The sequence below is a fragment of the Protopterus annectens genome, chromosome 7.part0 (assembly GCF_019279795.1).
Source record: "Protopterus annectens isolate FY-2018-M chromosome 7.part0, PAN1.0, whole genome shotgun sequence".
Lineage (NCBI taxonomy): Eukaryota > Metazoa > Chordata > Ceratodontiformes > Protopteridae > Protopterus > Protopterus annectens.
In genome coordinates this window covers 843,768,617-843,912,795 of record NC_056739.1, presented here as the reverse complement: position 1 = coordinate 843,912,795, position 144,179 = coordinate 843,768,617, and positions in this window count along the sequence as shown.

Genomic DNA, 144,179 nt, shown 5'->3' with positions numbered 1-144,179 from the left:
CTAGCGGCAAGAGGTGGTACACAAAGAAAATGCTGTGCTACATTCCAGACAACCAACATGAAATCAATGACCACCTAGAGGTAATTCAGCAAGTATCAGCAATGACTAAACCAGGCCCAAACCCACTGACGGACTTTTTCCAGAATCTGTTGGGGGTGGGGTTCCATCCTATTAAACATTTAATTGCTATTTGTGTGGGTATACTCCTAATAGGAGCATGTGTTTACTGTGAAATTCCCTGCATGAAAAGATTAATCAAAAATTTGTTGATATATCTGCTACTGAAACTTTTTACCAAAGTGTTGAAATTAAAAGATTAATTTCAAATGATGCTTTTTCTGAAATATAAAACCAATGACTAACTTAGCTGAAAGTCCTTGAAAGGAAAAGGCTAAGGAATGAAATGATACTGTTTATGTTTCAAATAGAATGAAATGCATTAACAGGAGGGAGAATGTTAGAAAATATATATATTCACATATGTGCTGCCCAGAAAATATATTTACATACATGCTGCCTAGGAAAATATATATTTACATATATGCTGCTTAGGAAAATGTGTATTCAAACATTCAGATATATATAAGTTGTGTGGTCAGATATATAGAGAAATGTGTGCTTTAGACAGGAACAAATGTGCCCAAATCCATATGAAGAGCAAAGGTTGAAAAATAGTAATGCATTTAATTCTGTTTTACTAGAATAATAGTAGAAATAAACTCGCATATTATTGCTTGAAGCATAAGCTGCAGTGTGATTAGAAACTTGGCCTTGGCAGCTCGGCTGGCTCATTTCTGTCAGTAAAGATTATTTTGCAAAGTTAGAAAATAATGAATCTGTGTGCATGTGTATCTTTTCCTGCTTCCACCAGAAGAATGGTTTTGTGCGCACTATCAGAGATAGTGTCCAGCTGGAAAGGGACAAAGAAATGTATTAAAGAGACATTCATCCATTGTATTCGAGCTAATCTAAGAGCCTTGGATTGGCTACATCCTCGGAAGGACATTGTGATTGACCAGGTGCTTTGCAAGGCTGTAATATTCTCATGGGAAAAGATTTTGAAAAGCACTATCTCAGCACTTTTTCATAAGTTACTATGATGTAAAGACCCTGTCACTGACCACGTCAGTGAGGTGGGCAAAAGCTGATTGTAAATGATATAAAATGGCAAACACTGCACAAATAAAGTTAGACAAAATTCTGTACAAGTTTGTGTATGGTTTTTTGCCTCCTAATGTACATTAGAGTATAAGATACTTGAGTTCTCCTGCATTACTGTTTGTTATTGACTGACATTGTTTTTGAATGCCAGATGATTTTTACAGTCTGACTCTAACAAATTTATTTAACACCTGCTGTAGAGATTCATAGGAAATTAAGAAGCAGGCAAAAACATTTTACCCAACCCACTCTGAGAGAAAGAGTAACAGAAAAAAACAGCATTGATGTTCTTTGTTAACCTGTCCCTTTAAATAATAAGGAAGACAAAATAAACTTAGCAAAAAAATAAAAAACAATAAAACATTAGTGTTCTGTAAAAGCAAATACATATTAGATTGTCAGTAAAATAAATACAGATCCATCTTCATTCAAAATCTACCTGTTTGCCTTTGTATTTCTGTAGCTCCTGTAATATAGAGGCTGCAACAGTTCTTTATAGTTGACATGGTGCAATGTTTACTAGTTTGCACCTATGTGCACATTTTATGTACAGACAGACAGATAGGTAAATATAGATAAATATGTCATTATATCATAAAAGGCTGAAAACTCAGAAGATATAATTGCAAATTGGAGAATAAAAAAAGAGAATCACAAAGCACTGAATGACTCATAAGAGTGAATCAGAAAAAGTGTTGAATGCTTCTGTTATATGTGAGGTTACTTTTGAATTGATTAAGCCTGGTTATGAACCAATATAGGAGGCTCTATAATGTGAATTATTATGCTATGAAGGTTTGAATAAGATGATGGAGGTGTACGGTAGTTATGAAAGATGTGATGGACAGTGAGAAATGGGAGATGTTTTATGATTCTATTACTAGTTTAGTTGAGATTTATGTCCCTGTTACAGCTCTTAATATACAAAATAAAGCTACTCAGTACTGGTGGACTGGTGGACTAATAGGACTGAAAGATCCAAAAGATTTATGGAAAGTTGTTAGAGGCAATATAAAAAGGTTCCTACTACAAAGAATAGAACAAAATATCTGGAGTCTTGACAAAAGGATAGAAAATTGATAAGGAAAATCCAAAAGCAATATGAACTGAAGAAAATTCTATAGATAAGTTTCATTTAAGCACTTCAGAAGATATAGAAAATATGCTGTATCCAGGTATTACTTGGTTGTTAATGAGGTTATAATTACGGAACTTAAAAAATATCTAATAATTTTGTTAATTTTTTTTTTTACCTTCACTCAGCTAAATGTGTTGGCATTGGTGATCATTGTATTCAATAGTCTTATTAGTCGTAGCTGAATTTTCATGATGGAATTATTAAAAATAGTTCCTTGGTGCAGTTAAAGCTAATTTGACAGCTGGCCTGCCACCTGTATAGACTGAATAGACTGCTTATTTCCAGAATCAGTGATGACATTTTACATTATTCACTGTATTTGTTTCAAGCATCCTTAGAACAAAGTTTTATTCTATGTATATGGTAAAATACTATTCTGGTTCCTATCCATAAAGACTGGGGGGTTGTGCAACAGCTGAAGACTATACACCTATATGTCATATGTGTACTTGGAGTAAATGCTTTGAACACCTAGTTGGGTATCTTATTTATGATCCTGGTTTTGTGGAAAATAATAAAACACTGAATGACTCATGAGTGTGGCTTTACAACTGGCATTCTTGTTTAACTTTCTTTATCTTTAAATCAATATCCTTCAGCTGATATTGTGTATCTTGATTTTGTTTTTCATTGGGATATTATATATATTATAGTTGATTTTAAGATCAACCCTGATTTAATTACCTGGGTGAATAATTGGCTTCGGGATAAAAACTGCAAGGTGAACATTAAGAGTTTTCTTTCAGACTCAGAAAATATTCACAGAGGAGTATTTCAGGGCTCCGTATTTGGACTGATGTTATTCAGAATTTATATGACATTTCCTGGAAACAACCAACGTTTGGGTGAGCAAAAAGGTTGGTGATACAAAGATAAGGGGTTGTCAGTTTTAAACTGACCACAGAATCACCTGTAAGAGTACTCGGACTGCCCTAACAGGGATGGTGTTTAATGCCAAGAAATGTTCAGTGATTCACCATGGAAAATGTAAATGTAGATATATCCATATTTATTAGACAGCTATATTCCTGCTGATGCTGATTCTGTGAAGGACTAAGGAATTACTGCTGATGCTAGTTTAAAATGTAATGATCATCTGTCTATTGTTCTCAGTAGGTGCTGCTGTATATTAAGTAATAATAGGCATTGCTTTTCCAATTAGTCAGCTATTGTCTTCTTCCTTTATATCTGTCTGTTGTAAAACCTACAGTTGATTAATGCAGTTCTTTCTGAATTTATAGGTCCAGTCAGATTAAAAGACTAGAATGTGTACAAGTATTGTTTACAAGACTGTTGGTAGGTTAAAGGATCAAGCTAGGTTAGAGAAACTTCATTTGGTTTTATCTGGATACAGGCTAATTAGAAGAGATTTAATCTTGCTGTTCAAAAGTAAAAGAGGATGCAGCTCTTTCTGTTATGCCAGGTATTGCTTTTTTTGCACCATGGCTCATTTACTAGAAATAATAATCTTTTGATTCCAAATACAGACCTCAATATTCATCTTGATAGTCATCTTTGTATTTTCACTACAAAATACAAAGAATGGAGAGATGATAAGTCAGCAAGCAAGGTAGAGTAGTATTGCTGAAATTGAATTCATCGTCAAGTCTTGGTGAGTACCTTTAAGAGGTGGACCCTGTTCTTCCCAAAAATCTCACCAAGATGACACTGATATATGGACTGTATTTATATAACATATATCATGCACAGAAGTATGTTAAAAATTAAAAAAGATAGCTGGCTGCACAAGACCCAGGATAAAAAAGTGCCCAATCATAGTAGTTACACTGGTGCCAGGACTGGAAAAGATGACAGTGCAGAATTCTCAAAATACGGAAACATTCCTACAATGGGGCCTGGCCAGTCCCAAGGGGAGGATGGTCCCCCTTGTTGTAGAAGGAAGTAGCAGTCCACAAAAATCACAAAAACTGATAGGCCAAAGAAGACCCATAACGACGATAAAGTGGACTATTGTGGATAAGAAAGAAAGTATATATTGTTACTATTATGCAAAAAGCCAAGAATATCCAGACACAAGATATACAAAATGATTAAGAGAGAAATTAGAGGAAAGAAAAATACTTCCACAAGAAATACTGTCAGAAGCGTCAAGTAAAAATTTCTATTCATTAATAAAACAGAGTTGTGAAAAACAGTATATAGATCAAGGAACTTTGATCTGTTTGTAAAAAGAAGCATCTGAGGAAGTGCTAAAATATAAACAACAAAACCTGGAAATATTTTGAAAGTATAAAAAAAATATATGGACATGGGAAAGAAAGAGAGATTTGATATGGTGTGATATTTATGCAAAGGAGAATGCCAAATTAATCAATATAAAGAAGGCACCTCCAAAGATATTTAAAGAGTAATACAGACAAAGGCATCCAGATATGGAAAATTTCACAATAAAAAAATATCACAAAGAGGGAATGTAGAAAAGAAGATTAGCAAAGTACAAGTTAAAAAAAAATAGAAGTTGAAGTTATGAAGTGCCTGCAAAGTGAAGGATTTGGTGTAGAAGGTCTAACACAGGTTACATCACAGCAAGATGGAGTGAGTCCCCAAAGTAAGGTGAAGCAGGAAGATCAGGAGACATCTGAAGAAGGAATATATACATGGGAAAGGAAAAGAGATTTAATATGGTGTAATATTTATGCAAAGGAGAAAGCAAAACTAACCAATACAAAAAGAGCAGCACCAAAGATATTTGAAGAGAAATACAGGCGAAGGAAACCGGACATGGAAAACTTTACAATACAAAAAATAAGACAAAGAGGAAAAGTAGGAAAGGAGATTAGTAATGAAGAAGTTAAAGAAATAGAAACTGAGGTTATGGAGTACCTGCGAAGTGAAGGATTCAGTGTAGAAAATCTAATTCAGAAAGCACCATGACAGGGTAGAGCAATAGATCTCCAAATTAAGGGGAAGCCAGTAGAACAGGAAGCAATTGGTCAGGTGCCATATGAAAATATTTTGGAGTCTTCCACAGGAAACCAATATAAATGTTCACTTAAAGCTGGACAACAAGGGAAGGAACAGAAAACTGGGGAACCTCTGACACTGAGGAGTGATAGGTGAGTTCCAATATGACAGAGTGATGGGTGGCACAGGATGAAATTGAAGAGAATGTGCCACAGGAAGATGCTATAGAACATTCTATATAATGCCTGCAGTAATTGGAAAACAAAAAAAATGTGCCCTCAGTTTAGAAGAAAATGAGCTCAGAGAAGAGTTGCGTGATTTAATACAGATAGATAGACATATTAAAATCAATGAAAGAAACAGATTGCAGAAGGCCAGTTAAACCCAAAAAGTCAGAAGTTTGATAAAACATATGAATACCATAATTTTTATTGTCCATAGAGATCCATGCGATATAACAAAAGTAAACAGGATATATTACTGTGCAGCTAAATTAATAACTGATAAAGTTCTATCACAAAAGCACAGAGTAGTAAAGGATAGGAAGGGGAGAAATCGAATACCATCATGGAAGTATCAAATAGAGAAAACTATGAAGCAATTAAGGCAAGAAGTCACTGTTAGAAGAATATAGAAGAGGGAACAGATCAACAAAAATACTAAGAAAGATAGATAGACGTAATAAAAACAAAGTCCAGTATTAAAACAGACCAGGATCTATCATGCACTAATGCGAATAACAAACTAAAAATCTCAGCACAGGTGGAAAAACTTAGAAGATACACAGATAAATATAAGGGAAAAGTACAAAATACGCAATTTATTGATGACCCAAAAAAGTTTTACAGAGAATTGGGAAACAAGGTAAAAGGAACTGAAAAACCACCAGAAAAATAAGAAATAGATACATTTTGGAGAAGTATTTATGAAGATCCTGTGGAACATAACAAAGATGCTAAATGGATAGAAAAAGTAAAAGAAAGAATAAGAAGTTTAAAGGTACAGGATGTGAAATGGGATGGAGTAACAGCCAGAGAGATTGAAATAAAGTTAAGAAAAACCTCTAACTGGAAAACCCCAGGCCCTGATGCAGTACCTAACTTCTGGTTAAAAGTATTAATACCTTTGTGCGATGATTTAGCTATGAGTAAGAACTATTTATATGTGCACCCTGAACAGACGCCAACCTGGTTAACAACAGGAAAAACAATGCTCCTCCTTAATAGTGAACCTGCAAGCTACCTTAAAAACTATAAACCAATAACTTGCCTTCTGACGGCATTTAAACTATACACTGGAAGTGATGCCAACAGAGTTTACAGTCATTTAGAAGAAAACTCAATTATGGCAGTAGAACAAAAGGGCAATAAAAGAAAGTGATATGGAACAAAGGATCATTTGTTGTTAAATAAAGTCACAGTGGAGAACTGTAAAAAGTTGAAGAATCTAAGTATGGCATGGATTGACTATAAAAAAGCATTTGATAGTATCCCACATTCATGGATAAAAGAGTGCTTGAAAATGTATAAGATACACACTACATGGCTGAACTACATTACAGTGACCATGAAACAGTGGCACACCACCACTTTGCAATTAAGCCATGATAAAGGACAAATTATTATTCCAGCGATAACAATTCAAAAGGGGGATAGTCCAGGGTGACTCTCTGTCACCACTGTTATTCTGTCTTGCCCTTAACCCATTAAGCTTTCTACTTAACAGCTTAGGCCATGGCTATAATTTGTCTCCTAGAAAACAACAAAGTGTAAAGACTTCTCATCTTCTCTTTGTCGATAATTTAAAAATGAATAGCTCACCAGATGAGGAGAGAGAAGTAGATAAAAATCAGGCAGCAGCTGAATGTGCCAAAAAACAAAAGAAAGAATATAAGGTGAAGAACCAAATGAGGAGGCAAGAAACGTGGAAAATCCATAAATATAGTTGCAAATAAAGAAAACTTCTGGAAGAACCTCATGTTGATCAGGTAAAAATAAGAAATGTCAAGAAAGCCACGGCTAGACCACAAACAAATCGTTAGTTGCTTTTAATCCAATGCAAACTTTCATTCGGCTCTGTTAAGAAAAGGTAACTAAAACTATTACATTTAAAAGCACACCAAAAAGGTCACATGTTACAAGGACACCTATAACAATGTGTAAAACTCACAGTAATCAATTTGAGTCTGCCCCATATGCACATTCGCTACATAACTATGAGCAAAAGAATGGGCAGATAAACCAGGATCGAATGCAGGAATGGTTAAGGAAAGGTGAATTCAAACCAAGAGTTGAAAAGTTAACATTGGCTGCCCAAGATAGTGGGCTATGTACATGTTGATTTACAAAGTCCACTGAACATGTGGGAGAAACAGACAAATGTAGGTTTTGTAAAACCAAATTGGAAACAGTGGCACACTTCATTGCTGGTTGTGACATACTAATGGCAGAAGGACTGTGTACTGAAAGGCATAATAATGTGTCGACTGTTGCACTGGGGATTGTGCAAACATTATGGTATTGAAGTGGCTGAAAAACAGTTGAAACATGAGCCACAAAGCATCATAGAAAATGATGAAGTCTACCTCACATGGGATCATCCATTATTCAAAAGAGAGATGCTAGAAAACCAGACATAGTGGTCCATGAAAAGAAGACAAAAGTAGCACTGATCATTGAAATCACGACATCCAGTGACTACAGTGTCTTGCATACAGAGAGGCACAAAGTCATCAAATATCAGGATTTGCAGGCAGAAATGAGAGCAATGTGGAAGAAAGATACCCAGACAGTTCCAATAGTAGTAGGAGCAATGGGTCTTATAAAAAATAATCTACAATCGTACTTAGATATGTTATCAATACATGTAACCCCATACAAATTGCAGAAGGAGTCATTACTGAGTACATTGCTGATGCTGTGAAGAGCACTTCTGGCCGACATCAAAAATTAAAGCAATACTAACTTCATGAACTTTAATCATACTTTGACTTAGCAATGGGGTCCATTCCCATCATGGTATTAGAAACCCAAAAGACTTGGAGAAATTAAAAGGGATAGATCAACATATCTGCGGAATATATTACTTATATACATTAGATTAGCAGACAGTTACTTTTAAAAAGTTTTTGGATATGTGGTTTGGGTTTAAACTTTTTATTCTTGGGTTTATTTATGGAAAACTCTACAGTGTGCCTCTATAGGGATATTGAATTATTATGTCATATACGTTGAACATTCGTTCTCACAAAAGAAATCCCTATATTAGGAAACCATAGCTACAAAACTGAGATCAAGTGTCATCCTGCTAATGCTGCTGTTAGGGAAAATACTTTTAGCAACATATTGTGCAGGGGTAAGGTTATGGTTAGGGTTAGCACATATGAGTAAAGTAGTGCAGGAGGGTGAATAGTCAACCAATTGTAGTGCAACCACATACATACATGTGTGTGTTTGTGTAGACATGAATGAAGCATGTCTTGCTACTTTCATACCGTGTATTGCAGTGGTTCTGTGGTTCTAATGCCATTGCTGCAAAGTTGGTTTTGTCTGATTAGTAAAGTTATGTAACTGTCAGACCACTGTGCCTGATTTTAGCTGCACTATAAGGCTGTCTCTAAACTAAGATCTAGCTTTTATTGTTGATTTGCAAACATGCATCATGTACCATCTTGCAGGACTGTCACATATTGCTCTGTGTCATGTTAGTGGACAGATCACATGTAGTTGTCTATCATATGTTATCCATGCAACATCTCTTCTCATTTTATTCCATATCAGCTTCATTGACATGTCTGCATTGCTTGTTTTTTTGACATTTCATTATGAAATTGCTGTTGATGTTGAGTGGGCAAATGTACTGCAAACGATAAGAAAAGGCCAGGATTTGGTCTTAAGGCAGCTGTTTGATTATAGTTTTCTTTTAAATCTGCAGTATCAATAATCTTTCTGAACAAACAATAAACATAATTGTTTTTTTGTTTCAAATCCAGAACACTTTTTCAGACTAAGAGAAGCAGCTGGTGTGCATAATCATCTCTAAATGAACAGTATAATGGCAAAAGAGAAGCACAGTCTAAGGAATAAGGGACTTGAGTGTGATAAGAACAATAACAATAATTAAAGTTTTAGAAGTGTAGAAAAATAATAGCAGGGAATAACTGAATAATGAACACAGCATCAGAGTGGCATTACAATAATGTTACATGAATATAATTGTCTAAGTCCTGCTAACAAAACACAAGATGCAAAGCAACATGAAACAAACCTAAATGAACATTGTTACAAAAGGAATGCATTAGTGAATGCACTGCCCTCTTCAACTAGAGAACAAAAACATTGCAAAGGTACTAGTAATTAAATCATTCTTTTAGTCATTTATTTTTTATACCCACTTTATGTTGTTCATTTCTACCCTATCTCATCAGAGGATTGATCAAGTGCTACTCCATTAAACCTGCATGTCAAGTTCTCACATACCGTGATAGTCCCTAACATACCCTAATAGTCCATCACCATGAAAGCCAACCTTAAGTGAAAAAACTTACACAAAGAAACTCAGCAAAAATAAAACAAATGTCAACCATAATAAACAAAACACAGCTTTAAAGCATTTTGCAAAAGGGTTTGGCATCAGCCTCATCCCTTTTATTTTATATATATTAACTCCAGTGTTGCACAGAGAGAGAGAGAGAGAGAGAGAGAGAGAGAAAATAACAATTATAAGTTGATAAAATGGATCACTGTCCTTTCTCCACTGATATGTGACCACAGAGCAGCCAGCTTGTTAGTATAATGTAAATATCCCACCAGCAGTCAATGCCAAAAATCCATAAACAGGGATACCATGGAAACTGGTCCATATAAAAGGGTGTTTGCTTCTCTACAGAGTGAAGGAGAGCCAATGGCCATACCAGCAAGCAAATGGATATAAAGCATGAAACCAGTCCAATAGACAAGGCCAGTCTATTACAGCTCGTACATACAATTACAGATATACTGCACATATACTACAGGCAATCTAGAATAACACTCCATCAGCTGCTGACACACTTTAGGATGTGGAAGGAACAGTGACTCTAGGAAAAACCTGTACAGAAACAACAAACACATAAAATCTCCAAACAGAAGGTTTTGTATCAGGAAGCAAAGGGTGTCAGTCATGCTGACTGTACTTCCTTGTGCTACCCTGGAATTAAATCATTAAACAGGTAAATAGCACAGGTCAGTCTGCTATGCCCGTGCTTAATGAATGACAGCTCAGGGGGTGGACTTACTAACTTTCATTCCCATTTTCATTCTCCATAAAATTATGATTGAGTATGGAAAGCAATTTCTTCATGTTACACCTCTCCGACAGTTGTACCTTACAGGAATCATCTTTTTTTTTTTTGCTTGTGTGCGTGTGTGTGTGTGTGTGTGTGTGTGTGTGTGTGTGTGTGTGTGTGTGTGTGTGTGTGTGTGTGTGTGTGTGTGTGTGTGTGTGTGTGCGCGTGTGAAAAATGCCTCTGGTTGGCAAAAAAAAAAATCAGACATTTTAAATAAATTGAAGAAATGACTGAGAAACATACTTTGAATATCATGATTTCTCCCATAAAAATACATAATGCTGCTTCAACAGTAACATCATCTTAAAGATCCAACCTTAAAGATTCTTACTTTTGGTCCACTCTGAGTTAATATTATTTATTTATTAAGAATGAATGCTGTCCTGTGATGTCCAGTGCATGGTGATTCCCATAGACAGACACACACACACTCACACACACACACACACACACACACACACACACACACACACACACACACACACACACACACACACACACACACACACACACGCACGCACACACACACACGCACACACACACACACACACACATGCGCGCGCTCGCGCGTTGTGCAGATCTAAAAGAAAATCGTTAAAGTCACATTCACAATTCATGGCACATTGTCAGGCATGTTGAAATTTGTTATATTGCTTTGGATTCTGGCAGAGCACAAACTCCTTTAATTGTTTGGCAACAACAACTAGTCTTTCTTATTAATGCCATCACAGCCAGCATTGCTACAGCTTCCAGAAGTCTGTTAGGATAAGATGTAACATTGCTCTCTACAAAGAGAAGGCCATGTACTTGCAGTCATTTCAAAGTAATTAATGTAGCTTGAGAAGAAAAAAAAAAACATTTTGTTCAACATGATTAAACTTTTCCACAATAACCTAGATCTTCTATACTCAGCAACATGCATATGGTAACATTACTGAGAATTGAGCAGCATTTGCTGAAATGGTCTACTTTTCATTTCCTTTCCTGCCCCCTCCATGCATGAGTAATTAACCACAGTTTCATTCTGTTTGTAGTCCCTCATCACCTACAATATCCCTTCATTTTATTTTTAAACTGCAGTGCTCCCAGAAGACTGAAACATATGTGCAACTCGAGCTCTGATACAAGGTTCAGAAATATAAGTTGTATCCTTAGTACTGTTTATTGTCAGCTGATGTCTGGCTGTAATATTTCTGTTCTACTTGTTGCTGAGTTTTCTACAAAATAGGAAGTACTGAGTCACATTGATAAAGAAATATACAAAAAATGTCAACATTCACATCAGTGATCTATCTTCTTTTTTATGTATCTGTTTTCAGTGGCATCAAATAAATAATTGCAAACCAATACAATACCACTTTATCAGAATTTTCAGACTATTTCTCACAATATTGCAGATCACAGTAACCTGTTTCATGCAATATTCTGAGCAAATGAAAGCTTTGGATTGCATTTATTACTATTATTTCTTTGATTCCCACCATAATGGAAATTGTGACTTTCATTGTGCGTGTCCTGTAAGCAACAACATGCATCAAGCACTCTTTTTATATTGTTTCCCCTGACATAGAAATTGCATACATAATTTCCTGAATTTCTTTAAATCACAACAAATGTCTACCATTGTCCAAATTATTTTGCTTTTTTTTTTTTTTTTGCTTGATTGAATCACTCCACCCACACTGTGGCTTTCAACACAGTTACAATGGACTGTAATCTCTGACCAACAGCTTTTCATAAACTACAGAAATACGTATTGTCTGACATCTCCTAAGAATGATATATAATCAACTGAACAAATAAATGACTTAAAAAAACTTTTAAAAAACAAAAAAGGCGAAAAACAAGCCAAGGAACAGTACAAACAGAATTTAATGAGATAAGCGCTTTTGGAATAGTCAATGCTCTTCCTTCATCAGATAGCAAATACAATACATTTACACAGTTTTATAGTAAAACAAGTCCCAATTAAATAATTAATAATTTATCAATTAATAAATCACATGTTATAAACAATAATAACAACCAACTTCACATCCCAGGATATGGTATGGTTAATGCATTAACATAATAAGTCGAAATGAACTAAAAAATGAGTTATACAAAATTTTTATATAGGGAAGACAGAAAGGAAACTCAAACAGCGTATATATGAGCATCAATACGCTATAGCCAAAGGAGATAAGACAAACGCCTTGGCTAAACACACATACCTGTTTCCCAACCATACTTTTAAATTTACTATATTAAAACAAGTGGTACAGGATGAGAGGGGCGGGCCATGGCAGATAAAATTGGAAATTGAGGAACTTTTATGGCAAATTGAGAGTGTTGCCCATATCCCTCCAGGGTTAAATGAAAGCATTTCTATTAAACGCTTTCTTAAACTTTTAGCACTTAAGCATTAGCTTTTTGTTAGAAGAGATACACGTAGATTTCAATAATGTGTACCCAAGTTGTTTAAAATAAATTTTATATAACTCATTTTTTAGTTCATTTCGACTTATTATGTTAATGCATAATAGCATTATTAGATCTTATTATCTGCATGGAATGGTACATTCTAGGTAGTATGCTATATTAATTTTTTATATGAAACTAGATAGGAAGAAGTAAAAAAAGTATAGAAACAAAAGAAAATTGAATGAGAGAGGACATGAGGAGAAAAATAAGACCATAATAAAGAAGCAAAGAGGAGAAAGGAAAAGTAATTAGGAGAACTAGAGAAATATGCAAAGAAGTACTGACCATGCCATGCCAGCAGATTAGGTTTATACATAAATATTAGGCAGTCTATAGAATATTACAAGCCTAACCAATAATCAGAGGTCAGAATCAAACTTTGTATATTGTATCTATGAAAGACCTTAGCTGTTATGGTAACTCCAACCTCTCATAAAGCAATCCTTACTCATTTTTAATAAGTTCCACGGACCATGAGATGTTTTACAACCTAAGCTGCCACCAACTCAAGTAGATGGGACCCAGGTTTGGCATCTCATCTGAAAGACGACACACTCAAGGGTACAGCACCCAATACTGCTGTACTGCAGCATCAACAACCTGAAAATTAATACAACCATCTGGTGTGGGAATAGAACCCACCCCTTTTTGTTCTCCTAGTATCAAAGATAACTGTGCTACCTGTTGAGCCACTGGAACCGAATGATTCACAGCCCATTTCCTACATTCTCTCCAGGATGCTAATGTACAGATATCAGCCAAAACAATCAGCTGTCATTTTTACACTTGCTAGATGTATAAAATAGAAAATACAAATAAAAAACTCAAATAGCAAAACTAACTGCAGTAGCGGTTACAATGACTTGCCTTTTCACTTTCACCTCACTAACAGCTGCTTAAAACTCTGAATTTACTGAGGTGGGAATAAAAGAAAAGGAAATACAATTACAAGTGTGTTGTGTGTATGCAATTTGTTCTGCATGTGTTTCCTCTGTGAATTCTTACTGCTTTGAATCTTGGGTCCATTGGATTCTAGATATTGCAAAATTGTTTTCTTCAGCAGCTATTCCAAGGTTTCCATGTAAATGAGGTCAAACTTACTGTCTGATCGTTTCGATTTTCTGTCTTGCAAACATTCTAGTAAAATAAAATCATATTTGATCATTTTCAGACTTCAGAGACCCAACTCTTTCTCAATAATTTCTTAAAGTATTAGTGATAATTACCATTTCTGTGCTCAGTTTTCTCATGGTACATCCAATGAAGCCACATTGTAGTATCTGCTTTATATGTTGACATTAATTTCAAGAACGTTCTTTCTGAGAAAGGGTGTGAATCAGTGCCCTTTTAAAATCCTTTCTACCAAAGTGCATCCAGGAAATCTTCATTCTTTTCATGATCTAGCTCTACAAAAGTTAAATAATAGAGAGATAGTACAGTTTTTCAGTTCTTCTTCCAGTACAGTGACCTTCATCCTACATGCCCACAGCCAAGTAAAAATAAAAGTGTAACAGCCACAGTGGTGCTGAGTGCAAGACCTTAAACCCACTGAGACTGCATCTACTCCAGGTACTGTTTTAGTAAGAGATGATTCTACTGTCGAAGTATATGGACAGCACCCTCACCTGGCTAAATAAGACTATGGTGAAAGGTAGTGCCTTCCAATAGTCAGAATCTGGAACATTAAAAAAAAACAAATATTGCTGTGATCGAACCAGGAGGTAACAATTAACTCATTCACTCCAATGGAGCTCAGGATGTTTGCACTGTAACTTCCAATGGGCACAGCCTATGCCTTTTGACAGAATAAAATGTTGTCCTCATATTTCAAACAAATGTTCATATCTCTGGAACCATAGGGGTTATGAAAGAAGTATAAATGGTAAACTGTTCAATACAGACTGTTTTTATAGTGGTAGTATTCTTTAGGTTCTAGGTCTCAAACCAAATGTTATAAGTCACAGTAAACCCAGTAACTATTACATGTGTAATATTTTTGTAAACAACTTGCAATATCTCAGCAACCACTCACGTTACATGCATACTGTCAGCAGCATTTTATTCATCTAACTGATAGCTTTCATATGAGGCTAAAGAGTTCTGCCTGTGTTACTTGGTTGTTGAGATATTTAGAAAAACGTGAACATCATATCTATATAAATTAATATAATAAAAAACAGCAGTTAATATCTATTTACCTGCACTAGACAGAGGTAAAATATTAATGCAGTTGAGTTTGCCATTGTGTAAGCTTTAAGATGAAATATTTTAAAACCTTGTACATAGTATGTTTTTGGAATTGTTGATGCAAATATGAACATGCAATATTTGATGCCTAGAGGCATCAGCAGAGTTAACTGCAGATGCACCTGGAGGAGTCACGCAAATGTAATGAGTTAATAGTAAATCAAATTAATATCTCCTGAAATATCTCCCAAGCCATGACAATGGGGTAACCAAAATAATAGTATACATAACACACTTTGCCGACAATGTACGAGAAAATATTTTTATATATATTTTTTTATTTTTTCGTACATTGTCAGCAATGTGTGCTCTATGTACTATTATTTTGGTTAGCCCATGGTTGTGGCTTGGAAGTCATTTTTGGAGGAACTGATCTGATTTACTAGGATTCAAAACATCATAAATGCTCTTAGATACCTGCATCTTGTCAAAAAAATCAGTTTTCCTTCAAAAAAACTTTTCTTTAATGAATAATTTTACCTCAAGACAATAAAATCAAGACCAAAGAATGTTAATACATACTGAACCTTATAAGTCCATGCTTTTGAGTTTTACAGTGCTTGCTATTGATACATTTTCATTCAAGCCTGGTGGGTCCTGGAAGTTTAACCATAACTGCCAGTGTAGATCCCTTGTCTCAGGTATAATTTTCCAAGGACCTACTCTTTGGTCCTTTGGCATTGTTTCTAGGACAGCAAATTGGAACTTCTTATACTCCCACACAATGCTTTATGTTTATATAGTGCATTATTAAAATCCGTTTTATGTATATTGTACATATGCTCATAGATTCTTTTATTTAATGACCTCTCAGTTTTTCCTATATAAAAGGAATATTATAGATATAAGGGTTGCATTGGGTGGCGTAAACTACCTCTTTGGTTATACAATTATAATTATTAGAAAGTTAAACTTTAGGTTTGCAAGAACCCAAAGTCATTTCACTAGTTTCAAGAATATATTGGCATTGTTTAGAATACCCACATTTCCTCATACCTTTTATGAGTCTAGGGCCTGTAAGATGATATCTTTCAGAAACAATTCTTCAAACTCATGCCTTTGTATATTATTCTTGGTCCATTTCCCAAACATTGAGATAAATTTTTATCAGCCATGAAAACTATCCAGTACTTCTGGACAATTTTCTTGACTTCATTACTCAAGGGACGGTAACTAATTGTTAAAGTTTTCATGAAATCCTGGTTGGATGATGGATCCTTTTGTGTTTCAGGTTCAAGTTCTCACCCAACATTTCAGAAAAGGTTTATAGTGAAAGGCCAATTTTAAGACTCTCCAGAATGATTACTGAAGATTTGGTCTTCCATTCTGAAAAGGAGCAACTATTTAAGATGTTTTAGATACAGGATAGCCACAGAATTTTGTAGAAAATATTAGAGAGGAAGTTGTTTTATTTAGGGATTCAAAATTTAAATCTATTTTAGGTAAACTTGAACCTGAACCACAAAAGGATCCATCATCTAACCAGGATTTCACAAAAAGTTTAATAATAAATTACCATCCCTTGAGTAATGAAGTCAGAATCAGAATCACATTTGCTGGCCAAGTATGCATGCCTACAAGGAATTTGACTCCAGTTTGGATGACTCTGCAAGTATAAGTTACATAAGCAACATACACACAACTATTAATCACACACCTAAGATAAAAAAAAGACAGAGAATGTAAATACACATATACATACAAAGTAAAACAATGCAACTCAGTGCAAGAAATGCTGAAATAAACACGGAAAACAAGTATTGACAATATGTAAACAGTATTACAAGATCCTAGAAGGCATGGGTGATAGGGTACCCAGTCTGATTAAGCTGACTTAACCATTTATGAGCTTGATGGCCTGTGGGGAAAAAATGTTCTTATATCTGCTTGTTTTGGCGTATATTAATCTATAATGCCTAGCCAATGAAAGAAGTTCAAAAAGGTTGTGGCCTGGATGTGAGGGATCAGTGATGATTTTCCCACACCATTTCATGACTCTGAAACAGTGCGGTTCCTGTAAGGTGAACAAACTAGCTACAATGATATTTTTGTCAGACTATTCATTGTAGGCTGTTTTGCAGAATCCAGGGCCTCAAACCCTACACAGATAGGCTAAAAGCCCTGTCCCCCTAATCAGTTTCATACAGACTCCTCAGAGGTGACCTCTTCTGGTATACAAAGCAATCTCAAACCCCACCTTGATGGGACTGCTGCATATCCACAAGTCAAGCTCCACTCTAGTAACCCGTATGCACGACCTCAACCTGGTCTGTGAAATCAATAGGACTTGTTGGTGGGACAGATTTGTGTCCCAGAGACTCCCCATCTGTGGAATAGACTCCCTCTCCATGTCAAGCAGAGTACCTTATTATCCCTTTTTAAGCACAACCTGGATAACTGGATAGGAAACAGAAAATACACCCCTGGAATTCCACGTGTCCCTGCTGGATAGGGGCTTTGGGTGCTGACTTGTCTAAACATGGGCTAAACTCTTGGCTAAGCTTATAAGAGCCTCAGGGCTAATAGCCTAATAACCTCCTATGAACCTATGTTTAGTCACTGATCCAAGTCACATTGTTATGGATGAGCTGAGAACAGACACAATGACTGCTGAGTAGAACTGAACCAACAGCTCCTGTGGAAGGATAAACTTCCTCAGCTGTTGCAGGAAGAACATTCACTGTTGTGCCTTTCTTATGATGTACTCTACACTGGTTCCCCATTTGAAGTCCTGGGAGATTTTGGATCCCAGAAACATGAAGGTTTCCAGCAACTGACACAGCACTGTTAAGTATAGAGTTTTCATCATGCGATAGCTAGATATAAGTTTCCTCAGTTTCAACTGCTGTTTCCTATTGGTCTGAAAATTGGTCATCCATTGACAGGTATGGAAATCTGGATGAGTTTCAAGTGAAGGTGTTCCGGGATTATTGTATTGAATGCAGAGCTGAAGTCCAGAAACAGAATCCTTGCATATGTCCCTAGGATGCCAAGATGTTGCAGGATGTAATGCAGACCCATATTGAATACATTATCCACTGACCAGGTCTCCTGATAAGCAAACTGAAGGGGTGAGATCATAAGGGAGATGTGATGTCCTTCAAGGGAGTTAACACCAGTCTGTCAAAGGTCTTCATGACCACAGATGTCAAAGCAACAGACCTGTAGTCATTCAGTCCTGTTATACTGGATTTTTTGGGGACTGGAATGATTATGCCTTGTTTGAAGCATAAGGGAACTTCATACAGCACTAATGATTTGCTGAGAATCCAAGTAAAGACAAGGGTCAAATGATCAGTACATATTTTTAAACAAGAGAGTGAGGCCTCATCTGGACCTGTTGCCTTCTTAGTCTACTGTCCTTAAAAAAGCAAACACACATTGTCTTCAAAGATATTTAATGCAGGTTGAATGGGAGAATGTGTGTGTGTGTGTGTGTGTGTGTGTGTGTGTGTGTGTGTGTGTGTGTGTGTGTGTGTGTGTGTGTGTGTGTATACCAACACAGACACACACATACACACACACATATATATATATATATATATATATATATATATATATATATATATATATATATATACATACTTTCTGCTACTTTTGTTAAATGGGTTTTGCTTTGACATCTGTTTAGTTGACAAAATTTGGTCGAGTAAGCAGATCATCAACATTTGTTGACAAAAGTAGCAGATTGGATAATTCTCGGCGTTAGCCAAATTTGCCCTTTCCCAAAGAATTGCGTGATCTCAGTATTAGTATATATGCATAGGGTGAGGGTGGAGTTTTCTTTTGTGTTTCAGTTTTTGCATGCACCGTGATTGATCCTTTCTGCATGCATATTAGTGTGTTGACATGCATCATTTCAATTATTTGGTGTCATCAGTATGCACATCAACATTAATGCTGTTCAACAGAGTTAAATGAATTGATATATATGATTATATAATGAATAGTTGAACGGTTCCATGATCAATACACAAAACAGTGACCATTCATTATACTTCAACAACACAGAGTGCCACACACTATCCTGACAAAGGAAATACCTTTCCTAACCTGATGCATTACTCACAATACTACCCTACATTTAGATCAAATTTGTCAGAGTAGCAGTACTGTTATGACAAGGCTTTTTTAAAGTAAACCACACATTAGGGTTAGGCCAGGACTTTGCCAGCCGTGTTCCACCTTAGGAATGTGTGTTAACCCTAATATACAGCTTACCTTAAAAAAGCCCTATAACACTATCACAAGACAACTTAAACACTCACCATACATGCACGTGCACACACACACACACACACACACACACACACACACACACACACACACACACACACTCTAAATCTACTCCTAACCTAACCCTAAAACACTCCCACACATACACATATACATCCCCTTACCTAACCCTTCCCCTAACCCTTTACCTAACCCTAACACATACACACAGTTGCTCAAAAACTCCCTGCTTAAACACTTACCTTTGTCTACTAACTAGAATTCGGTCACACCAGCTTTTGTGCAAATGATCATTTGCTCAGTAACACTGACACCATGCTAGCATTGCATGTGTGCATTGCTCATCTAAGATGTAACCATATATATAAATCCTGGAATGCCTTGTGTTCTATTTTATACCCAAGTACACTGTAGGTTTGTGGTAATAACAGGCAATCCACACATATGTGCAGTTTCATTCAAGTATGGCTTTTTCAGTCCCTGAGAAAGCTAAAATTCTCTACTAAATGATATGGATCATCAGAGTCTTTATGCAGTCTATTCCTTTAGTAAAATATTGTCTTTTCTTGTTTTTCTTTCTTGTAGAACACACAACTTGTATGTATCAGACAGGTTTAAATTCAATAAATATCACATCTGATGAAATATGAGGTGGGTTATACAGAATGCAGAGTTTTATCTCAAGTAATAATTTAATTAAAATTAGCCAGTAGAATAATTAGAAACCCAACAAATCATGCACTTCCTTAGTACAAAAAATTTATTTTCAGCATAGGATTAACTCCTCCCTTATTCCATTTTTGTACATGGGGTTGGGATGCCACCAGATGGCTAGCCCTCCTGCAGATATTTTATTTTATTTTATTTTTACTTATGCTTGTTCCCTGGAGTAATGCACTGATCAAAGTTGAACAATTTTCTGGCACAGCTTAGGTGAAAAAATGCAAGATATTGTTTTACAAATTACAAGACAGCACTAGACAAAACATTTTACCTTGTTATGACATAAGAGATTATAAGATAATAGTAATGTAAATAAAAGAGTAGTATCTACAATACGTACAGTAAATTTCTAGGCCAATTGTAAAGGCAAAGTTAAGGAAAGAAAGGCGAGAGTGAAAACTGTTAGAAGGTTAGGTGACATGGCCAATTGGGGCAGCAGATGTACTGGGTTTTTTTGAACTGGTACATTTTTAATTTTCATCTGAACTTGAAAGGCATGCTCTATAGAATGGAGTTTAGTTTGTGGGGTTTGAAGTGTATTTATTGCACTAGCACCTGATAAAAGCAGAATATATATAGCTGATCATAACAAAATGTAGATTGACATTTATTAGACTATGAAGCTGATATCATTAATCGACTATTACGTCTTGTATCACACTCTATCTCCATGGCTCTTTATGAAGACCAAGACAGATCTTTCCATGGTATTACACAACTGCCCGGAATTATATTAACTTTGCATAATGCTATACCCTTTCTGCAATGAGGAATGTTTACCTGTTTATTTCTGTACAGATCCTCCTATGATGTTATGTAAAGTATTCTCCCATGACCACACACACAATATTGTAAGTTTCATTCTGTTATAACAGGATCTTGGTCTCCCTGTTCCTCCCCAGAAATTATTACCTCAGTTATAAAGTTCAACCAAGATGCTATTATAGTTAATTATACTAATGAGGCGATAATGGGGATGTTTTCAAATGGTAATAGTTAATGCACTAGGAAATTATGACTGTAATTATTTAGAATGTATAGACAATTGTTGAGGTGGTAGGTGAATTTTATCACATAACGAATGTCTACATAACAAAAGATTTGCCATCAAAATACAGATACAATAAAAAATTAAGCAATAGCCCACAGTAAATCAGTAAGCTTCACAAAATAAAGAAACTATATAGACTATAAGTAAAACCCATTGTGAATACTAGAATTAGACTAAAAATCTCAAGCTCTAAGCACAGCTGTCAAATTTCAAAACCATACAGTGAAACAATATTTCTTGTAAACTTACTCTCTAATACCCAACACAGTTTTAGACCTTCCCATAGTACCATCACTGCCCTCCTCTCCTTTACAGACACTATCAACAAAAATCGTAACCAAAACACCCTTTCCTCAGCACTTTTCTTAGACCTGTCCAAGGCTTTTGACATGGTCAACCACTAAATACTCATACACATTCTTCAATCTTTGTCACTTGAAATTCAACCTATTAACTGGTTTAAATCCTACTTAAATAATAGACATCAAGCAGTACTCTGGAACTCCACTCTATCTTCCCAGCTACCAGTTAACATTGGTGTCCAAGGGTCCATTCTGGGCCCCCTTCTATTCTCTTTATTTATCAATGACCTCCAACAAGTAGTCCCTCAAGCTACATGCATACAATACACAGACGATTCTACACTAATTTGCTCAGCAAAATCTGTCTCTGAACTTCACTCCCTTACTCAACACATTTTTAATTCTGTAGAAGAATGGTTTTCTCAACGCTGTCTCCTACTAAACCCCAAAAAAACCAAACTCCTCCTCTTCACACATTCCAGTAAATCTCTCCACATAGACTTTACAATAACATCTAAAAATGCCACACCTATATCACAAGATTATACTACTAAACTACTAGGCGTTACCATTGACAACAACCTTAACTTCGATACCCACATAAGCAACACTTTGAAAAATATTAATAAAAAATAGGCTCTCTTTACAAAATCAAACCTTTCCTCACTCCAGAATCTAGAATAACGATTGTCCACTCACATCTTATCTCACCCCTTCTCTATGCCTCACCCACTTATACTAACTTATCAAAAAAGAATCTGTTGAAGCTAGAAAACTCCTACCACAGCATACCCAGATTTGCTACAGGCAACCCTTTTAGAACCCACCATTGTACTAATCTAAAACAACTAGGTTGGCTAGAATTTCAGCAACAACTAAAAATTAATCAACTAGCCATAACCCATCAACTTCTATATCAACCTGACAAAACACCTATACTATCTATTCTTATTCACCCCTACCACAACCTAAACTCCCTAAGATCAGCATACAAACTTCTTGTAAATATTGACAAAGCAAACAACAAAGCTGGAGACTCCCTCTTTTCTAACACTGTTGGAAAACACTGGAACCTCCTCCCCTATGAACGTTCTTCTATTCCCTCAAAATCTCTCTTTAAAAAGAAACTTAAACTCTACCTTAAATCACAATGGCTGTGCCCCTGTAGTAATCCTGACTAACTTTAGCCTCCGACACCTGACTACATTCTACATCTTTTTGACCACTGTATCTACTTCATATTTACATCCACTGATTCTATATCTCCTTCTCACTATCTACATACAGGTATTTTTATATATATATATATATATATATATAAATATATATATATACATACATACATATATAATTATTTCTATATATATATGTATTCTTTCCACTTCTTATACCTCATGATATACTAACATATCTGCCAGACTTCTTCATACTATCCTGTATCCTCTATTACTATACATTAGGCTAGTATTCACCATAAATACCACTTTAAGCAATATTTTGTAATAATATTCTTATCTAAATGTTCTACTTTCTGCAATTTGTACTTTATAACTTTGTCACCAGTTAAAATGTTATCTTTATTTGCCTATGTTCATGTACTGCTGTAAAGCTTTTTCACGTTTTTTTTTAAATGTAATTTCATTTTAATGTTGGAGCTTATCTCCCTGGGCCTCTACTGAAAATGGACATATATCCAGCTAGACTAGCCCGGTCAACAAATGTAAAATAAAATAAAATAAAATTGTAAAAGGCAAAATCTTTTAAGACTTTTAAAGAATAAAGTTTTCTTCAACTATGACAGAATGAATGAAGATTAAAAATGAGGAATGTAATATATTGACAAAAAGACGACAGAATAGATTCTGACCCTATAATAAATCCTCTATACTATCCAAAATGATTGCAGGAGTTGTAAGCTAGCAAATAAATGTACAAAAATAGAATTATAAGATGGGGATTATAAATCACTTATTATAGAAGATTATGTATAAACAGACTTGATTAAAATCAACTAACTATATATGGGACTATACAGAAAGAAAAATTACATTATCAGATGCCTCATAAAATTGACAGATTAGTGAATTATGAGTACATACTGGAAATGGGGCAATGATTAGTCATAGCTGCTCTTTACAAAATGTGTTACTTCAGAATTACGTAAACACTGTCCCTTTCAGTCAAGTTGGATGCTATGTAGGGTAAACTCAATAGCGATCATGAATCTGTGGCAGAAACAAAAATGGAAAGCTGTCGTTACTAGATCAAGATCAGGATGAAATCATGGTAAAGAGGTCTTGCTTTCTAAACTATATAGCATTATTTGTACAAATATCTGCTGCTGCCAATAAGTATTTTAAGGGATCAAACAACATATGTGATCTAGCAAAAGCATTTGACATGAATTTAAATATGAGTATGGATACACTATAACAAACATCAACTTATATTGGATAAGCTATAACAATTATCAACTATCTGATATATTATTAATTGGATAAATTCTGGCTGCTTAACAAAACTGAGAGTTAGAGTGGATAGAATACTCTCAAAACACAGCACGCATGATGAATGGAGCATTCTCAGACACAGCATACATGAGGAATGGTGTATTGCAGGTCTTCTGCTGTTAGTTACAGCACAACACACACAATGAACAGAATATTGCAGGTGGAACACCCTGAGATCAAGAACAGTGTATTACAGGTAGAGTCATACCTCTCAAGTATACCTCATTACGAGGGACGTTCCTCTGTTTGACCATGTGTTCCACATTATGAGAGGTAGTATTCCACATGTTGGCGATGGAAGGTTGAGATCTCTGGGTGGAGTACTCTCCAGCATGGTATAAATGATGAATAAAGGATTGCAGATGGAATATTTTTACACACATCATATGTGAACAATGTTGTATTGTAAGTGGAGTATTCTCATACACAACACACAGTGAATGGAGTATTGCAGGTGCAGTACTGTCAGACACAGCTAGAATCTTGCACGTGGACTACTCTCAGACAGTAAACATGATGGAGTACTCTCAAATACAGCATATATGATGAATGGAGAAATGTGGGTGGGGTATTCTCAGAAACAGCATACAAGATGGAGTTTTACAGGTGGAGTACTCTCAAAAGAGGCATGCATGATGAATGGTGTATTGTGGTTGGAGTATTCTCAAACACGGCATACATGGTTAATGGAATATTGCAGGTGCAGTAATCTTAGGTACAGTGTACATGAAGAATGCAATATTGCAAGAGTACAGCTGTCAGTCACAGAGCTCGTAATAAACAGAATATTGCATGTGGAGTACTCTGAAATGCACCATACTTCAAAAATCTAGAATATTACAGATGAAGTACTCTCAGACACAGCATAAATAACAAATACAGGTTTGTGGATGGCATACTCAAACATAGCATATGTGATGACTGTTGCATTGGAAGTGGAGTATTGCAGGTGAAGTACTGTCATATAGCTGGAATATTACAAGTGGAGTACTCTTAGATACAGCACACATGATAGAGTATAGCAGGTAAAGTACTTCAAGACACAGAATGGGTGATGGAGCATATCAGGTGGAGTACACTCAGACACAGAATATATGATGGAGTATAACAGGTGGAGTACTCTGAAACACAGCATGTGTGGTGAATGGAGAAATGTAGGTGGGATACTCTCAGAAACAGCATACATGATAAATAACATACTGCAGAGCTCACTTGTGGCCCTCTTTACTGTTTGCAATCCTATTTTCAGAGGTTAAAGTTTGTGACCACCATCCTGTTGCATAGTACACATATGACTGCAAGGGTTAAACATTATTATTTCCAGCATAACAGGACTCTAAACAACATATATTTACAGCGCCCTTGCCACAGTCTTATACTCATCATAAGGAAATGTAGAGTCCTATGCTTTAGCTAGGATACAGAGAGGTTAGATTACTCAACATAGACATAAAAATAAAAACCTAACAAAGTTAGACTTTCCACTGTGTGATACCTTAAGCCTCTTGTATTAGAGGTGACATGGGCTATATGCAAATTACTGTGCTGATGATGCCATAAGAAGGCAGAAACATGCATGTGCACAGCTAGTGGGGGATTGGCTTTATTGGCCTGAAATTATCCATAAATAGACTTTAAAAAGCCATGGACATTCAGAATTGCCATTTAGCTGAGACACCTGATATCCTTAAAGGGTTGTTGTTGTTGTATCTTTCGGCTTTTCCCAGTTAGGGGTCGCCATAGCGGAACTCTGGTCCGCTAATGATTGACAATAGATCTTTACATGCCGAGTTGCCAGCCCTGATGCACAACCTTCAACGAAGGTACGCCCATTCATGCATGTCTCCACACAGAAGACGCTTTAGCTAAGAATCGAACAGGACAACGTCTTACTGTGAGGCGACAACGCTACCGCAGCACCACCACCGCAATTTGTATATATCCCATGTTGCCTCTAATACAAGGGGTTTAAGGTTCACACAGTGGAAAGTCTAGCTTTGTTAGGTTTTTCTTTTTGTGTTTTTTTCACTTTTTTTTTCTGTGTGCCCTTTTTACTCATTGTTTTAGTTTACTCAACATAGACATATGTAGGCACACACAGAATATAGCTTTGATCAAATTATTTCAGTTGTGGTTAGGAAGATGATTAGGATAGTTAATCTAATAATAAAATAGAATCTTAGTACAATTCAGTGAAATGATTTTCAAATAGTATGTAACACTGATTCATTCAATTACTTTCTACTTACTTAATAAAATACTTAGAATACCTAGGAAAAGCTGAAAGGTATCTCACTCAGAAAATAATACAGCTACAAAATTCAAGCATCAGGCTGATCATGGAGTATAATGCCCCTTTCAGCATGTACCTGTCCAGACACTTGTCCCAAGTGGAACAGCTACAATGCTCTCACTAACAAAATGAGTCTAAATCATAAAACCTATGCTGGTAAATTTCAAAGCCTTGTTTCTCATCTTATCATCACGCAGAATAATGAGGTGACCTATGCCTCACGTGTTGAGCTTTAGCAGACTATCCTGTCATACCTATTATACATTCACAAGTACAGTGGTACCATAAACACTCACTCAGGGGATCCCAATCTGTTTTGCAGAATAAGTAGAACAAGTAGGATGGCTAGGTGTGCATCGCAGAGAACACCACTTCTGTGGAACTGCCTTTCACTCCACATCAAGCTAAGTACCTCTAGTGCTCATTTCTAACACAGTTTGTATGAATAGATGGGTAAGCACAAATTTAGCCCAGTTTAGCACCCTTCTCCCTCATGGATAGGGGAAATATGTCAACATATGCTTGTTTGAGCCATCTCTGGGTTATTTGTATGCAAAATATAAGGGCTAAAAACTACCATGGGAATGTAGACTAGGTTGTAAGTTGCTCTGACCCTATCAGATCTGATAATGGCAGAAGGCCCAGTAATATCCTTCACTGACTGAGGAAGATTTGGAGTTTGGGCATACAAAATAATAGACAAATATTTGTGAGTGACATCAATATAGAAAAGAAGATGCCAAAGTGAAATGGAGAAATCATTTCACAAATACTGGCTGAGATGCAATTCTTTATTACTTTGCATACATCCCATATTCACCTTCAGAGAATGTGACTTGCTGATTATGTTAGATAATTTTTCTTTAGGTTTTGGCATGATTTCACATATGATGAAGTAATTTATCATGTTGACATTGGAATATTTAATCTGTTTCTATTTTAGTATGATTTCATACAGAATGAGATCTTTATCATAAGCCATTGCAGAACTGAGCAACAGTATATTAGTTTTAATACTAATAGAACAAATTGCTAATTTAAGGTTAAATTGAAGCTAAAATAATGGCACTCTCTGTCAGGGGTTTTAATTCCTGGCATATTTGTCCAGATTCCGAAGAAGCCTTTTTAGAATTGTGCATGAATGCAATTAATAAAAACTGATACAGTCTTGGAGGCCGGTTTCACTGTTTTTAGATTTTTTTAATTTACACCTATTAGTATACAAAGAAGTCCCGCGGTGGTGGTGCTGCAGTAGCGTTGTCACCTCACAGTAAGACGCTGTCCGGTTCGATTCTCAGCCAGAACGTCTTCTGCGTGGTGACATGTGTGAATGGGCTTACCCTCATTAAAGGTTGTCCATCAGGGCTGGTAACTCGGCACGTAAAAATCAACTACCAATCATTAGCGGACCGGAGTTCCGCTGTGGAGACCCCTAACCGGGAAAAGACGAAATACACAACAAGTATACAAAAAGTCCAAGACTAGTATTTTTGGTTGGATATTTTATATTATTAAAAACAGTTTGCCACAACTGGTTGAAATGTGGATGAACATGCTTCTCATCTGCAGCTTATTGTGAGGAACATTTCTCATTTTCAATCTTACAAACTCCAACTTCCATGTTGTTTCACATTGAAAGGGTCTCCATATTTTCATTGTTAAGTATGTTTTAAGTAATTTCAGTAGTAAGCAATATGTAATGATACTAATTCATCAAAGGAACTTTTTATATGTGTAAGGTATCACATTTTAACCATGTAGTGAGTTTTCTAGTTGAAGTCGCTAGCAAGTATTCCACATACTGTTCCACATTTTGGAGATGAAAGGTAGAGAATTACATTACTGGATTATTATAAAAAAATTAGATATGAGAGCATATACTCCATTTTTGAAACTGTAAGAATAAATCTATTATAAGCTTCTTTCAAAAAAAACCTCTTAAGAATATACTTATCAAAACAGTTTATTAGAGTTTGTTTTGTTTCAAGTCTGGTTCATTTTGTTTTTGCTAAAAAAATAAAGGTTAATATTTGCATTAAAAAAAGAGAGACTATAAAAGTGTGAGGGGGGGTGCAAAACACATGCTCAGGTTGACTTTTTTGCTGGCTACAACTGCACTAAAGCAGTTTGAGTACATATGTTTTGGAAACTCAAGTCATTTCCTTCACAAAGCTGTAGATAAGCAACTAATATTTAAAGCAACAGATTACACAAGTAAGAGAAGTACTTAGCTTGATGTGGAGTCAAAGGTGGTTCCACAGTAGACTTTAGCAATACATATTTTTGGCTTAAACACCAGGAACAGTACCAGAGAGATGTGTTTTATTTCCTCCAGCAAATTAGTACTTGGAAATTCATGTCGTAGCAATCTAAGGAGCTCAAGGTCTCAAGAATCAATATATGTCCTTCTATTTTACTACTGCAGTATTCTTTACAACAAGGATCCCCTGCCAAGGGTGGCCCAACATTTAGCCAGTATACAAAAGCCTTTAGGTTGCTTTAATGTATGCTGTACGTCACATGTGTACTCCCTGCATATAGTGTAGGACATAAAGGTGATGTCCAGATGTACCATCCTCAGAAGGTTTTTGCCACCAATCCGAATGCCATCTTTTGATCATCAGTCTGAACACCCATTAAGTCAATGGTTCACCAAGCTGTTTCAGATAAGTGCCCCATTGGGGTTTGTGCTCTTTTCTTCTTTTTCCTTTTGTTGTTGCTTGTGGGGTTTTCTGCTACCCAGGAAGGGTAAATGCCAGTGCAGGAGACAGATTCCCCATAAAGACCTTCACAAGCAGTGCTTATTTTGTCTCAGTGCTTCCCATGACCATATGTCCTGTTCCATTTGTCAGGATTTCATTCAAAGACTCTCCATAGTTGGCTTTCCTCTTTGGCTTTATATTTAGAGATACAACATTTTAAGTTTTTAGTGAAATACACTAGGGAGGGAACTTCATGTTCTGAGGCTCAGCCATATGTGAAGAAGACCAAGAAGTCTCAGTGTGATTCTTCCATTGTACCACCTCCACCTGCCAGATGTCTCTTTTGAGGCTAATGAAAGCCTGGAAGATTGCCTGACTATTCCCTTAGATTCCTCTGTCATGACCCCTTCGGAGACTGGTATGGATCCGACCTTAAGCACATCCTTGGAGGCCTTGCAGACATTCACTTCGGATGTTTGGGGGAATCACAGCTGATTATTACTGAAAGACCTAGACGTGTTCTTCAAATTTTGGTTAGAGAGGAAACCCCGACTACAATTGTAGAATGTTATTCAGTATCTGAGCCTTCTAAGTTTTACAGGGCAGATGTCCCTTTGAAGAAGAAACAGAAAACAAAGAATGTTTCTCCTACTCCTAGGGACCCTAACAGTGAATGGTAGAATTTCACTGAGGGTTTGTTTAATGACCTTATGGCTTTGAAACCTCCTCAATGAGTTTCTGTTCCTGTTCCACCTTGGTCTTCAACTCCTCATAAAAGGCCTAGGGAACAGGATTCTTCTAAGGAAAAGGTGGATTCAGATGAGAAGCCCTTGCTTTCTCATCCTAGATTCCTTCCCCTTTAGACTATGGTCCTGAGGGAGAGCAGTCTACTAGTCCTGACATTCCCTTTGAGGAGATTTTCTATGAGGACAAAATTTCCAGGATGATAGATTTTTTTTAAATGGGATTGTGCTTAGGTTTCTGAAGTGCAGAAGAGGTATTAGGAGCTTCTGCAAATGGAGTCTCCCAGACCTTCTGCTGTCCCTCCAGTTTTGGCTACCTTGTTGGATGCCTTTTCTACTGTGTCTCACACTCCAGATTCCCAGCCCCCTACCCCCCCAAAAAAAAACTGATAGGTTTTACAGGGTGACTGAGGATTGTAGATTCCTTTATAAATGCCCTTCTGCTGACCTCTATGTGGTATCTGTGGCATCTGACAAGCCATCTCAGTTACTGCCTTCTACAAAGCTTCTTCTGATAAAGACAGTAGAACTATGGAAAGGTTAGGTAAGAAGATTTATACCTCTAATACCCTGGCTTTTAGGGCTGTGAATTACCAAACTCATATGTCCCGATGTATTTTTGGCTCTTCTTTCTCAGGCCTGTGAGGTAATTTCTGACCTTTCTGGTTCTGAAGTGAAGACTTCTGCCCTGTTCTTGTTGGCGACTTCTTCTCAGGTGGATCTCCATTCTATTAAGTGCAGTTATGATGCAGCAGATGCTTCTTCCAGAGCTGCTGCTTTTGTTTCTATAATAAGGAGATATTCTGGCTTCTGTGTCAGCCTTAGTGTGATGATATTAAGGCTAGCTTGATGGATGCTCCTCTCGATAACAAACACTTATTTGGTGCAGCTGCTGCTAATTTGTTTAAGTCTCTTCAGGATACGGGTAAGACATTATAGGAACTTAAATATTTTTTTGTTTTTTCTGTGCCTACATTTCTAAGAAATTACCCTAATAAGCTGGCCTTTTGTATGCAGGCAGTCTTGCCCTCCTTAAATGTGTAAAAAGGGGGATAAAAGGGCTCCTCCTGCTAAAGCTACCCAGACTCCTGTAACCCAGAAATCTCCTTTTCCTGACAAACCAGGTGCTATCTGACTACTCTGTTCTTCTCAGCCACATTCCTCTTTCTCTTCATCTTTCTCTATCCCTTCCAGTTTGGTTAAAGATTATTCAGGATTCCTGGGTCCTTTCCATTATCCTCCTGGTTTATTACATGGTCTGGAAATCTAGTCCCCTTTTCAGGAGCATTCCTCAGCCCTCTCAGGAACAGCTGGCTTTCTTTTCAAGGGTGCTTCTGGATCATTTGACTCAGAGAACTATTCAGGAGGTTCTAGTTTCCCAAAGGGGGAAGTGAATTTACTCCAGAATGTTTTTAGTTCCAAGGAGAGAGAGCACTTGCAGACCCATTTTAAATATCTTTATGCAGGTTCCTTCCTTTCAGATGTTGTCTCTTCAGACTTTATTCCCTCTGTTGCTTCTTCAGGCTTTTCTAGTGTTTATGGACCTCAAGGGTGCTTATCTTCACATCCCTAGTTATCCCCTTTTCAGGTAGTTTTTACATTTCTCTGTTGGTTCCTGGCATTTTCAGTTCTCTGCTTTGTCCTTTGACCCAAGGGTATTCACCAAAGCCTCACTCCTGAGATTGCTTTTTGCAGGCTAAGTGGGATAGTAGTCTTTCCCTACTTAGAAGATCTCCTGCTTCAGGCATCCTCTCCAGACATTCTAGTACAGCATCTTCATTTTGCTGTTTCACTTTTGCAAAGCCCGGGGGTTCACTATACATTTCCAAAAGTCTTTTCTGACTGCCTCACATGATCATGTATTTCTGGGGTCTCATTTCTTTCTTTCTTTCAGTCCCTTCTTCCTCTGACCTTAATCATGTAAGGGAGTTCCTAAGCGCTCTAGGTTTTATGGCCTCCACCACTCATATGCTCCTTTTTGCCAAACTCCACATGAGAAAACAGCTGGTTTCTAATGTCAGTTTGGCTTTAGCATTCTCATCCCCTGAACTTCTTAGTTCATCTTCTTCCATGCCTCAAGCTGAAATTTCAGTGGTGGATTCAACAGTTGATTCTCAATCCAGGTCTCCCTTTTCAACCACCTTTTCCCTCTCAAGAGCTGTTCACAGATGCTTCAGACATGGAATGGGGAACATCTTTCTGCTCTATAAAGATGCAGGGTACTTGATCACCTCAACAATGGAAACACCACATTAATGTAAAAGAGATGAGAGCTCTTCTGTTGGCTGTTCAAGCTTTTCACCCACTATTCTCCCCAGGACCTCTCAAGGTGTTTACAGACAATACCACTGTGATGTGGTATGTCCACAAGCATGGGGGGAATGACATCTTACAATCTTTGCTGGTTGGCTCGTCTAGTGTGGGAACTAGCTATCCAGTACCATGTGACTCTTAATATTTATATTCTCTCAAGTCAGAACATTGTGGAAGACTCTGAGCAGGTCCATAACACAATCTTACAAGTGGATGTTTCACAGGGATGTGTTTCTAGATATTGTCCACCAGTGGGGTACTCCTCAAGTATATCTATTTGCTTCCCCTCTCAACAGACATATTCCTCCATTTTGTGCCAGAGTCCCAGGTTCTCTGGTGTGGATGGTGAACACCCTCTCATTTTCTGGAATGGGATGTTTATTTATGCCTTTCCTCCTCTTCCCCTCATTCCAAAATTCTTGTTCAAAATACAACAGGATGCTCCCAAAATTTTACAGTACCCACCAAACACAAAACATGAAATAATGAATAAACCACCAAAGGCCATGTGGATCTCCACAATATGACTAATTTAATAGACCAAAACAAATATTAAAAAATCTCTAGTGCCTCAGCTGTAACCGCCATCAAGGAGTAAAAACTCATTAAAAAAACGCATCTTATATACATCACACAAAACAGCAGCACATGACTAATTAGCTAATTAAACAATCAAATATCTAAATGATCATCAAATAAGGTATCTCCAATTGCATTCAGCATTTAACCCAAAAGGAATTAAAGTGCCAGACTTCAGTATATAAATGGATTCCTTATACAGTAAATTGTGTTTTAATATTACATTTTCACCACCTTTGAGTATGACATGTTCCAAAAGTGTAGCTTCTAACCCTGCTGGGTTACTTTGGTGGTATGAATAGAAATGTAATGCAACTGGACATTCACATCTATATATTTTAATATTCCTGACATATTCTTGTAGTCTTATTTTAAATGCCCTTTTGCTCTCCCCCACATAAAATAAATCCATGTTACAGGAATTAAAAGACACTCCATTAATCTTAGAAAAATATTTTAGTATATATTGACAACTTATACATCCCCCACAAGGAAAAGTGCCACAAGTTGACAAATCCTGATGCAACATGACAACTGGTAACTGAAAATTAGTGTACTAACATGTCTTTAATGCTTCTACCCCGCTTATATGAAATTAAAGGAAACTTACAAAGCTTAGTCACAAAGTCATGAGACTGTACTAAAAAAACCCAACAGTACTTAACAAGATCCTACTAAATACACAGTAAGTAGTAACAAAATGTATGTTTTTCCTATCAGTGTCATTCTCCAGCTGGCAAAATCTCATGGTATTAATAGAGACATTAGTAGAACTTCTCATATTTCTTTTACAATCTCCAATTTTCCCCATAACTTTTTTCAAAGATTTTCTAACTTCACACTTATTATATCCCATAGATAAAAACATATTCATGGTCCTCTGAACCTCCCTAAAAAATCAGTTTTATTATTACATAATCTTTGCAAACATAAAAATATCCCATATGGTAGGGCAGATAGCAAATAAGGGGTATGACATATTTTGTCTTGTAAATACTGGCCCCCCATCATCAAACTTTCTGTGTACACAGGTTATAATCTCCCTAGTGTCACAACCCTTCAATTCCAGTTCTAAATAAACTGTCTTTCCTACTCTGAAGTCCATCAAATATCAAGTTAAATTTTTTCATTTGTAAATATACAAGGATGTCGCAGAGGTGTAGCAGTTAGCCCTGTCGCCTGTCAGCAAGAGGTTCTCCAGTTTGATTCTCGGCTGGGGTGCCTTCTGTGTGGAGTTTTTATGTCCTCCCTGTTTTCATGTGGGTTTCCTCTGAGTGCCCCAGTTTCCTCACACATTCTAAAGACATGCAGTAGGGGTATTGGACACTCTAAATTGGCCCTAGATGTGAGTGTGTGGGTACGAGTGTGGGGTGCACTCTCTGAGGAGGGTTGGGCCTTGAGCTAGCAACCCACGTTGTAAAACCCGTACCTGCTAAGAAAACAATAAGTGCTGAAGGGAGCTCATTGTCCAATGTGCTAGAAAACCATGGGAGTGAATCTAGGATCCAGGTAAATATACAAATTCCAAGACTAGATCCTGACCCGCACAACATATGAAAATCAAACTATCTGTAATATTGTACTACATATTTGCCAACAAAGATATGTTTATACAAATTCTCCACTTCAAAAAAAAACATAAAGAAATTTGTATACATGGGGGCAACAGGTGCCCCCATCACTGTACCCTATAACTGATGATATATAATGATATCAAATTCAATATAATTATTCAATAAATCAAATTGTACCCATTCAATAATATAAACAGCAAGAGGACCATCTGCCAAAAAATACTGTAGAGCATGAATTTCATGTATATGCTTAATACTAGCATATAAGGTCTCCATGTCTAAAGTTAGCCAATACATCTCAGATATCTACTGCAAACCAGAAATTTTAGAAAGAAAATCTGAAGTGTCTCTAATGTATGACCAAAGTTTAGAAGAAAAGGAAATACATATTCATGAAGTAAAAACCCAGTGTTACCTAAAAATGTCTACATGCTGACACTATAGGGCATCCTAGGGGACTGGAGAGATTCTTATGTATCTTAGGGAGACAACAGAATATAGCCATAGTACATCTATCAATAGTAAATCATATTTCAATGTCTTCCTTAGTAACCCAGTCTGTACCCCTTACATATCAAGTCTTCATATCATTTCAGTGCCTCCCCATATACATCCATTGTAACTTTTGGGTACACGTGCTCATCTTTAAGATGATGTAACACATATGTAAATATTGGCTGTAATGCATGATTACAATCTTATTACCTTTTGCATCTGGTTTAAACACCAATTCTCTATTCATCTGTAATTTCTTCAAGGCATCCCATTCTGCCTTAGTTAAGTTATACTGAATCAAATACCTATTATCCATAAACATTTTATATGCCTTTTCCATCGCGTAGTTCAACATTGATGAAAATTGATGAAGCTTTTCATTATTAAATGGTGGTAAAAATGTACTATTAAGCTTAATACAACCCGTGTTGAGCAGACAATACGCATTAACTCCCAAATCCTCCCCACATAAGAAACACATGAATAATAACTATCTTCAAAATCATCACTGGCATAATCATGTGCCGAGTCAAACTCTTTAAAACTAATATCATTATCTATCTACCACATCTAGTTGAACATCAGTAAAATATTCCATTAAATAAAGCTTTTCAACAAAAATGAAAAAGTTCACATTTTAAACATCCAGTGTAGGTTGGACAATAGGTACAAACTTAAGTCCCAAACTGAGCACTGCTGATTGTTAATTTTTTAGTTCCACACCCGACAAATTAACTGCCATAGAATCAAAAAATACATCATTATTATTTGCAAAAGTCTTGGAATGATCAACCAGCCAGTCATTGCCACTTACTCTTCTTATATTTCTGCTGGAACTGTCCCTCTTGGCACGTTAAGCTAATGTATTGATTGTTTGCTCACCCTCGTTTTCTATCATTATTAAACACCTGTTTTCCGCTACTGTTATTTGTGGGAGACTGAATCATTTTTTTAAACATCTTTATTGAATTATCACTTGTGACGTAGGCAAATAATTTATACAAAAGTAATTAAACTGTATTAGCAAATTAACATTAACAAACATTATGCTTCACATATATCGCTATATATCATATAACCTAAGCAACATTACATAAGTTATTCAATTCCTGCCCCTTTTTTTAAACAAGAAACTAACATCTTTATTAAACCATCACTTACAACATAAATAATAATACATTGGTGGAAACGGTTGGAAAGCATTATCTTTGCCCTCCCATTCCGTTGAAGTTTCTGCACCATCCAAAGCAAAAGAGACCCCTTGTTGCTTCCTGTGTCTTTCTTGATGATGTAACTGTACATCTGACTGGCATTTACTTTGATTGGATTTCCAGACAAAAATCCTACCATTATTGTAGTCCCATATGTCTCTCTTTAATTTATTTTCCTTTCTATTCGCCAAATCTTCCTCATAACTTTTCAATTTCTCATTAATTTCATTTAACGCAGAATCCAATCATGAAGTATCTATCTGTGTAGTTAATTCAGAACACAGGGCCCCAATTTCTTCCTTAAGTTTCTATTGTTTCCAAACATCCCTTTCCAACAAAAATCTTGATGGTGACTCCCTTTTAGCTCAGACAGCATTGGTTCCCTCTTCTTCATTTAGCCAAGGGCAATCATCCCAAGTTACCTCACATGGTGGGCCTACTCACACAAGACAAGGGATCACTCACCAATCCCCACCTGTTCACTCTTCAGCTGACACTGTGGGTAATAGGATTTTGATTCCATATAGACACTTTTTTCCTGAGGACATGCTTAGGGTCCTGCAGGAGGCCAGGAAACTCACAATTAGGAAATCCTAATTATCCAAATGGAAGTTGTTTTATGTTTGGTGCCTTTCGCGTAACATGGATCCATTTTCTGTGAATGTTCCCTCGGTTCTTTCTTATCTGTGCAAATTGCTCAATGCTGGATTGGCTTATTCTTCTGTTAAGGCCCACTTATCAGCTATCTCTGCTTGTCTGCCTTCATCCTCCTTTAGCCTCTAGAGTTGAACCTAAGCAGTTTCTTAAAGGCATCCTTCATATTATGCCTCCCTGGAAGCCTGCCCCTCCTCCCTAGGATCTTAAGTTTATTTTAGAAAAATTGACCCAGGATACTTTGAGCCTGCAGCTTCACCTTCCTTGCAACATTGCTTTTGAAAGGCTGTTCTTTTGTTAGCCCTTACTTCTGCCATACAGGTGTCTGAGCTTCAAGCCCTTATGGGTTGCCCTCCTTTTTTGGTGTTTCATAAGGACAGGGCGTCCTTGTGTACCAATCCTTCTTTTATGCTCACGGTAGTAAATGAGTTGTCCCTTAATCAGTCTATTCATTTGCCCACTTTTTTCTCTTCTCTGCAATCTACCAGTGAGAAGGTGCTGCACACATTGGATGTGCATAGACAAGTCAGATCTTATTTGGATAAAACTAAGACTTTTCATAAATCTGATCAGCTCTTTGTTTCCTGTCATCCTAGATTCTTAGGTTTGCCTATTTCCAAGCAAGCCATTTCTTCTTGGATTTGTAAAGCCATTTACTTTTCTTATACCTTCCGTGGTAAGAGCCTCCCTTATTCTGTTAACACACATTCTACTAGGGCTGTGGCTTTGTCTGGCACTTTTTTCAAGGGTTTGGATACTAACTCTATTCTTGAAGCAACTGCCTGGACTTTTGTGCATACATTTACCAAGCAGTGTCAGTTGAATGTGATTTTCAGAGCTAGAGCTGGCTTTGCTAGGGCCATTCTCCATGGGTTCCTGGAGAGCTCTGCTGGTCTATCCTCCTCCCTCTCTTCTTCCTGAGATTTTGTACTCTCCCTATTGTGAAGAACACTGCAACAGTGAAATGGAAATACATAGTAAAGTTGTGTAAGTTCGTACGATAATGGTAGATGTCCTTCTCGTCACTGCTGCAGTATTCAGTCCCTCCCTCCTTCCTCCTGGTTCTTTTCTCTTCTGGATATACTGGTTACCTCTTTTTTCCTCTCAGTTCTTGAGGATGGTACATCCAGATGTCACCTTTATGTCCTAAGCTATACTCGGGGAGCATACGTGTGATGTATAGCATACCTTAAAGCAACCTAAAGACTTTGGTATACTGGCCAAATGTCATGCCTCCCTTGACAGGAGATCCCTATTGTAAAGAATACTGCAATAGTGAAGAGAAGGACATCTATCATTATGGTAAATTCTTATACAGCTGTACTTTCTGGAGTGACAAATGAAAGCGTTAACACTGCACAGTGCAGCATGAATGCTTCCTTTGTGTTTGAATGCATTAGAAACTTGACTGTTAAACTATACTTGGTCTTCATATATAGCTGTTATAAAATTATCTGGAAAACTCATAAGTTATTTTACTTATCACCGAATGTTATGGAATCCAAATCATCAGCAGTAATAGAGCAATACAGCAATACACTCATAGCCGTACCCAGCTTGCCACGCACAGTCAAAGGGTAACCAGGACAAGGGCTGCTCTGTTTCATGTGTTTTCTTCCAGCGCTTCTGGTAGTAATGAAGGTGAAAATCTTATAAAAAAAGGAGCGAGTCCAGCTAAATTTTAATAACAATGCTCTCTCTGCAGATTCAAGCGATAAAGCAACAGCATCCACAACAGACAGAACATGCAGACATTTTTAAAATATATAAACATATTATGAAACATAAGAGATCTCATTGTGTAGGGTCTTTTCTGGGTGAATTTGGCCATGCCCTGATGGTGACCCTTCTGGTTTGATAATTCATGGAGTTAAAGCACTAAGGAAAGAAACTATATAATGTCTATGATGAGGCATGCTAAGAAACTATATAATGTCTATGATGAGGCATGCTAAGAAACTATATAATGTCTATGATGAGGCATGCTTCTTTTCATAACACAGCTAAGAGGAAAATTACAGGGTGACTTCAAATAGTATGACAGGCAATGACATATGATTAATAACAGCAACTTCAGTGTGTTTTGGCTGTGTAACAAAATTCCTGCATTGTTTAAGGATAACGTCAGTCTTGATAAGTATACACCTTTGATGAGCAATGTTGTTAATTAAAATGACCTTTGCTTAGCATTTCTTACATTCTGTTCTGCATAGTTATCTATTTATCTAATGGATATAATGCAATTTATAGCTAGTACTACCAGAACATCTTAAGTCATCTAACCAGTAATACCTGAAATGTATTTGTTTTACCAAGCATTAAATCATTTTCAGTTTTTATGACCACTGTCCATTGTGTTCCATATAACAATATCTGTCTCCAGTTATAACTGTTGCTATGCACATGTACATAAATGTGTCCTTTCATGCATGACTCACTTGCATTTAGGTGTGCCACTGTGAAAGATATTTAATTGGGACAGTGGTACAGAAGAGAAAGTTATTCTGGATTTTTTTTTGATTCCTGAAGAATATATTCCAGCAAACCTAGAAATTATTAGACTTATGAGTTTATTGCAAATTGTGTTAACCTAAACTTTTGAGGTAAACAAAAGTATTCTGGAAGGAACATTTCCTTGAGTATACTGCTCCTTTGATATATTTTAAAGATGCAGCTAAATGATGTATTTATAACAGTGCTAGTTAAATAAATATTAGTATGACTAAGAATGTAAAGTCATGGCAAATTAATACCAGCACTATAGTGTATTTAACTTCAAGAAAACTTTCCTTTCAAGATGTATTATGTGCTAAAGTTAAAATATAAATTTTGTGAAAAATGCATTTCAGCAAGACTGTTGTTTATTTATCTATTTACTTTACCTATATAAGATATCACAGTAGTTTCACTTGAGTTGTATCAAACAATCTGTAAACAGTCTCTTGTCTCAACAATATTATTTTCTATGAGGTAATATATGTTTAAAACCCCTTCCTCGATCTGCATTCTACATTCAGTCAGACAGATGATGATACTGCTCAGAATCTTTGAATAGGGTAAGAAATTTGGCTGGAGACCTAAGTGTCTCTTGCTACAGAGCTTTCCCCCCCTTTAACTGTTGATGCCCTCATGCAAATTAATCATAGGCGCCGGAAGGGGGGGGGGGGCTGAGGGTGACAGGGGCACTTAGTGAACTAAAAAGGGAAATTTTTTTATAACTATTCGCTACCACAACATAGGTTCACTTGGAGGACATTTTAAGCTTAGCCAATTCCCTTTTGGTGCTTGAATTAACATTTTCTGATTGTTCTTAGCTCTCCCCATGGCTGATAATTGTATATTAGCCCTAGTGAGAACAACTGTGATCATACCACAGATAATTTTAGGGGTCATGTAACAGATGCAGCATTTAGGAACTACCTCTATCCATTAGTGGCATGAGGGGAAATCCTGGAGCACATTTTCTATTACCCATCCTTAGATCCAAGTTGCATTTGAATATGGATGGATGAGCTTTGCTTTATTTTTATGGATAGTCTGTTCCAGAACAGTGGTAACCTCTGTGATATATATCCATATCTCCACAACATTCAGTTTAAATACCTGGACTGACTATTTCTGATGCCATTTGACTTACTGATGTTCAGTAGGTCCATCTGTATTATGTCGGAGGATGCTTTGTATGCCAGACATGCCACCTCTAAGCACTCTGTTTGATGCTGAGTATAGTAATAAATCTTTGAGGTGGTCCATGCAAGACCTATTGTTTAGGACTTGTATCCTTTTAGTAAGGTATCTCTGAAGGTATTTCAATTGTTGCATGGGGCTGGACAGACACATGTCAAAGTGGGCATTATACAAAATGATTGACATAATGAGAGCTGTGTAAAGGGGGACAACAACATCTCTAGATCTAGTCACAATCAATTAGTTTATAAGCTGTGCAATATAGAAAGGCTTTCTTATGACTCTGGGCACATGTTGGGCAAAAGTTTGGTCACTGTACATTCAAATTCCCAAATGCCAAACAATTGGATCAGTTCTCAGAGGGCATTGTCATGATTTTGACACCAGTTATTATTTGGGACAACCCTTCCTGCATGATGGTTAAGTCATTTGGGGATTCAATAAATTCTCCTAGTTTGCAGTCATCTCAAACTTAGCTGGCAAATGCTCGTTGGTATTTCCTTTCACTTTTGAGATGCATATGCCAAACAGAAAAAGTCTCAGCGCCAAACCCTGGGGGACTCCATTGGTGACTGGTCTCTTCCCCTGTTTTGATCTCCTGCATCCTGTGAGCCAAGCTGACAATGCAGCTAGTGATGTAAGTGTTTGCTCCTACATTATTCATCTTTTGTACTACATCCAGGTCAAGGTAATGTGGTGTGAACTGTTTTACCTTCATCCATTGCTTTGGTAACAAGAGTAAAGCTTAACATTTGCCCATGATTTTGAGCCTTTCACACTTTCCTCTGGGCTGTTTTCAAACACATTTTTAGGGCCATACATACATGTATGCATTCCTTGATTCACCTTCCTGATTGTATTAAATTATATTCCTTGTATAATACAGCACACTTGTTAGACTTAAGTTAGAGCGCATTTTAAATTTATTGTTTAAACATTTTTCCAGTGGGCAATGAAACAAAAATACATTAACCAATAATGACAAAACTGCCCTATTCAGAACATTTCCATCATAAAGGTCTACTTCCACACACAACTGCATTTTAAATTTATTGTTTGAACATTTTTCCCATATGCAATGAAGCAAAATGCATGCACCAATAATGACAAAACTGCCCTATTCAGAACATTTCCATGATAACAGTCTACTTCCGCACACAATTGCATTTTAAATTTGTTTGAACATTTTTCCAGTAGGCAACGAAGCAAAATACATGCACCAATAATGACAAAACTGCCCTATTCAGAACATTTCCATGATAACAGTGTACTTGTTGGGAGTACTTGTACTAAGTTGGGAACTGCTGATTGAGGGCTCAGTGTCTGTTATTCTAAAAGTGTATTAGTTCTGGTTTAAGCACTTGGGCTTCAGGCCAGTTATTTTACATTAAGAAGGTTCGTGGTCTGCACTCTTGTGGGAGGACAGGCTGGACTCTGCCCTTCTGAACTGGGAATTTCTGGTTAAAGGCTTATAATGCCTGCATATTTGAATTATTTCTTACTGAAATTGGTACACCTTGTTTGCTGTAGCATAGACTAAGATCCAGGCCTGCTGAATCTAGCTTTTTTTGTATGCTTGTTTGCTTGTTATTTCCCTGAAACACTAATTCCACCTAAAATGCAGCTTTTCAGCACTTCTGTGGATCCCTAGTGACATCTGCATTGCTTACTGTACTTATTTACTTGTTTCACTTGAAAGAAAGTTACTGTTTGTCATTTTTGCATTTAAGTTACCTGTAACACATTGCATTTAAGTTACCTGGCACTTGCTCACTAAAGCAATTATATAAGTCAGCACTAAAAAATTAAAACACTACACCCTCACAAACTCCCCTTGAGTATCTTGTTCCCCATTGGCCCTTTTTTTTCAATTATAAAGGAATTCCCAATACTATTCTAGCATGTCCAAGGTCAGTTGTCAATCTCCTCTCCGGTCCAGCTGGTGAATCTGGGAATCTTGAGGCAATGTTACAACTGCCTCATGTACACAGACAACCCTCTCCTCCTCCCAACAAATTCCAACACATGTGAGAGATGCAACCATATAGCCAAACTGGAGGCTAAGCTCTCTCAACTCAGTACTGGCGAAACCTGTCAGGAGGCGAAGGAAACCACACTCACTACAATTCCAGTCTCACATAGACCTACCACAACAGCAAACCAAACACAAAAACACACAAAAACATACTCGGAGGCTCTAAATAAAAATCTGCCTAAGCAGCAGAGACCTCCAAAGCAGACACCCAAGCAACTGCTACCCCAAAACAAAACATGTGCAACACATAGCTCACAAAGCCAGTGAGCCGAACAGTCACAGCCCTTAAAGCTAAACAACACACCTGATACACTTGTAATAGGTGACTCTATCGTCAGGCACACTGACGTCCCACTCACCAGGCTGAATAAGGAGAAGGTCACGGAGAGCTGCCTGTTGGGCGCTAGGATCCGCCACATAACACAAGCACTCAGGTCACTCCAAGGCAAGTACAAATATGACTCAGTCATTGTCCATGCTGGTGTGAATGACCTGAGACGTACCTCCCTGGACTACATGAAAAGAGACATAGAGGAGCTCTCTGAGCATGTGGCCAAGGCCGGTATGACCCTGACCTTGAGTAGCATCTTACCCTCACCAAGAACGATGCCACAATATGAAGACAAGATGATCAATTTCAACAATTGGCTTAAGTATTGGTGTCATTCAAAGGGGATCCAATGCCTGTCAGCCTGGGATGACATGCTCGACAAGCCACGATGCTTCGCTAGGGACAGCTTGCACCTGTCACCCCTGGACTTTCGGATATTGGCAAAGGCTCTTGCTACCCCCATAGTGCCTTTTTTAGGCAAGGCTCAAAAGACAAACCCACCTCCATAGGTATCACAAGGGATAAGAAACTAAGAGTAATGCTACTCAAAGCCAGAAGTCTAAACCTCAAGATGCATGCACTCAAAACTCTCCTTAGCATGAAGAACATCGATATCTGTGCAGTAACAGAAACCTGGTTCAAGGCTCCCGAGAGCAGCCCAGCACTACCAGCTTATACCTCATACCATGCTTTTCGGCCCCAAAACTTGGACCGAACCAGAAAAGGAGGGGGAGTATCAATATTCGTCAAAGATACCCACACCTCCAGGTTGGTGGCACAGCACGAAGCATCAGAGACTATCCATGTGCAACTAACAGTGGGTAAAACTGCCTTCCAGTTTATAGCCTGCTACAGACCACCCTCCCAAACCCAGGAACCCCACTCAGCCTTCCTGAGAACACTGGAAAATATGAAGGTCTCTCCAAACACCATTATATTGGGCGACTTCAACTACCCAAACATAGACTGGGAGCATTACTCTAGCTCCAACACCCTAGCTCAAAGGTTCCTAGAATTTATAAACTCAAATGCTATGGAACAACTTGTTACCACTCCCACAAGAGGGGAAAACATACTGGACCTGATCATCACCAACATGGGGACTCTATGCTCCAGACCAGAAGTGTATCCCTCACTGGTAAGATCAGACATTAAACTAATCTCACTGGATATTCACATCCCAACCCCACCCCCTGCCCAGAAAACCACAGTGAAAAACTTCTCTAAAGCAAATTTCACACTCCTCAAAACCGAAGTGGAATCCTTCAAAGCCCCCGGGCCTGTGGAAAATACGGCCCAGACCGCAGAATCCTTTATAAATGCATTCTATGAACACCTTCAGGAATGCATAGATCATGCAATCCCAAATAAAACCAAGACCCAATCCTCCAAAAGCAGACGTCCTGCCTGGTGGACCCCAGCCATAAACAAACTATACAATAGAAGGAGGAAGCTACTACATGATAGAGCAAAATCCCAAAAAGGGAAGGCATCTCTGATCAGTGTTAGCAAAAAACTACGGGCACTCATAAAATCGTCTAAGGCCAGCTTCGAGAGAAAAATTGCACAGGACACTAAGGATAATCACAAGGCTTTCTTTAGTTATGTTAGGAACCTGGGTGGGAATTCCCAGATATGCTCAGAATTAGTCCAAAATGACAAAAAATACACCGAACCCACAGACATTGCCAACATCCTAGCTGACAGGTTCAGCACAAACTCCCCCCCCCACAAAAATGGCAAATAACTATCCCAGCAGAGTGCTGCCCCCCTGACATCTCAGATGCTCAGGTAAGAGCCGCCCTCTCCAAAGCAAAAAACACAGCATAATGGGACCAGATGCTGTCCCGGGCTGCATCCTACATGAACTCCAAGAAGAGCTAAACCCAAACATAAAACTACTGTTCAATCTCAGCCTTACCACAGGATATGTACCCAATGAGTGGCGTACAGCAACAGTGGTCCCTCTCCACAAAGGTGGTGCCTCAATGGATCCTGGAAACTATCGCCCCATAAGTCTGACTAGATTGGTCTGCAAAGCTATGGAAAGGATCATCATGGACCTCATAAAAAAAGATATTGGGGACCTACAGACACTGGATCCTACCCAGTTCGGCTTTGTTAAGGGCAGATCCTGCCTCTTAAACCTGGCCGATTTCTTTGAAACAGTCACCAAGGCCATTGACGAGGGGAAGATGGTCCACACAGCCTACCTGGACCTCGCAAAAGCCTTCGATACAATACCCCACTCGGGCATTATAGATAAGCTCACCAGCTTAAATATAAACCACTATGTCACTAGATGGGTTGCAAACTGGCTCAAGGACAGAATCCACATGGTTAGAACTGCTGGAGCCATGTCAGACTCCAAACCAGTTACAAGTGGCATCCCACAAGGCTCAGTCCTGGGACCTCTCCTGTTCGGTATATATTTCTCAGAGGTACAGGCCAACATGGAAGGACTGTGGCTGACCAATTTCGCAGATGACTGCAAACTGGGCGCTATAATCGACTCTCCAGCCGACACAAGCATCCTCCAAAAGGGCCTCATAGAAACAGACAACTGGTGCCAGAGCCATGGCCTCAAGCTAAACGCCAAAAAGTGTATAGTCATCCCCTTTGGCAAAAACAAAGTGCCCACAAATTACCACATAGGTGGTAATCCATTAAGTACGGAAAAAGTAATTAGGGACCTGGGGACCCAAGTTGATAGCAATCTCTCATTTGACAACCACATGGCCAAAGTGGTTAGAAAAACATTTTATATAGCCCACCTAATCATGAAGGGATTCACATCTAGATCAGGGGAGGTCATCGTGCCTCTTTACTCATCCCTCATCAGGCCCATAATTGAGTACAATGCCCCTTTTGGGATGTACCTTACCAGACACCTGCAGCAACTGGAAAGACCCCAAAAGTACCTCACCAAGAGAATCAAAGGGCTCAAACAGATGCCATATGCTGCCCGGTTAAAGAAACTCCAGCTCTACTCAGTGGCATACCACCTGCTCAGAGGCGATCTGTGCCTGACGTATAAAGCCATGTCCAACCCGGAATTAATGGACATGCTGCACCTCAGAAAATCCAAATCCCATCAAGCTACGTGCTTGAGAGACTTGAACCTCAGCACTGAAATAAATAGGACATGCTGGAGGGACAGATTCATAACCCAGAGGCTCCCTTCACTCTGGAATAAAATCCCAGTCCAGGTTAGGCAGAGTCCCTCATTGACTCTCTTCAAGAGGAATCTTGATGAGTGGATGGGGGATCATAGGTTTACCCTGGGTATCACTTCTGTGTCACTGTTAGACAGAGGTACAGTATACTAACCTCGAAAAAGGGCATAGCAAAATTAATTTAAAATGGGTGGCGAAAGCCAAACACACTCTGGCTAGGCTTATAAATGCCCTAGGGCAGATAGCCTAGTATGAAACTATGAACCTATGAACCTATGAACTTCTACACACAATATATAAATACAGAATCGCAGTAGAGTATAAGCCATAGGCATGTTGCACAGCTTCTTGAACTTATTTTCAATTGGGGGGGCAAAAGGCCAAAAACCAAGGACACATTTTAAACATTGTGTGTATAATTTTGGAAAGTTGCTTGCATAAAATGTTGTTACCACCATGTATTTCACTGCCAAATCTTGAACTTAGAACATTGTGCATTGTGCATTACAGTCAGAGCAATATACCACTAAGCTAAACCAGCAGTTTCTTGAAAGACAGGAAGACAAACTTAAACGGCTATCATATCATTTAGTGAATTCGGTTCTCACTTCTCACCATAGCTCTCAACCTCTTAGCACAAAAATACAGAACAAAGCCAATAATAGGAGAATACAGCCCCAAAATAGGGACACATTTCAAATACTAATTTTATAACCTTAGAAAATTGCTAGAACAAAAGGTTTAGGGACATATTTCAAATACTGATTTTATAACCTTAGAAAATTGCTAGAATAAAAGGTTTTGTTTTACCAGTCCTTCACAAGTGATGGTGGCTAGGGACTTTAGGCTCTTTTTAACTTTACCAAAGGTACAGGGTTTCAGCCTAAGTACCTCTAGCCACCAGATGCATCTTCCTGGGGGCATTTTCACACACACACAAGCCAACTCACAGTTTCATCAAGGCCACACCTTGCCCTGTGAGTCATTGCCTTTTAAGTACCTTTATCTGCACTTTTTAAAAAAAAAAATACAGCATTTAATTTGATTTAAACTATGTTGTAGGAATATTAACTGAACTGGCAGTTTTAACTCTGCTCTTCAGTTATTCCCACCCACCCTCCATGTTTTTGTTTTGGTGTTAATCATAGTGGCCTTGAAACTGCCCGCCCCTCAGCCTGCCTCTGGGCCCATCTCATTTGCTCACTCAACTGAGTGCAGTGAGATCATATTCTGATTTCAGGCACTCCTACTGTGTACAAAGAGAGCATCTGGGAAACAGACAAAAAAAAATAAGCTTATTTCCTGCCTTTCCTGTTAAGTGGTATAGACTATTTGTAGGCTTCTGAGCCCCCAAGCCCTTCTGTGTTTGAGGGAAGCTTTCTAGCTTGTTTTTTTTTCTTATAACTAGCCAGATTTCTAGTTTCAGCACTCAAATCTGTTTCTTTGATCTCAGCACTTGTTCAGATTAAAAAATTTCATCTGCTTTTACTGTACTTGTGTTTCTACCTACTTCATTTTACTTTTGCATCATCTTAAAAATACTCAATTGTATTTATTACTTCTTGGTGTAACTCATTCTAAGCCTTTTGGTTTAAACACTTGGGCTTTGGACCAGTTGTTTTGCACTGAGAGGGTTTGTGGTCTGCACTGTAGTGGCAGAACAGGTAGCTTACATCCTTCTAGGTTGGGAACTGCTGATTGAGGGCTCAGTGTCTGTTATTCTAAAAGTGTATTAATTCTGGTTTAAGCACTTGGGCTTTCAGGCCAGTTATTTTACATTAAGAGGGTTTGTGGTCTGCACTCTTGTGGGAGGAGAGGCTGGACTCTGCCCTTCTGAGCTGAGAATTTCTGGTTAAAGGCTTATAGTGCATGCATATCTGAACTGCTTCTTACTGAAGTTGGTGCGCCTTGTTTGCTGTGGCATAGACTGGATTCGGGCCGGCTGGATCTAGCTTTGTTTGTGTAACTTGAGCACTAATCCAGACATTCTCTAAAGTATTCAATTGTATTTATTACTGCTTGGTTGTAACTTGATTAAAGTGTAGCTATCATTCTAAGTCTTTTGGATTAAGCACTTGGTCTTCAGACCAGTTGTTTTACATTAGGAAGGTTTGTGGCAAGCACTGTGGTGGCAAGACAGGTAGCTTTCATCCTTCTAAGTTGGGAACTGCTGATTGAGAGCCCAGTGTCCAAGTGTATTAGTTCTGGTTTAAGCACTTGGGCTTCAGGCCAGTTATTTTACATTAAGAAGGTTCGTGGTCTGCACTCTTGTGGGAGAAGAGGCTGGACTCTGCCCTTCTGAGTTGGGAATTTCTGGTTAAAGGTTTATAGTGCCTGAATATTTGAACTGTATCTTACTGAAATTGGTACACCTTGTTTGCTGTAGCATAGACTAGATCCAGGCCTGCTGAATCTAGCTTTGTTTATATGCTTGTTGTTTGTTTGCTTGTTATTTCCCTGGAAAGCTAATTCCACCTAATACGAGGCTTCTCAGCGCTTCTGTGGATCACTAGTGATATATGCATTGCTTACTGTACTTATTTCCTTGTTTCACTTGAAAGAAAGTTACTGTTTGTCGTTTTTGCATTTAGTTACTTGTAACACATTACACTCAAGTTACCTGGCACTTGCTCACTAAAGCAATTATATAAGTCAGCACTAAAAATTAAAAGCACTACACCCTCACTCCCCACTGGCCCTTGTTTTCAATTATTAAGGAATTCCCAATATTATTCTAGCATGTCCAAAGGTCAGTTGTCAATCTCCTCTCCGGTCCAGCTGGTGAATCTGGGAATCTTGAGGCAATGTTATAACTGCCTCATGTACACAGACAACCCTCTCCTCCTCCCACATAACACAAATACTTGAGAGATGCAGCTATTTAGCCAAACTGGAGGCTGAGCTCTCTCAACTCAGGACTGGCAAGACCAGACAGGAGGAGAAGGCAACTACACACACCACAAAACCAGCCTCACATAATGCTACCACACCACTGAATCAAACACATAAACACACAAAGACATACTCGGAGGCTCTGAGTAAAAATTTACCTAAACAGCAGAGGCCTCCAAAGCAGACACCCAAACAACTGCTACCTCAAGACACCCCACAGGCAACACATAAACCACAAAATCAGTGTGCAAAGCAGTCACAGCCCTTAAGGCCAAATACAACACCAAACATACTTGTCATAGGTGACTCCATAGTCAGACACACTGACATCCCACTCACCAGGCTGAACAAGGAGAGGGTCACAGTAAGATGCCTATCGGGCGCTAGAATCCATCACATAACACAAGCACTCGGGTCACTCCACGGCAAGTACAAATATGACACAGTCATTGTCCATGCTGGTGTGAACGACCTGAGACGTACCTCCCTGGACTACATGAAAAGAGACATAGAGGAGCTCTCTGATTATGTAGCCCAGGCAGGTATTACCCTGACCCTGAGCAGTATCCTTCCTTCACCAAGAATGATGCCACAATATAGAGACAAGATGATCAGCTTTAACAATTGGCTTAATGTCTGGTGTCATTCAAAGGGGATCCAGTGTCTGTCTGCCTGGGATGACATGCTTGACAACCACACAGCTTCGCAAGGGATGGCTTGCACCTGTCACCCCTGGGATTCCGGATATTGGCTAAGGCTCTTGCCACTCCCATAGTGCCTTTTTTAGGCAAGGCTCAAATTCTAAACCTACCACCCTAGAAAACAAAAATGGGAAGAAACTGAGGGTAATGCTGCTCAATGCCAGAAGTCTAAATCTCAAAATGCACACACTCGAGGCCCTTCTCAGTATGGAGAACATCGATGTCTGTGCTGTAACTGAAACCTGGTTCAAGGCTCCTGAGAGCACCCCGGCACTATTAGGTTTTACCTCATATCATGCCCAAAACCCGGACCAGACCACAAAAGGAGGGTGTATCCATATTCATATTGGTTACTGACACCTCCAGGTTGGTGGCAACGCAAGCTTCAGAAACCATCCAGGTGCAACTAACCATAGGCAAAACTGCTCTACAAATTGTAACATGCTACAGGCCACCCTCTCAAACTCAGGGACCCCACACAGCCTTCCTGAAGACACTGGAGGGTATAAATGTATCTCCAAACACCATCATATTGGGTGACTTCAACTACCCGAATATAGACTGGGAACATTACTCAAGCCCTAACTTTCTAGCCCAATGGTTCCTGGAGTTCATAAATTCAAATGCCATGGAACAGCTAGTCACTGTTCCCACAAGAGGAGAAAATATACTAGATCTCATTATCACAAACATGGGGACAAAATGCTCCACACCAGAAGTATATCCCTCATTGGTGAGATCTGATCATAAACTAATCTCACTGGAAATCCACATCCACCCCAAACAAAAAAGACCACAGTGAAGAACTTCTCTTAAGCAAACTTCACACTACTCAAGACTGGTGTGGTATCCTTCAAGGCCCCTGAGCCAGTGGAAACCACAAACCAAGCTGCGGAAGCCCTTACAAATGCCTTCTATGAACACCTCCAGGACTGCATGGATCAGGCAATCCCAAATAAAACCAAGACTCTTTCCACAAAGGGCAAACGTCCAGTCTGGTGGACCCCAGCCATTAACAAACTTTACAATAAGAGGAGAAAGCTATTACATGATAGAACAAAATCCATAAAAGGGAAGTCACCCCTGATCATTATTAGTAAAAAAGCACTCATAAAATCAACTAAGGTCAATTTTGAGAGAAAAATTGTCATGGATTCAAAGGACAATCATAAGGCCTTTTTCAGCTATGTTAGGAACCTGGGTGGAAACTCCCAGATATGCTCAGAATTAGTCCAAAATGATACAAAAATCACTGAACCCACAGACATTGCCAACATACTGGCAGACAGGTTCAGTGCAAACTTCACCCTCTCCCCTAAAGGAGAGATAACTATCCCAGAGTGTAGCCTCCCAGACATCTCAAATGTGCAGGTGAAAGCTGCTCTCTCTAAAGCTAAAAACACAGAATCAATGGGACCAGATGGTGTCCCCGGCTGTGTGCTACACGAGCTAAATGAGGAATTAAACCCGCACATAAGGCAGCTGTTTAATCTCAGCCTTACCACAGGATACGTGCCCAAGGAGTGGCGTACGGCAACTGTGGTCCCACTCCACAAAGGCGGTGCCTTTACAGACCCTGGTAATTACCGCCCCATAAGCTTAACAAGTCTAGTCTGCAAAGCTATGGAGAGGATCATAATGGAGCTCATAAACAAAGATATAGGGGACTTGCAGACATTGGACCCGACCCAGTTTAAGGGCAGATCATGCCTTTTGAACTTGGTCGACTTCTTAAACAGTCACCAAGGCCATTGATGAGGGAAAGGCAGTCCATACAGCCTACCTTGACCTTGCAAAGGCTTTTGACACAATACCCCACTCGGGTATTGTAGAAAAACTTACCAGCTTAAATGTAAACCCATATGTCACAAGATGGGTTGCAAACTGGCTTAAGGACAGAACCCACAGGGTTAGAGTTGCTGGCGCTATGTCAGACTCCAAGCCAGTCACAAGTGGTGTCCCACAGGGCTCAGTCCTTGGCCCCGTATTGTACGGCACCTACTTCTCAGAACTACAGGCCAATATGGGCAGACTTTGCCTTACAAAGTTTGCAGACGACTGCAAACTGGGCCATAGTGGAAAGTGCATTGGACACGGATATCCTTCAGAAGGGACTCACGGAAACAGATAGCTGGTGCCAGAGCCATGGCCTGAAGTTAAACGCCAAAAAATGTATAGTCATACCCTTCGGGAAAAACAAGGTAACCCCAAGCTACCATATAGGTGGCAATCCACTAAGCACGGAAGAGGTTATCAGGGACCTGGGGACCCAGGTTGACAGTGGCCTTTCTTTTGACACTCACGTTGCTAAAGTGGTTAGAAAGACCTTCTACATTGCCCACCTGATCTTGAAGGGATTCACATCCAGATTTAGTGAGGTCATTGTTCCCTTGTACTCTTCACTTAACAGACCAATGATCGAGTACAATGCCCCATTCGGGATGTATCTCACCCGACATCTGCAGCAATTGGAGAGACCCCAAAAGTTCCTCACCAAAAGGATAAAGGGACTCCAAAATCTGTCATATGCTGCCAGATTGAAGAAACTCCAGCTCTATTCAGTCGCATACCGTCTGCTCACAGGTGACATGTGCCTGACATACAAGGCCATGTCCAACCGAATTAATGGACATGCTCCACCTCAAAATCCAAATCCACCAAAACCACTAGAGCAAGCGACTTAAACCTGGATATAAATAGGACGTGCTGGAGGGATAGATTTATCACTCAGAGACTCCCTATGCTGTGGAATAAAATCCTGGTCTATGTGAGGCAGAGCACCTCGCTGGCTCTGTTCAAGAGAAATCTTGACCTGTGGATGGGAGATCATAGGTTTACCCCAGGAATCATCTCTGTGTCACTGCTGGACAGAGGCTCAACAAACTAATGGGCACAGTATTTTTTCATATAAGGAGTGGCGTAAGCCACAAAACTTTGGGCTAGACTTATAAATGCCTTAGGGCAGATAGCCTAGTATAAACCTATGAACCTATGAACCTATGTTGCAGTGATATCTAGAAGGGGGACAGTTACTGAGTAAGCAAAGGGAATTGTAGTGTACATGAAAGCTTATTTTATCAACACACAATTGAAACACTAATATGCACAAGCTAACTATAACTGCATAAGTCAGCTGAAAAATGTAATATTTTGTTCTACATAATGTAGCATATAAAGTAATCAAATCACTACTTAGCGCATCTATATCAAATTATCAGACGATGAAAACAGAAAATGCTCTTTCATCGAACCAATAATGTTGAAATCACAAAAACGTGAACACATGGAACAGCAAATTTTTTCCTATGGAAAAATTTGCTGCTCTGCAAAAAAAAAAAAAAAAGTTTAAACACAAAATTAAGTGAGGAGCTTCGTTCCCCACACCCCCAATATGGAGTCTGTGCCCCCCACACACCCCTACTTAAATATTCCAACTCCAAGACCGCACCATAGTGGAGGAAATGGCAAAGTCCTGAAGAAGGCCACCATTTTTTTTCATTGGGAAAAAAATCGATATTCCGTAAATTCGCTATTTTTCCCTTTCGACATTATCGGATCGATGAAAGAGCATTCACGCTTTTCTTAGTCCGATAATACAGTATAGACCCCTGCTTAGCTTGTTGTACAATGCTTAAGTGGTATGACATTTCCTGTACTGTGGCACAGCTTTTCAGATTAATTTGTGGATTGTGTGCATGCTTACTGACTGTCTCTGAGTGTAACTCTGTTTATGCTCAATAACCTTAGTTTCTGGAATATAATCCACCAGCCTGCCTTATACCTAACTGCTGCTACCCCTTGTAGCTAAGTAAAATGTTTTCTGAGCTGAGTGAATAGATCTGTTCAGCCACATACATCAAGGATTGTACTTTTTTCCTTATGATTTACTTTAGAAAACCTTAGTTGTAGACACAAGGGATAGCTGTGGCTAGGCTTATGACAAGATGGTGAATCACTATTCAAAAACTGGGGTCACTGACTATAAACAGATTTATACTCAGCAAAGCCCAACTGGCTGGCTGTCAGAACCTTAATGTAATTCTGCAATGATGTGCTGCATATCGGGTTGCCATGTGGCTCATTGCTGCATACTGAGATGTCTGGGCTAGCAATGACGTTTTGTGCACTATAGGTGGCCAATGATGTTATTGACACTCCTCTGTACAGTTTCTGCCAATATTAAGATGTATTGCAACATTCTGGATTGCTGGCTGGAGCAGAGACTTGGTAGCCATTGTGCTTGTAACAAGTACTTGTTTCCTTCCTAAAAGGTAACGTGTACTAAACAGGCTATGCTCTTTGCCTGACAATATCTGTAATTGCAGTGGCACCTGGTTACAAATAGTTGATGTCTTGATGCAATAAAAAATGTTAGTTATTCTTTGATGCCCACATGTTCTTTTCAAGGCCCTCAGGGTTTTTCCTAGCAGTCCTCTCACCCAAGGACCTGTAACCATGATGGAGAAACAATTAATGGACAAGAAGGAGCACAAGTTCAAACTTATGGCAGATGAGCTTCATAAAATGAATGCAATGTTGGAGAGTAAGGCTTTGTGTTTGACAAGAAAACAAAGGAAATTCAGTCAGAAGTCTCCAAACACAGTGATCAGTTAATAGTGCTTGACCAAGGTTTAAAAGAACTATGACAGAGACTGCAAACTACAGATGCTACAATCAAAATCCTAATGAATAAGATGGCCAGTTTGTGGAGATCATACCATCAGAAGAATATAAGGGTACAGGGTGTACCAAAGCATTTAGAAGGGACAGACTGTATGGACTATGTGAAGGGTTAGTTGCAGAACGGTCCATCTTTCCTGTGGAGTAGAAAATGTCCGTTGAGTGCATATCCCTCGCAACTATGCTACTAAGGAAACATATTGAGGAAATGCTGGGTACCAGGGCATCAGATCTTAGTAAATGGCATTAGAGTGTTTCTGAACAGTTGGTAATTCAGACTCATCTATTTTGCTGCACTCAAGGTTTTTTTCCCATGGGAACCTCTACATGTAGTGATCCTGAAGTGGTCTTGTCTAGTTTAATGATGCAGTCTTCTTCTGCAGAAGTAGATGGCTGATCTTTGGATCCATTGGCTTCAGCAACTTTTGGAGTGGAGGGAAGACAGCTGATAGAGTGAATGTAACTTTAATAATTTTTAGTGCCCTGCAAACACTTAATCGCTAGGCAAAAGATGCCACATAAGACTGCCCTGAAAGCATAAGATCAGATGTTTGTTTTCATGACAGTTCCAGATATTTCTGTAGGCACATGACTCAAAACAATGCATAGCTTCAAGAAATATCCTGACTGTGTTTTTCTTTCCAAAAAGTTCTTATTCATTTGCTTAGCCCTAGGAGCTGAACATGAGGATTCTTTGATAATCAGGATATATTTTGACCCTAATAAGTATAAAATTAACCTAAAGGATATTTGTTTTTGTAAAATCATATAAAGGTGCTTGAAAGGCTGACACACTCCACATGGGCATTAAGGGACTGTGGATTACAGCTTCACTTCTATAAGTGAAACTAAAGAAAGAAAAGCCAATTATCTGGAAGGTCCTGTCAAAGTGAAATTCTTGTAAACTGACCATTTTCCAAAAGATTCAATTTAAAAGATAAAAATAAAAATAAAAACACTGGGCAATCTGATTGCTCCTTAATGCTACCCTGTCTATTGAGTTTCCTTTTCAGTGCTTTAATCCAGAAGACTTTATCAGACAGGTTTTTATAGATGTTACCTGCATCACAAGGTATATCTTTCCTCCCTCATAAGATTTTGTCCAAGCTCAAGGCATGCCAGAGGATTTTTTTTCTGGGCAGGAGACAAACAGAACAATTTGAGACCTCTAAGCTTACTCTTTTTGGAAGGGGGATTGGGGCTACCTGATCTAGAATTATATAAGATAGCAGACAAAATTAAAGTATTTAATGAGTGGATCAGTCACACTAAATACACAAATTGGACCTAGATTTTGTTAAACCAGCTGTGAGGTCTTACTGGCTTACATAACAGACTTCTAATGGGAAGGCAGTCACAAAACAGGGCTTACTGTAAAATAATGTTTCAATAATTTTAGCATCTGGCACTCAAGAGAAGAACAACAAATTCCTGGACAAAGGATATTTTATGGTTTGTCAGCAGTTACTACTAGAATATAAGGGTTGCAGAACTGTCCCATACTTAATCAGGGTTACAGAACTTGCTATTAGGAACTGCACACCAATGATCCCTATAGACTCTCCTGGGATGAATTCAGGACTATAAATGGGCTTCCAGAAGAAAATCTACCATTTTTTCTGGAACTGTTTGTTAAGTTAACTAATAATAAACTGTATATTCATAGAAAAGAAGACTGGCCAAGATTTATTTCCTGGATTATATAAACTAGTTCCCAGAAAGAGACTTTGAAAGGGATGGTCAACTCAATATATAAATTTCTTTTGTCACCCAGGCAAATTCTATTGCATAAATGCAGGGTCAACCGGAGGAATGATCTGGAGGCAGAAACAGGTATCACAGACTAGGTAAAACTGATTGCAGCCCCACAATATGCCACCTACTCTAGAAAGTTTAGATACTTTAGCTGGAAATGTCAGTGTAAGTATTTCTATTCACTGGTTAGATTTGCCAAAATCTTTAGAGACGCTTGTCCCAGCTGTTGGAGGTGTAGGTCTGATGGCGTGGGACACTGAAAGCACACATTTTAGGATTGTCTACTGCTGGGGGACTTCAAGAAAGACATTCAAAAATCTGTGACTCTGTTTTGCCAGGACTAGTACATGTGTCTTCCAGGACTTAATATTCAAAGTCAAAGTAAGTCAAAGTAAACTTTATTGTTGATCAGATGTACCTAGCAGTGCCAGCTGAATGAAATTTCATTGCTTAGTCCCAGTGTAAGACATAACAACATATAACCAGAGGGACAGTAAGAGAAGCTCTAGATACGTGAGGATACTCTACAACACATAAATTTACCACATATTGGACAATGAGACATTAGACAATATTATACTAGTAGGTATTGCACAGACTAAGAATTCCCATTGTGATATGCTTAGAATATTACACGTCCACATTAGTAGTGTGATAAACTCTGTTCATATTGCTCACATATGGAGTCATAACCCACTCTGGCTATTGCAGTTCATGGAGCTCACATGAGTTAATAAATGAGACATGAACTTTTTAAATTTGCTTATCATGAAGGCAAAAAATAATGCATAACAAAAACAAATAGAAACAGCTCCTCCTGCATGTTCAGACTTATTGCAACTGATTGATGAAGTAGCAGCATTAGAACTTCCTACTGCAGATTTAGCCCTTAAAGTGATAGGTCCCCTTACATAGTATTTAAGGCAGACCATGTTGAAGAATTTTATGATGGTTATTTGTACTTAAGATACTTATAAAAGCTGAGATAACAAAAATAGTGACATTCCCTTGTTTAGTATTGTTAAATGAAACATTTTCTGATTTTACTTTATTTATTTTATTCTTCTTTTCGATGTTCATTGATACAGTATTGCAATTTTTTCAATAAGTGGAGGTTTAAAAAAAAAGATTTACATCAATTTTCTGTGTGTGTATAACATTAATCATTGCATATAGGGGAGCTTACTCTGAAGCCACACAACCATATCTTGATATTACTTCAACATTACACAAATGTGGGTTGTGTCTCAGTGACAAGTGGCTCTGCAACACACAATCATCATCATCTTCTTTCAGCTGTTCCTGTTAGGGGTCGCCACAGTGGATCATCTGTTTCCATTTCTTCCTGTCCTCTGCATCATGCTCTTTCACACCGACCACCTGCATGTCCTCTCTCACCACATCCATAAACCTCATCTTAGGCCTTCCTCTTTTCCTCTTACCTGGCAACTCCATCCTTAGCATCCTTTTCCCAATATACCCAGCATCCCTCCTCAGCACATGTCCAAACCAATGCAATCTCGCCTCTCTTGCTTTGTCTCCAAACTGTCCAACCTGAGCTGACCCTCTAATTTACCGATTCTTAATCCTGTCCATCCTAGTCACACCCAGTGCAAATCTTAAAATCTTTAACTCTGCCACATCCAGCTCTGACTCCTGCCTTTTCGACAATGCTACCGTCTCCAACCCATATAACATAGCTGGTCTCACTACCCTCTTGTAAACCTTCCCTTTCACTCTTATTGGTACCCGTCTGTCACAAATCACTCCTGACACTCTTCTCCACCCATTCCACCCTGCCTGTACTCTCTTCCACACTCACCATTACTCTGAACTGTTGATCCCAAGTACTTAAACTCATCCACCTTTACCAACTCTACTGCCTGCATTCTCACCATTCCTCTACCCTCCATCTTATTTACACACATATATTCTGTTTTAGCCCTGCTGACCTTCATTCCTCTCCTCTCTAAAGCATATCTCCATCTCTCCAGGGTCTCCTCAACCTGGTCCCTACTCTCACTACATATCACAATGTCATCTGCAAACATCATAGTCCATGGGGCCTCCTGTCTAATCTCATCTGTCAACCTGTCCATCACCACTGCAAATAAGAAAGGGCTCAGAGCTGATCCTTGATGTAAACCCACCTCCACGTTAAACGTATCTGTCACTCCCACCTCAGTCCTCACCAATGACACACTACCCTTGCACATATCCTGTACCACTCTTACATACTTGTCTGCCACTCCCGACTTCCTCATACAATACCACAACTCCTCTCCAGGCACCCTGTCATATGCTTTCTCTAAGTCCACAAAGACACAATGCAACTCCTTCTGACCTTCTCTGTATTTCTCCAACAACACTCTCAGAGCAAATATTGCATCTGTAGTGCTCTTTCCTGGCATGAAACCATACTGCTGATCACTAATCATCACCTCCCTTCTTAACCTAGCTTCCACTACTCTTTCCCATAACTTCAAGCTGTGACTGATCAATTTTATCCCTCTGTAGTTAGCAGCTCTGCACATCACCCTTATTCTTAAAGATAGGTACCAAAACACTTTTTCTCCACTCCTCAGGCATCCTCTGACTTTCCAAAATTTCATTAAACAATCTGGTTAAAAATTCCACTGCCATTTCTCCTAAGCACCTCCATGCTTCCACTGGAATGTCATCTGGACCAACAACCTTTCCATTCTTCATCCTCTTCATAGCTGTCCTTACTTCCTCCTTGCTAATCTGTTTCACTTCCTGATTCACTATCCCCACATCATCCAACCTTCTCTCCCTCTCATTCTCTTCATTCATCAGCCACTCAAAGTACTCGTTCCATCTACTCAACACACTCTCCTCACTTGTGAGTACGTTTTCCTCACTGTTCTTTATCACCCTTACCTGCTGCACATGTTTCCCAGCTCTGTCCCTCTGTCTAGCCAATCGGTACAGGTCCTTTTCTCCCTCTTTAGTGTCCAATATCTCATACAACTCTCTATATGCCTTATCCTTAGCCTTCACCACCTCTCTCTTTGCCATGCGTCTCATCTCCTTATACTCATGTCTACTTTCTTCATCTCTTTGACAATCCCACTTCTTCTTAGCCAGCCTCTTCCTCTGTATACTCTCCTGTACTTCCTCATTCCACCACCATGTCTCCTTGTCCTCCTTCCTCTGTCCAGATGTCACACCAAGCACCTTCCTAGCAGTTTCCCTTACTAACTCTGCTGTAGTTACCCAGCTATTCGGTAACTCTTCATTGTCTCCCAGTGCCTGTCTTAACTCTTCCCTGAACACCACCTCACAATCACCCTTTTTTAACTTCCACCATTTAATCCTTGGCACTGCTTTCATACTCCCCCTCCGCTTCTTGATCACCAACATCATTCTGCAGACCACCATTCTATGCTGCTTAACTACACTTTCCGCAGTCACCACTTTACAGTCTCCAGTCTCCTTCAGACTGGCCCTCCTACATAGGATATAATCCACCTGTGTGCATCTTCCTCGACTCTTGTACGTCACCCTATGCTCCTCCCTCTTCTTAAAATACGTATTCACCACAGCCATGTCCATCCTTTTCGCAAAATCCACAATCATCTGACCTTCTGCATTCCTCTCCTTAACACCATACCTACCCATCACTTCCACATCCCCTCTGTTCACTTCACCAACATGCCCATTGAAGTCCACTCCAATCACTAGTCTCTCACCCTTGGATACACTCACCACCACTTCATCCAACTCACTCCAAAATTTTTCTTTCTCATCCATCACACACCCAACTTGTGGAGCATATGCACTAACAACATTCATCATTACACCATCAATTTCAAGCTTCATAAACATCACTCTATCAGACACTCTCTTCACCTCCAAAACACTCTTGGCATACTGTTCCGTTAGGATAACCCCTACCCCATTTCCTCTGCCATCCACACCATGATAAAACAATTTGAACCCACCTCCTATGCACTTGGCCTTACTTCCGTTCCATCTGGCCTCTTGCACTTACAATATATCAACCTTCCTTCTCTCCATCATATCAGCTAGCTCTCTCCCTATACCAGTCATACTGCCAACATTCAAAGTTCCTACCCTCAGTACTACACTCCTAACCTTCCTCCTCTCTTCCTGTCTTCAGGCATGCCTTCCCCCTCTTCTTCTTCTTCAGCCAACAGTAGCCCAATTTCTCGACCGATCCAGTATGTAATTATAAAAAGTTCTCCCCATCAGTAATTTTTGGCAGAGGTTTTACGCCGGATGCCCTTCCTGATGCAACCCTCCCCATTTATCCAGGCTTGGGACCGGCACAAAGAAATGCACTGGCTTGTGCATCCCCAGTGGCTGGGTTCTCTGCAACACATAATGAAATGAGTAATTTATTTGTGAGGACTTCCTTCAGAACCTTTTTTTACAAATCACTGGTTATCACATAGCAGAGGGGCTTCTTGATAAGGAATCCATTTCAGGTCTATATCAATTTGTCAGAGGTTCACTTCTGCCCACCTTTCTTCATCGACCAGAAAAGTACAGTTTTGTACCTACCATAAATGTAGATGTTCGAGGATCCACATTGCTGCAGTCCTAACTATTGGGTAGTCCGCTGTCCAGTCGGCCCGAATACCAAAGTATAAGGCTGACGTCGGTCAGGGCGCATTAGACTGACGTCAGTACGTCAGGGTACTAATGCGCATGACCGACGCCATATCCTCAGTCTTTTCTTGCCCCAGATGTCAGAAGACCCTAAAAAGACAAGGCCCAATATACCTGCACCAAAAATATGTACAATATATACAAAAATATCAGCATATAACCTCACCTACACAACCACCCCTAAACACAGAGGGAAGGAGGGAGTAAATTGGACTGCAGCAATGTGGATCCTCGAACATCTACATTTATGGTAGGTACAAAACTGTACTATGTTCTTCGTTCCACATTGCTGCAGTCCTAACTATTGGGTAGAATCCCAAAGCAGAGGTAAGGGAGGCTGGCAAATCATAAAGAAGCAGGAGCTGACAACATGCCTTGCAAAATAGCTGTGGCAAAACCCGCCCTAGACTTAGAGTAGAGAGGAAGGTGATAATGCTTAGAGAAAGTATGCACTGAACTCCAAGTAGCTGCCTCCAAAATATCCTTAGTTGCCACACACCTTAGAAATGCTGTTGAAGTGGCAGTAGCCCTAGTGGAATGAGGCCTAATCCCAGCTGGAATCTCCTTGCCATGATGGGAATAACAAAATGCAATGCAAAACCCAATCCACCTAGAAATAGTTTGTTTTGACACAGGCTTGCCCTGAACTCAAAGCAAAAGAAACAAACAACTGCTGAGACTGCCTAAAATCCTTAGTCCTGCTCAAATAATAACGCAATTGCCTGTGTACATCTAAAGTGTGCAAAATCTTTTCCCCCTTATTTTGGGGGTCTGCATAAAAAGTAGGCAAATGAATAGTTTGGTTTAAAGCCACACTAGAAGCCACCTTAGGCATAAAAGAAGGATTAGTGCGTAATGATACCCTATCCTTATGGAAAATCAAAAGGGCTCTACTGCCATAAGGGCCTGCAACTCAGACACCCTTCTTGCAGAAGTAATAGCCAACAGAAAAGCAGTCTTCCATGACAAGTATTTCAATTCAGCAGTAGCTGCAGGCTCAAAAGGTTGTAGAGTAAGTTTTTCCAACACAAAATTGAGATCCCAAGCAGGAGTAGGAGCTCTACGTGGGGGTCTTATATTCTTTGCCCCTCTAAGAAACTGCTTGAACAAAGGATGCGAAAACAATGGTGGGTCACAATCATAGTGAGCTGAAATTGCTGCAGCATGAATCTTAATGGAAGAGAAGGACAAACCTTTGTCCAATAACTCAGTAAGATATTGAAGAGCCACACTCAAATTAGGCTCAGAAATCTCCAAATTCCTCGCTGTACTCCAAAATAAAAATCTCTTCCATTTTTCTGCGTACACTTTCCTTGTACTAGGTCTTCTAGCTTCCATAATCACATTTAAAACTTGTTGAGGAAGTTGAGACCTGCTGTGTTTCAATACGGAATATGCCAGGCTGTTAGATGAAGAGAGTGGAGCTTGACATTGAGCAGATGACCGTCCTTCTGAGATAACAGATGTGGAATCAAAGGTAAAGGCCATGGAGGCTTCCTTACCAGACTCCTTAGTAGTGGGTACCAGTGTTGCCGAGGCCAATCTGGAGCTATTAAAATCATCCTTGGCTTGTCTTGTCTGACCTTTAAGAGCACCTTTGGAAGAAGAGGCAGAGGTGGAAAGGCATACACATGAAGATTTTTCCAACTGAAAGAAAGAGCATCCACTTTCCAAGCTGTGTGATGAAACCCCTTTGTGCAAAACTTTGGCAGCTGGTGGTTTAGTGGAGAAGCGAACAGATCTATGTCTGGAGTTCCCCAGGACACTGTCAATGTCTGAAATACATGAAGATCCAGTTTCCACTCGTGGGGATCCATGATTTGTCTGCTTAACACATCTGCTAAGGAGTTCTGTGCTCCGGCAGAAACCTTGCCTGAAGAGTTAGTTGCAAGCTGAGCAGTCTCCCATAAAATCATTGCTTGCCTGCATAGAGGATAAGAATGTGTTCCCCTTGTTTGTTGATGTACCACATGACAGTTGTGTTGTCTGTTAGAATCAACACCTGCCCTGGAAGAAGTAACTCCTTGAAAGCCATTAATGCAAACTGGACTGCTAACATCTCCTTCAAGTTGATATGTAGATGCTGTAGTCTGACAGGCCACTTGTCTTGTATCCACTTTCCATTTAGATGAGCTCCCCAAGCAATGTCCGAGGCATCTGTCGTTAAAATCTGACTCGCCTCTGGCCGGGTCACAGAGAGTCCCTTGTTTAGGTGACATTCCTGAGCCCACCACAGAAATTCTTTTTGAAGGCAAGGTATTATTTGAATGACAGTGTCCAAATCCTGGCAGTGCTGTGTCCATACATTTTTGAGATACCATTGCAGCTTCCTCATATGCAGTTTGGCATTGGGAAGCACCAGAATACAAGATGCCATGAACCCTAATGCTTGAAGGACTGTCCTTGCAGTCAGCACGGACTGATGAGATAGTTGATGGAAGTAAAAGGATAGACTCTTTTGTTTGTCCCGGGTTAAAAAGGCCATCTGGGCTGCTGTATTCAGTCTCACACCCAGAAAGCACATGTCTTGAGAGGGTACTAGACTGGACTTTATTTCGTTCACAGAATACCCTAGGCATCTTAGCACTGCTATAACATATTCCAGATGCTGTAGAAGGTCTTCCTTGTCTTGAGCCAGAATCAGGCAATCGTCCAAGTAAGGATAGATTTGAATTCCTTGTAGCCTGAAGTAAGCTATCACTGGAGCCAGAACCTTTGTGAATACTCTGGGTGCAGTAGATAAGCCAAAGGGCAATGCAGAGAACTGATAATGAGAATTTCCAGCTCGAAACAGCAGATACTTCCTGCAACTTAGTCTTATAGGCACATGAAGGTAAGCTTCCTTGAGATCTAAAGTTACCATCCAGTGATCTTTGCCCAGCAGAGGTAAAAGCTGTTGTAACGTCAACATCTTGAACTTTGGAATGTCCAGATAAGTGTTGAGGATAGATAAATCCAAAATTGGTCTCCACGTGTTCCCCTTCTTTGGTACTAGGAACAGGCGAGAATAAAATCCTAGGCCCCTTTCTGATACAGGGACTGGCTGAATGGCCCCTATTTGGAGTAACAGAGAAATTTGCTTGTGAACCTCTGTCCTTTGTGGAGGAGGAACGTCTGGCATGCCTTTGAAAGGGGGCAATGTATGGAAATAAAACCTGTAACCGTGGTGAATGATATCCAACACCCATCTGTCTTGAGTAATTAAATCCCAATTTTCTTTGAAAAGAGACAGTCTTCCTCCCAAAGGAGCTGCCAGACGAGAATCTACTGGCAGCTGAAAAGGCAGGTCATTGGGTCTGTTTACGAAAGGACTGACCCCTGCCCTCACCAGAAGTCTGAGCAGGTGAACTCCTGTTCTAGGCCTAAAAGAACCTTGAGCTCTGCCCCTACCACGTCTAGACCTACCCCTAGACTGGGAATCATAAGCAGGATATGTCCATCCCCTAGTAGGCCAATTTCTACTAAAGGTGGCTGCACCTGCAAAAATCTTTAACAGTTTGCATAGACTTAGCTTTGTCCTCCATTTTCTTTAAAACTGCTTCCACAGGTGAACCAAACAACACATCAGACTGTAAAGGAGCATCCAAAATCCTTGTCTTAACATGCTCAGCTAAATTCTGATCCCTCAACCAGGCATGCCTGCGAAGAACAGAACTAGTGGCAGCCACCCTCGAGGAGGCCTGTACAGCATCAAAACCACATTGCAAAGAATGCTTACCCACTTGTTCAGACACATGAACTAAATCCAGCAACTCTTTACACTCAATACCTTCCGCCAAAGCATCCACCTTAGATTTCAATTGTGAAAGGAGATAAATTTGATATTTTAGCATGTGAAACTGACAATTCAACGCCCTCAAGGCTAAAGTGGAAGAAGTATACACTTTCTTTCCCCATCTATCCAAAGCCCTTGCCTCTTTATCAGTGGGAAAAGGGTTTTTAACAACAGAGGCCTTAACACCTTTAGGTCCCTGAGAAACAGTTTCCGGGTCTGCCCTAGGACTCTTAAAAAGATACTTATGAGCTTCAGGCACCCTATAGTACCTATCAGGTTTAACAGGAGCAGGAGGCAAAGAATCAGGATTCAGGGAAGCCTCTGCAAAACATCTTCCACCACATTCAACACAGGAGGTATAGCTAAGGGCCTATGCTGGGGTAAAAACAAGAATTCCCTAAGCCTTTTCCTGGAATCAGAGTAATCCTGGCCTTCCCATTTAAAGTGTTCCCTCATGGAATGCAGAGTCTCTGAAAATGAGAAATCCTCAGGAGGAGAAGCTGTAGGAGTAGAATCATCCACATCAGAATCAGAATAAGGAGGATACTCTTGCAAATCTTCCGCAGAAGACTCAGAAGCCTCTGAATACTGTTCAAAACTCTCAAACTCAGGTTCCACCCTAGGCCTCTTATCAGGAGGGGGCATAGAACCTCTAATCATAGTAATCAAATCTTCTGCCATTTTAAGCATATGTTTCTTAGGCACAGAACCTAAAGTGCTAGGAGAAGCCCCCACTGAAGCCAAACTTGGCCTACCTCTCAAAGAAGTTTTGGAAACAGAAGGAGAGGCTCTAACTACCTTGGGAAGAGAGGGAAGAACAGTTACCTGAGAAGCCCCTTCAGCCTGGCCTACTTCCTGAGAAGGCACATCCTGTAACAGTAAAGTCTCTGCCTGAGACTCCACTCCTGGCAAAACCTCTGGCTCCACTGAGCCTTCTAAAGAACCGCCGTCTGGGACTGCCGGTTCATCAACCCTAGGCTTTGCTGTTTTGTCCTTGCGCTTTTGGCGCCGGAGCATCCGGCGGCATTTTATAATTACAACGCTTCCCAAACACTAACCTGGCACAGTCTAACCTTCTCTTAATAGTGCGTTTGTTAAATCTAGCACAAGAGCGGCATCCAACAACGTCGTGCTCAGGCCCTAAACAAGCTATACGCAACGTATGGTAATCCCTATGAGGTCTCTGTATCACACAAGAGATACAGTTATTCACTTTTCTGACATCCGGTTAAATACTGAGGCAAGAAAAACCAAAATGTTCTAACGGGTACTTAGCCAACTTTGATTCGGTCTGAAACTCCGACTTCAGAAAATTTCAGAACGCCAACCTGCACTCGCAAAACTGCTTCTGCATCGGACCATGCGGCAAAAAAGACTGAGGATATGGCGTCGGTCATGCGCATTAGTACCCTGACGTACTGACGTCAGTCTAATGCGCCCTGACCAACGTCAGCCTTATACTTTGGTATTCGGGCCGACTGGACAGCGGACTACCCAATAGTTAGGACTGCAGCAATGTGGAACGAAGAACATTCACTGAATGTTCAATTCTGTGAGTGTTCATATTCACAAAAGATTTAAGTAGGGAAAGGAAGCAGTTGGCCAACAGCACAAATTTGCCCTTTTCTCTACTGTCATGCAATCTTGGAGTTGGTATATATAGTAGGGGGATGTGGGGGTTGCAGCCCGCCACTTGGGTGTGTTTGACATACTGCAGTGTATTATCAGATGTAGTGTTGGCCAAGTGCTTCCTTTCTCTGGTGAAATATTTTTTCGATGTGAACATTCGTGGAACTGAATGTTCAGTGGTTTCATGTCAACGAAGAAAGGTTCGAAGAACTGAACCTTTGACAAATTGGTATAGACCCATCCAGTTCATTTAGCCAGTTTCTGAATCCCAGAGGAAAAAAGACAAACAGGAATTCACAGACTGCTCATAATCTTTTCTGGCAAAAAGTGAGGTGTCACTCTGCTAAGTACAAAACATCCCCCTTTCAAAAAGTCATCAACACTTTTGGTGATCCTACATGTGGCTCAGTGGTGATATCTGGATGGGGGCAGTTGCAGACCAAGCAAAGGAATTGTAGAGTACATGAAAGTTTATTTTATTAGAACACAATTGAAACAATAATATGTACAAGTTATAACTACATAAGTCAGCTAAAAATTAAGACTGTTCTATGTAACATAGCTTACAAACATAATCCACTCACTGATCACAGCTTCATGTACAATGCTAATCAGTGAATGAACATTCACAGAACTGAATGTTCAGTGCTTTCATGTCGATGAAGAAAGGTTCGCGGAACTGAACCTTCAACAAATTGATATAGATCCATCCAGTTCATCTAGCCAGTTTCTGAATCCCAGGGGGACAAAAGACAAAAAGGAAGAAAAAAACTGCACTTTATTCATCTGCTTTTACTGTATTTGTCTTTCTTCCTACTTTATTACTTTAGTTTGCTTTTGCCTCTTCTTAAAAGTACTCAATTGTATTTATTCTGCTGCATTTATTACTGCTTGGTAGTAGCCTGATTAAACTGTAACTGTTATTCTAAGTTTTTTGGTTAAAGCACTTGGGCTTCAGACCAGTTGATTCACATTAAGAAGGTTTGTGGTCTGCACTGTTGTGGCAGGACAGGTAGCTTACATCCTTTTAAGTTGGGAATTGCTGATTGAAGGCTCAGTGTCTGTTATTCTAAATGTGTATTAGTTCTGTTTTAAGCACTTGGGCTTCAGGCCAGTTATTTTACATTAAGAAAGTTTGTGGTCTGCACTCTTGTGGGAGGAAAGGCAAGCTTCTGCCCTTCTGAGCTGGGAATTTCTTGTTAAAGGCTTACTGTGCCTGCTTATTTGAACTGTTTCTTTCTGAAATTGGTGTGCCTTGTTTGCTGTAGCATACACTATATTCAGGCCTGCTGAATCTAGTTTTGTTTGTAAAATATGAGCACTAATCCAAGCCATCTTTTTTGGAGAAGGATCATCTGCACCCTAGTGGCAGGAGTGTGCAGTTAGAACTTGTCTGATTGAAGACTGCTGTAATAGGGCTCAGTTTTGAACATTTTTACTGATTAACTGGGTAATTTGTTTAAATCAGTTTGCTCATTTTCTATTGTTATTTTAAAAATTGCACTTTATTTATCTGCTTTTACTGTATTTGTGCTTCTTCGTAATTTATTACTTTATTTTGCTTTTGCTGCCTGTTCTTAAAAGTACTTAATTGCATTTATTCTGCTGCATTTATTACTACTTGTTAGTAGCCTGATTAGATTGTAACTGTTATTCTAAGGCTTTGGTTTAAGCACTTGGGCTACAGACCAGTTGTTTTACATTAAGAAGGTTTGTGGTCTACACTGTTGTGGCAGGACAGGTAGCTTACATCCTTCTAAGTTGGGAGTTGCTGATTGAAAGCTTACTGTCTGTTATTCTAAAACTGTATTAGTTCTTGTTTAAGCACTTGGGCTTCGGGCCAGTTATTTTACATTAAGAAGGTGTGGTCTGCACTCTTGTGGGAGGAGAGGGTAGATTCTGCCCTTCTGAGCTGGGAGTTTCTGGTTAAAGGCTTATTGTGCCTGCTTATTTGAACTGTTTCTTTCTGAAATTGGTACGCTTTGTTTGCTGTAGCATAGACTAGATTCAGACCTGCTGCATCTAGCTTTGTTTGTATAACTTGAGCACTAATCCAGGTCATCTTTTTTTGGAGAAGGTTCCCCTGCACCCCAGTGGCAGGAGTGTGCAGTTAGAACTTGCCTGATCGAAGGTTGCTGGAATGGGGCTCAGTTTTTAGCTTTTTATTGGTTAATTGATTAATTTGTTTAAATCAGTTTGCTCATTTGCTACTGTTATATTAAAAAAAAGAAAACAAAAATACACTTTATGCATCACCGTTTAGCGAGGGTTAAAATATTCCTGGTGCCATAAAGTCTGCTTTTCAAATTTTCCCTTAGAACTAGCCAGTTTTTTAGCTTTAGCACTCAAATCTGTTTCTTTGAGCTCAACACTTGTTCAGAACTCATTGTAAGCACTAAATAAGCTACAAATTACTACAGCACTCAACTTTCCTCACTTGTCTAAAGGAAAACAGTTTTTAGTACTTAATAAATAAGCACGTATCCAGGTATGTCTAAGGGTCAGCTCTCGGTGTTTTCTCCTATCTACCTGATGCATCTGGGCATCTTGGGGCAATGCAGCAATTGCCTCATGCACACAGACAACTGTCTCCTCCTACCACCCAACACTACAACCTGTGAGAGATGCACTTGTATAGCCAAACTGGAAGCAGAGCTCTCTTCACCCAAGACTGGACTAGAAAATCAAGAGGAGAAGAAAAACACTTGCACCATACCACACTTATCACATAGTCCCTCAAAACCTACACCACCAAAGCACACACAAAGAAACACAAAACACACACCTACATTCACGGAGGCTCTCAATAAAAATCTGCTCAAGCAACAGAGACCTCCAAACAGAAAGGCAAGCAACCTCTATCCCCCAACACAACCCAAATGACACATAGCCCACAAACTCAGTGTGCCACTCAACCACAGTCGATAAGGCATAACAACTTACCCAACACTCTAGTCAAAGCTGACTCTATAATCAGGCACACTGATGTTCCATTCACCAGGCTAAACAAGGAGAAAGTTACTGTCAGCTGCCTGTCAGGTGCCAGGATCTGCCACATTATGCATGCACTCAGTTCACTCCACAACAAGTACAAATATGACTCTGTCATTGTCCATATTGGTGTGAATGACCTGAGACAAACCTCCCTGGACTACATGAAAAGAGACATGGAGGAGCTCTCCGATCTTGTAGCCCAGGCAGGTATGACCCTAGCCCTGAGTAGCATCCTGCCATCACTCAGAATGATACCACAGTACAAGGACAAAATGATTGACTTAACAGTTTGCCAAGCTTCTAGTGTCATTCTAAGGGAATCCAGTAACTTTCTGTCTGGGATGACATGATCGACAGACCATGATGCTTTGCCACTGGCCTGCACCTGTTGCTCTTGGGATTCCAGATACTGGGTAAGGATCTTGTCACCCCTATAGTGCCTTTTTAGGCAAGGTTCAAATGGCAAATTTACCACCATAACAGGTACAAGCAAGCAAAATCTGAGGGTAATGCTACTCAATGCTAGATGTCTAAACCTCAAAATGCACTCACTCGAGGCACTCTTTAAAATGGAGAATATCAACATCTGTGCAGTGACAGAGACCTGGTTCAAGGCTCCAGACAGCACCTTTACATTACCAGGTTATAATTCATACCACACCTTTTGGCCACCTAACCTGGACCGAAACACTAAAGGCAGAGGCGTGTCCATATTCATTAAGGATATCCACACCTCCAGGCTAGTTGCTCAGCATAATGCATCCAAGATTACCCAAGTGCAACTAACTCTGGGCAAGACTGCAATGCAAATTGTAGCTTGCTAAAGATCCCCCACCATGCCCCAGGATTCCCACTCCTCATTTCTTGATACATTGGAAAATATTAGGGTACAACTTAACACCCTAATAATGGGTGATTTCAACTAACCCACCATTAACTGAGAAAACAACTCATGTACCAACTCTTTTTTCTCAAAGTTTTCTGGAATTCATAAATTCCAATGCCTTGGATCAACTTATCCACACCCCACCAGGGGCAGCAATATCCTAGACCTGGTAATTACCAACATGGGTGACCGGTGTTCCACACCAGAGATCAATTCCTCATTGGTCAGACCCGACCACAAGCTAATCACCCTAGACAGCCACATTCTGCCCCCACCCCCCCATTAGGGAAACCACCGTAAAAAATTGCTCCATAGTCAACTTCACGCGTCTCAAGACAGAAGTGGCAAACTTCACAACACCCATGCAGACAGACAATAGAGGTACGACTGTTGAATCCTACACAAATGTACTTTATAAGCACTTACACAAGTGCATGAATCATGCTATCCCTAAGAGAACCAAGATGCTATTCTCCAAAAAAGGAAGCCAATCTGGTGGTCCCCTGCCATAAACAAACTCTGCAGCAGAAGAAAGAAACTGTTGCAAAAAAGAGTAAAATCCCATCATCGGAGGAACTCCCTGGTCAGCCACAGTAAGAAGCTGAGATCACTCATAAAATCCTCCAAAGCTAGTTACGAAAACAAAATCGCCACTGATTCTAAAGACAACCACAAAGCATTCTATAGCTATGTCAAGAATCTCAATGGCAACACTCAGATCTGCTCTAAGTTATAGCACAATGGCACTAAAAATACAGAACCAACTGATATTGCCAACATCCTGGCAGATAGGTTCAGTGCTATCTTTACCCCCGTCTCACCCCCTAAAGGGTCCATCTCTATACCAGAAGATTGCAAAGTTCCTGTAATCACGGCTGCCCAGGTAAAAAACACACTCTCCAAAGTCAAGAACACAGCATCCATTGGACCTGACAACATCCCAGGCTGCATTCTACATGAAATACAGAACGAACTGGCACCCCACCTAAGTACCATGTTCAGTCATAGCCTTAGCTCAGGCTTTGTGCCAACTGAATGGTGCACAGTGACAGCTATCCCACTCCACAAATGGGGAGCCGCCACAGACCACGGGAACTACCGCCTCATTACCCTAACGAGCCTGGTCTGCAAGGCCATGGAACATATAATCATGGAACTTATAAACAAAGACATTGGTAATCTCCAAACTCTGGACCCCACCCAGTTCGGGTTTGTAAAAGGCAGATCATGTCTCCTAAACCTGATAGACTTCTTTGAAGCAGTCACCAAAGCCGTAGACAAGGGTAAGGTCATTCACACAGCCTATCTCGATGTTGCCAAGGCTTTCAACACCATCCCTCACTCTGGAATTATAGATAAACTCACTAAACTAGATATACATCCCTATGTAACACGATGGGTTGCCAACTGGTTCACTGACAGAACCCACACTGTGAATGTAGCAGACTCCAAATCCGACTTCAGACCAGTGACAAGTGGAGTACCACAGGGTTCAGTCCTGGGTCCTCTCCTGTGCAGTATCTACTTCTCTGAGTTACAGGCTAACACAGAGCATCTTTGGCTAACAAAGTTTGCAGATGACTGCAAACTAGGAGCCATAATCGAAACTAGTAATGATGTGGACATCCTATAAAAGGGCCTCACTGAGACAGATGCCTGGTGTCAAAGCCATGGCCTCAAGCTCAGTGCCAAAAAGTGCATTGTCATCCCTTTTGGTAAAAACTCTGTACCCATGAACTACCACATAGGCAGTAGCCTACTTAACACCAAAAGTATGATAAGAGACCTTGGGACACAGGTGGACAGTAGTCTCTCCTTTGATAATCACATGGCCACAGTGGTCAGGAAATCCTTCTAAGTGGCACACCTCATCACAAAAGGTTTCTCATCCAGGAAAAAAGAGGTCATTGTTCCCATCTACTCGTCACTCATTAGACCCATTATGGAGTACAATGCCCCTTTTGGTATGTACCTCACAAGACATCAACAACAACTGGAAAGGCCACAGAAATACCTCACAAAGAGGATTACTGGCCTCAAACAGATGCCCTAAGCAGACCATCTCAAAAAAACTCCAGCTTTACTCTGTTGCATATCGCCTGCTCAGAGATGATCTCTGCCTCTCATACAAAGTTATGTCAAACCCAGAGCTGTTGGACATGCTCCACTTAAAGAAATCCCAATCCTTCCAAGCTACACGATCTAGGGACCTAAACATAGTCACCACAATAAACAGAACATGCTGGAGGGATAGATTCCTGTCCCAGAGACTCCCCATACTCTGAAACAAACTACCTATCTATATCAAACAAAGCTCCTCATTAACACTCTTCAAGAAAAATCTTGATGATTGGATGGGAAATAGGAAATTCACCCCAGGGATCACTTCTGTGGCTCTGCTCGACAGGGGCACAGGAAAATCATTTTCTTGGGTGGCGAAAGCCAGGGTATCTTTTTGGCTAGGCTTATACAGACCCTAGGGCCAATAGCCTAGTATCTGGGTCTATATCATGAGACTGATAAGTGAAAATGTTGAATCTCACTTGTTCGACACCAAAATGTTGAACTCCAAGTTTCCCGAACGGCCAAAACACTGCTTTCTTTCCAATGGAAAGAAATCGGTTGGCCAAACATCAATGGCACACTAAAACAAACATATGTAAGTGGGGGGGCTTTGCCCCCAACCCCCAACATGGGGGGCTGTGCTCCCCACACCCCCCAATTAAATATTCTAACTCCGAGACTGCACTACATTCAGGGAAAGGGCAGGTGTCACAGAACAGCCAACTGAGTTCTTTCCGTTGGAAGAAAATCTGTGTTTAGGCCGTTTGAGAAACTTGGAGTTCGACATTTTAGTATCGATCAAGTGAGATTCGACATTTTCACCTGCTGATCTCATGATATTGACCCGTACATACCTATGAACCAATGAACTGACTGCTCATAATCTTTTCTGGCAAAAAGTGAGGTGTCACTGAGCTAAGTACAAAACGTTCGCCCTTTCAAACAAGTAATCAACACTTTTAGTGATTCTTCATCTAGATCAGCAATTCTAAAATTCATTCTTATGACAACTCTTCTATTATTGTAAGCTTTAACTATTTCCAAATTTAATATAACAAGAAGTAAGTAAACTTGTATCATCCATAAATACTAAGCCAGATTCCAAAAGAGTTGCGCTTAGAGTAAAGTGACTTATTCCGATGTAAGGGTTCTCTGATTCCAAAAGACTTGCTCTCTGTGTAAGTGACTTACTTCAGTGTAAGGCCTTTATATAAACAGACTTACACCATGGACCAGATTTCAAAATGCCTATTCATCAGTAAGTGACTTTACTCTGGAGTAACCGGACCCACTATTTCTGAAGGGATATTAATCTTTAGACACCAGTCATGCATTTTTAAGAGAAGAAATGAAGATCACAAACGGTTAACAGACTTTTCTTCTTTAACAAATTCGCTAACAAAGATCTTGGAAGAGGGACTTGAAATGACAATTATTCTTCGAGGCAAAATACCAATATATATTTATACCCATCTCATATATGTATATATATATATATATATATATATATATATATACATATATATATATATATATATATATATATATATATACATATATATATATATATATATATATATATATATATAGAGAGCGACTTAATTTTCTCAAATTACCAAAACATCGACTTTCAAAAACTCGAGACTACAATATCTAACTACAAAAAGCTCAAACAGCCATAAAAATCAACACTCTAATAATTGCAAGCACAAAGCATCAAAAAACTATTGCAAATGACTCTATACAATACTATACCCACCTATCACCAAAACACTATATCCAAATACCCATACCCAGATAATGTCTTTCTTATATTTTTGCAGGGGGGCTATCCCACCCTGCACCCCCACACCCCTGCAAATTAAATATACCAAATCTGAGATCACACTAGATTGGAGAAAAGGTACATTTCCTTATCCCCACTGGACCACGATCTTCAAAACATGCACAAACGCACCTGTTCCCTGCAGAAAACACCTACACACATTTAACATGCATACTTCCCCTCTTAGTAACTTCTCCCACCAGTTTAACTACCTCCATTCCTTTAACCCTTATACATCTATTCATAAAAATAAAAAATCACTTACCTGTTTCTCACAAACTAAGACAGAAAGATCTCACAAACCATGTTACAGAGTTGCACGTTACCACCACCATGTTTGCTCCATACAAAACAAAATGTCTTAAAGTGACACTACAACATGAATACTATGCAGCATTAATATATGAACATATTCAACTCGACGTTTTACATTTTCAATCTTTGGACACATAGATATTCTGGTCTCGACATTCTACACTTCGATATTCTGGTAATTCAACTAAATAAAGGGAATCTAGTTTTCAGAAACTCGAGATTCATATGGAGAAGACCATATGATCGAGTTTCTGAAAACTAAAACATAAAAAAATAACAAAAAAACACAAACATTTTCTTCCTTTTACATTGATGCAGGAGGGAATCTGTAGAGATTGCACTACAGTGAAGAAAAGGGTGCATTTCCTGATCCTCACTGTACTGCGATCTCCATTCAAAGCTTTGAGTTTTCAAAAAATCAATCATAGGGTCTCAACATATGAATTTCGAGTTTCTGAAAACTCAGTCAACTGATAGGGATCCATATATATAAATATATATATATATATATATATATATATATATACACATATATACATATATATATATATATATATATATATATATATATATATATATATATATATATATATATATATATATATATATATATATATATATATATATATATATATATATATATATATATATATATACAGATATATATATATATATATATATATATAGAGAGAGAGAGAGATATTATTACCTTTCTTGAACAGCATTCATATGGATGTGCATAATGTTGACACCAAATGATAGAAATTATGCACATCAACATGGTACTGTACATGTGCTGAGCATCAGTCTTGGTCCATATGAAAAACAAAAGAAAACATTGTGTTTTGCAAGAAGGCAAGCCCTCATGCCCACAACACCCCCCTGCTAATAATATATTCTAACACAAGATCTCATAATTCTTGGGGAATGAGGAAATTCCCCAACCCTGAGAATTGTCTGCTCTACTACTTTTGTCAACAGGTGCTTATCATCTGCTTAGTCGACTAAATTTTGTGACAAAACAGATGTTGACCAAAGCGCAGTTCAGCAAAAGTAGCCATTTCCATACACACACACACACACACACACACACACACACACACACACACACAAACACGTATGTAATGTATGTGTGTGTGTGTGTGTGTGTGTGTGTGTGTGTGTGTGTGTGTGTGTGTGTGTGTGTGTGTGTGTGTGTGTGTGTGTGTGTGTGTGTGTGTGTGTGGTGTACAGAAGCACTGATGAAGTGCTAGCAAAGTCTACAGTGCAGTGAGAAAGCCCTGACTGTGACTCAGGAGATGAGTTTTCAGTTAGGAGAGCTTGGTCATTGGAACACCAGCCACAAGAGAGAGAAACTGAACACCTGGCACCAGCTTTCTTTCCTTAGGAGGAGCATGTGGGATTTGGCATAGCCAGTACCACTTATGGAGAGTGGAGGGCAATGCTATTGCTACTTGTGATCTGTTCATAGTAAAATAATGGGAAGAGACGGGGAGTGGCTGCAGGTTACTAGCAGTCATGCACAAGCTGGGGGAGTGGCTGCAGGTTACTAGCCGTCATGCACAAGGGTGAGCATACATGAGATGTGAATGATGTGTCATTCCACACTACATTTCAAGTTAGAGATGGTTAATCCCCTATCCATTTATAAAAATCCTTTCACAGCTTAAATATTTTCCCAGGTTCCAAAAGACTTACTCTCAGTGTAAGTGAGAGCAGGTGTTTTAGAATCTGGTCCCTGTTTTAAGCCTGTTTGTACATAGGCCTCAGACTAAAGTAAGTCACTTACACTGAGAGCATGGATAGGCCTCAGACAAAACTAAGTCACTTACACTGAAAGCAGGTCTTCTGTAAACAGGGCAGACTTACACTAAGAGTAGGGTTGCCATCTTTCGTTGTAGCTAAAACCAGAGTAAAGCCACAGCCCTCATGTCACAAGTAACACCGTCCACCCCACCCCCTCTCCCGCCCACATTCAGCCCATTTGATTTTCAGAATTTATCCTTCAGAAAATGCATGGTGATACAAGACCTTATTCTAGCAACTTTCTAAGTTTATTAAGAGCAATATTTAAAATATGTCCCTATGTTTGGGGCTTTGCCCCCCATTACCTTTGGTTTATCCAGATTTTTTTGCCAAGAGGTTGAGAGCTATGCTTTCTGCTCTCTTTCTGTCACACACACACACTGTGTGACACACACACGCACAAAACCGAGCTGAAGCAGACAGTAACTGCTCATACTGGTGGATCCAGTCTAACCTGTATTCTCACTCCTTACATACTATACCACAAAATATTTGTTAAGCAGATCTGGCTTCATAAATGAAAGACCATTCTTGAGTTCACAGTGAAGGACACCGCAAACATAATAGTGTTTTGTTTTCCCAAAGTTATTTAGCTTCAAACATACACCAAAGACTATGAAAAAAATCCCTTCTTCTGAAAAAAGTATGCAGTCAGTACATAAATGCCCCCCAAATTACTTTTTTTGTAAATGGCAGTATCCACAACCATGAACGGCAATTAATTTGTACTTTTCAATGGTAACAGGTCAGCAGGCTGACACAACGCTATATACTATGCTAATATTAAATAACATTTCACACAGCATTCCTAATTTGAAAAGAGACAAAATGAATCACCTAAGCTACCTACAACAAACTTTAAAGCTAAGTAAAGTTAATTTAAAATGTTGCTAAATGCACGTTATGATAGGCTGTGCCACAGCATCCTTGCAGCTGAATGGTGAAACCTTTCGGATGTAATTAGCTTGGCTAGCCAATGGAGATGCTTTGTTTCTTTACTACCTCCTGGTGACATATTTAAACTATGTGTGTGCGACCATGGCGGCATCATCGAGACTCTTTTTTAGTGGAGTGCTTGTTTTTAAAAACAGTACTAATTATATTAACAGCGGGTTGGACAGCACGTTGGGAAAGGTGTCGTTTTGAGTTTCTTTGGCTTCCGATGTGCATAACATTTCTCAGAAACCGTCATGCAGCTCACTTCACTTTTCATCTTGACCCAACACCAATACAGTTGGTGAGCAGACCAACGTTAAGAACGTCCTTGTGCTAACTGGGGTAGTTGCAAGAGCTTGTGAAATCCTTACATTCTGTAGCAACAGTTAATTTCAGGCTGAATAACAAAACAGCAAAAAGGGTATTGTAGAACTGTAGTATGCTGAGAAAGTTGAAACGAATAGTCTAATGTACATGTGATATTATATAATGCCTGCAGCTACACTTTGTTATTCCTTATTCAGTTGTGTGCCTTTCTCCTTAAAATCAAACGGTGGTGGAACCTACAAAGCACAACACAAAACCGGACTTCATGTGTCCGGCTTTGAATGAAGTTGATAACTGGACAATTTGTCAGAAAACCGGACAGTCTGGTCAAAAAACGGACAGCTGGCAACCCTGACTAAGAGCAACTGTTTTGGAATTTGGCCCATTATGTCCACCTTATTTCTAACTTTCCAGGTGTATCAACCTTACTTACTATAGGTAGTACCAATAAGGATATTCCCTTGAAAGGAAAGTTCCCACTTTCACTTGGAAAACAACAGGATCTCACAGGAAGGAAGGAAGGAAGGAAGGAAGTAGGAAGGAAGGAAGGAAGGAAGGAAGGAAGGAAGGAATGGGCGTAGAGAAAAAAGAGAGAGAATGATCATCAGTGGTGGAGTTAGGAGTAACAAATAATTAAAATAAATTGGTAAAATGCTGACTAATAAATGTTACTGAAGCATATGCACTTCTTCCAAACCTGTATCTTTCTGATACCTACCCCTGATTATGCAACCATTTTTTCCCTTTAACACAAAGGGAGTGCAATCTACTCAAAGCATTTTGTGGCCTGGTTTGCTGGGTCTAGGAACAGAACTTTTAAATAACTCCTGGCAATAAAGCCCATAAAACTCACATTCTCCTATGCTTGGATACCCTCACCATTTCTATGATGGCTCAGCTGACTGTGCTTCCTGACAGGTACAGTAAAAAAGTATCAAACACTAGAGCATTTTCAGTGCAAGTTATACTGCTGTAATTACAGCAGCACTTTAAATCTGAAATGTTCACAATGTAAACCATCACAAGCAAATGATTGTAAACACACCCAATCAGTTGATTGCACCTCAACTTCTCAATAAAATAATAAAAAAATAATAATAATACCAAAAATCAAAAATAGTAAAAGTTACTTAAATTAGTGGAGGCCCACCTCCTTGTACCCCCCATATGGGATGCTTCACCCCACACTCCTTAACTCAAATATACTATTTACATGGTTCCATTACACAAAGGCAAAGAGTAATTTATAAATATGAATTAAGGAGTTTTCAGTTTATTGTTATTATGATTGTTAATGTAATAAACTGGAACTTGATGGGAAAATTAAGAAGCTGAATGTGGTAAGTCAGCAGTTGATATAATTGTATGAGAGTACAGGTAAGTGTACAACATAAGTTTCATCAATACTCCTTGAAAAACATTGTAATTTCCTTTGATTACCAAAGTAAATGTTTATATACAAGAGATATTGGTAGCTATTGATTTTCAAAGATTTGTTAGTGCAAGTCCCAGAATAACCTGATTAAGTGACTAAAGATGTAAATGAGATTACCGTTTCTTGGAATACTCCTTTTGTTTCAAGGTATGGTAATCAATGAGGTGATTTAAATGAATTTGGAGGAGTGGATGCTTAGCCCCCCATACACTGAGGGGTACCGAAATGCTTGCCCCCCCCCCCGGAAAAACAACTTTACAGGAGAACAGTTCAACATTTACCGTTCTCGTGAATTTTTGAACGTTTTGTTCATAATTCTGGGGCTCACATTTACAATCTTAGAATTGCAATAGGGAGCCATTATTATTGTATTGGTGACATCACTCAAATTAAAACAAAGCCATTATGAAGGAGGTCTTGAAGTTACAAAGCTCCTTGATCATCAGCAAAATGGATTTTCGGCGATTTGGACCCTATGTCAGAAATTTATGGCGAAATGACACTGATCCCGTCTGCATATATGGATCTGTTAATATTTCATCTTGCAATAATGATTCCAGCATCTGATTCATTTAACTCACCATTTTGCGTATTATATTCAGCATGTAAATTAAATAGGTAAGGTGACAATACAGCTTAATTATGTTCCTTACCCAGTCTTGAAGAAGATATTTAAACTGATCTTAACTGTTGTTACTTGTTCTCCAGACATATTCCTTAGGAGGCAAATAAGGTGACTCAGTATATGCATTGTTTGCTATTGTCCACAAAAAACAGATGTTTTAGAGTAGTCAGTGAAAAAAATAAATACTTTTCTGAACTCCCACGCTTTCTCTATTATTTAGTGATTGCTGGTAATTTGTTTTCTGGTGCCTCTGTCCCTTCTAAAACCAGCTTGTACATATGCCGGTTTTCTGCCCACACAGTGCTGAAATCTTGCTTGCAGGATCTGGAACATTATATTGCAAACATGTGACATTGTTCAATAATTTGAACACCCTTTAACATTGCTGCTTTTTGCATTGGAATATAAATGGACCTTTTCCAGTCCTGAGACTGGTGTTGTGCTTTCCAAATCTGCTAACAAATGCAAAGCAATACAGAAGCAACATGAGTTTGCAGGATTTTAAGCAATTCAGCTGGAATTCCATCACTTTGTGTAGCATTATTATTAGCAAGCCTTTTCTGGACCAAACTTTACTCTTTTGGATGTCTGGTTTTAGATCAGAGAACATACCTTTGTATGCATTAGTGATGTTACGATCCTCCTTATACAGTTATTCTTCATCTTCTTGCCATCTCTCTTCTTAATATCTTCAGCTTTTGTTAGGTCCTTCCTTCACCTTTTATCAAGCATATTTTTATCTGGAAGTATCCCTTAATATCACAAATTATCTTGAAGATGTCTCTTGTCTTCCCATTCTAGTATTTTCTTCCACTTTTTTGCACTGCACATCTAAATGTATCTCCTTAACCCTTGTTGCTATTACCTGAAACTTTTCATTCATTCTAACATGCTTCCCTGTCTCCATTGCCTTGCTTTGCTCATTTTGTCATCTGCCACTTCCAAAGCATCCAGAAACAGCCATTTCTGTCCTATCATTTTCTTTCTTTTTTGAATACGTTTCTAGTCATGACCTGTACAATATTTCATAAGCGCCTCTGTATAGTTTTTCAGGGACTCAATTCTTTAAATCGGTTCCACATCTCCAATGCATACCCATTTGGAAAGTTTTGGAATTCATATTTAGTTGATGTGGGGGCTTTTCTTGCTTATGTCAGTTCTAAACATTCTAATAAGAAGCTGGCAGTCTAAGCCATAGTCAGCTGTGAGTCTTGTTTATGCTGACTGTGCAGGACTTTTTCATCTTTGACCACAGAGTAAAGCCATTTTGTAGGCTGCTGAAAAAGAATGCTTGCTATTAGCAGTGAAGTATCTCGGCAGAATTCTATTAGTTTATCTTTTTTCATTTTGTGCTCCAAAGTCACACCTGCTCATTATTCCAATTGCATGTTGAGTACCAAACTTAGCATTCAATGACACGCATGACATGATATGGTAATCTCTCTTTTGATGTTATTTCCAGAAGGTGTTGTAAATCTTCCTAACACCAGCTGTGCTCCTCTTCTTTAGAGTTTGTAGTTGGAGCATAAACTGGTATAACTATAATTTTGAATGGTTTGCCTTGGAAATTGAGTGAGATCGTTCTATCATTTTTCTGTTGTAACCAAGCATATTTGTGTGCCTGACCCATATAAACCTTGATTAAGCTTTGCATCTTCTCTACTAGTGAATGGTATGTGTCTGATTAAAATGATTATACAAGGAGGGATCATAGTCTGAAGGCTTTTATCTTACCTATCTTAGCATATGTTCTACTGATACCCTTCTTTAACAATGTGTTTATTTTTTATATAAGTTCTGTAGATGCCTTAAAACTGTTCCTTCATGTGTGTATCCTATTTCTAATTCAAGATATATGGAGTATTCTGTTTATATCTTTTATTGAGCCACCTTCTTTATCTTCTTCTGCTCTAATCAGGATTGTTTTATTACAGTTTAATTCTTATCCTAAAGCTTTGCGTATTTTTTCAAAAGTGTCTACAGCCATGGTAGTGACTGGTCAATATTTTCTGCTATCAGGATAAGATTAACAATAGGTGGAACATGGCTTTACCACCTATTTATTGCCTCTGTTCTAAGACTTCTTGGAGTCACATTGCTATTCTATCACTAACTGAAATAACTCTGGAATCCATTGGCACCTCTGTGTCCTCCGCAAAATATTCGACCATGCGTGGATACTCCTTTATTTAATGCTATGTCAGTGGTAGGATTTTCATATAGCATTTTTATCTGTTTGGTAAACTCCCCTCATAGATGTCTTTTCTGTAATACTGCTAAGAAGAACTCCCAGTTAATTGAATAAAATGCTTTTTTAATGTCAAATATCACTATACCTCCATTTTTATATAAAGGCAGTACTTAGAAGCTATCGCTATTAATGGGTGTTGATCCTTTTTTATTTTTGGTTTTGTGTCTGATTCTTGCACACAATGACTAAGAGCTATGCAATAGATTTTCATGCTCCCTGGGAACCATTAGCACTCCTGTAATTGACAGGTTCATTCATTTTCCTGTGGGGCAGGAGCCAATATCAGGAGATTGTCAAGCAGTCAGCTATTAAGGTTTTAAATGATTTTGACCCTAAACCCCTGTTGTGCAAGTTTGCAGATGCAAGATCTTGCTTATGCCTTCCTCTGTCAGGATGCATATTCTAGCACAAGTCCCTTGGAGACTATCATATGGTTGTGGTTTGGCACAGCCAAGCTTACATCTTCAGCTAATATACTACATACAGTGCACCTCTTTTCTATGCTAAGTAGCCCATTACAGTAAGCTGGTCACCTTCCTTTCCCTATGTTGGGCAATCCACCTGGGCTTGTTACCTCTTCCTGTGCCACATTCTTATTTGATCTAAGACGTCTGAGCCACATTCAAGGCTTCATCCTTGTGGATCTGAAGCTTAACAGTTCATTTTTTATGCTATCAGAACCTTTTGACATTCCTGGAAACATAAAATACATTACATTATCTGACACTTTCATAAATAACATTTAATAATTCTGCAAAGAGACTGTGATGATAACCATGCAGGCTGAGCTGAAAGTCATCACAAAACTACCTATTCCTATAGCTGGTAGACAAGCCAGTTGCTGGAGCAATGTAAATACAGCAACAAATGGTAGAAATATAGAATAAAAAAAAAAAAAGAAGATAGAGACATTGTAGGAGAAACACAAAGTAATCTGAATGAAGCCTTAAGGCATTCAGGCAGATCCAGTTTATCAAGAAACAATGCATTTATCTGCATATGAGCCCCATTCTGGATCCATCAGACAATTTGCAAAATTCTCAATCACTTTTTAAAGCAGGTATTGTGCGATACCAAGGAATCGCTTATGACATCAGGCATGGCAAATATACTGATGACATGTGAAGCAATTTTTCAAAAGGAAGGAAAGCTAGTCTCATTGGATAAGTTAGAACTTGTGCATATCTTTTGGGAAGCTACCTTGGCAAACTAACAAAATAACAATGTTATGAAGGTAATCAATACGAAATAAAAGCATTTCCTGTTAGCTATTATAATGGAAATATTTCCTAGTCAGAGAACAAGGTGTTCTCATATTACTACCTTTAAGATGTGTATAATAAACGCTACATTTGTATTACATTTACTAGCCTATCTAGTCTACACTTAATTGAATAAACACCTTCCTCCCCTCCATCTATCCCATCCTTCATCATCTTATCAGCCACCTCTCTAAAATTGCCATATGACCTCTTGAATGCCTCCTCAGATTCTCTCTCTCTCTCTCTCTCTTTATACCATCAATGCTGGTAACTTATTTTATAGGTCTACAGTCCTCCCACTGAAGAAGCACTTTTGCAAACTCAGGGTGTAGATGTTCCTTAAAATCTGTTCCTTTGTTATCCTCCTTCCTCCTCTGCCTTTTTTGTTAAGGGTAATTCCCTTAACATCACACCACTGGTTCCATTGACAAACACTGCAGTTTTTCTAGCACCTGCTATTCTGAGACCTACATTGTCAAATTCTATTTAATTTGAATGGCTTCATAGATGCATCTGTCCCCCCTCCGAAGTAAGTACAATGCCATATTCAAAATTATATCCCGATGGTGGAACGCAAATATAATCATGTTCAATAATAGAAGAAAAATCAATACATGTAAAAATAAATGTAACTCTCAAGATACAAAAAAAAATGCTCTTGCTAAACTTAACAGGGAAGTCTGGCCTCTGATTAAATCAACCAAAGCCAAATATGTGGTAAAAATAACCACAAAGGCAAAAGAAAACCAAAACACATTTTTTAACAATGTTGGAGACCTTAGGAGCAATGCCCAGCACTGGGCAGAGCAAATAGCAAATTATATTACATACTCAGACCCATATGACATAACCGATCTACTACAGGATAAATTTGACTCTAACTTTTCTCCGCCTATATTCCTAGGTCTCATAGCCACATCTACACCCCCTCAAGTCCTCAAGGTACTATCCAAGGACAAAGAACACTTTTCACAAGGCTGGATAACATACCAGGCTGCTTAATAATCAGCCTAAAACAGGACCTTTCAGACCCACTATGGAGGCTATTCAGTGTCAGCCTCCAAACACGCTCTCTACTGGATGAATGGAGGACAACAGTTTTTATCCCTTGTACAAAGGTGAAGTGTCAACTAATCAGGGAAATTATAATCCCACAAGTCTGACCAGCTTCGTCTGCAAGGCAATGGAAAGGATCACTATGGAATTAATAAATAAGACATAGGTTGCCTACAAACCTGAAACCCAAGCTAGTTTGAATTAGTCAAGGGCAGATGCAGCCTGTTTAACCTGGTTGACTACTTTGAGAAGATTGTTGAAGGAATAGATGAGGACAAATAAGTACACACCACACGTTCACAGCTCCAAAGGCATTCATCACCATCCCACACAAATGCATTGTAGATAAACTATCCAATGTAAATTTTAGTCCCTGTGTAACTTACTGTATAGCAAATTGGCTCACAAATAGAACCTAGAAAAGTAGGGTGGGCTGCTCTACCTCTTCCAAAAGACTTGTTACTGGGGTATACCCCAGGGTTAAGTCCTTTGGCCATTCCCCTTTGGTTTTTACTTTTCAAAGGTTTATAGCTGAGCAACTTTGCAGATGACCATAAAGCTGGTGCCATTATATACTCCCCAGAAGACACCAAGATCCTCCAAGAGGGCCTTTTACAAACCAAAAGCTGACATCAAAACCCTGGACTAAAATTAAATGCTAAGAAATGTATAATAATATCCTTTGGCAAGCAAGAAGTTCCTTGTATCTATCACACTGACAACATACCCATGAATTCACCTATGTAGGCAACGAACTGTCCTTTGATTACTGTGTATCCACTCCTGTAAGAATGTCCTTTTTCATTGCACAGATTATTGCTAGGGTTATGGCATCCAAGTTCAAGCATGTAATCATTCTACTGTACTCTGCAGTCATCAAGTTGATTAGAGAGAATAATGCACAACTTGAAGGCCTACAATGCTTTCTTGCTAAGATTATCAAGGGCCTAAATCATAAATATATATATGTGTGTGTGTGTGTGTGTGTGTGTGTGTGTGTGTGTGTGTGTGTGTGTGTGTGTGTGTGTGTGTGTGTATACATATATACATATATATATATATATATATATATATATATATACACATACACACACACACACACACACATATATATATATATAGGTTCATAGGTTCATAGTTCATTACTAAGCTAACTGCCCTTGTGAGCCATTTTAAGCCTAGCCAATTATCCCTTGTGAGACTCAAACCCTGCACCTTGGGTTTGTAAAGCAAACACCTTAGCCATTAAGCCACTCTCCCATATATATATATATGTGTGTGTGTGTGTGTGTGTGTGTGTGTGTGTGTGTGTGTGTGTGTGTGTGTGTGTGTGTGTGTGTGTGTGTGTGTGTGTGTGTGTGTGTGTGTGTGTGTGGACTACCTCAAAAGCCTTGTCTTTCCTTCTCAGTGCCATACAGGCTACTGAGAAGCAATTGCTGCCCTCTCATATACAGCCTCAACAGACACTATCTTGCCAGACCTACTCCCCATTCACAAGTCCAAAGGGGGTATAAACACCCACTCAAGAGATCTTAATCTCTTCTGCCACATAAGTAAAATACATCAGCAGTATAAATATGTATTACAGAAAAAAAACACTTCTTTGTAATCATATTCCTGTCCACATAAAGCAAAGTACTTCTCATACACCATTCAAACATAATCTGGACAAATGCATAGGTACCCACAAATTCACCCTTGGTTTAGCATTTTTGGTCATGGATAGGGACATCATGGACATGTTCTGCTCATCTAAGGGTTATTTATACTTACAATATAAATCCTAAAAACTTCATAGGTTCATAGGTTGGTACTAGGCTATCAGCCTTAGGGCCTATACAAGCCTAGCCATAACAATTCCCTGGATATTTCTTCCCACAATATTTACTTCCTTGGATCCCTGTCTAGTAGGGTGACTGATGTGATCCCCAGGGTGAATTTCCTCTCTCCCATCCAATCGTCAAGGTTCCTTTTGAAGAGGGCCATGGGAGTGTATAGCTAGACTTCTAAAGACATTCACAGATAAATAGCTTGATATGTACTTATAAACCTTTGAATAGGAATACACCTTTCAACAGAAATGTTTTCTGTTAAAGTATGCAACAATTTATGTTTGTTTTACTGACAGCATATTATTTCTTATGGACAGGGAGTAAATGTTAGCTAACTTCTTTTAATGAAGCTATGAATGAATCATTACATTTCTTGTATTTTGAAGAGAAATGAACATTTGATTGTCTGCATTACCTTGATGTCTGCACAGACATTGTCTAAGAAATTGTATTGTTTTTTGTATTTATAGGAAACCATGTGCTACCAATAATTATTTGCATTTTAATAGTGCATCTCATATAAACATTAAACATAATTTGATAAAAGATCAACCATTCATTTATATAAATTAACATTAAAGGAGATTTTGTCTGAGACACAATTAGGAAATTTTCTGAACAGGTTCATTGAAAGAAAATTCAGCAGATAATTGGTTACACTATTATGAGACCAGTTTAAAGGAAATAGGGGTGCCAAGTTTATTTTATTTCATTTTAATTTGACTGCTTCTAATACTCTGATGTGAAAATGGCAACTAAGGATTATACTTATGCTTTTGTACTACCATTTTCATTTGATGCAGTAAATATTAGAAAAAACATAAATAATGTGAGCAAATGGTATTAAGTAATAGAATTGTAACTGGATGATATTGTTGATAAAACTCTCATCTTTATTAATGCCAAGGCTCCTAATTTGAAAGTATTCCTGGAATATGTTTGTGTTGTTTTAGGAAATACAGTCTAACTGAATTCTAATAATACCCATTTGTTAACCAGTTAGACCTACTGGACAAACAGCCCCTTTTTCAGGGACAACCCAGAAGCAATTTCTGGTTAAGTGACTTGCTCAATATCACACAGCAGATGCATGCAGGGATAAAGAGGCACAAACCCCGTACAACAGGAACTACAGGTCACAGACTTAACCCTCTGTACCAACTGCCAGATACAATTCTACCATCATTTTTGGTATGGTTTTGTTTTATTATGTTTCTAGCATTTAGGCTATATGGACTTTTTTTTGATAGGTTTACTAGGAATAAGTCAATCAACAAATCATAAATGAATAAATCAAAATAATCTTTCCGGTCTGTTTTATTAGTAAACCACACAAAAGCATCCAGCTAAGTTAAAAGAAAAATTCAAGCAATATTAACCTTTAATATGATAGATAAAATTCAACCATGACTTTTCAAATGCACTACTTTTCCTTACACTGTCTACCTGGTATTCAATGCGACCCTGACAACAAAGCTACAGTACTTAAATACGTCACATTGACTGTCAAAAATGGGAAAGCACTATTGACATGAAGTCATGAAGTGTAGTGCAAACTGATATGTACACTATATAATTAGGCGTGTAGGTAGCTTATCCTTCCTCAATGTTTAGACAGATTAGAGAGCACGATAAATTATCTACTGTGTGTATTAGGCAGTATGGTTTAGCTTATTTGCTGTCTTACTAATGAATACTGAGTAAATACCAAGTAAAGTGTTAGGACAATTTAATACATATGTTAAAGAATAGCCTTGAAATCACATCAAGACAAAAACATTTTTGTTAATCAAAAGCATCTATGTTATCTGTTAACACTGAGCAAAATGACACAACACCTCACCCTTCGACACATTATTTTATTTTCATCTTACCTCCGATTATGTATTGCATTGGCAAAAAGGCTCTTCACCCAATTCAATGCAGTATTTTATTTTACTTAAATACTGACAATTTATTTTGTCTTTTACTGTCAATTCTTACTTCCTTCTCATGCATAGCATTTATGGGAGGGAATATATTGTTGCATAGGTTTGAATGGGGAGCCAGCTTCACAGAAAAAGAAAAAGGGGCAGGTACTCCGACTGTTAAAAAAAGATAGAAAGAGGTGCAGAATATATCAGAGGAACAAACAAGAGTGACTCAGTGTGTGGCTGGGGTAGGATAATCCTGCAACACAAAATCTGCATATGAAGCATGGGTAGCCACATGAACTCATGCATGAGGTCAATTATGAGGGGCGGGGACATGAATGTGTTTGGATATAGGTCTTTCAGGAGTGGCAGAGGAGGGAGAGACAGAAATGGAGTAGCAATTTACATAAAATAGGGTATTAGATGTGGAGCAGAGAGGAGGAAGAAAAACACAAAATGAGGAACAAGGCAAGGAAAACGTTTGCAACAAGTCCTCGGTTACATGCCTTCACAGTTATTGTAGAGAAAGCAGACAGGTGAGCTAGTCAACTTACACATTCATCATCCCTCAGACACAGCAATGGAAGCGGATGTGAGACTGAAGAGGGACTGAAGGACTGGGATAGAAGACAATAACACTACCTATCAAGAAGAGACTGGGAGATTCTGCATTCCAGGACAGAGACGGAATGGGAGCTGTCTGCTGACTGAGGATTTAGAAAGGGATTGGCCTTAAGAGCACAGGTAGTCACAAATGTCCCAAGTTAAGCCACTGTTAGTGAATAGTGGTTATGCGACTGTGCAGATTACAGTGGGACAATAATAGGAATACAAAGACAAAGTACACCATGGGATTGGGAAGAATGGATTATGTTATGGTAAGGGGAGAAGATCAAAGATTACTGGAAAAGTACACTCCGACTCTGTCATAGATTGCTTTAAGGGAAACGTTAGTTTGTTTTTGCTTTACTGTATTCTGTATTGCTTCATTGTCACCTTCTATTTTGTATATTGTGGTTTATTTCCTTACACTGTATTTTACTTGTTTTCTGCTTTTAACTGCATTTTTAAACTAGGAAAGAGACCACAGATGTATCTATTGTGAGTCACAGAGAAATTAGAACAGTTCAATTAACGTTAATAAGATGTGAACTGAAGGTGGAGGTTCCACACTATACTTTTTATCTTAGGGGTAAAATAAAACATTTCAAGGCTTTACTGGACAAGCTCACTCAGACTCTGCCATAGATTGCTGTGAGGGAAAGGTTCGTTTATTTTTCCTTTCTTGTGTTTTGCATTACTTCATTGCCTTCTGCTGTGTTTTACTTGTATTCTGCTTTTAAATGCAGTTTTAACCTAGGAAGGAGACCACAGCTGTCTATCTTGCGAGTCACATAGAAATTACATTTTCCCCCATTCTTGCACTGTTGTGTTTTTAAACTCAACTGTCTTTCTCGTTGCCTGCCCCTTGTGTTAATTTGACCATGTATTTCCTTCCCTGTCCTCTTTCATTGGCTACTGTGAGCAAGCACAACACTATCATTTTGTGAAATCACTCCCCTTCGGCTATTTAAATTTATCAGCCACCCCGCTGTATTCTGTATAGCCAGAATACAAAGTGCCCACCTCCTTCCAATCTGTCTTGCGCTTTTAAAATTAGTGTCTCTCCACTTAGCAAAAGCTTACATTACCCCCTCTTTCATATCTAACTGCTTAGTGTACACTGCAGCTTTTATGATATTAACCCATTCTTGCATTTTACCTTTAAAATCTGCAACATCTCTTCCAAGACCACCAATTATTGGACAGCCAACATTCTGCCTCTCAGTAGTCATCTTGGATTAGGTCTTCTGTTTGTTTTTGGTGAGAGAAGGAGCATAGAGATATTATTTTCTGCAGACTGCTGATCACTGGTAAGCTGAATAACTACTTCATGGAAGCCAGTTCGGAATCTGTGTTGATATTTTGCTCCTGGTGAGAGGAGGAATGGAGTGTGTTGATTCCTGACTGCTTCTGAATGGGCAATGAGTGTCTCTGATGGATCTTCCTAATTGGTCTCATTGCTATTCAAGGCATCTACCAGAAAAAGGCTACAACAAACATATAGACCCTTTCATAATCTGAGACAAGACTGTTGATCACCAAAGAGCCTGTGGATTGCTTTTCATCTTGGGATTGGTGCTACTGTTTTGCTTCTGATGACAGAAGAAGCAAAAGTGCACTGTATTCCAGCAACATGAAGGTGTGGGGAGACCAGCACTAGTAGTAGCCAGGTAGTAGCCAATCAGGACAATCCCCTCTTTTCATCATTCTTGACAAGCTTTTTCTTTTTGGTAAGTACTGCTTGATTTGCTTCTAACTTCAGAATATCTGCCTAAATACTTTATCCATAAATCATTAGGCTGTATTTATTAGTTTCCTTGCAGGGGTTTGTCAGTGCCCTATATAAATGCAAATATCTTGAGCTGACATTTTTCCTGTAAAAGCACCCTTGAAATTTCACCAATACCTAGTTGCACACAGGGCAACTAGTTTGCAGTGACAAGCACTGCCCTTAACTATCAACTGTCAAGATTTTCACAGAATGTCCAGATTTCTGCCTCATATTTTTGGTCTGTTCCTCATTAAATCAGTGGTTTTTATTTTTGGTCTGTTCCTCATTAAATCAGTGGTTTTCTGGCAAATCACTGGGATAATTTGAGGACTGAAGTCACTAAATGACATGCATTTGAATTTCAGACATCATACCCTTCAGAAAAATGCATGCTAAGACAGATTATGTTATTCTAACAAGTTTTTAAGTTTATAAAAGCAACATTTAAAAGCTGCCCCTATTTTGGGCCTTTGCCCCTCCATTATGTCAGGCTTTGTCCAAATTTATTGCACTAAAAGGTTGAGAGGTATAGCACTGCCCCTTGAGCTGAAAACCAGATACTCCTGGCATTATTTTATATTCTCACTGCAGTCATCTAATCAATAAAAAAAAGAGCTGTTGCCATGGATACGAATGTTCCCACTATCTCCATTACCAAATTGGTAGATAAAGGGCAGGGGTAGGCGACCTGTGGCTCAGGAGCCACATGCAGCTCTTACACCCCTCTACAGTGGCTCCCTGGAGCTTTAAAAAATAATGGCCACTCTGCTTCTGGCACACACACACACACTCACTGACCGCAATTGAGCAATGGATTTTAAATATTGCTAGAATAACACGGTTTCTGTTACCATGCATTTCATACAGACTGACAGTGATCGAGCAATTCCCTGGCAGCAGCAGCATCTCCTGAAAGGTTTCTGTACCTCTCCACCATACCTGTAAAACTCCTACCACAAGAAGTCTGGACTAAGCCACAAATAAAAGGGAACAAAGGGAGAAAAACAGGGATGGATTTTAAATATTGCTCTTATAAACTTAGAAACTTGTTAGAATAACATGGTTTCTGTTAACATGTATTTTCTGCACACACACACATGCACATATACAGTTACCTCTCAATCGTACAGATTTTCATAGAATGTCACAATTTTTGCTTCATATTTTTGGACTGTTTCTCATAAAATTGTAGTTTTCTGGCAGATTGTTGAGGGCTGAAATCAGAAAATAGAGACAGCCATTTGAGTTTCAGATTGCATACCCTTAAGAAAATTAATGCTAATGCAGAACCTGTTATTCTATTAACTTTCTACGTTTGTAAGCGCAATATTTAAAAAGTGTCCCTATTTTTAGACCTTTGTCCCCGCATTATTTATGGCTTTGTCCAGATTTCTTGCTCTAAGAGGTTGAGAGGTATGCAACAGGCACGCACACAAACACACACACAGACACACACACACAGACACACACACACACACACACACACACACACACACACACACACACACACACACACACACACACACACACACACACACACACACACACACTCAGAGACACACACACTCAGAGACACGCACACATACACGCACACACACACACACGCACACACGCACACGCACACACACACACACACACACACACACACACACACACACACACACTGAGCAATCCCAATAAAAATCTCAACCAAGGAACAAAAATAGGGATGGATTCTAAATATTGCTCTTATAAACTTATTTCTTTTATATATAGTATAAAACTTTAAATGCTGTGTTATCTTCATTTTAGGGGTCAAATAGGTTTTGTGGCTCCAGATGAATTTTATTTGGTGGGAGAGGGGTCAAAAATGGCTCTTTTGATAGTGAAGGTTGCAGACCCCTGATATAGGGCACCCTGAGGCAATGCAGAAATTGCCTCATGTCTACTGCACACCAGCTAATTCTCAAACCAGCTGATATGATATGTGAGAGTGGTATTTAAACAATGTCACTGGAGGAAAGCTATCAGGTTGTCAGTAGTACGCATGCTGCTGCCATCATACACAGTTCAAAGCAAAGCAGACACATAGAACCACATACACAAAGGCACTTAAATGTAGCCTTCCTAAACCCCAAATACCTCCTAGATGAAGTACACATAACAAATACCATCTGCAGTATCAAATTCACTCTTTCAAAACAACACCCACATCGACACATAGAGCCACACCTCATGGAGCCTCTAATTCTACACCCATAAGGCAAGCCACCACACAATCCAACATTCTGGTTATTAAAGACTTCATTGTGAGACACACTGATGCCCCTCTCACCAGGCTAAGTATAAAGAAAGTTCCTGTCACTTGCTTATCAGGGACCAGGATCCACCACATTAAGCATGCACTCAGGTCATTGGACCACATGTATCAGTATGACTCAGCCATATTCCATGTGAGTATAAATGACCCAAGACATACCACCCTAGACTATACAAAGAGAAACATCATGGAGCTCTCAGAATGTGTGCCCCAGGCTGCTATGTGCCTAGCTCTGAGTAGCATTTTACCTTCTCCAAGGATGATGCCACAAATCGAACAGATGATGACTGACTTTAATAATTGGTTTGGTTTCTGGTGTTATTCTAAGGGGGTGCAATATTTATCAGCATGGAAGAAGATGGCCAACAGACCACGCTGCTTTGCCAGGGATGGTCTGCTCCTCTCCCTTTTAGGCTTTCAAATATTAGCTAAAACATTGTCTTCCCCCACAGTGCCTTTTTAGCAAATGCCAAACTGAAAGCACTTCCAACATAGCAAATCAAAACCAAGAAAATTTAAAGGTATTACTGCTCAACGCTAGAAGTCTCAACAAAAAATTTTACTACCTGCAACTTCTCCTCACCCTAGAGAATGCTGACATCTGTGCAGTCAATGAAACATGGTTTAAAGTTGTGGAGAGCACACCAGCAGTGCAAGGCTATGATGCCTTACACACATTTAGAACAACTGCTAAACAAACATGGACTAAAAGTGGAGGCCTCACGAGTTATATCAAAAATAAATATATCTGAAGGCTGGTCAAACAGGACAATGCACTTGAGCTTCTTTACATTCACATCACCACAAACAAAACCCAATACCATGTTCTTGCACTATGACCCAGGAAACCCATAACATGTATTTAAACATATTTAAAGCACCCATCAACCAACTCAATTCCATATTCATTGCAATTTTAATTACCCCACTGGAATCATATATGACATTAAATGTGCAGGCACAGAAATTCCTGTATTTTGTAAACACAGACTTCTTGGACCAGATTGTCGGTAAACTCACAAGGGGTGCAAACATACTGGATCTGGTCCTCACTAATATGGGAGAGTGCTGCAGACCCCCTAGTATAATGTTTTCTATGGTAAGGTCAGACAACAAAATGGACTTCTTGGGGAAAAAAATAAAACCTGGAACCCCAGCTAACCCTGGAATGTTGACAAATTACTCTAAGGCTAACTTCTCCCTTTTAAGTGATAACGTGCCAAAATTTCAAGCCCCCATTAACTCTGAGAATACTGCTGCTTATGGGGAACTGTTCACAAAAACCCTATAGAATCACATTAATAGTTGCATAGAGGCAACTGTACCCACCATGAAGAAGTACAGAACTACCTCAAAAAACAAGTTACCCTGGGAGAATCACAACATCAGTAGGCTGTACAACAGGAGGAAGAAAGTCATGGAAAAAAATTAGATAGTATAGCACCCAGCAGGATAAAATCACTCCATCAAACTAAGCAAACAACTCAAAGGACAAATAAAGTCTACCAAAGCCAAATTTGAGGAACATTTGGTCTCCCAGGCCAGGGATAACCAGAAGGCTTTAGCTATGCCTGCAACCTCAAAGGCAATACAAATTTGTGTGCGGAGCTCATTGTTAATGGAGCTACCTCTACTGAACCAGAAGATATAGTAAACCAACTGGCCAACAAATTCAGCTTCAACTTTACCCCTATCTCCCCCTCAACCTTCCATCAGGAAATTCCATCAAATATAACTCCCTCTATTTTCACTAGGAACAGGTCCTTAATGCTCTCTCTAAGGCCAAGAACACTGCATTAATGAGCCCAGACAATATCCCAGGATGGCTTCTAAATAGCATGAAACATGACCCATCAGGCCTTCTGGAATTGCTATTTAACTACAGCCTCCAAACAGGCTTCATGCCTCATGAATGGAGTACAGCAACAGTCATCCCTATGCACAAAGGTGGACCATCTACAGACCCTGGAAACTACAGACCCAGTAGTCATATATACAAAGCCATAGAAAGAATTATCATGGAAATGGTCAATAATGACATAGGAAACCTCCAGATACTGGACCCAACTCAGTTTGGTTTCATCCAGAACTGGTCATAACTACTCAGCCTGGTGGACTTCTTTGAGAAGGTCACCAAAGCAATAGATGAGGGTGGTTTACCTTTAAAATATCAACTGTACAGAGTCGAACAAACACACCATTGAAACATTTCAGCGAAACCAGTACCGCCAAAACATCACAAACTTGAAAAAACATCGAACACCAACATTTCTGTCTGTGCCACACCTACAAACAATTGCTAACATGGGTCAAAAAGGGGACAAGATTTTGAGGTTTGGAACATCGGCATTCAAGGTTTTGACCAGGTGCAGTTTGGATTTTGTGGGTTCAATGTTCAGAGCATCAACATTTTAAAGGTAAACCGATGAGGACAAAATGGTTCACACTGCCTACCATTATCTGACCAAGGCATTTGGCACAATACCCCTCTTGGACATTGTTGACAAACTCAAGAGATTAAGTAAAAATTCTTGTGTCACCAGGGGAAAGTCAGCTGGCTCACAGACAGGATCTAAGAAGTTAGAATTGGGAAGTCCACCTCTACAAAGAGGCAAGTCGCAAGCAGAGTCTCTCAGGGACTGGTCTTGGGACCACTTCTTTTTGGTATTTACTTCTCTGAAGTCAAGGCCAATGTCAGTGGCCTCTGGCTAACTAAACTTGCAGTTGATTGCAAAATAGGAGGCATCATAGAATTCCCCACTGACACAAATATTCTCCAGGAAGGGCTGACAAACAAATAACCTCTAAGAGTTGCCACAGTAGTCAGGGACTTGGGAAACACATAGATAGTAATCTAGCCTTTGGCAATCATGTGTCTACAGTAGTAAGGAAATCATTCTATGTTACACAACTTATACACAAATGTATGGCATCTAGGTCCAAGGAGGTGATTGCTCAGCCCTATTTGGCATTCATAAGACATATCATTGAGTGCAATACCTCCTTTGGTATGTACCTAACCAGTCACATCCAACAACTGGAATGCCCACAGAGGTTCCTCACTAAAGAAATATAGGGTGGAAGTAACATGTTCCATGCAGACTGCCTCAAGGCCTTATCCCTGTATTTTGTCTCCTACAAACTGTTGAGGGGAGATCTATGCCTGGTATACAAGGCATTTTCAGACCCCACCTTGATGGACCTCCTGCATATCTGCAAAACAAACAGTACCAGAATTACCCATTCTAAAGACTTAAACCTTGTCTGTGGTATAAATAAGGCCTGTTGGAGAGACCAGCATGTATCTTAGACACTACCCTTTTCCTGAAATAGGCTCCTCATCCATGAGAAGCAGAGTTCCAACCCCTAATCCAATTCAAGAGTAACTTGGGCAGTCAGATGGGAAATAAGAAATTAATCTCTGGTTTGGCACCTACATTTCTAATGGACACAGGCAGTCTGTAAATGGTTTATTTTCCAGGCCTGTTCTTACATGTATCAAGAGTATAAGAACTTTTCAAAGAATTGGGATGCATGGCTGGGCTTAGAAAGGAGTAAATAATTTAATAAGCAGGGATTAATCAAAGGGCTGCAGTTCCTTCTGTAAATGTGTATTTAGATGTCAGTATGTGTTGGTAATTCAGAGTCATCAGTCACATACATACAATTAACAAATAAAACTACACAAACAGTACATTAACAGCTGGAAACAAATTTCATTAAAATGGGACAATTGTAAATGTTAAAAAGGGAAATTAAAAGACGTATCATTCTTAAGTAGCTTAGCAACATCACAGTAAAGCAATATCCTAGAAATTCAGTTTAGTAATAATCTTCTTTATACAAACAGAAGATCATTAAAGGATTCAATGATTACACACAATATCTGTGAAGACAGTGGCTAATATCAAAACTGTGTTTACGCAACAAAACTGAGGAGATAAGAAGCATTATCAAAAGTAAACATTTATAAACAGACATATGACTAGTTCCTTCTTCCATTATTTTCATAGACTTTAAGCCAACACCAACCAGAAAAATTATTTAGTTGAATTTATATAATATATATCACATTATAAATTATACATTCTGTAATACCGTTTATTATTATAATTGGAAGACATGATTACCCTATGCAGTTGATAAATTGTTTTAAGGTCTTGAAACTATTTTTGTCTTTCCAAAATACTATTAAACGATAGCTGTTTTACAATATTCAGTTATCCTCTGAATTTGCAGAAATGGAATTGAGTTTGATAAAATTGACAACTGTATACAAACTGATGTAGTAAAGTGTAAGCATCTCTGAAGCACTCTCACCAAATCTATTACTTTATTTGACATCTACAAATCTAAAATGGTCCCAAAAATCAGTTTCATAACCAATGCAATAAGTTATATAACATTCTGGCAATGCACAAAAACAAAATATATGATTTTTTTAACTTTTCTTTAGGGACTTACTATGATTCATCACATACTGTTTAATCACTGCAAATACTTCTTAATTTACAAAAAACATCATACTGCCATATAGGTACAGTCAAAATGTCAAACAATACTCATTTCTTTTAACAGTTATTTTTATAAGGAGTTAGACCCCCTGTGTTTATTAATGGAGAGGCAAGCCCCCACACCCCTGCTCTTTATATGTATCAGCCCTGAAGCTTCACAAATGTAAATAAAAGAGAAAATTTGGAAAACAAAAATCAAATCTCACTAATTCCCTTTTCCCTGAGTCGTGTAAAATAGAATAGCTTTTGTGGTTGTGTCAGTTTTGCCATACTGCCTAGGATCTTTCTCACTCAAAATGTTTTGCGTAAGGAAACTCTGCAAAATTACTGTAGTATTCACTTTCTTTAGTTAAGGAATGCAGTTTAACAGGTTTTGGTGAATTATATCAGTGTACCTAATTAAGAAATTATTGATCTGTCCAGTACAGCAGATAAAAAAAATAATATTAACAAAGGCAGTGGAAGTGTGCTTGTCATCTGACATCCATATGCAAAAGATGTAATCCTCATTATTGATGGCAAACTCATCAGACTCCCGCTTCATTGAGTTTGTCCTCTCCCAGCAGCTATCTAATGAATTTGCAATCTTTTTTCCTGTTATTTTATATAGGATATTATTTCACACAGCATGCTATTATTTCTTAATGTTCTGAGACTATATTTTACTGTAATACTGATGCATCCCTACTTAATGAAATTTGTGTGTGCTATTTTCAACACAACTGCAAAAGTTACATTTGACATTGAAATTCACACTGACATTTCTGAAATCATGTCATATTCTCCCAAAATAAATGTTCTGAATGTTTCTTAAAATATTACTACCCAAACGTCTTTAATTTGGTAAACATTTCCTTTAAAAAGTTACTGTAGTTCAACATTTGTCAAGCAAATTTGTAAAACATCACCAGTGGGACCTCGTTTAATCAGCTGTGTTGTCCTTCCATACTTTTAAAGTGTGATCATACAGGATATATGATTTTGAACAGAAACTACAGTAACACCTTTAAAAATGGAGATGTATAATGACATTTCAGTCTTTGTCACAAGCCCATAAAATTAGAACTATGAAAGGTTTGTCCTAAAAATTGCCAGCTACCAAATATATGAGTCTGCATTTAAACTGATAAAATGTTTTCACATAGCTTTACTAAAATTCATCATTTTACAGTAGACTTCAAGAAGTACACCCATAAGTATTTTGAAAGTTTGTCTTAAATGCTAATCACTGTTACTTATGAAACTGCATTTTCACAATTTTTGCAGGACAACTATATCTGTTAACAACCACAATATCCTTTCTAATTTACATTTTAAAATGTGCTTTTTAAATAGGAAATATCATACTGTATAGTTACATAAAGTCATCTTTTAGAATGGAATTGTGCAACGACACTTCAGAATTCAAGACAGAGACCCATAAGATGATTATTCTGAAGGAGTTTGGCATCGTGTTGTTAACTTCTAAAAATATGCATTTAAATTGATAATCATTTCTTTGTAGCTTAACTAAACTTTCAGAAGTTTTACAAACATTTGCAAAATACATTTATTAGGCCTTTATCTCATGATTTTCTATACTCCACTTCCCCAGTCTACTATCTGTCAAATTCACAACCTTGTTTTGTTCTCCACTGTATGAGCTTTCCACCTCCACAATTCATATTTATTGTTCTTTGTACAGTGTTAGCATCCCCACCAAACACACTTTTTAATACATGTTCACTGCTTCCTGTCTCAAGTTATCCAACACATCTTTAGAATTTATCAGCACTTGCTTTCCAGCATCATCACCTCCCAGCTCCAATACTTGTACTCAGTGCTCATTTTCCAGGTTCAACTCCCCATACCAGCTTGAAAACTTATATCCGTTGTTTAGTGTTCAAGTTGCTACCATATCTCCAGGTTCATCTGCAGTGGCTTTGCTCAAGGCCACCCTCTCTTCTTTCTTATAGGTTGATAGGTTAATAAGCAAGTACTAGGTTAGCTGCTTTTGTGGGCCATTTTAAGTCTTGCCAGTTCCCTTCAAAGATGAGAATCAAACCCTGTATCTTATTTATTTGTCCTTTTTTACTGGGAAAGTCCAACTGGGTAATACCCATTTTCAGTGGAGGCCCGGGGAGAAAAGCTCTATTTCCTTACATTCCATTATGCTAAGTTCCAGTTAAACACAGAGTAGCTACATTTCTATTTACATTTATATACAAACAGTAGTTAACATTTATACATAAGATTTTACAGAGGTGGAAGTTATGAAAGAGAAAACTATGTGCAGTTTAATGGATTGCACAGGCAGCAGTTATGTATAAAATATGCTTGTCATTTCAGTGAGAGGTTAAGGGTATTCTGTTTAAGGAGAGTATTGCATGGTGAACACCAAATTCTCATCCTTGTGATGAGTGTGTACAGGACCAGGATTGGTTAAGATGTTATTTAAGCAATGGTTTAAAACTATTGAGTTTGTCAGAGAGTTTTATTTGTGTGGGGATACTATTTCAGAGTTTAACAATGCATCTGGAGTAGAGCGACCTGCAACATTATTTGACTTATTTGTAAGTAATAAAAATTTGCTACTAGAGTGGAAGTTCCTTGCCAGACATTAAGTTATTAATAAGTTATGTAGCGCAGGGCATTTTTCTGGATGATGAATGAGTTTGTGTGCTATAGTTATTTGTGAATTTATTAGGTAGTTGTGTAGTTTAAACCAGTTTAGTTGCTTTAAACTATGGCAATTGTGGGTCCTATGAGGGAGATTGGTGAAAATTTAGCTATTTTACTGGAGCAGAAGACAAGTTTCTTTGAGTATCATTTAAGTTTGTTAGGATAGGGGTGGCATATAAGAGAGTTGGCAATAAGAAGGTGGCGGCTGGAGTTTTTTCTTGCACTATCTGTAAGTAATCCATTAATCCTATAAAGATAGCTTAGTTTCTGATGCGTAGATTTAATGGTGTGCAGTATGTACTGGTCATGTTTGAGACTGTCATCAACTATAATGCCTAGAAGTTTACTGTGAGTTACAGTTTCAGTGACAGTATTATTTGCTGACTTTATGGTAAAAACATGCTTTTGATTTTGGCAACTTATTGAGGTAAAAATCATTAACTTTGTTTTCTTGGGGTTGAATGGGAGGTTTGATCCTTTTGAAGCAGGTTTCTACAAAGGAGAAAGATTTTAGGATAATGTCTTGGGGCTTATTTATTGTTGAGGCTGCACATATTACTGCACATATTAATGCAGAGTCATCTGCATACTAAACTAAACTAGCATGGTGAGTGGAGGTGTGGGGGTCAATAATAAATTTATTAAATATGAGAGGATCCAGGATACAGCCCTGAGGGACACCTGTAGTGACTGGGTTGAAAGGATGAATAGGTTTATTGCCATTTAACTGCTTGTTGCCTTCCAGACAGGTAACTAAGAAACCACAACAAGAAGTGTTGTGAAAGTCCTATCAAGGAAAGTCGAATGAGCAGTTGCTGGTGCGAGACAGTATCAAAGATCTTTGACAAGTCTAAGAACATGGAGGACAGAAGCAGACCATCATTTTTATGTTGGTTTATTATATTGGTAAAATGCAGTAGAGCAGTAGTGGTGCTGTGCTGGGGCCTGAAGCCATGTTGTGTTTCTGAGAACAGGTTATTTCAGGTTAGGTATTGCATCAGCTGCATATGGATTCATTTCTCTAATATTTTGGAGAGGGGGGAGAGAATCGCTATTGATCTGAAGTTCTTAAAGTCCTTAGATGTGCTACCTTTGTGCCATGGTATGATGTAGGATTTGTTCCTCAGTGATGGGACGCATCTTTTGCTATGGACATAGTAGTTAGTATGGATACAGGGAAGGAAGGCTATGACTTCTGTGGTTATATTTAGGTAGTCTGATGGTAGATGGTCTACAGGTAGGGAAATAGTTTTTAGTTCAAGAAGCAACTTCCTTATGAGCAAGGTAGGTACTGGCTAAAACTGAAGAACTGTGGATGGTTTTGACTAGACAGGGGTAGAGAGAGGGTGGCAGATGTATTAGTGTCTAAGAGAGATAATATTGATTGCATAATGTAGGAATTAAACTGTGTGGGGATAGAGACTATCGTATTGTTTGTTTTTGGAGGGGGAGTGATAATTTTGCCAGGGTAGATTAGTTTATGTAGTGATGACCAAAATGTTTTGGTTTGTTTTTATGTTTGTCTCATAGGTTAGTATAGTATCTTTGCTTATCCTTTTTGACATGGAGTTTTGCAAGGTTTCTAAGACATCTGAATTGCTGGAAGGCATTTTAAGTTCTATTTTTATACTAATTTTTCTAGGCTTTATTCCTTTTGTCATGATTTTTTGTTTGTTTCTTTTCTCAGCCATGGCATTGGATTGGACGTTACTCTTTTATTTCATGCCGGTGCTAGATTATTTAAGGTCTGTAAGACTATGTAATTAAAGTGTTCTACAGCAGTATCAAGAGGCATTGTCCTAAGTACTTTCCAGTTATATTGTTTTAGTGTTTCATTGAAAATATCTTTGCTGAAATTAGTAGTATTTCACATTTGAGTATAGATAATATGTTTATCTAAGTTATGGTGAGTTCTAATTGCGTATGTTGGTATGTGGTCACTCATGCTATCTGAGAGGCAGCCTACTTTTGTCAGCTTGTCTGGTTTGTTTGTAAGAATTCATTCTAATGTTGAGTGTCTCCCTGAAGTTTTATTGATTCTAGTAGGTGTGGTTATTATTTGTATGAAGTTGGACAAGTTTATGGATTCAGTGGGGTAGTCAAGTGTATGAGTTCCCGGTCTATATTAAAGTCTTCATGTATTATAGTTTCATGGTTAATTTGTTGGGCTATCCAATACAGGATGCTTTCGGCAATTATCAATGTTATTCCCTGATGGTATAAAATTGCTGTTAAACATAAAGTTTTCCTATTGTTGATTTTTAGGAATGTTATTAGAAGTTCAGCATTGTTAAACTTGGGTGCTTCCTGTGGAGGTAAAGTGATGGTTAGAGAATTTTTATAGATGATTGCTACATCACCTGCATGGTTGATCTGTCTGTCATGCCTGTGTATATTATATCCTTGGGGGTGATCTCATTATCATTTATTTCTTTTTTTAAACAAGTTTCAGTAGCTATGACTACATCAGGAGAATATGCGGCAAGGTAGGCATGTATGTCATAGATTTTCATTGCACATACTTCTTAGGTTCATATTTAGTAAGGTGAGTTTGGATTCCATTTTTGCTGAGATGTATTAGGTGATTGGTTTATTTGGGGGCTGGAAGTGATGGTTTTATGAACAGTGGGATCTAAGTTGGGGTGAATACATCTATTAATTTTTTGAATCAATATCTTATAGAGGGAAGTATGTGGTCAGTTATATTTTGGCCTTGGTTTGTTATTTGATCATAAATTTGGATACTTAGTTTTGAGATATTTATTGATACATAAATCAGATATGGTTTGCTTATAGAGATAAGATGTTATAGAAAAAACAGGCTGGGTAGATGTTTATATTCTTTGTGAGGACTGGTTAAAGTCCTAAGTATTTGAAGGAGGTGGATGTGATAAGTGGTGATGAAGGCTAGTTAAGTGAGTAGGAATATTAAAATAGTCTGAGTTAGTAGCATCAAATTTAACTTAGGTTTTATATTTGTTGTAAATTAGGATTAGAATACCTTAGAAGGGTACTGGGTTGGTTGTAGGGATGTAATTTGATAGTTATGGGGTCATGGATTAACACAGTTTATGAGTGTGTGTCTTGGGTGCTACTACTGGGAGTAATTCTACTGATTGGTTTTCTTCTGGAAGTAGCTGATGGCATTGGTTTGAGGAATATCTGGGTGGTGCTATGGAAATATAAATGTAGAGTAAGAGATGGGGTGGTTGGGAATTGGGGGTAGGGTCGGGGAGTGTAGTGAGCCCAAGCATTAGTAAAGGTGAAAGAAGTGGGTTCAAAGAGATATAGAAAAAAAATCAGTGACTTAAACAGCCACAAATCAGCTGAGAGAGGTAAGTAAAGGGAACAATGCAGTTTAAAAGGCTTCTGAGCTAGGAAATGAAAGTCTTGGTTTTGTTGCTGTAGGACACAGTTTTAGTTAGAGAGTTAGTCAAATATCACATTGACCTAACCAATGGTGGTAACAGTACAAATTTGCACTTGACTGTTTGAACAACTGAGTAATTCAAGTAGGTTTCTATGGACATTGAAATGCAATGTCCAAAGGCTACCCCAACCACCATAGATCAGCTAAACAATGAGGAAAAAGTAAGGCAGAATACATTAGTGCAGCTCTGGAAAAATACTGGCTCAGAACTCAAAGTGCTTATACAAGAAGAGGAAAAACTTAAGGAAGGGAGACAGTGGACTGCTAAAAACAATGTTAATGAGCACAGTTAAAGGTGAAAGTACCAGAGGGCTGCTGTGGTTTAAGAAAACAGAGCTATTATAGTGAACAAAAATTATTTTATTAGGCTGCCATAATATTTATAATTTACATAAAAATATAGCCCACAGACTAGTGTTCAAACTGCAGACTTTGCTGTTACATGCATATATATTTGCTTGCAGGGACACTTTCATTGCAAAATAAAAACACACTAAATAGACAGCTGAGTTCACCAAATTAATGTTGAAGGTGCACAAACACTAGTTCATAATTGAAAGTGGTTTAATAACTGTCTTTGGCAAGGAGAAATAAGAAAGGAAGGAGGGAGACCAAGGGTGATTTCCTTGAAGGCATGCAGTTCCACTAAAGAATGACAGGATGATATATATATATATATATATATATATATATATATATATATATATATATAATGGGAATAGCAAGTCTAGAAAAAGTGAAGAAAATATAAAAGAAAGAAATATTTTGAGTAAATATCAGCTTCTGTTTGGAAGTGAAGAATAAAATCTGACCTGCAGGATGTGAGCGGAAGAGGGTTTACATAATATAAGGCTTTTGCTTACAAACTAGGACACTGAAGCATTTGTCTTCAGAATAGTGACTATACAGGCTAAAATACACGCAGAAAACTGGATGCCCCTAATGTTTACTTAAAGCACAAGGGCAGAGGTGGTAGACAGTTTATCCTAAATAAATGTTGAGTGTATTGAGGGGACTCAGACTGCCTATTGGATGAGCCTGCTGTATATATGCTTTAAGGATATTTCCAGTGAACCCTGGAACAATTGCACCCTGCTATGGGGGGGGCAATCTTGTGTTTATGAGGTAAATACCTTAACCATTATGCCAACTCTCAACCCCCAAAGTAACAGATGCAGCATTATGCACTTTATATACATTCACAGGTAAATACTAAGCTGTCAGTCTGTGGACTATTACAAGCCTAGCCAGCAATCAGAAGTCAGTACCATACCCTATATCTTTGAGGTAATGATCTTAACCATTATGCTTACCCTCCCATGTTTAGGATTTGTTGTTTAAAAGGTGTCACAGAGGTAAATGACAGTACTTCACAACTCTATTTTTGATTGTGTTTAGTACTTCACAACTCCAAGGTCTGGTTCCTATTTCTAAGGCACAGTTACTGTCTTTATTTTTATATTGCTCTTCAGTCCATGTGGATTTTTTTTCTGATTCTGAGTTATCAATGAACACAATTAACTGTATTGTTCAGTTTTTCCACTGAACATATGATTTAATACCTATATCTTTGTTCAAACATCAGGCATTTTAAAGATATATTGCAGAGTGATTCACTTCTTCACATTCAACTTACAAACATTTAAGAAGCTAAGCACAAAAGGACTACAAGACAAAAATTATCTCTATGCAGTGTTAGCCAACATATATTATGTTGACAGTACCTGTTTCTTAACTGGTACATGTATCTGAGCTCCAAATGTATTTTTTCTGTTATGCAGACATGCAGTACAATATTTAATTGTGGGAATGAGAACATACAGGACATGTGGGACTCCTGTACAAAAGCAAGACAATCAGAATTTTTTATGGTCAAATATAAGCCATGGTGTTCTGCTATTCATGTGATTGCAAAAAAGATACTGGACTGCTTTGCATAAAACATATAAACATCAATTTTATAACAATTGTTTTGGCTTTAACACTGGTTCATCTTACCATAGCTCAGCTTGTATTTTGAGAAATAAATGCTACCCTACAGGATTAAAGTCGCATTCAGTTTGATAGCACACCTTGATAGTTCATTGTACTGCTGCAACAGGTGCAAGTACAAAACTTAATTTGGTCATATCTTTATTTTCATACATAAATCAGTGGTTACATTTCTAAATTATTTTTTTTTTTCATTTTTCAGTATTATTAATTCTGATTTAAAATGAATTGGAATTGATTTTTCTTATTGTCTATTTTATTTCATTTTTTTTATTTTTGGAGTGGATTGATAAATATATTGTGTCATTTCTTGCAAACAAATCAAGACAAGGAATAAAACTGCATTATTTGATTTTATCTCTGGTAAATGAATTCATAAAGTTCAATTGCGCAACAAAATAATGCCATGCAATCATTACTAAATGCAGAAGGGGTTGACTTGCCTACCACTGGTTAGGCTGACACTTCCTTGCACATAGGTGCAAGGTAGTTTCCTAGGTAAAGTTGGTGACTGCAAGGGGCTCTATGCTGTTGGAATTTCTTTTATGGGAATGCAGGCTCATTTACCTATGGTTTCAGTTTATTATTTTTCATGGTTGCTGGCTAAGGAGCTATAAATTGTTTGGATGTGTTGTACCTGTCACCAAATTCTGTGACTTCTCTGTGATTTACTGTATTGCTATTGCATGATATGACCTCAGAGGATGTTATATAACCTGGGGGCATGACAGATTGCAGTCCTCACGCTTAACTAAGGATGTTATGGCTTTCGTTACCACCAGAAACACATTTAATTTGCCTAGTGTTGGGTAATATTGCCAAAACAAGGAGCTTGAGACATATTTATGCCTACCACTCAACTGATATTAAAAATAAATTTATAAAAAACAATAATTTTCAAGCAGTTTTTCTACTTGAATACAAAATATACTCTGAGAACATGCTTAACTTAAGCACAAGGTAAAAACTTGGAGTAAATGAAAATTGTTAAAAAGAAAACATATGTATACACTATGAATATAATGATGGAAAATTCTATTATTTTTTTTCTATTAATGTACTCATGTCATATTTTAAAATGTGATGTTCAATTAAAGATATTAAAAAAAAAAAGGTTAACCACACTAGGGATATGAATAGGAAAAACAATGCATTATAGAGAAGAAACTTCAAAAAAACATTCAGTATATATACAAGGCATGTCACATAATGGTCTGGATTCTTGAAGGTAAAAAAGTTTACAAGAAAGATTAGAAGGGAGCAAAGGTTGAAGGAAATAATATCCATCAAGTCCAGGTGATTACATAAAACTGATAGACTCCATGGAGACAGAACTGAAATTTGGAAAATATCAGTTGGAAAGGAGCAGAAGGAAATAAGATGAAGAAATGTGTTATAATTAGATAATTTGAAGGCGTACAGCACAGGGAAGTGAAAGGGGGATAGAATGTTCAAGAAACATAAATGTCCAGAAAATTATGGCTTTGTAGTGGAAAGAAGATTTGAATAGTATTCTGGTGGAAGTATTCCAGGAAATGTGAGATGGAGGAAAAAAGTCAATTGCATACTGTTAATCTTATAGGAGAGCCTAAGAAGGTAATAAAGTCTAAGGCATTATACAAGCCAGTATCCCTGTTGGGTGCGGTTTATAAGGTGTATGCAGAAGTAACGGCACATTGGTTAAGGAAGGAGATGGAGGCAGTTGTTCATGTTCATCAACTACATTTTATACTGGGCAGACAGGTGATTCTATAACAGAAATAGTGTTACTCATAGAACTGGAGAAAAAAATGGGAATGCTGATGACAGTTATAATTTTAGACACCTCAGAAGTATTTTGTAGAGTGAGGTGATAGTTCTTGTGGAGGAGTATGGGGGAGACACTTCCAGAGACTTGGATTATGAAAGTAAAAGCCACATACTAGAAGTTAGAGCTCAGTGTATGGAATCGTGGGCAGACAAGGTGATATACCACAGATTCTCCTTAACATTTTCTGTTGGCAGTCTCCTTCAAATCACCGAACTGCAGCTAAACAGAGTCAAGAAGGTAAAAGCTAGAGGAGATTCATGACTACAACTATACTTCTTATGTGGATGACCTGGATTGATGATTACAGAAAATAAAATTTGAATAGAGAAGACCTGAAACTTGATAAAAGAATATGAAGAAATGTAAGAGTATATACATAATTCAGAAAAGTTGCAAGCATTGCTTTAAGGTTTTATGCCCTCAAAAAAGTTAAAAAAAAAGAAAGGTCCGTATATGATAGCTTGTCAAAGACATGAATCAATTGGTGATTATTTTAACAATAAGTGATAATGAGACATAAAATATGAAAATCTTGTCAGGTAAATTGAAAGTGAAGTTAGAGTATAGAAAAAGGTAGGGAGGGAAGATAATACAGACTACTTGTACATGATTCAAATGATTATATATGACACCTCCCAAAAAATAATTAATTAATTAAAATATGGGTAAAAAAGAAGAGGGGAAAATCAAGAGTAGAGGTATCACAAATGAGTCTGGGAATCTCACAAAGGAAGAAAATATTAGGTGAGGAAATTTAAATCAAGCAGATTCAATAACGCTGATTAACTATATGCTTACACAATAGGCACTCATGATGGTAAATTATATAAGATTGCTTCTTTCAAGCTTAGTAAACATATATTAAAGGGGGAGTGTACTGATACATCATGAAATGCTAGTTGTCGAAAATTTCAGGAAGGTTCTCATTTCAAAGGTGAGAGTGAAACAAGTATTTTTAAATGACAGCTAAATTGCCAGGGAAATAGGTCAGATGAAATAGGAATAATAAAACACGAGATAATGGAAATGACAAACCTGTTGCATGTAAATGAATGGTGGAAAACAAGATTAGGGGAGCAGAATTTAATGTTTTAACAAGACAGAAATGCTGATAAAGTTTTCAGAGAGAGAAAAGAGGGAGAACGCCTACAGAAGTGATAAAATAATTTGTAACAGGAATTTATACACATGGGCATAAGTGTAGTCACTGGAAAGCATTTTTGCAGAGAGAGACATTGGTGTGAGCTACAAGATTTCATGATAAGGAAAGGGAACTTGATTATTTTTTTTAGAAGATACTTTCCTGGCCAGAGGAAGTATTTCATAAGGATTATATGCAAGCTGTTAAGGCTAGGTCAGACTAAGAGAGGAGTAATTATCGCAGATGTGGGACTTAGAACTGTGAAACAAAATATCAGGATAAGAGGACATATGATTACAAACAAAAATGTCAGCACTACTATTGGATGTTTATAGATTAGTACTAAGCTAACTGCCTTTGTGAGGCCATTTCAAGCCTGGCTAATTAGTCCCATGTGAGAATCAAATGCTGCATCTTGTGTTTATAAGGTAAATTCTTTAATCGTTATACCAACCTCCCACAAAAAAGGATTAAGGTTATGAGCTGTTAATGAATAACGTTTGATTACAAGCTAAACCAACATATTTCTGGGCACATAAAATCTGTCAAGAAAATTAATCAAAGAAGGGAAGAGTTAAAATGGCAGATTCATTCACATAATCTGTATGCAAGATACACTTGATAATTTCTGGAAGCAAGTGATGGGATATACAAAAAGGTAATGTAAAAAAAAGAATTAAAAAAAAGCTTCAAAATATGGATTTTTGCTTATAGATAAAGAAAAAAGTATGAGATACAATGAATAAAATTTAGTTAAGTAACAATCAACAGACTACAAAGATATGTAAGAGAAAATAACTAGGGTTAAAGACAGGAGTGTAGTTAGAAATGACAAAATAAAAAAATACCACAGCTTTATAATGTTGTCCCTCCCCCAGCAACTTCAGCTAAAATTCAGACAACATAAATGTCTTTCCTAGTGCAAGTCCATACTTAAGAATAATATATATTATGTGCCCCCCCCCCCTCCCGCCATGAAATGGTAATTTCAGAGAAAGGTCTGTGTGACTTTTTCAAAGAAGTTCACATGGTTTAGTAGGAGAGATCAACCCATCACAGTCCCAAACTGGCTTGGGTCATAGTGATTTCAGTCTACCAATAGCCTTGTGTATAAGGTCTATAATGATGTATTCCACTGTCTTGCTGGCAAGGTTAGTAAGGCTTATTAGTTTGCAATTTTCTCAATCAGTGATGATGCCACCCTTATGAAGGAGGATGACCACAGACTCTGGCATTAATCTATTTGATAGGTTGAGGATGAACAGATTCCAAAGTGGGACATTGACACAGTGTTAAATACTCATAAAGATTTGCCTCAATACATTGTCAGGCCCAATGGAGCTACTTTTTTTAAACTCTGACAGAGATTTTAATACTTACTCAATGGTGATCTCAGAGGAAGTTATAGACAATATATCATATGGAGAAAGAGAGAGGACTGACAGAGGAAAGAAGTTCAAACTTAATTTTTCAGCTAATATGTTTACTATGCCCTCTGGGTTTGATTAGGTAATATTGTTTATGAATCATTTTGGTACAATGCTGTGTATTGCTCCTAAGAATGTAGTCAAAAAATGACTTATTGTTATCTGTGAAGGTTGGTAATTTTTTTAGTGCATACTTGGCCTTAATGGACTGGATTTATTTCTAAGTTCTTTGTTTATTTGCTTGAGTTTAGCTTTATAATATGAGGTTTTCTTTTTGTTCTTAAAGGAAAGTATTTTTTTTCTTTTATTGTACAGTTACTTTATACCAGGAGTCCACTGGGTTTCTTCCAAAATTTGGCACTGCACTTTGTGACAGACTGGAAGTGATGTCTTGAAGCAGACGTTGATATGGGCACAGGAGCACTCTGCAAATTCAGCAGTGTTAACCACTGGGTCATCAAGAGGAGGTGGGCTTTTTAACTGTAATAGGTCATCTGCTAGTTGCAAGAACTTTGCCTTAGAAAAATCCCAGTATGTGTCTGGCAGTTAGCATACAGGATGAAGGTTATGGGTTGTTAATGCAATGCTTCTTGTGGTACTGAGTTTAATTCCCAAAGCCTATATTTGTCTTCTATGTGATCTTGAGCAAGTCACTTAAATAGACAGTATTTTGAGGCAATTTGGTAACTGGGCTAGGCTTCTCAGTTAGTAGGCATGTGATCCAGAGGACCACTATGTGTGAATCTAAGAACCTATGGAAGGATTTGAGGGCCTGTTAGGTTGTTAGGTTGGATTCAACTGGTGGCGACCACCAAATGGCAGTCTGGTCTGACCAGTGATGAGGTATCTATGGACTTGGAGCATAATGGTGCAATGTTTGTGAAGATTAGGTCAAGAAAATGTATCACCCTAGTCAGGGAAAGCATTAAATGGACAAGTGAGTTGTCACTGATGAACACTTGGAGTGTTGTCACATTTATTTGCAGTAGTATATTATATATGAATAGTTAAAATGACTAAGAATAATAGTGTTAGTTTCTATAGTAAGTGATTCCACGTAGGTTACATAAGCTTCACGGGCAGTGGATGTCATAGAGGGGGTTCTGCTGTTTGATAATTGATTAGGAGTCTTATTCATTGTTACAAGGATGTGGGGGGAGCACCCAATAATTCTTTTCCCCCATAAGACTTGATGAAATGGAGCTGTGTAAGGATATGGACACAGCACTGCCTATCACAATGGTGCATTCAGTGACAAATCTGAAGAAGTGGTAGGCATTGAATCTTGACAGAGAGGGTGTGCTATCAGTGCAGTGGAACTATGTCTCAGTGATGATACAGATATCAATATTTTTTTAACAACAGGAAGGCTTCTACAGAGGGTAATTTTTTGCTAAGGCTTCTAGTACTGAGCAGTGCTATTTTTAAATTTTCCAGGATTGACTTTGCTAAGTTGGTAGAGATAACAAACTAACATTGTCTAAAAAGGCACAATGGGGGTGGAAACAGTTTTAATCAATACAAACAAGTCCTAGGGAGGGAGAGCATACCTCTCAACTGTACAGAATTTTGCAGAATGTCCAGAGTTTTGCCTCATATATTTGGTTTGTTTCTCAAAAAATTGTGGTTTTCTGGCAAATAATTGATAAATCACTGAGGGTTAAAGTAAAAAAAAAAAGATGATATACATTTGAGTTTCAGACTTCATACCCTTCAGAAAATTCACGCTAAGGCAAAACCTGTTATTCTATCAATATTCTAAATTTGTAGGAGCAATATTAAAAAGTGTGCCTATTTTGGGGCCTTTGTCTCCTCATTATTGATGGTTTTGTCCAGATTTCTTGCTGTAAGAGGTTGAGAGCTATGGGGGAGAGGAGCAGGCCATCCCTTGCAAAGCAGGTAGGACAGTCAGCCATCAAACAACCCTGGAGAAACATATTGGACCCCCTTTTTTAGACACCAAAAACTCAACATTATTAAATTGGATTATGTTTTGTCAATATTGTGGCATCAAGTTCAGTAAGAGTAGGATGCTGCTGAAGACTAGCTGCATACTAGGTTGTGCTGGTGGTATAGCAGGATAAAGTCCAAACTATGGTCCAGGTGACACAAATTTATCTAGCATCTCAGGTGCTTGACAACACAAGCAGAGAAGGTGGGCATGCCCATCCTGTGGAGGGGGGGAGTTATTCCTGGTAAGCTCAGTTCTCCTATGACAGGACCTAAACTGGAGAGAGGATGCTCACTGGGGGTGGGGGTTTAGCTCCAGAGGTGATATGGGTGTGTCTATCAAAGCTGGTTGTAACCCTTGTTGGCACATGTGCAGAAGCATACATGCAATGAAAGAGTCACAAGAGGCTCCTGTGGTGATACATGCTCATGTCATCAGAGGCAACAGGGTTAGGTTGACAAAGACAAATGCTATCACTGTGGGAATGTCAGCAAAATCACAAAGCATCCTTAAGATTATCTGAATGATGACTTCCCTCAAACGGTATAACATTTGATTGATGGGCAGCTTGATGGTTATCAGGTGTGGAGCAGAAAGTATTACAAAAAAAAAAATATCTGCATACTAGCCTCCAATACATGCTCAGAGAACTTCAACATGTCTCTCTTCATATGGTTTTTCACACCATATGTACAACATCCTTATCATATGAGCACTTGAGGTGAAGGAACTTGAGTACCCTAGTAACCTGATGTATCTTGGCACCCAAAAGACAGCTCATTATCACCCTGTCACCCTTTCCTTGTCTAGGCTAGTGAGTGGTATCTCTGTATGTCTCAATGTACAGTCAACTATCACTAAGACATTGCCATGTGGCTTTACTATCTGGCATGACCTTAAAGTCTCTGGGGATATAGCTTGGTTACCGCAGGCCCATAGTAGCAGTTCTTGTGGTGGAAGGTGTTGCATGCACTTGAGGGTGGAGTGACTTTGTGCTGCTAATGAGACTGTCTGTCAGGTCTATGCCTCAGAGACCATTAAGGCTTGGAGAGATTTTTTTTAAGTCCCTCAGCATAGAGAAGCTTAATATTTGGTAAATGGCATGGCAGTATGAGGTAAGTGAGTGTGCTGACAACCTGGTGGGAGGGGGCAGTGAGATTTTAATTACAGACTAGCCTCTTGATTTAATAAGTATCTATTCCTCTGACATTTAGAATCAGAGTGGAACAGACATAAATGATTTTTAGTAAACTGGAGGCAGTTTGTGCACTACCTCAGTGTTTCTAGTGCCAAAAGGCTGGGAAGAGATGGATGAGGGTAGACTGTGGTCTCATGGTTGCCAAGGTATATAGTAGGAGGGGATGGTGAACCAGCTTGCTTGGAGTTTGCTTCATGTGTGGACCTACACTAAAAGTAGAGTTTTGGTATTAAAGGGAATATTAGATCATACACAATACTTAGCAAGAGTTACCAGGTATGAAGGCCTAAATGAAGGTACAGGTTTTGGTAGGAGAATGATTAGTCATGTAATTAGAGTATCTACCAAGGCTGCCAAATTTTTCCCTACCTTAATTAAATATGAATTACAGAATTAAGGTACAGTTCTTGGTAGTGGAAGGATTGGTAATGTATTTGAGTATCTACCAAAGGGTATTCAGTTTTTCCATACCATAAATTATTAAGAAATATGGAGTGGGAGTTCACTTGACAACACACTTGGCATGATTAACACATTCAAAAGTTGCAAGTTATCAGGAAGAAAAGAAAGTCTGGCAAAAATGCCTTGACATATATAATGAAAAAAAGGTGAATAAGAGCATCCCTTAATGAATCTCCATTATGCTTATACAAGTAGTTATATGGCCACCACCCTGCTGCCAAGCAGAACTTAATACCATCGCCTCAATAATGATATGTCCATACCCACACATATACACCTTACATACCTACCAGTCATTACCACGAAAAGCAACACAGTTCTATAGTCTTTATGAAGGGTACAATTAAGGGGTCTATATTATAAACACGAAAGCTGTAAACAGCGAATACATCTACATTGACACATAAATGTTGATGTACAAAAACAGCGAAATACGTAATCGGCGAAAATGAAAATGCTGAACATATTTCGTCAACCAATAGCACCATGCAGGTAAGCTCAAACTAACTAAATAAAATTAAATTAACACACTTTTGTAGGGGGGGCAAGCCCCCCCCACTTAAATATACCAACTCTGAGACCACACTACAGTGCGGAAAAGGATATACTTCTCATCTCCACGATTGCTCTGCTGGCCAAGAAAATAAGTTCCTCGTTTTCATTTTCGCCAATTACGTATTTCGCTCTTTTTGTACATCGACCTTCATGTGTCGATGTAGATGTATTCACTATCTTGAGCTTTCATGTTTATAATATAGACCCACAATTAAGGAAATCCTGCAGAAGCAGAGCTATTTATTTTCTGCTATTTCCTTGAGAAATTCAACACCTTCAGCACTTTAGTAGAAGCACATTTTATAATTAATTTTTATTTTGTCTTTTAAATTATTGTATATTTATATATTTTCTCATTTGTTTTCTTGTAAGTCTTATGGTTTATGTAGTGAGAAAGACCAGTTAGAATGTATGTATTCTAATTCAGTCTTTGTTGCATGGTTATTGTTCAATGCAGTTATTTCTGCAATAGTTGTTATACTCCCATGCAGCAAAATGCTCATTTCTCAGAAATTGCAAACAACATGCAACTTCATGATGATTGTAAGGCTTTCTCTTTCAATTAGTTATTTATTTTCTTGTCAGATAAACAAATTGCTATACGGTGGACCACTTTTATCAGTGACCCAATTAAAAGAGGCTGGATACCTCAAAGTACTTAGCAAATGTGCTTGGAAAATCAATGTTTCCCAACGAACATTCCAAATGAGTGAATTAATGTACAGGGAAAGTCTAGTGGGGGAAAACAATTGTGCCCCTTCATGGCAGGAAATCCATGCACTGTGACTGAAATCTTTAATAGCTCCAATTTCCTTTCTGCTTTCTTAAAAAGCCATGCTTAATGAGAACAAAAAAAAATTACTAGTTGGAGAAGCAGCAGTTAGAAGTGTGTGTGTGTGTGTGTGTGTGTGTGTGTGTGTGTGTGTGTGTGTGTGTGTGTGTGTGTGTGTGTATTTGTCATACACCAACCAGTTAAAATACAATTATGGTGCCTATTCTTTATGTATTAAGATATTCATTTGATCACACTTAGACACCTGAGTTGTACACTGTCAAAAACTTGACTGTGTGTGTGTGTGTGTGTGTGTGTGTGTGTGTGTGTGTGTGTGTGTGTGTGTGTGTGTGTGTGTGTGTGTGTGTGTGTGCGTGTGTGCGTGTGTGCGTGTGTGTGTGTGTGTGTGTGTGTGTGTGTGTGTGTGTGTGTGTGTGTAAGCATGTATGTGCATATATATGTTAGTCTCTATATATGTGTGTGTGAGAGACTGTCTGCGTCACTGTATCTGTATGTAGGTATATATGTGTCTATGTCTGCATGAGTGTGTGAATGATAAAAACATGAATGCAGAATGGCAGTCATATGAGATTGAAATTGGTGAAACGGGATCAGTGTTCTATCCCAGTTAAATTGCATAAATAAATAAAAAGACTGTAAAAACATGATTTTTATGTGGCTTAGCCTCCCTCACCTCCCATGCAGACAAAAAACTCAAATAAAACATGATGACGTCTGGAGTCTCTGATTCTCAATGGGGAAAGCAGATCCCCCCGTTCTCCTTTGATACATTAACATCACATTACATACTCTGGTACATTAACTAGCTGGTGATCTTTGCACCTCCATGCTGTGCATTCTTAAATCATCTCAATTCACCTGATTTTTTACTTTGAGTGCTTTTTCTAGTATACAACATGTATTTCTGTAGTTCCTGAACTTTTATGAAAATGTATAGGTAACCTGAGTTGTCATTCCCTAGTTAACATTTATTATGAAAATAACATGGGTGGCACAGTGGAGGAGCAGATAGTGTTGTTACCTGACAGCAGGAGGTTCCCTGGTTCAGTTCCTGGCTGGGGTGCCTTCTGCATGGAATTTGTATGTGTTTCCTCCAGTTTCCTCTCACATTCCAAAGACATGTAGTAGGTGGATTGTGCACTCTAAATTGGCCATAGATGTGAGTGTGTGTGTTTGACTATGTGATGTGGAAGAATTACTGTGGCAGGGCTAGCCATCTGGCGGTGTAAAGCTTGGCTCTGGATGATTGCCACTGTTGAAGTGACATCCCAACCCCATGTGGGAAAAAGGGGTTGTGGGTGCATGTATAGATGGATGAAAATAACAAAATGTTATTTGACATCAACCTGTACTTTTATGCAGTTATGTAGCACATTAGCAGTTTTCATCCTGTTTAAGAAAATGTTCTATCTTTGTTTAAAATTATTCAGAACTCAGGACTAGATTTTTGCCCTGACAATGAGGATCTGAAGCTTTTTTTTTGGGGGGGGGACTTATAAACAGTAGAAGATGGCAATGGAACATGATAACAAATACATATATTATGTATACTGCATCTCAGGTAAGTTATTGTTCATTCATTATTTTTTTCTTTCAGCACCTTTAGATTATTTCAGTGCTGTAGGCTACAAAATAATACCACAGATTATACAGACAGACAGCAACCTAGCAACAATAACAAAGAACAAATATTTATTTTCCCTCACTCTCTTTTTTCTTGCTGAGCAAAGAGTTTAGCTTATTGATGAAATGAATGCTGAAGCTAATGATGGAATTTGTTTCATAAAGCATTTAGTGAGTTATAAAGATCAGCTCAGACAGTCAATGCCTTTTCAGCACCGGTAAATAATCACCTGTTTTACTGCTGTAGTAAATCACATATTCCGTTACAGACAAGTTCACTAGTAAGTCAAACAAACAGTAACTGTCAGTTTTTCTAAGTGCATCTATCAATGTATGCTGGAAGCAATCAGATAACTTGCAAGAAATATGTTAAACAAATCTCTAAGTACAATAGACTTTCTTTTAGGGATAATAGTTCACTTCACTGCTGCAGGCAACCAAGATATCAGTGATAAAGAGAAACATACTGACCAGAAACATGCAAACTAGGCAATTAAAAAAAGGAATTTCTCATCAGCAAGGGTTAACAACGAACTTCAGGGCTGTGCTACTTAGTAGTATGTTAAACAACTGTCAAACTACAAACAGTAGACAGGTCAGTCAGAGGGTGTGTTTTTATTTTTCTCTTTTGGATGTAATAATTTACTTCTCTGCTGTACACAATCAGTAATTTAGTGGTAGGTTGAGATATGCCATCTACACTAAGCTGCACCATACTCAGTACAAAGAAAGTACCAACAGAACAGCAGGATTTTTTTATATGTATGTATGTGTACTTTTTATACCTGGTGCCTGGCAACTACCAGCCCTCCTATGATCAACTTGCTGATTGGTATGTGTACTGGCCAAGAGACAGTCACAAGAAGCCATTATCCAGGCAATCAGTAGGGCTTGTGTTGAAGTCCCACCTTCCCACACAGCTGATGTGCATACTTACTTGGGCTGCTATGCCATCCCCTCCTCATCAAAATGCACACTCCAGCACACTGTTGTCAGCTTGGAAGGGCCAAATGTATATTCCAGCCCATATTCTGTGCACTCGTCAGCAATGCAACATGGCCAACCACCTGTCTCCCATGGAATTAGCAAGCCAGTGTAAGCTATTGAGAAGCAACAAATAACAATTCCAGACTGAATATAGTAGAACCACCACAGAAAATACACTGGAGACTTCTACAAAATGTAAACATCCTTTAATTAGATTGCAGTGATAATGGTGCTGGAACTACTCCCTAACAGCAAATGTTTGTTGCTGACAACTTTGGAATGCTAAAGTTACAACTCCTAACTATGCAGCCAACAACAGAAAACAAGCAGACAACGCATGCCTGCGCCTCTCAGACTCCTGTATCAGCTACTAACTTCCATCTTCCCTGGTTAGTTCTTCTAGTGCCTGGGCCACTAACTGTACCTGGGTATTCTGAATAATAATCATCGCTGCATCATAGCCAGAAACTTTTTGCTTTAGCTTTGATTAACATTCTGTTAGATTCCAATATGCACTTAGCCAGTAAAGGAAATATTGTGAAATGTTGGCATGCATATATTAAAGAACGGCAAACAAACCAAAAAAAAAGTAAAGAGAAGATGAACTGAGATCTTCATGAATATGATGCTATCTGTGGTGCCAGGTCTGTAAATGAAATAGCTGAGTGTTTGGCTGCCTGTGATACTCTACTGTTTCTCAAATCACAATGATGAAACCGTGTATTATCATGTATTATAATCATCCTACAAATTAATATGCACAGGTGTAATGCTGGTGAGAAAAAAATAAATAAAAGCCTTAGACTGGATGTGAGTCAGGTTTTTAAAATATAAACATCTGTCTGTGTTATGTTATATTACTGAGACAAGTGAGGCCTTGGCAGTCCTAAAGCAGGTTGCCGTTTCTCAAGGTGCATCCTTATAGCCACCAATATTTCTTACAATCATGCAAGATTAAAGCAATAACCGACGATGTGGTGTGGTAGCGTTTATATTACCCTATCATACGATTTAAATAGGGAAAAAATTTGCTGTTCGAAACACAAACACACAACACAAGCACACCAAAATAAATAAACCACACACATACACTTAACAAAACCATAATCCTAACCCTACACTACTACCTATCCACTCACCTTAACCCAACCCTAAAGTCCCTAACTGCCGCACACTCACCTTACCCACTGCTTAACCCTAAAGCCCCTAACTACCGCACATTCAACTTACCCGCTCCCTAACCCTAAAGTCCCTAACTATCGCACACTCACCTTACCTGCTCCCTAACCTTAATGTCCCTAACTATTGCACACTCACCTTACCCCGATCCGTTCTCACACTTACCTTAACCCGGTCGGTAACCTCCGTTCGCATACTTACCTTACCCCAGTCCGTAACCGTCCCACCACGGTAGAGTAAATAGCGAAGCCATGGAATGGACAACCAAAATCTTACCCTAGGTAAGATTTTGAAGTTCCGTGGTTTCGCTATTTTGTTTTCGACAAAAATGGGTCGATATAGCATTCGAAGTTTAAAAAGTTCGATACTATAATATAGACCCGTGTGGTATATTGAAGATTTACCCACGGCTGGTGTGGTTTAATCACGAGGGTGAAGCCTGAGTGATTAAATAAAGCCAACCATGGATAAATTTCAATATACCACAACCACGGAGTCGGTTATTGCTATTATACAATGACATTATTTAAGAAAAAAATACTAACTTTTCTTAAATAATGTCTTTGTATAATGGCGCATTACTGTTCTGCTGGTTGCGGTACACTGCTTCCTTGTTTTGATGTACTGAGCATGTGTATGGGACTTGCGTCCCACGCATACCCAGTACATTAATGGTTAGAAAAGGAAGCAACGAAGAAAAGAAATATTTGTTGCTCCCATTTTTCTTTTTTTTTTTATTTGTTTAAAAATATATATTTTGAGGACTTTATACCAAAGAAAAAAGTCCGGGCGACCAGACCTTTTTAATGTTGGTATATTGTGGGATTTACAATGAGGACGCTGGACAATCAGCGTGCACCTTTTGGAATATTAATGGGGTGTAATTGTATAATGGAAATGTGTATATATTTATAACTCTGCAAAGTGGGTCATTTGCACCTACCCCTCACAAGTTATCTTTATGAGCCTATAGCAACAGACAGTCATAATATTGGGTTTCAGACCATGAGCAATGCTACAGTACCTTGCAGATATAATATTCAGATGCACCACAACCCTTTTAAACCTACTTGATAAACCAAGTCTTATGTATTCTGACTAAAGCCTGTGTTGTCTTCACACTGTCTTTTTTAGGTAGTGTCCATCTGATGAGCATTCTAAGCTAATAAATTCTAATTTGAAACCTATTAATGTGGCTCTACTCAGTGTCAACAATAATAAAAAATATCCCAAACTTACTTAAGGCTCTCCTGCAACTTGGACACATTCATATATGTGTAGCTACAGAGACATGATTTCAGACCAATGAAAATATTTCCTATATTCCTGGGTATAGAGCCTATCACATCTTCAAACCTACTTGCAATTGTGGGGGAATATCAGTATTGCTGAGGACGTCATCACCTCACAACAGATCCCCTAGAACACCTCATTTAAATTCCTAGATGTCAAAATCACCAAACAAGACTAATTACCACTTCATAGCGAGGTACAGAACACTGTCTATGTCTCCTTCTGAGCCTGATAGCTGTTCTAATGAACTAGCTGAAATGCCCATTAAACCAGACACCTTTCTGCTGGGGGATGTCAACTATCCATCAATAAATTGCCCAACGTTTCCCTGACATTAGAAATTATGACTTTCTTTTACAGATATTTAAACCATCCTAGTACAAGCCCCAGTATCCTTGATCTAGTCCTCATAAACACTGCCAACTCCATATGCCTCATCTTGCTTTGCTAAATGAGACCATAAACCAATGACCTTTTCTTTTAAAATTGGAGCTACGTCCCCTGTAAATGCCTATTTGTTTAGGAGCTTCTCAAAATAAAACCTTCATTTACTTGCTAACCTAAATAAAAAAAATACATGTAATCCTCCTCTTATGCATCTCACTACTAAATGTGCTGCCTGTGCCTCTGACTTCTACTTAAATAGTTGTATTGTTAAGGCAGTGGAATACCGCTATAAATACATTTTATGACAAGAGAAATTTACTCTTCTTAATGCTTATAAGAGGATTCGTTCTACTGACCTTAAGAGCACATCTTAGTAAACTAGTAAAAAGTTTAAGGGAACCATGAGTATGTACTTGGAATATCCACTAAAACCAAAATAACTACAGCAAATTTTTAACTGTCCCTGGAAGTTAAGAATTAACACCCAACAATGTTTGAAGTTAATCCACTATACCACTGCACACTCTGGCCCAAAAGAAATATCCTAGCTGACAAGTTTAGTCCAAATGTCACTCTTCCCACAATTATAGCTATTCAACAGATGCCATAGATCCAGCACCTCCCCCCCTTTTAATTATTATGGAAGAAGTTCTCTCAGCTCTCTTAAAAGCTAAGAACACCACATACATGGTAATATACCAAGTTGTTTGAATAACAGTGCCAAATATGATCTATCTGAACCCCTACTTAACCTCTTTAATGTAAGCCTCTCCACTAGTAAAATTCTTGAAATCCAGGAAATAGCCATTGTAATGCCATTACACAAGTGCGGCCCGACCATGGACCCTGATAACTACAGACACACTAGCCTTACCACCCTCATATGTAGCGCTATGGAGCACAGTATCTCAAACCTCATTAATCTAGACATTAAAAATACCTTAACCCTGGATCCTGACCAGTTCAGCTTAGTCAAAGGAAGGTCCTGCTTCTAACTTCATTAATTTATTTGCAAAAGTAACTGAAGTCATGTAGTGCATGCAGCATATCTGTATCTTACCAAGGTCTTTGACACTATTCCCCATCTGAATATAAATCCTTATGTTGTGCAGTGGATAGCTATCTGGTTGTCTGACAGACTGATTTAAAGTTGCATTAGCCACTTTTAAAAGACAAAAAGTTTATGATATAGCTCATTTTAGGTTTCTCTCTTCTATTTGGCATCTATTTCTCAGGGTAACTGTTTGAAATATTGAGACCTGCTAAAACAAGTCTCGAAATACAGAAACTAAATTAACAAAAGATCAGACTTACATATACTATGTCTGAGATGCTATTTCTCAGAATATTCCCTTTTCTCTGAGGTATAGCAATCTTGGATTTAGTATATATAAGTTTATATAAGTGAGGTGTGGGGGGCTTGCTTCCCACATGGGGGAATGCAGGGGGCTTGCCCCCCTGCAAAATAAGTTTTAAGGAGAAGAGCAGTCTTTGAGATTTGCTCTTCTCCTGTGTTTTTGTTGTTTTCTTTCAGCATGTCAGCACCTGGTATTTTGACTACTGATATTACAATAGGGAGCCATTTCTTAGACCTTCTGCTTAACACTCCTGGCCTATGGTTTTCTATGTTTGCAGATGGCTGTAAATTAGGTGTTGTTATTCAGTCTCCCACTCACTCACAACTGTTCCAACATGTAAGCATCTCCACTAATTACATTCTTGTGTCCCAAAAACAGCCATGTTAAGAACTGGTGGAAGGACAATGATCTCAAATTAAATGGTAAAAATGTAGCATTATTCATTTTAGTATACAAAACATTTTCACATACCATATAGGTGGCACACCTCTCCAATAAAACTCTGCCATTAGGGGTTCTTGACTGAACATCATGTCAGCACTATAGTTCATTGTTAATAATTCCTTATTATTTGAATTTCATGTCCCTGTATTAGTTCGGGAAGCCTTCTATATGGCTTATCTATCTTTCAAAGGCATTTCCATTAGAGCCAAAGTCATCTTGACAATCCTTTACTCATATCTCATCAGACCCATTATTGAATATAATGCACCTTTTGGTATACATTTGTCTAAATATATCACTCGGCTTGAGATACATTTGAGATTCATAACTAAACATATCTGTGATTTCAAAAATCTCAGTTATCAGGATAGCCAGCCTGACCATCCTCTCTCAGTATTCAGTCTCTTATAGACTCCTCCATGAAGATCTATGTCTAGCTTTTCAAGCCATGAAAAATACAGCCCTTTCTAACCTTCTATTTCTTCATAGAACAAATGGCACCTCAAATATTCAGTTAATACACTAACCCTTCGTCAGCAAATAAATAAGACATATTAGCATGCCAGATTCATATCCCAATGTGCCCCTCACCTCTGCAAATACCCACAGCTTGCTCATTTAGTGTCTAGAGCTATTCCCTTATCTGGAACCTCTGAATTATAAGTTGAAAAGAAAAAAAAAGTTCAGTCCAAAGCTAGCACTCTAAGCCATGTCTGGTCTCCCCCATTTGTAGCATTCAGCTCTAAACTGAAGAGTAAAAAACGGCCCATTCTGATCTTGGCAAACCTCAGGGGCCAGACAGTTTCTGTTTCTGCACCCTTCAACTCCAAGTTGAGGGGCATAAGATATCCTGCTTCTACTTTTAAAAATGTATCAGGCCACTTGCTATAACTCTGCAACTTATACCGCACACATAAAAGCACTGAAGCACTTCAGCACCACACTGCTGACCACAAAAGCAGTTTCAAAATTCATTTCCCTACTGGCATTCAGAAATGCTGATACATAACTGAATACCGATACTGCTACACTGATCAATCCACATTCCTCATCATGCCATCTAACATCTAACTGGGGTGTCAGCTCTTTCACCCTACCCTAGTTATGTCGGTGCCACTAGAACAAAATTCTACTACATGTCAAGTAGTGATGAACCCTTGCCACCTAGGTAACTGGATTGACAGCCTCAAATTATCCTCCATTCTAGGGAAAAGCAAAATTTCACCAACCAGAAGAGCAAACATTAGCAGCCAAGGATGAGAACTATAGGTGCAAAATCCAGTAAAATAACGTTTATTGTTAAGTGCTTTCGTCAGGTTTAAAAAAGAAGTTTGGTGATTTTAAACCTGGCAAAAGCACTTACCAATAAAGTGTATTTTACTGGATTTTGCATCCGTGGTTCTCATCCTTTGCTGCTAACCTCCATTCTATCTTCTTTCAGGATAGAGGATACTTTTGAAAAATATTATTTTTACTAGACTTGTAATGGTCTGCAGATCAATTGCCTATTACTCACCTATCAATCCTATGAGCCTATGGAGAGACAGTTTTCACTCCCAAACTGTATTCACTCCTTTTTGTAATGAAGTAGACACGTAATTCCAAACTGTATTACTCATGACCCTCCTAAAATATTCAAACTGTTGCCTTTTAAGAGATGACAGAGAACTGTCTACTCTGTCCATAAACCTCATAAGATGGAAGTTAATAACCTTCAACTGCTAGTACCACAGTGGGAGGTGGGGGCTTGGCCCTGACTATGACTACCAATCACTCATGTTTAATTAGAAGCCTAGTAGCTGGAGGGGCTAGCTTGGGTGGAGTATAAGTGAATGACCGATGCCTATTCAGCCATCCAGGAGAGAATGCGTTGATGAAACAAGTCACAGAACCATAATTTGGTGAGAAGATCCAAAAGTACAGCTTCCACAATGGGGTATCTGTGGAGTGTCGGCCCATCAAGAAATTTACCACACTAGAGCTGAGCACTGCAAGTATGTTAAAGCATGTACTTAAATTAGTTGAGTGTAGTGGGAGTTGCATGACTCCATCTGGTCTCTGAGATGTGTGTTACAAGAATAAAAAAAAATCTGTTAATCCCCAATGGACAACAGTCAGAAACTCTGATATTCAGTTCCCTCTTCAGATGTCCTACAAAACCAGTAGTCAGTGGAGGGAAGAATGGTCCAATGGGGGGTGGATGTCTGATAGATGATAGATAACAAGGACACAAAAATTGTAGCAATAAAGTTAACAACAACAGATATGAAAAATGACTATTCGAACAAGTATTTCCCAGATAAGCAGTAACATATCCAATCTCAAATGAAATAATACCTCAGAGTGAATAAATATTAACATGGATCTGTGACTTAAAGAATTAAGTCAATAATCCCAAAGCTGAAACACAAGAGAAAAAAAAAAACAATGAGTTTATTATGATGAAATGCAACATTTCAGAATGGTTTAAATGCTTCCTACTGAATCTGCATGCCAACTCCTTACAAGTACATGATTTCTTTCCTTATATCTATGGTGGTGCAGCGGTAGCGTTATTGCCTCACATAGAGGTTCTCTCGTTCGATTCTCAGCTGGAGTGTGGGAAGTGCCTTCTGTGTGGAGTCTGCATGTCCTCCCCGCGGTTGGGTAGGCGTTTGAAAGACATGTGTAAATGGGCGTGCCTTGGTTGAACGTTGAGCTGGCATCTCGGCGTTCGTCAAAATCTACTGCCAATCATTAGTGGACCGGAGTTCTGCTGTGGTGACCCCTCACCAGGAAAAGACAACAACTGGCAAAGTATTTTAGCTTTACTTGTCATTGTTTTGATAAAATGCCAGTTACAGAGGAAATACAGGCAGAAAAATGCAACTGCTCGCATTCTTATAGTCACGTATTCAAAGCTAGTAACCCATCTTGTTTTTCTAACAAAATGTGGACCAAGCAAGAAAAGGTTTTGACATATATGTGCCTTTTAGATGATGTTTGCAATTTTCCTGCACTCTCCATGTGGGGCTTTGCACCTCAGCTTCCTGGTACATACATCAGTAGCTGCACAACTTCAGGGAAAATAGAATGTTTGGTTTTGGTAGAACATTTCCACAAGGCTGTAGAAGTTGAGAGTTAGATTATTTAAATAGCAGCTGAATATGAGGAAAGGAAGGGCTTTCGTCCTGGGGAAAAAATTATTTATTTATTATAACTATTTTAAATATATTGTATTCATGTACGCATCTATTCCTGAAATCAGATATTCTGTCATGCTTTTCAGTTTTAACATCTTTCAGATGTAGTGAGCGTCTGATTTAGCATTTCAGCAGGCATTGAAATTCTCATCTTCTTTATTTGGTTATACGTCCTTATCCACGGACATATGTCCATAGACAAGCTACTCGACTTAGACTATATTCCATCATGAAAAAGATCGGTCCCTCATTGAACTATTCTAAAGAAGCAGAATAAATGAAAACCATCTGGATATGTTAAACTCAGTCAAAGCCAAATTTTCTTAGCACAGCAGCAAAGATTCTCTTGGCTCAAAGCTAGCTGTCTAGGTCTATTCATAGTAAACATTTTTTCCATATTTATGTAGGTTTTATATTAATAACTACATTAAACATGCAAGCTTTATTTGTACAGAAGAAAGTTGGTAAACTGGAATAATAAGCCCATCTTCATCCCAGAAAAGAAATCCAGAGATGCTGATAGCTATGTATATGAATGACTTGTTGAAGGACTCCGTGGCAGGCCTACAAATGTCTCAGTATGATAAATCCCCTCATAAATGATTTTCACACGAAGTGCTCAGGATTTACAACTCAGAACCGATACTTCTAATGCTTGACTTTTTATAACCCATTCTGTTATACTTAATACAGAGTTGTATATCAACCCTCGTATATCATACATTTAAATTCATACACTAAATTGGTAGCATCATTAGCAATTTCAAATCTTTCCATTCAGGATACAATGATTAATCTCACCTCTCTTACCTGATAGTCATTCTGTGTTCATTGTTAATTTTCTTTTTAATTTCATTTTCACTTATGTCTTTATAAATGTCCTTAGAAATTGTTGTATAGCTGTTGCCTCACCTGATATATATTATGGTATCTCTCTGTTGTAATAGGGTACAACACTGGACAGTTTGCTGTTAATCTTTTCAGTGTGAATCAGAATGAAATGAAGGTGGGATCTAACGAAGGAAGCAAAGAGGGTATATTTCTCATCATGCTATGATATGGCAAAGATAGATACTACTGGATGAATCTACTGATGGAACTGAATACACTGAATCTAATAGTCATTGTGTTGGTGTTCATTTGGCATCATATGAATAGCTGACCATATGACCGGTAAGTTACTTCACACTCAGTAGAAGCAAAATGTACTAAATATGAACAAGTTCCCTCACAAGAAAGGCAGATTCTCAGTACAAAACATTAACCATGGCCAAAACAGAAAGCAGAACTTTGCAAGCTCAAGAAAAATCTCCGCTTTCACTGCAATTTCACTGAAATGGTATTCATGCACTCGCTTTTGCCTTTTCATGCTTCTTAAGTAGTTGAAATAATATATTTCCCTAGTTCCTGATTCTGGTCCAGATGTTTGCTCTGGTTTTCCTAATTTCCTAACAGCTGATGACTTTGGCAGAGGAGACGGTGGATAATAATGATAATCATCACAGGTATACAATTATTTTATTTCTGAAAATGCATGTTAACTCACATTCTTTTATTCTGTCGATTCCAAACATTAATAGTAATATTTTGAAAAATATAGAAAAAAAAGTGTCTCTGATTTAAAGCATTTTTCTCTGATTATTTCAGGACTTGCCCCAGACTCTGGAAGTAAAAGTTATTTTGCTTCTTCTTCTCTTTCGGCTGTTCCCATTAGGGGTCGCCACAGCGGATCATCTGTTTCCATTTCTTCCTGTCCTCTGCATATTGCTCTGTCACACCAACTGCCTGCATGCCTCTCTCACCACGTCCATAACCCTTATCTTAGGCCTTCCTCTTTTCATCTTACCTGGTAGCTCCATCCTTAACATCCTTTTCCCAATATACCCATCATCCCTCCTCAGCACATGTCCAAACCAACACAATCTCGCCTCTCTGACTTTGTCTCCAAACCGTCCAACCTGGGCTGACCCTCTAATATACCGATTCCTAATCCTGTCCATCCTTGTCACACCCAGTGCAAATCTTAACATCTTTAACTCTGCCACTTCCAACTCTGACTCCTGCCTTTTTGTCAATGCCACCAACCCATACAACATAGCTGGTCTCACTACCCTCTTGTAGACCTTCCCTTTCACTCTTACTGGTACCCGTCTGTCACAAATCACTCCTGAGACTCTTCTCCACGAATTCCACCCTGCCTGTACTCTCTTCTTAACCTCTCTTCCACATGCACCATTACTCTGAATTGTTGATCCTAAGTACTTAAAATCATCCACCTTCGCCAACTCTACTCCCTGCATCCTCACCCTTCCTCTATCCTCCCTCTCATTCACACACACATATTCTATCTTAGTCCTGCTGACTTTCATTCCTCTCCTCTCTACAGCATATCTCCACCTCTCCAGGGTCTCCTCAACCTGGTCCCTACTCTCACTACCTATCACAATGTCATCCTGAAACAGCATAGTCCATGGGGCCTCCTGTCTGATCTCGTCTGTCAACCTGTCCATCACCATTGCAAATAAACAGATAAATCCACGGTGCTGGAAACACACACTTTATTACTTAAAATCCACAATATTGTGAATTTTAAGTAATAAAGTGTGTGTTTCCAGCACTGTGGATTTATCTTTTCATTCAGTTTATTGGGTCAAGGTTCGTTCATCTTTGTGCTTCACAGTTTGCTTTTTTTGTTCGTTTACACCATTGCAAGTAAGAAAGGGCTCAGAACTGATCCTTGATGTAATCCCATCTCCACCTTAAACGGATCTGTCATTCCCACTGCAGACTTCACCACTGTCACACTACCCCCATACATATCCTGTACCACTCTTACATACTGCTCTGCCACTCCTGACTTCCTCATATAATACCACAACTCTTCTCTAGGCACCCTATCATATGCTTTCTCCAAGTCCACAAAGACACAATGCAACTCCTTCTGACCTTCCCTATATTTCTTCATCAACAGTCTCAGAGCAAACATTGCATCTGTAGTGCTCTTTCCCGGCATGAAACCATACTGCTGATCGCTAATCATCACCTCCCTTTTTAACCTAGCTTCCACTACTCTTTCCCATAACTTCAAGCTGTGACTGATCAGTTTTATCCCTCTGTAGTTACTACAACTCTGCACATCACCCTTATTCTTAAAAATAGGTACCAAAAAACTTTTTCTCCACTCCTCAGGCATCCTCTGACTTTCCAAGATTTCAGTAAACAATCTGGTTAAGAACTCCACTGCCATTTCTCCTAAGCACCTCCATGCTTCCACTGGTATGTCATCTGGACCAACAGCCTTTCCATTCTTCATCTTCTTCATAGCTGTCCATAGTTCGTCCTTGCTAATCTGTTTCACTTCCTGATTCACTATCCCCACATCATCCAACCTTCTCTCTCTCTCATTCTCTTCATTTATCAGCCCCTCAGAGTACTCTTTCCATCTGCTCAACACACTATCCTCGCTTGTGAGTACGTTTCCCTCACTATCCTTTATCACTCTTACCTGCTGCACATCTTTCCCAGCTTGGTCCTTCTGTCTAGCCAGTCGGTACAGGTCCTTTTCTCCCTCTTTAGTGTCCAACCTTTCATACAACTCTCCATATGCATTATCCTTAGCCTTCACCACCTCTCTCTTTGCCATGCTTATCTCCTTATACTCCTGTCTACTTTCTTCATCTCTCTGACAATTCCACTTCTTCTTCGCCAGCCTCTTCCTCTGTATACTCTCCTGTACTTCCTCATTCCACCAACAGGTGTCCTTGTCCTCCTTCCTCTGTCCAGATGTCACACCATGCACCTTTCTGGCTGTCTCCCTTACCATCTCTGCTGTAGTTACCCAGCTATCCGGTAACACTTCACTGCCACCCAGTGCCTGTCTTAACTCTTCCCTGAACTCCACCTCACAATCACCCTTTTTCAACTTCCACCGTTTGATCCTTGGCACTGCTCTCACACTTGTCCTCCTCTTCTTGATCACCAACATCATCCTACAGACCACCATTCTATGCTGCCTAACTACACTTTCCCCTGTCACCACTTTACACTCTCCAATCTCCTTCAGACTGTCCCATGACTGGGGATTGAAGGGGATAGTAATGGATTGTAAAATCTTTTGTTAGCATATTTTTACTAAAGTTATTTTTTTATCTGACTTAAAAATAAAGTCTGCTTAGTTGATATAACATTTATGTTGGTGTGCAAGAGAAAACGGCAGCAGTAAAATGTTGCTGCGTGTCAGGGAAGAAGGGATATGGAAGAGAAGCAGCGTGGCATCTTCCGTTAAAAACTCTGGGAAGGACATAATGGCATGGCACAAATGATAAGTGATGTTGAAGCTGAGCAACAGTATCCCAAGGGTATAATCTTTACAGCTAACAATTAAATGTTCCTTATTCTTCACAGAGGATTAAGGTGAATATCATTTTAACAGTAGGCACGTTTTTCAATGTTTTGAAAAATAGACAAAGTGGGCCACATTGATATGAAGGAAAAACTTGATTTAACAATGGAAAACGAGTACGTATGGTGAGGCTGTAAAGGGTAGCCATCCTATGCAGACTGTACAGCCATAGTTTTGGTTGGGGGATGGCTAGGATTCACTGCCATTAGAGAAAAGTGTTCTCAGACACTGGGGGGGGGGCTTTGTACATAGTTGATGAAGGAGTCAAAAATGGGGGAAGGGAGATGTTGCAAGGATTATATATTGGGGGAGAAAGGAGAGATATTTGTTACCGGGGATAAAAAAACAGTATACTGAATATGAAGTATAAAAAGGATCTAGATTTAAAGAAGAACAGCTGGAGAAAGCAGAAAGGACTTGTTTAAAATGCTCGAGAGAGGTACATATAATGGGGTAAATTTGCAGCAAGGAGGAGAATAGAAGAGTGAAAGACTTACTAAAATATTTGAGACAAACTGGGAAATGAGGTTTAGTTTACAGTATGAAATGTTAACAGTTTAAACAACCGTACTGGACAGGAGATGAGTGGAAAATAAGAAACAGAAGTTCCAGGAATAATTGTGAGATGTGCAGCAATGCTAGGAGGGGAGGCTAGAGTTAAGGCTACAGAGTTAAGAAAAGAATAGTGCCACTGCAACAAAATGCAATGGTAGGTGATGAAAAGGCAAACAAGAACGTATGTTAAAAATTGGAAGTGGACACAGTAGCACTGGGAGAAAGCAATTTGAATAAAGTAGAGCAGAGTTTGAGTTACTGACAGACTTGGTTTGGTGTGGGAGGAAGAGAAGAGGGATGGCTCTTCTGGTGAGAAACTCCTTCTGGACTGATATGGGGGAGACATGATAGGGGGTTTTGGCGGGGATGAAAGGCTGGATTCAGGAAGTGAAGTTCATAGTTTTAAGAAAATGAAAAGAGCAACGGTACACATAGTAATGAGACGGGAGGGAATAACATTGGTTATGGTGGACTGCAACTGTGTAGTAAAGAAAGATGAGGTTAGCGAAGGACCTAGAGCTCAGAAAATTAACAAGAGGCTCATTTTTTCAAAGACATGCATCTGGAGCGTTTCTTCCCAGGCCGCCACTGAAAATTGGCTTTGTTCCAAGTGGGACTTTCCCTGTAAACAAATGTTAAATAAAAAAATACAGTTTTGCTTATAGAAAACATGGAAGCAGGTAATGTCACAATTTGTTTAGGATTATTAGAAGGCAAGGGTGAGTTGGGAAATGACAGCAAGGCTTAAGGTTAAAGGAGGTTTTGAAGTTCTGAATGTGAAAATGTGTCTATAAAGCCCCATAATGGTATTATTTGTGACAATAGTGCTTAAGAGGTAAAGCCTGGAATGGAAGAAGCTGATCTGAGAGGCACAAGCACAGGAGGAACAGAATAGGAATGTGAAAACGAGATTAAGAGAGGAGGAAATAGGAGGGAGATGAAAATATTAAAGGAGGTGGAGAACATTATTAAAAGGATTTTTGAGAAGAAGGGGGTCAAGGGGTGGAAAGTGGAGATATATAGAATTGGAAGCACTCCAGGAGACATAGAGTTCCGAGTATGAGTGGAGGTGGGTGAGAGAATAAAGTAAGGTTAGATACTGGCATCAACTGGTGATAGGCAGGAGATTGAAAACCTGCTGTAAAGTTAGGGAAAATATAGATTAGATGAGATACTAGAATCGAATTATGTAGGAGTGAAAAGTGCATTGTTAAAGCTGAAGTGGTACAGTTCAGATGTGGAAGAAATTCCTCAGAAGGCCAGGAAACTGATAGTAATGGTATAACTAAGGGCTTCTTATTCAGGATTTATAGGTCAGCAGAAAATGATAAGGAAGTGATAATAGGTAAGATGAAAAAGTCATGGGAGAGAAGCTGAATATGGCATTGATGCTAGAAGGGGAAGGATGCTACAGCTAGCTAGGTATGCTCCTGCATTCAGAATATACAGACTTTTTGTATGGAAGTTATTGTATAAATACTTTAACACCTCAGACAGATTGCAATGTTGAAAATGCAAAGAGGGCCAAAAGGAAACATGGGGCATGTATTTTCTGGTATTGAAATTAAAAGAATTTAGGGAAAGACAGCAGAGGTTAATGAAAGTTGTAGTAGGAACACAATTGATAACAAATAGCCAGTTATAGATCTTAGGATGGTCTAATGAGGTACCTAAAATATATCAAAATTTAGTTTGTATAATGTCATTAGCAAAAAAGTGATTACAAAAAATAAAGTGGAAGCAGACAGAGATCCACCAAGGATTGAGGAATTGTGTCAATTATTGACAACATTAGCAAGTCAGGAAGAGAAGGTGTTTAATAATAATTCCTCATCCCAACCTGTCTCTCCAGCTACCAGGGTTCATCAGTAAATCTCACCTGTTGGCACTGTGGGCAGGAATAGGCCAGTTCAGTTAGGAATTTCAATTTACAGTCATTTTCCCACCAGACAGAGGTATTACTGAAAGTCTTATTATCAGTGTGTAATCATATACATTTTAGCATCATAATGGCCGAAAGCATTTAGTTTCTCACTTTACATCAAATTACCGAAACACTGATATGTTGAACCATAGCGTAGCTGGTAAAGTTAAGTAATCACAGCAGGCAGATCAAGATAAAATTCCCTTTTTAGTATGACCTAGATTAGTGATTTGTGATACATAACATTCATAGCAAATAAAATGATATGCTACAATACAAAGAAGATACCACGAAGACGTTCCATCACATTCTACTGTCTGGAATATTGATTTGCTATAACTTCCTGCATTTTTCTTTATAATCCTTTATATTTCTGTATTGAAACTTTCACTATGATTGCTTTATGTGATCACAGAATCCACTTATCAGACCTGTCTGTTATTCTTCTAAATGCAGTTCTGAGTACCCAAGCCATACGTCAGAAATCTACAGCATGTGTGATTGAAAGAATGTTTGGTACATTGCTGTTCTAAACAAAACAATAACACAAGTTAATGGCATGAAAATATAATGATCTTTATACTGTTATTTACTTCAGGTTTATTCCTTGGTGAGACATGTAGATGCACAGTCAGTCACTGCTTCATAACCTGAGCATTCTTCAAAATAACACTCAATATTCAAATGTTTCCATTTGTTAATGTTATTTTGCTTGTCTTTGCATGTGTGTAAGAGATAAAGGAAGAGAAAGGAGAGTGGGGAAAGTTACAGTTTCATTAAGAATATTACATCTTAAAACTTTAATTCTCCCTTGCACTTTTGTAGATCATTACATTTCTGTCCATTGATGACGTGAACATTTTAAGTATGATATAATACAGGAAGAGCATCGGTTATGAGGCAGTGCAAGATCGATTTTTTTAAAGCAGGCAGTGACAGATGAAAAATAGGTTTCTTGCATAGGCAGTGGCTGTAAACAAAACAGGACGTTGCAATATAGCAGCAAATTGATATGTGAAAATGTGTAAAAACAATGATATAAAACAAAATATGTGGGATCTGTGAAGGTTTTTTTTTTTTGGAGGGGGGGTGGAAACAATGAGCATATTTACCTGGTACCAGTGTCATTGCTTATATATACTATTGTCCTTAGGAGCAGACATCAGCTGAATTAAGTTTAGGCTTTCTGTAACAGAATTATTGCTTATTAAAGGAAAACTCCACCCTCTCCTACAGTTTAACTCAATCCTTAGTTTGCTTTTCTCCCCAAGATATGGTTCCAGTATTGTGTAGGTACCAGAGACCTGCTTGTACTTTATAAAGCTTTCATTTCCTTGCCTTGGAATCAAAGGAAGGGAACGCCCACCTACAATTTTAAGATTCATTTCTAACATACTTTGAAAATGAATTTACCTCTGACAGCATTACATACCACAGACACAGAGAAATCTGTAGTTTCCCCTGTAAGTCATTGCTGTCAATCCTAGACAGGCAATTAATCCTGCTGCTATAAAAAAGACAGAAAGCAGTGACTGCCTTTACTGCAGACAGAAGGAGTACTTAAAACTGATTCACAGCTGCTTCCTATGTACCCATGCCTTCATACCAAAGCAAAACAATAGGATCAGTTATGGATTTAAAGGCAGTTATCACCTTTTCTAACAAATTTACATAAGCAGCATCAGAGTATTGACATGCTAAGCTTTAAATGCTGGTTATTTATACTTTATATATTAACATGACTTAAATGTAGTATCAAAGATTTCTGTGACATTCACCATTTTCACCCCCCCCCAGACAGGACAGAACTGCCTAAATCAGGACTGCTCTGCAGAAGGAAAGACAGGTGGCAGCTTTATCACTAGATACACTGATGCTGTTTATGAAAATATCATTTATGCTTTTTTTTTTTTTGTAACATCATTCCAGAGTAGGATGCATATCTGATACACAGATCAATGGTAAGAGACACCCCCAGACTTTGAGTCAGTCCTTACACGTTGCATTCTATTCCTCTTAAAAGTAGTAACTATCAGCTGTACATGATGCAGCAAGGAACATTTACTGCAATGAGAGTTTTCACACATCAGCATGAGAGTGTGGGGGGAGGTCTGTCAATTCCTTTAGAACTACAAAAGAATCACTTTACAAAATCCTGCTATTTACCTACTTTCTTTTGTTGGAAGCAGCTAACAATTATTTATAATATAGAACAAGCTGTAACAGACACATAAATGAGGCTCACTCAAGAAAATATAGAAGATGTTCTGTTACAGATGGTGTGTTAGATGACAGTGCTTCACACTTCTGCCATTTTCTGTCTTAATGGCATGAGAAAGTAACACCACTTCATTATGTGTAGCATGACTACTCATATACATAGGATTTGAAATGTATTCTGGCAAGAAGGAAGGAAAGCAAGGAAACAAGATCACATTACCCCGACAGGCCCCATCTACTGCCATTTTGTGGGAAACACATTAAAATTGTAAAAAAAAAAAAAAGCACCTGGAATGAGTGAAAATATGTTTTTTGAGTTCTAAGGTTGAGTTTTCCTTTAATGTGCATTTTAATTCTCAATGGGTTTGTCATGACTGTGATTTACTGCAAGGTTACTGCAGGATAGTGGGCTATCATGCCAAAACCACTGCATTAATTTGCAGAGCTCTCATTACAAATCCATCAAATTAACATTTGTCAGTATACATTGGGTCAAAATATCATTCGGCCAGAGCAGTTTTGAGCTGTTATTTAGTAAAGGTGACATAATGTTTCTTGAGTTACTGATTTAGTTAGTGTTAAGGTCACTTTTTGTGCTGTACAGTTAACTATCAAGCATTAGTTTAACAGTCAAAAATATTTCATGTTGCAGTTTGAATCACTTTAGCAACAGTGGGAGCTTTCAGATTTTTGCATTCTGGCCTAATAAAACTGCCAGGTACAAAGTTCAGTTATCTAAAAATGTGTACAGATGACTAGAAGGTACAGGTTATAATGACTCATTATCACTGTAGATACACAGTGTAATAGCAGCAGAGTTACTGGCTGTCTGGGAAAGAATGTTGTGAGTTTAGTTACTAACAGTGGAATACTGAAAATGTGCCAACTTACTCTTACTTTTACTGTAAGCTGAGAAATGGATTTTCCTGTAATATGAACCATCACAATTGATTATAATTTCAATTACATGATAAGGGGTGCAGCCAATGCATGCAGACACTAGCCTTTTTGTCTCTCATATAAATTTGTGTTTTTTTAGTTTTTTTATGTGAAGTACTTGAGTGATTGTTCATCTGGATAATCCAAAAAGCATTCATAAGAGCTGTATCCATGAACGATATTTTATTGGTTGTAGCTTTTCATTTATGTGATTTTCTTACCTCTTCCTCATCATTTTGATTTACTCTGGTATATTGCTGCTTGATTTGGTATCCTGCATCTGATTAAAATATGTCATGCATGTTGAATGATGCCAGCTATGTGGAAGTGTGATCCAGCACAAGTTGTACATGCAGTAGAGAAGATAAGCATCAGGGATGGAGCTGTGACTATAACACTAAAATATTTCCATAGATGCTTGTTTATGAAGCAGGTAAAAATCAATGCAGGTAGTTAAATTAATCCTTTTTCAAGGGTGTACCCAAATATGTGTCACGTATGACATGCACTTTTAAATAATTGTTTATTTTATGCAATGACAAATGCTATAATTTAAGACTTAAAAAAACTCTTGCTTATTTACCATGTTTTTATTTTAGTTATAAATTGTATTAAGCAACTTTTTTTTCAAATTGCCTAGCTGGATAAAGCATTTATTTGTTCATTCATTCACTTATTTATTTTATATGTTTGTTTCTATTAAAGAAGCATGCTGTCCAAAAACACATGATCTGGAAGTTGGCATGCAGTTTAATGTTTAATGTTTAATGTTCAATTTCAAAAATCCTGGCTATACCCCTGAGTTGCTTATTGAGGAATAAGGCCTTTGACAGTCTTAGAGTGAAGGCCTGCATTACTAAAATGTTCAAGGAAGGCACACATCAGACCAAAGAACAGGCATCAGACCAGAACCGAAGATTGACAGTGCACAATATCTAAGTCAAAATTAGCAGTGTGTATGGACAAGCAGGAAGAGGAAATATGGATCCAGAGACCACAGAAGTGACTAGTTCTTAGGTGGAACCAAGGCTATTTGAAAAATATGGATAGTTATATAAGAATTTATTTATTTTTGTCATATACATTTGTCATTGACATAAAATCTTGACTATCATAAAATAACAAACCCTCTGTACCACCATGTGGGGATATGCTCCCCTATCCCAACATCTATAAATAAAGATAAATTTCCTTAGCCCCCAGAGTTCTGCAATTCTTCTGCTAACATTGGCTATTTTGATTAAAATGGATGTTTGTTAAGCCTAATTAATCAATCCCATTTCAAAGAAGCCCATGCATCCTGCTGCAGACAGACAGACTGAAACCAATAGTGAAAGTTTTGAGAACAAGACATACATATGGAGGTCTCACTTAATGTGGAATAAGCCATGCTGGAAATGGGAACACCAAACAGGTTTACCTGTCCAAGCAATAAAGTCTTCTCTATATTATATGTTAATCCCCAAGATTCAAATAATCTTCCCAAAGTCCTGTTGGGGTTCTCCGTGTCAGGGGACTAAAACATGGGGACTACAGCTGTAACCCCTGAACTGCAGAACATGAAAAGCAAGCAAAAAAAACATATGTGACCTGTAGCAATTTGAAACCTCTTAACATCCTTTAAAGCATTTTAATTATAAGGCTTGTTAAATTAAATGGGTCCTATATTAAAAGTGTTTAAAGTTCTCCTGTATTGCAGTGTAGCTTTTATTCTCAACAACTTTCTTCAACTACGTGTGTGTGTGTGTGTGTGTGTGTGTGTGTGTGTGTGTGTGTGTGTGTGTGTGTGTGTGTGTGTGTGTGTGTGCGTGTGTGCCTGTGAGCTGTACAGAAGGCAGCCCAAGTTTTTGCTGATATTAAACATCTTCTGCAGTGGCACTGGCTACAGTACACAAAGAAGTCCTTTATAACCCCATGTAAGTTAATAGGTACCAGTCTATAGACTATTTCAAGCTAGGTCAGTAAATGGAGATTAGAACCAAACTCTGTACTTGGTATCTGTGAGGTAAAGACCTTAACCATTAACGCCCCCCCCCCCAGTTCATTAAACAGTGACTACCAAAAGTGCAGTTGATTTCCAAATCTAGTATCTAACTCATGACATCAAACATGTGTGCCCCTTCAGTGCTACCTGTCCTCACTTAACAATGCACTGTTACAATGTTCACCATTTTTACTCCCTGTCCCATCCCATCCAAGTGTTTCAGGGTGTGACACCAGGGAAATACTGCCAGTCCAGCTATCTGGAATTTTGTAAATAATTATATGTCACATGAATGATTTATATAGAAATGTGAGACTGCCAGTCCAGTTATCTGGAATTTTGTAAATAATCGTATGCCATTTGTGAATAATAATATGATTCATATGTTTGTCCTACAAATGTAAAAGAACTGTATGTTATGTACTGAGCTTCAAGAATGTAACCACAGTGTACCCTACTGGAAAAGAACAGAAATGTATATAAACTATTTTATGTTTTAATAGTAGAAGCTGGAGCATAAGGAGTTAACTTGCAAAGCTTCAAGAAAATACAATGAAATTGTTTTACAATTGTGTTATCTCTTAGTTTCAGTGAAACAGACACAATGTCTAGAGCTAGAGGTTTCCTTATTGTCTTGAAACAGAAATAATTACTAGGTTTCAGATTTAAAAGTGTTTAATTATTTTAAGACTTCCATGTTCTGCAAACTTCTGAGAGGTATGTACTTCTCACACAGAGATGTTAAAAATTATGTTAGTTTCTGTTAGCCTGGAAACTGGAGGCAGGTGACAAAGAGTGGTGTCATCAGAGATAAGCCAGCAGTAATGTTGATTATTAATTTAAGAACTCTCTCAGAGAACGTCTGTGCATTTTGTGTTTTGTCTTGGACCTAGCAAGAGCATCCACTCATCTGCATTTGCCTTGCTAATAGTAAGTAACTAGGGTACAGTGACAGCACTTAGATATAGATAGGAATATAGTAAAGATTAGTTTAGATATTTTCTGTATTTATTTGAGACTGTCCTCCAATATTGTTTTCAAATACTTCCTGTGATTCTGAACTCTGTAGTTACCATGTTGATTGAGTATTATCTTGTTCTTTTATTATTTATTATTAAATATATTTAAACCTATCTTTGTGGCTGGTATTTGTGAGATATATTTAAGGTCTTAGAGTACATGCATATGTATTCGGTGACACTGTACAGGCCACTCCTAAATAGCCTTGAAAGTCTTGGTCACACGTACCATTTAGATTAATAGTAACATTACACAGTAAGATTCAGCACCGTTTGGTAAGGGCCTTAAAAGTAGTTGATAAGTAGTAGCTGGTGGCAGCTGGTACTACCTTATAGTCTGGGCAGAAGGGTGTATAGCTTAAATCTGTGCCACCCTTTCCCAGGTATGTGTGTACGTTTGTGTATAAATCAAATCTCAAAGTGTGTGTGTAAGTGTGTGTGTGTGTGTGTGTGTGTGTGTGTGTGTGTGTGTGTGTGTGTGTGTGTGTGTGTGCCAGCTACTTGGACATGAGCATGAAGCACTGGAAGGACAGAGAGGGTGCTGGAGGTTTTGGCTTGGCCACTCAGCTGAGATCTCAACCCTATAGCTGTGCCAGTGGGGAGTTTTATTGTTGATCTGGAGAAAGAGTGAGAAACCAGCCCCAGACTTACTGTGATGTCTGAGTGCCCTTAAGGGAAATTATACTTTACTGTGTGTGTACTTGTAATCCTCCCAATGTGTATGTCCCTCACTGTTGCCAGTGGTGAGGGCTGAAGCTCCTTGATTACTGGGCCAGTGCAGGGGTGTCACACAGGAATTTTTAGCTAGTTAGTAAAACTCACTTTACACACTGAAAGCTTTGGATAAAAACCTGCATCTAGGCTGAAAATTAAGAGGGGTAGGTAAAAGCAGGCATTTGTTTTACTGCAACATTTTGTGTGTTTCTAAAATTTAATAGACAAAGATATAGTCCTGCCCCCTCTATGCATCTTGTGCTACCTGCATTAGCTACATAACCAAACTATTAGCATGTGCATCTTTGAAACAAATGCCCCATTTATGTGATTATGCATCACATAAATAAATAATCTTGTTCACATCACATAAGTAAGTGATTCTGTCACCACCAATTCTCACTGCTCACCATTACCTAGACATAATAATGGAAACTGCACTGCTCACGTATAACACCTCCTGATATGCATATCATGTACATATGTAAATTCTGGGACTTTCTATGTATCAAAAAATATAATGTGAAAGATACCAACTAGTCAGCTTTACAGGGCATTGGCAGTGTTTGCCATTGTATTAATGGGTCAGCGAGAGCACTTTTGCTACCAAAAATGTTTCCACCCTTTCCTGATGGTTATTTTTTCCACAGTTGTATTGCCATAGAGTTATATGTATATGTATATGTGTGGGGGATGATAGGCTGAAATCACACAAGGGAATGGGAAGGCATGAGCAGGTTGGCTATATGGCCCATCAAAAAGTTAAGAAACAAGGATTTACAGAATAACCAAATAGTACAATATGATGGCTGCTGGCCACCTCAGAATCATGCAGTTTTAAAAATGTATGAGAAAAACAAATAGCTGGAGATGAAATAAATGTGTTGTATAAGCAGATACAGTCCAGATCACAAAGCACAACAATGTTTTCCATCATTTTTAGGTATTAATCCTTAGGCCTATACTAGTAGTAGTAGTAGTACTAGAATCAAACAAATTAATGAGCTCACACAGAAATCAGCAGAGAAAGCATTTTATTTTATTTTATTTTTCTATCAGTACCTGAATGTACTTGAAGTAATCACACTGACCTGACTGACAGACATATAAACATAATAAGACATATTAAATAAATGATTTTGCATGTTCCTGTGACTAATGGTGTTATTCAAGTGTCATTAATTCAGCTACACTGTTATAGTCATTGATAATTAAAGAGTTTTTGACAAGTAAGGTTCATTGTAATAAATAAAATCTATTGCACTATACTTACCTTAAGTAAAACTAATGACTATACCAGAGGTGTTTGTTTATGTGACTAGTGGCAGTAAGGGTAAGAGACATATGGGTTATTATACATGATATCATATATATCTTGAGGCAGGTTAGGAAAGAAAAGCAAACAGAATTGAACATCCATGCTTATGTGTTCATGTGTAAACAAAACATTAGACGCTAGCGACTGACCTCTCTATAATGCATGTTCCAGTATGTACCATGAACATCAATGATTGTATGAGATCTTGAAACTTCAGAAAGAAGTACACAACTAAACAAAACAAATAGATACATAAAATAAGCCTAAGTTCCTGACTGATGTTCCCCCATCTCTTTATTTTTGTTGACTCACAAATGTACTTATGTGGTTATAATCTATACATTTCACAATTTGATATTAAGGGTATCATGTCATGAACATTCTTATAGTCATGGTTTGCAGATTTGGTGGAATCTGTCCCTATTTATCACATAGCTTTGTAATTTAAGCAATGGAGCAACCCTTTTAGGAAAAAAAACAAGGAAACATTATTTTTGCATGCTACTTTATAACTCTGCTGGAGTCCTAGATAGTATGCAATGTTTACCTGAATATATGGGTGTGTATGTGCATCTCGTAGTGGCCTGGCATCTCAACAAGAATTGTTGCACAGCTCATGCCCATTGTCTGCCAGAACAGACTCCAGGCTATCATAGCCTTCATCTGTACAACAGGTAATAAATAAAGACAGATAAACAGATTGATGTAAATATATGGTTTAATGTCTGATTGATGGTTGAATGATGGAATGATTGAGTAATGTATGGATGGAAAATATTTGCCTAGATAGAAGAATGCAAGCCCCAAATCATTTGTAAAGCTGGCAAAATCAATGACTGTATTATTGCAATAACCTAATTGTACATATATTGCTCACTGTAACAAAAGACTAGGAAGGAGTAAAATGAAGAACTAATTGTAATTTTCTAAATGCCAGTATTGTACTGCTAGCCATTATTCAGTTGTATATTAAAATATGCCATTCGTCATCTCACCCAAATTAATTTTCAAAAAGCAAGAATGTGAAATGTGATGAATAAAAGTGTGGGCTCTACCCAAACTTCTTCATAATTACTAGAGATGTAAATGCAGTCATCAAAAAGTAATTTAGCATTATTTTGGTATATTAAATTGGTGCTTATTACAAAAAGTTATACTAATTCCAAATTGTTTCTAAGTGGAAAAATAAGCATATCAGTTAAATTAATATTGCAATTTCTCCTTTAGGGAAGCTGTATCATACACAGCTCAATACAGATTAACAAACCATTTTTTTTAAGTAATAGTGACAAAGTAAGTATTTACATCTCTTCCTGCTTATTAGTCTTGTACCCATTTTACTCATAGGCTTTAAATTTAAAGCTGATAAACCAACATTTCATATTAAGTAGTGTGATTTATTCAAAATCTTCTTATCAGCAGTATGGTAGGACATAAGAAAATGAAGCCATTTGTGTAATGCAGAGTGACCTCACAAAATAACACTAAACTGTTGTGCAATGCAGCGTGACCTCAAAGAACAGCACTAAACTGTTGTGCAATGCAGCGTGACCTCATAGAACAACACTAAACTGTTGTGCAAAGCAGCGTGACCTCATAAAACAGCACTAAACTGTTGTGCAATGCAGCGTGACCTCATAGAACAGCACTAAACTGTTGTGCTATGCATGATGTCTGATGTATGAATGTATGACAGGGCCTGTTCTGCACATGGATGCCTGTGTGACAGATCATAAATTTATGCCAACTTTTGCAATTCACTCAGAAGTAGCTAATATGAACTAACAGCTTTCATAAAAATGGGAGTTAGTGAAACACTAGATGGAGTCCCCTGTACCTGAAGATATATTTAATGAAGCTAGCTCCAGATAAGGATCAGTGGTGTGGAGAATGCAGCTACTTTCATATAATATGTAGACTCTTGTCACATCTTTATGTATTTATTTATTTATTTTATTACATAAGGTCGGGTGGCACGATGCCAGGATAATCCTATGGGCTAGGCTTGTAAATGAACCTATGAACCTATGTGCAGATTCAGTAATCACCATAGAACTAAAGTCAGCAGTCTGTCAATAGATGCTTTTTAAATCAATGTCTCAGATGTTAAAAGACCATTAAAAAAGTAAATTATAGTTATGTACATGACATTATAGCTGTTAAGCTTGCACATTATTTTAGATGGTAATGAAGTATCAGACAGTGTAGTGATAAAGCAGTTAGTGTTTGTGCTATACAGTTCTTGGCTCTCCATTTCAGTTCCCATCTAGGACACCTTAATTGCCTACCCATCCTCATTACATCCATGTGAGTTTTCAGTGGAATGTCTGATTTTCTCCTACATCTAAAATGCACATTAAGAGGTTATACTTCTCATGTGTACCTCATTATGAGGAATGTCCCTCATTTTGACTCTAAAAAGCCGTTGAATCTCATAGTTCCACACTGAAATAGTTTGAAAAACTTAGTATTAAGAATTGTATTTGATATCATTGATAAGTAATACTGGAGCATATTAATTCATCAAACAAAATCAAATGAATGGGTTGTAAGTACAAAGTAATACATTTTAATGATCCTGTGAGCTTCCTAGTTGAAGTTATTAGTAAACTGTTAGAAAGTCTTCCACATTTTACTTATTTGTTTAATGTTATAGGTTCATAGGTAAGTACTAGGCTAGCTGCCTTTGGGAGCCATTTTAATCCTAACCAATTTCCCTTTTGGTGTTTTATGAGAGGAAGTGTTCCACTTGCTGGAGATGGGAGGCTGATAGCTGTGCAAGAGGTATGCGTTTAATCTCTAAATCATTTATAATTGCTTGTGCAGTAGGTGAGTAACTATATATCCTGAAATGGATTGATGTCCAATCCAAGACTAGCTCATTGCCTTATGACTGCAGCTCCCCATTACCCTGCAAAGGATAAATCAAGTAACAGAAAATGAATGAAAAAAACAAAGTAGTCATTGAAGAACCTGAAGATTTATGTATTACAAAATATGCATTAATATCAAAAAGATATCCCTCTGGTTGGCATAATGATTAAGGCATTTGCCTTATAAACCAAAGGTGAAGAGTTTGATTCTAACGTGGGGTAATTGGCTAGGCTTAAAATGGTCCAAAAAGGCAGTTAGCCTAGTACTAATCTATGAACTCTATGAACTAAGAGTAATGCATTCTCCACTCTGTCTGGAACCTCTGCCAAGCTCCATTAGTTGCTTAATTATCTTGTGTTATTATGCCATTCAGTATTTACATCAAATATAAACAGCTACCAGCTGTTAGCCTGTACTCTGCATATTGGTGTAGCAGGTTACACTGCTTGTCATTCAGTATTTGTATAGGCATGTCAGTCTTGTTCACAGCCAGTATTATTGCCTCTAATTTCTGTGTATTTATAAAGGCGATTTTTTTTATTTTTCTGTCTCACCGGTTAGGTATTGTTTATTTTTTTGTCTCACCGGTTAGGTACTTTTCCTATTCTTTGAACTTATTTTCTGTAACTTTGTTTCAGTTGAAAAGGCCTCATTTGTTACAGCCCAAGAACTTGCAAATTTAAACAGAAACAAAGGGAATATATTAAAAGCAAGGAAAGGTAAAAAGTTCTCATATCTTTATTTAATTAGCTTGGATAACCTCTCATAAAATAGTAAAGCTTCACTGAAATGGTGTGATATAAATCATTGTTTTGTAAAGTTGTCATTAAGCTGTTCTATGATATTACAAATGGAATTTATTTATAGACTAACAGAGCTAAACTAAGCAACAACCCACATTTTATTGAATAACCCCTCCTTCATCCTATAAACTACAACAATGTACTGGTACTATATAAATGTCAAACCATACTGCTATACTTAGCAGAAGTCCAAATTAAAATATATATATATATATGTATATATATATATATATATATATATATATATATATATATATATATATATATATAAGGTTTAGTGAATTCCCTTTCAGAACAATAGCATATTACTTAAGAATTTAACCTCAATCTCCATAATGCTGACTTCTGGAGGAGAAATATCTTTCAAACTAAAGAGTTCCAGCAGAACTTACTTAACAACATCTATGCTTAGCTTGTTATTACTGCACTTTAATGTACTAATGATATATGAGAAACAACCCTTCAGAATTGCAGAAAATGTCATGAAATATACTAACCGTCCATTCATAATGGCATTCTAAAAGTAGCTTCATGTCATGATGGTCACATTAAATGCCAAGACTGAGTATGAAATCTCTATTACACAATGCTACTGATCAGGATGGTTTTAAATATTAATGAGGGGAATCATACACGTACCAATCATATTTTCTAATGCACTGAACTCCTCAATTATGATCAGAAACTGATGAAAAGGCAGACTTGTTAAGGATCTTTCTGATATCAGAAAGGTTTTTAACAATTGTTAAGCATCTCCTAAATGATGTTAAGCCTTAGTCTAATGCATTAACAGTGCTCAGCAGGTAAAAAATGATGAGCATCAGTAAATAATTAAATGCATAGAAAAGCTTGAACAAAGTGTCTTAAGTCAGAATTA